The sequence below is a fragment of the Mauremys mutica genome, chromosome 22 (genome assembly GCF_020497125.1).
Source record: "Mauremys mutica isolate MM-2020 ecotype Southern chromosome 22, ASM2049712v1, whole genome shotgun sequence".
Classification (NCBI taxonomy): Eukaryota; Metazoa; Chordata; order Testudines; family Geoemydidae; genus Mauremys; species Mauremys mutica.
In genome coordinates this window covers 17,773,054-17,878,459 of record NC_059093.1, presented here as the reverse complement: position 1 = coordinate 17,878,459, position 105,406 = coordinate 17,773,054, and the positions used below count along the sequence as shown (strand labels likewise).

At 56.5% G+C, this 105,406-nt stretch overlaps 1 protein-coding gene across 1 annotated transcript; it reads left to right on the top strand.

Annotated features, from left to right (window-relative positions):
- Positions 1-35,568: 35,568 nt before the first annotated feature.
- Positions 35,569-104,787, top strand: ROBO4 (roundabout guidance receptor 4). The gene is made up of 19 exons (XM_044996745.1): positions 35,569-35,847; positions 50,925-51,248; positions 55,618-55,775; positions 56,362-56,482; positions 60,138-60,276; positions 60,879-61,006; positions 61,952-62,076; positions 67,337-67,556; positions 68,826-68,947; positions 69,847-70,018; positions 70,705-70,899; positions 71,486-71,528; positions 75,176-75,321; positions 78,028-78,366; positions 86,801-86,914; positions 94,744-94,885; positions 96,871-97,092; positions 99,014-99,384; positions 103,343-104,787. Exons 1-19 carry the CDS (start codon positions 35,784-35,786, stop codon positions 103,585-103,587), a joined length of 3,390 nt encoding a protein of 1,129 aa, XP_044852680.1. The 5' UTR covers positions 35,569-35,783; the 3' UTR covers positions 103,588-104,787.
- Positions 104,788-105,406: the final 619 nt, after the last annotated feature.

The following is a 105,406-nucleotide window of genomic DNA, read 5'->3' as shown; positions in this document are numbered from 1 at the left end:
AAGCAGAGATCCCCAGAGACAAGCTGGGTCCCCAGACAAGCCTTTTGGGAAAGTGGCAGTTTATTACATCACTGCCACCATTGGGAATCACAAACTGTAACTCGCCAGTGCATACATTTTATCTGCTTGAACCTCTCAATAACTCACTTCCTTTTCTTAGCTGATAAACCTTTAGTTAGTTTACTATAGCACTGGCTGCCAGCGTTGTCTTTGGTGTAACATCCAGAGTATCAATAGATCTGGGTAAGTGACTGGTCTCTTGGGACTGGGAGCAATCGGATGTGCTGTGATTTTTGGTTTGTGGCCTTTTAATCACAAAGTTCAGGTTGTCTGGGTGGCAGGATAGTCTGGAGAGTCTAAGGGGACTGTCTGTGACTCCATAGTAAGGCTGGTATAGTGATCCAGGCGTTCACATTTGTTGTTGGTTTGGTAAAATCTAATTACAGAACACACCGCCGGCTTGGGGTGTCGTCCCTGTTCCTGACAGTCTGCCCTGAGGTAGGCACTCACACCTGTGGGCCACTCCAGACAGCATGACATGGGGAAACTGTTTAAAGGCAATAGGCAGCTCTGATTAGAAAAGATTGCATCTAATACGGAAGGGTATGGCCTGAGGTTGCAGGTTTCTGTTTGTTTTCAGTGTAACTCATCTCTGTTACTTTCCCCTCACTAGTTCATCTCTGAATCGATGGGTTCTCTGTTAAATAAACATTTCATTTAGTTTTATCCCAAGCAGATCTCTGGTGCGCAAACTGTGTGGCGTGTGGGTGCCAAAGTGAGGTCATTCTGCAAGGAGTAACTAGGTGGAAGCCAGGGTGAGACCTTGTGCTTGTGGGCAGGCTGCTGGAGCCAGGGAATAGACCTTGAGCTGCCCAGGTTACTGGGTGGGCACTGGCAGAAGCCCTTACTGGTATGGGTGGGTCCCACAGGGGGATTGGGAAGGAAACGCGAGGTGAGGACAGAGGCCCAGGGACAGAGACAAGGAAAGGAGGGTGGGGCAGGAATGATGCTGGCCTGAGAAAGGGCAGATTCTCCCGCTGAGTGACACCGAACAACACACAATGATGACTAACGTTCATCTACTTCTTATGGGCCCTGTCCCACCCTTGGTCTTTGTGCAGCCTTCCCCGGGGCATGCGTGGGAGCTCTGCTCTGGACTGAAGTGTGTACAGAGTCCTGGACTGATACCCTGGCTGAGGGACCAGAACTGGACATGGAATCTGCCCTTTGCCATCAAGTGAGATGGGGCCGCTGCCCTGTCATATAACAGAGCGGCTTGCATCTGCCCTCTCCACAGCAGACAGCCCATCCCTGAGCGTGTTCCCTGCCCCAGAACTACACCTCCATGGGGGCAGACACGGGGACGTCCTGGGCAGAGGGATGGTGCTGCACTGGGGGTCACAGGAGACAATTTAATATCACGTTGGCATTCACTGGGCTGAGAGCTCTTTCGTGGCTTTGGTCCAGCTTGGCTAATCACCTGACTAAAATGCAGGTCCCTTTTCTGAATCTGACACTCTTCTCTGATGCAGGCAGTGGTGCTGGAGCGTCTGGCCTGAAGAAGAGCTCTGTGCGGCTCGAAAGCTTGTCTCTCTCACCAACAGAGTGTGGTCCAATAGGAGATATTCCCTCACCCACCGTGTCTCCCTTCTTTGAGTCATTTTCAGCCTGACTCCCTCATCGGGGCAAGCACGTCAGCCAGCCTGCTCCTGCCTCCCGTGCAGGAGAACTCCACCCGTTATCGTCCTGCGTCCTGCCCCCATCCCCCGGAGCACAAACCTTTCCACTGAAATGTTTCTAGTGAGGAACTGACCCCAAACAGAATCCACCCAAGGCAGCTCTTCAGACAGGGCTGGCCCTGGTGAGCAGCTCTTATTGGCCCAAACCCTCCTGAAGCAGACAGGGGCTTCGGCCCTGTAGGAAGGATCTCACCCGAGGCAGGAGGCGTCAGCCTTTTTGTCTCATTCTGTCACTAAAAGCCCTCCTGGGCTCTTTCTGCTGCAGAGCCCCTCCTCTCGCTGACTCGCCAGCTTCCTTGGAGATGCCCAGATCCTCATTCTCGTCATTTCTTTCTCCACTTGCCAGGGTGCCTTCTGGCTCAGCAGTGCTGGCGGGAACAAGTTTCAGTTTCCATTGGCTCCCATTTACTGTGCAACGGCCAGTATCCCCCTGGGCAGCTAGAGGCACTTCCTCGGCACCAGGCGCAAGGCCCCTGCCACAGGCCGCCCCTCCTCCCCGCAGGTTCTGCACAGGTACCTGGTGCACCATCGCACTCTCTGGATTGTCTCCCCCAGTGTGTGGTCTGTGCATTACCGTTCCCTAGGCAGCTTTCCCTTCTGGGGGGCGGGGGTAAACTGGAGATGCCTTGCCCTAGTCTGACTCTGCTCGGCTAGCATGTGATTGGTGGGATGTGACGGCGAGTGCTGCACCCGCCGCCGTCTCTCTGTCTCACTAGCTACCTCCAGCGGTGGCATGAAGACACATGCAGGGTGGCCTCTCTGTGTAACTGAACATGGAGGAAGGGTGCTTGGCCCTGCTTTCGGCCTCTGGCAACCCCTCCCCATTTTGGGATGGCAGGGCTCCTCAGCGGGACCCAGGTAGCTGCCCTCCCTTCGTCTTAGCCTTGTCCTGGGCCCTTTTCCCCTGGGCAGTCGCAGTGAGGGCACCGCCTCCGTCTTGCTGGCCTTTCTGCACCATATTTCATTTCTGCCCCTGACTGGCTCAAACCGTATTGCTGAGGCCAGCCAGTGGGGAGACGCCCCCAGGGCTGCATCTCGCTCAGCGAGCTCAGAGCAACGAGCTGTTTGGATAAATCTCTACCGTGATGGTAATGGCCGGTCCCTATCAGCAGGAGCTCCCAGGGGGCTGGAGTCAGTCTCACTGCAGAGCTGGGGTTTGCTGGTTCTGGCACAGTTCAGACAGACGTCCCAGGGCTCAGATGTCTGACCCTGTGTCCTGTCCCAGGGACTGGACCACTCCTTAGGGGCCTTCATTGGTGAGCAGGCCCCATAACAGACTCCCAGCTTCTGCAGCAAAGCAGCACAACAGGCAGTGAGCTCTCCAGCGCTGACGTCTCTGGCACTGCAGCTGCTGCTGTAGGTCAGCCGTCCTCCAGCCTTGCTGCTCCGTTCTCTTCCTTTTGTTCAACACCCCCCCCCCCCTTTCTGGCTGCTCCTTGCACTGGGGCTGTGCCTGCCTTCGGAGGGGAGTCCACAGTGGAGGCCAGCCAGGTTATACAAGGAGAGGCCGGGTGAGTTCAAGCGTTCTGGGCCTGAGGGTGGGTGGGCCAGAGACGGGGTGGCTGGAGACCCAGGTACTTAAAACTGTTGGCCTGAGGATCCTCTCCTGGGTGTCTGTCCCATAGGGTATTTATTGCCCTGTGTAGACGAGCACTTCGTCGCTCGCTGTACAAATTCGCTGGAGACCACTCTTTCACACACCAGTGCCCTTTTATTTTGCAATCTTTTCCCACCACCATGTATATACAACTATATACAACTCAATACCAGTCAGGTAGCCCCTTAGGGAACAGCTTGCTCTTACACCAGCTGGGAGCAACAGACCCTCGCTCCTCACTTTCCTGTTCCTCCCTCCTACTAGCTTTATAGGCCTTCCTCTTGCCAGGCTCCCAGGTGATTGCTCTCAGGCTCCTTTAATGAGCCACACCCTGCCAGTTCCCCTTCATGGGAGCTATGCTAGCCGGTTCTGAGCGAACAGGGGCTGGTTCAGTGCCTCTTAAGCCAGCACCCTGTTAGTCACTCTTGCTTCCAGGCAGTAAGCAGGCTGGAATTAACAAAGATGCGCCCTAGCCCAGCTCTGTGTCACATCCCAAGTCACCCGCCGCCGTCTGCTCCCAGAAACGCAAGGCCCCGAAAGCCAGAAGAGCCACTATTGGTGCCATTATTCCTGGGCTCCACTCCAGCAAAATCCTGTGCTATCCAGCCACAGGGTGCTATGGAACACCCAGGTCTAGCGGGGACACCTCACCTGTTTTCCAGCTCATTAGAATTTCCCACCTGCCTCACAAAACGTTTCACTGTGAGGAGCCAGGCCAACAAGAGTGTTCTGAAAGTCTGTGTGTGAAGGGATAGCAGCAAAACACAGCACTGAATTGTCCCCTGTAAGAATCTCTTTGCAAACATGAGCCACCTCGACTTGCAGACCAATTGCTATTGCTATTCACAGTGGCTGCCTGCATTCCTGAAGCCTTGATAAATGTTGGGAAAGATAGGGCTACGTGTGGTGGAAATCCAACCAGGCTACAGAAAAGGGAATTAATGAAACAGAGTCAATCCTATTAGTTCCGGCCTAGATGGCTTTGAGGTAGAGGACGGGGCAGGAGGGGGGAGAAAGGAAGGCTCTCACCATGACTATAAGCCGAAGAGTGGGAAAAACTGAACTGTAACAAAATGAACCACTTCCTTGTTTAGGTCCAACCTTGAACAACGAGGGGGATTCAGGAGGATTTTTAAGGGAGTTTAGCTGTGTTGTGGTCAAGAGCTTCAGATGCAAAATGAAGGCGATGGCTCCCGTCCCTGGGGGGTGATAGATTCTTTTCCCCATTGCTTGTCAGTAAACCTGTGCCAGTGCTCGTGGTGGGCTAATGGTGACACCTCCTCCCCTCTTCTGGCTAGTGCACCTGACACATACCCCTGCTAGTGCACCTGACTGTAGAAGGTTTCGGTTGGGGGTCGCCCCTCTCTGGGGCGACTGGGAGCCAGGCCACCTCACTCCTTGGGTCCGGTGAGTCAGGGAGTTAGCCTGGTGGACAGGAAACAGTCAAGGGCTCAGGCCCTGAGGCAGGGGCTGAGCAAATAGTTCAAGACCAAAACCCAGGCTCCTGGTCCTGAGCATTGGGGCGAGGGGGAGGCTGCCACCCGTGAATGGGGGGGCACGGGCAGTGGCGGATTAACAAATTTGGCACCCCTAGGCCCTCAAAAAATTGCCGCCCCTCCCACCAGCTCACCTCTGCTCCCAGGTAAGCCTGGGAGGGAGGTGAAAGGAGGGAAGCACGCACGCCTGGGGGAGGAGGCGGGCCGGGGATTTGGGGAAGGGGCGGAGTTGGGGAGGGGTCATAAGCAAATTTGCCGCCCCTGCAAATTTGCAGCCCTAGGCCTAGGCTTTGTTGGCCTAGGCGATAATACACCGCTGGGCAGGGGGGACGCAGCCCACCCACTCCACTGCGTCCCAGCCCGGGGCCCTAACAGCGGCAAGCAGCCTGCTGCTGTGTCAGTGGGGATCCTGGCCGCAACACACTGACATTGGCTCTGGGTGTGCCCCAGCCAGACTAGGATTGGCTGGCCCCAGGCTACTTCCGACCTCCCCCTCTAGCAGTGCCTGTGTCTGGTTGATGTCTTCCACGGGGTACTCAGCGAGCGGTAGGCTTGGCAGCTCCTCTGGGTCACTTCTCCCAGGTAGGCTTACCAGCTTCTCCGGCGTCTGGTCAGCATCCGGCCTCAACTGGTATGACCAGTGCTCGGGGCAGTCACAGGCTGCAAGAGTCTCCCCAGCGGGAGCTATGGCACCAGCATCTGGCCTCTCCAGCAGCCAGGCAGCTTCTGAGCACTGGTGTTGGGCTTTTATACTTCCTGTCCTGTGCTTTGACCTCTGGGGGGCGGGTGCAGGCTCCAGTGGCTCCGCCCACTTTGGCATCCGGAGGGGCTCATCCCTCTCTGGGGTGGCTGGGAGCCAGGCCGCCTCACTACACTGACACATACCCCTGCTAGTGCACCTCCTCCTGTATCCCAGCTACTGCACCTGCCACAAACCTTCTGCTCTTTGGGGTAGATATGGCAGCCACTGGAGTCAATGGCCGCGCTCCTATTGACTTTAGCAGTGGAGGGTCAGGCCTTAGTGAGCAGAGACCAACAGTGTAGAAGTTTGTGATGCAACAACTGGCCTCTAGAACAGGAGAGCTCAAACTCCTCCTCTCTGTCTGCAGTGATCCATGTCCTACAGAGGAGGCAGACAGCACTGAGTCCCTGGAAGGGAAGGAACAAGGATCACTCCCTCCCCGTCGCACACAGAGACCCTCCCCTGCACGGTACACAGCACAGGAGTTGTGGGTGCTTTGGGGTTACTCTTCCTGCTGTTTTCCTTGCCCTTCAGATTCCCCTCACAGTCTCCCAAACCTGCAGCTTTGGCTCCCCGTGAGTAGGTGGAATCCGTCAGGTGCCTCAGTAACAAACAAGGTCAGTGGGTTTTGTGGTTTCTAAAGTGCAGAAGAGCTAAACCAAAGCACAAACCCAAGAGAACACCTCAGCCTGGTTCCCCAGCCCAGCAGCCCCCTCTCCTCGGAGACATCCCCCTGCCTGGCTCACAGGGTGCTGAGGTTCCTGTATGCCCTCTGAACCACTGTAAGCAGTTCCTCCCCAGCCTGCTGCCTGATGGTGCTCTCTGCATGGGCCCAGGTGTGTAGAGCTAGTGCCTAGCCTCAGTGCCCAGCACACATACAGCTGGCCCCTTCTCAGGTGACTGTGGCCAGGGGGCCTCACTCCTTGGGGCCTGCTCCAGCTGTTCTCATTGGCCACAGTCTCCCCAGCTTCCTGGATTGTTCTTGGTGACTGGAGGCCAGGAGGCTTCTTCCCTTTGCTGAATCCTGGCTCTGGACAGTGCCACGGGAGCAGGGCCTTTACAGAAGCATGATGGGATCATTTCAAAATGAGGGGCTCAGAAGTGATAAATGAATGGAAAAAATCATGTGCATCGTCGGAGAATTCCCCAGTGCTCTACATGGGTGGGTATCAGTATCCCCCCCATCATGGTGGAGAAACTGAGGCATGGGGCACATCAAGGTCACATCAGGAGTTAATGGCAGAGTCAGGGATCGGATTTTTATGGGACTTGCTCCCAGTCCCTACTTGGTCTGCTAGCACATGGCATCACAGTGCTCCGGGTCCGTTCCAGACATCATTTTCCTACCCATCTCTCTCCCTCTCTCCTTAGTGGCATTACCTGCTGCCCTCTTCCCTGCAGTGAAATAGGTTGTGCAGAGGAGAGCTGCCCTGCAGGGTTAATTACACACATGCTGTATACAACACATTTGGAGCCAGCACACCGCATGTCTGCCCCCAAAGGTTAATGGCTGATCCCTTCATCTGCCTGCCTCTCCTGCTGCTCTGGCTCACTGAAGCTTTTACCTTGAAATCAAACACTTTAAGGTTGGCTGGGCCCATATAACTAAATGCTTTATGGCTCCGCAGGCAATTCAGAATTCAAAATGGATTCCCCCTGGAAGAAGCGGAGCTCCCACATAAGAGGAGTGGCTGATTCTGAGAGGTTCATTTTATATCCCCGAGACTTGTCTCTGTTGAAGCAATTTGAGGGTTGGTTGTATTGGGAATGGAGACTAGAAGGTCACCAACATCAAGTGACCCCTATTCCAGGCTCTATTAACCCCAATACCGTCCCTTCTCTCTCCTTGCCATTTTGCAGCTGCCAGAGGTGCCACCACCATAACCAATAACAATGGAGTAAGGGGTGGTGCTGCCTATTCCCAGTTAAACCTACAGGACCCAAGCCCATTTGGTGTGAGGTAGGGAGTTTGGGTCACATGGAGGGTTGTGATCTGCTGAAAAAAATTGCCCCAGAATCAAACTCCTCTGTGATCAGCTATAAAGAATGCCACTATATGCAGTGAAACACTTTTTCTGCAGCTGTAGAGAGTGTCTTAGGTAGCTAATGAGAGGCATGCAGGCATGTGGCTAAGACACCTGGCTCTGCTGCAGGAGCTTGATTTATTGTAGCCAGTTAAAGCCCTTCACATCTGCTAGCCCAAAGATTAGCAAGTGCTGCTGAAGAATAGAGGCAAAGCACAGCTGTGGGTTCGCCTCTGGCTTGGGGCTTCTCCTAATTCTAGCCTCATGTGGGGGTTGGGAGAGTGGAGACTATGTTGATCAAAAGCCTTATCTAACCTATTAATAAATGGGGTTTTACTCTCTTGTAGCACCCTATTAATTCTACCCGTAGCCCTTTATAGCTTTCCTATGTCCCTTGGTGCCTTCATTGACTCTCACATTTCTCTTGCACCTGTAGGTGTTTGGAGTGACTGTGAGGAGCAGCTGGAAGGCTCTGTGCATGGAAACCAGGGTACTTCCACCTCCTTTTGCCTTTTCTGGGCTAACAGGCTGGCCTCCCTGCTGTAGAGATCACTCCTCTAGTCCAGGCAGCCCTCTCATGGTTTTCCTCAGCTCCTGCAGGGTCTTCAGAATGGGCAGATGCCTCAAAACACCATGGATGGGTCAGAGGCCTGGGCTGGACAATCAGGGAGGTGGGGATGGGAATGTGTATGGCATTCACAGCCCCGTGCTCCTGTGGATTCCAAACTGCTCCTCCATCTACTCCACTCCCTGGGCTCCATGGGAGCGGAGTGGAGAGGAGAGAGGAGCAAAGGCCACGGGGCAGGACAGCAGGAAAAGTGAGTTGGACTGATTCACTGTGCTCAGCACAGTCACTGGGCCACAAGCATCCAGAGCAAACTTCCCCCAGGAACAAATGCTCCCTAGTGTCTCCCCCCATTGCCAGAGCCAGGATGCTCATGCCCTCCCCTCCAGGACCCTGTGGAAAGAACACACCTCTGAGATAATTGCCTTACTCCACTGCTCACCCGGCCCAGTCCCCTAAGCTCCCCACTCTCATTGCCTCTCTGCAGGGCCTAGAGCAGAGTGCATGCAGCACCATCTCCAGCTGGCAGGGGTCGGGGGGGCCTGCCGGCCATTTTCAGTGGATGAATAAGGTGCCTTTCCTGGCTTTCCATTGCCCAGGGCTCAGCACAGGAGCCAGCTGCTCACAGCCAGTGCTGTTTCCTAGCTTCACCTGATCACCAAGCTCTGTGTGAGGTAACAGGGTATGGAGGCCTCCACCACAAGGTCACTGGTTCAAATATGGCTTCAGCTGGCTGTGACTGGGGGCCTGGAGCTAGCTGTTGGGGGCCTGTGTGTGCCTCTCAGTCCAGCTCCTAGCGGACAGTTGTCCGTATCCCCAGCTCTACCTCCCCAGGTGGCCCCTGGTGACAGGCCCAGCAGAGAGGCCAAGAACTGGCGAACGGGGCCTGGCCCCTCCTCCATGCAGTCAGGGCCGAGGGGGAGCAGGAGCCGGTGCGGGTGTAAGCAGAGTGAGGATGAGCTCTAGCCTGACATCTGGTGGTGAATAGTGGTGAGTTGTGGAAAAGAACTTCAGGGGCTGATCTTGTTTGCATAGGTACACCCACCCTGCCTAGCATGAGCCCACAGCTACCCAAATGGTCACTTTGGCTGCTATGGGATCCCCAGTTTCTCTGTTATTGGGGCAGGAAGAATAAAGTGTTGTTACCCTGATTCTGTGAATCAAGGACAGTGGAACTATTTTATGACAGAGGGACTCGCCATCAAATAAGTAGCACTCGCTAGACAAGGGACATGGGTTCCAAAATCCAGTGAATAGGAAGAGGTTGGAGATAGATGTTGGTACCTTTGAGGGTCTGAAACACCAATTGGATGGTCTCTGTGCTGTGGAATATCAGAGCTAATATTAATTTTATTAGAAGTCTAGTTACAGGCTGTTGAGCTGAATTCACCTTGGGCTAATGGTGCACTAGTATTGAGGTTCCCCTACTGCAAGCTGAAATCACTGAGTGCTGGGGGGGGACCTGAAGATATGTTGCTGAGTAGCTGGCAGAGCAGTTTGTGGGACAGCTGGTGGAGCAGAGCAATTCACGAAATAGCTGGAGCAGCTCATGGTGAAAGCTGCAGCAGAGCCCCACGGAGAGGCAGGGCAGTTGGCCTTGGACCACGTAAGGTGCCCCTTAACACCCCTGTGTGCCCCTCCTCCCCCCAGGCCGGGAGGTAAAACTCTGCAGATAAACTTCTAAACTCTGGGGCTGCACTGACCAGGGACAGAGATTTTTGCGGTGTTGGACTTTTGGGTGATTTTTGGGTTGCTGGACTTAAGACCCTGAGAGGAAAAGGACATTGCCAAACTTACTTGGAGGTGGGTCTTTTGCTCATGGTTTGTGTTATGAATCCTGTTTGTGGTGTTTCCCCAACATAATGCCGCATTGTTTCTTTCCTTTATTGAAAGGATTTTGCTACACTCAGATTCTGTGCTTGCGAGAGGGGAAGTATTGCCTCTTAGAGGCGCCCGGGGGGGTGGTATGTAATTGTCCCAGGTCACTGGGTGGGGGCTCAAGCTGGTTTTGCACTGCGTTATTGAAATGGAACCCCTAGATACTGAACCCGGCCCTTGTTGCTGCCAACTCAGACGGGCAGAAGGGTTACACAGGTATTGCCACTGCCTGTGCTGGGATGCGCTCTCTGTGCTTAGCCCTACACAGAGGCCTCTGCTCACCAGCCACTCCTTCCCCCCAGCCTGGACTGGGGCTCTGCAGGGGTTTGGCAGGAACCAGGGCAGCATGGCTGCAGTGCTGCTGAGCTCCAGCTAGTCCCAGTTGCTGGAAGAGCCCTTTGGGGATACAGGCATCTGGGCCGCAGCTGCTCTAATGTGTGCCAGGGTCAACCCCCACTGGCTCCAGAATAGGGGAAGCCCTAAGCTGGCTTAAAGCCACCTCCATTCTGTTCCTGCTGCAGGTGCAGAGACTCAGGCCCTGAGTGCTGCCATGGCACCAGGACTCTGTGGCCTGGGTTGGTGTCCCCGTGGCCACAGAAGGGCCTTTTGCTTAAACCATTATTGGGTCGGGATCCTTGGAGACCAGGAGGTGGAAAAGCTCCAAGGAACGTGACTCAGCTGAGGCATCTAAACTAATTTCTAGTCTAGGGCATCTACCCCTGCAGGATTAGCACCCACATCAGCCCCAGCCTTGCCCTCTGCCCCGGTGGGAAGTGAGAAGAAACCCAGAATCCAGAGAGCTGGTCTGGAGCCAGTCCCTGCCACGTGCCCCAGGAGAACAGGCCTCAGCTGTACAGAGAGCCTGCAGCACATGGGGCTTTGCCTGGGCCCTGGCATGGGGAATGCTAGGAGGTTAAATGCCCCGGGGGCAGCCTGGGTCACTGCAGAGGCAGCCTGGGGGGGTTGGGCCCTGGAGCGATCTCAGAGGCTGCACAGTAATTGGCCAGGCAGCTGCAGGCCCACACAGCCATTGCCCTGGCTCCAGGTTCACTAGCCAGCGCTGTGGGAGCTCCACCACAGCCCATCTCCAGCGTGGCGGCTCCCCCGGCTCTGCAGCGCCCTGCCTTGTTCACACACATCCCCTCCCCCCGCCACTCCCCCAGACTAGTGGGAAAATCGGTGGAACAAAGCGGGGCTGGAACGGTATTTCACTGGGGGCTCGGAGCAGCCCCCTTTGTCAGATGCCAGCTGGCAACGAGGCACAAAGAGAAGCCCCTTCCCTGCAGCCTGGGCCACCTCCATTGAGCTGCAGTCAAGCAGAAGTCGGACGTAGCCTCAGCACATTGCTTTGCTCTTTGTTGAAGCACAACCCCCCCACACACACACCCGGCGGCTCGCCCCCTCCCCGACATGCCCCCCTGGACTGGGCAGCCTACGAATGAGGTGGACGTTCTGTGTTAACTAACTCAGGGAAACATCCCCAGACTCCATCCTTCCTTTCAGGGCGCAGGCTTGGCAGCGGGGAGGTGAATGGGCCGGAGGCTGGGGCTGGCCTGCCGGTTGCCATGGGAACAGCGCATCGCCTTTGCCAAGGGAAACAATAAGCTCCGTGGGGAAGAAAGGCGTCCCCCAACGCGCTCACCTGCAGGGAGGGAGCGGGTGGAGGGGGGGCTTTCCCAGCCAGCTGCCCTTGCTGCGCTCCCCTTCCCTTGCGAGCTGTCAGCGTGCACACCAGGCCAACAAAGGCCTGTGGCTCCGGGCAAATGGCCTCTCCTTGGGAGGCATCCGAAAGCCCTGTCCTCCCGGTGGGATGATTAGGGACCAATTTAAAGGTCAACCCCAGATTATAAAGGCCCCTGCTGCTCGGAACTGTGCGGGGCTACCTGCCTGCCAGGCAGGAGTGTGTCTACACAGCCCCCACTGCGCTGGTTCACAGGTGAAAGCAGGGGCGGACGTGCTCCCAGGCACGCGGCCGCTGGGCTGAGAAGTGATCAGATGGGGAGGGAGCCCCTTCCGCTGCCAGCCCCAGACGGGGGCGGGGCACAAAGGCCTGTACAGCCTCCAGCCCTCACTGGGGGTAATGGGTAACAGATCAATGCACAGTCCTTTGTGTCAGTCGTGGAGGGGGGAGTGAGGGTGTGCCTAGTAGGCAGAGCTGGCAATCAGGCCTCAGGTTCAATTCCTGGCTCAGCTGCTTACTCCCTGGGAGAACTTGGGCATGTCACTCAGCCTCTCCAGGGCTCATGAGAATGACCAGGGCCTGTGAGTGTTGGGAGATCCTCTGCTGGAAGGGACTATAGCACAGTGTTAACCCCGGGACAGACAGACAGACAGACAGCAATGCACAGAGATGAGCCAGGACAGGCAGATGGACTGCATACCTGCACGTGCTGGATGTGTGTTGCACATACTGAGTTGTGTGCATACCTGCACGTGCTGTTCATCTGCAGTTGTGTGTGTCACACCGATGGAAGACAGCAGGGCCCCCTGACTTACAGAATGTTCCATTACTGCCGTGTTCTCTTTCACAGCTGTCTAACCTAGAAACTTTAATGTGCACAAAGCCCTTTGCACAGCAACTTCCCTGTACAAGCTGCTGACACAAAGGGCGTGATTCTCCGTTGCCCTGCACCTTGTGCATTTACACCAGTGCAAATTGAGTGTAAAATGTTCTCAGCTCAGAACAGTTTTTCACTGAGTTTAGAGCATTCACTCAGGTGCCACCTTCCTGCCCTGTACTGGCCACCTGCATCGCAGGTTGTGTGCAGGAGGAACAGCGGCCTGTGCGGGCGGGATGTGTGGGGAAGCAGGCTAAGGCCCCTCTGCCTAGTCCCTGCGCTGGCCAGTGCAGCACAGCGCAGCAGGCGTGGAGGTGGAAGGGAGCTTGGCCAGGAGAAAGGCTAGTGCAGTGTATTCGCCCCATGGAGCAGAGGGGAAGCTGGGCCCAATGTCAGATGCTCCAAGGCCCTGTGATGCCCCAGCTCTGCTCCTGGGCCAATGCGGAGCTGCACGGCCCCGCACTCAGGCTGAATCACATGGTGTCAGTTAGGGCTGGTCAAAATGTTGCCATTGGCATTTCTCAGTGGCAAATGGGGTTTCTGGTGAAGTGAAGGTTTGTGGGGGAAGTGCCTGCTCACAGCTGGCGATTTTCAGTGGGCAGCTTCAGAGGGAAATGAACATTTAGACAAAAATGAACAAGAAATGGGTTTTGTTGAAATGTGCCAACCAGCGTTAGTGTCACTCCATCCCATGGTGATTTATGGGTGTACAGTGTCAAAGGGGGGAACTGGAGCTCTCAGCTCCTGGGAGCTGCCCCATGTACCGGCCGTCCCCTTGGGGAACCTAGCCCAGCCCTGGATGGCCAGGCAATGGGGCATGCTAACTATGGGAAACTGAAGCAACACAAGAGGGGGGCCTCTGGAAAGTTGGCTCCTTCCTGGGAATCAACAACCAAGGCAGCTTCCCGTGTGTGTGACTCCAAGAGACTCCATATTAATCATGACTTCGCTGATTGACACCTTCCTTTAACCCCTTAGTGACCAGCCATACCGACTCTGCCAGGCCCCTACATCTGTATTACTTGTAATACATAGTGTGTGCATAGTGCGATGGATTTGGGCTTGGGGGGGGGGAGTGTTGCTGCTCTGAAATAATTTGAGAGTTTTGTGTGTTGCCCGGTAACCAGGATGTTACCATGGGGACACCTTGGTTTAGTTCAGTAGTGGATGTAAGGAAAACCAGCAGAAAGGAAGTAGAATAGCTCAAGATAAGCCGCCCCTCAGCAAACACTTGGGGGTTGTTATGGGACGATGGCAGAGCCACTGGCTCAGAGGAGTCTGGCTCAGTACCAAGCTGGTTTTTGACAAGCAGGGCCCAAAGCCTGGAAATCCAATTGCAACGTCACTGTGGCTGGATGAAAGAGACTCGTCAGGGAAGAGGCAGTTGCAGGGGAGCTGTCCAGACTGAGACAGGCACTCGCTGGGCCTGCCAAGGTCACTGTCAGGGAGCAGCAGAACTCTAGGGACGAGAGCTGTGTGTGGACTGGGTGCTTTGACAATCCTTTCTGCTGAATGCTTTGTTCCGAGCCATAATCTACACACAGCTTTGGTGTGAGACGGCTGCCTGGTCACTGTACTCACCACCGGTCACAGACTCCTGGAGGAAAGCACCGCAGTGCCGACATGGGGTGATGGAAGCTCCCTAAAAGTGTGTAGGTGGGGCACCGGTGCCCAAACCATGGCCCCGTGCCCACGCTGCTCCTTCCCCCTGAGGCCCTGCCCTCATTCCATCTCTTCCTCCCAAGACCCGGTGCCCCGATTCACTTCTTTCTGCCCCCTCTCTCTGTCACTCACCCTTACAGCTGGTAACAAGTGGAAGGGCACAGCCCTCCCACTTCAAAAGTGATGGGGCCTGGCCCCCTTGTTCCAGCGCCCCTGGTACCGACCCCCGTCCGCCCTGCTGGGGAAGCCTGGTAGATACCGAGGATGCAGTAGCTCAGGGCCCGTGCTAAGGGTGAGAGAGCTGCAGCATTCTGTCCTGGGAGAGGTGAGGGCAGGACGCCCGGCACCGCGGGGATGCGCTCAGCCAGAGGTGCAGCAAGTCCAGTAATGGGGACATCTCGGTGGCAGTGCGTGTGGAACAGGGAAGTGGTGAAGTTCCAGCAAGTGACGACAGCAGTAGAAAGAAGTATTGTAGAAAGAAATACAAGAGAAAAATGTCCTGGGCTCTTTGGGGGAAGAGAACAGGAGCCGACAGAGATGGTGAGTTGTGAACACCTCAGGGAAGAGGAAAGGAAGCTAAACTCTGCAGAGCTGAAGAGGACAGAGCTTTGCTGCATGAAGCTGTCCAAAGGCAGAGTGGACCAGGAGCTGGGAGAGGGTCTTGGCTTTCATGCAGGACATGCGGGTGTGTAGCGGGGTGGTCACCCCGCTCTGGCTCAGAAAGGGTTAAAAGCCAGCCCCTGGAGAGGGCTGGGGCTGAAAGCAGCTGAGGGAGGCTGATTGGGTAGGCAGTCACAGGTGTGGCCACACCCAATTAGGGTCCAGCTGGCCCTGGAAGCTAGGCAGGGGGAGTCTCACTCCAGTGGTGGAGTGAGAAGGACCTGGCTGCTGGCTAGAGAAGGGTATCTCAAACAGAGCAGTGCTGGGGAAGGACAGGCAGAGTTGGGGAACTCTGGCCAGGCGAGTCCCCAGGCTGAGGCCGTGCTGAAAGGGCCTGTGGTGGTACTGAGGCTGCAGCGGTGCAGCCAGGCCAGGCAGTGGCAGCAGGTCCAAACCCCCCCTTGCCAATGATGAGTGGCCACTTCAAACTGCAGTTTGCCCCGAGAGAAGGGGCTAGATGAAGACTGGCAATTGGTCACTGAGGCAAGGTGGGCTTTAGGGAATTGGGGTTCCTCGGGGAGGGGAGGATCCCTGAGTATGGGTTACTGCTGGGGGTAGTGCCTGAGCACAGGGGCACCGTGAGCCGGGAGGGACACGAGGCCTGAACTAAAGTGTGGTGGAGAAAAGGGAGAAGCAGGCAGCAGCAAGGGAGACACTGGCCAGCAGGAGGCGCTCAGAAGCTGGAAGAGCTAATTCCCAGACCCACCAGCAGGAGGCGCTGTGCCAGTGATTGCTCCGCCGTGTTACAGGGTGCCCCAGGAGACACAGGCCAGAATGGACCAGCAGGGATGGCAAGGCTGCAATGAGGTGCCAGAGGGAGGTGTGCAGGAGGGTGTCAGCAGCATATGCAGTGACCAGGCCCCATCCAGTCACAGCTCCCCATGTCTGCAGTGGGAAAAGCTGCAGCTAAAGAGCAAAGTTGGAGTGACAGAGGCTGACTGACCGTGAGTGGGAGAGCGCAGAGCGGGATTGGCCCCGGCAGCACGAGGAGAAGCTACTTGCTGGCTGTGCTAGAGAACACCAGCCCAAGGTGGCACAGCACCAGAGCAAGACTGACAGACAAAGCAGGAGCTGGCCCTTGAGCATATGAGGAGTCAGAGATCTGGGGAACCAGTGAGCAGGGGCAGGACATGGCACGCTAACTCAGCAGGCGGCAGAGATGCTAAGCTGTTGCCCAGTTAAAGGAGGGGGACATATTGCTGTCTGTCTCCCCGCCTTTGAAAAGCCTTGTGACTTGAATCGGGTTCCCTCCATTTTCTCACCCCCTTATTGGGGCAAAGCTGTGAGGCCTACAGCGAAATGGATGGCTCAGGGATTATGAGCAATTTAAAGTGACATTGCTGCTTAAATCTGAACTGACTCCAGAGCTGTTAGGACAAGGTTTCAGGGCATTCAGAAGAACAAGGGGGATGACTTCTATGGAGGTGGTGAGTCGGCTGGCGGATTACCTCTGCAAACGGGGCAAAGGGTGGGGAGTCTCTCCCATTGGCGAGCTGTCACACCCTTAGTGCTGAAAGCCCCAGCATTACTACAACGGGCAGGGGTGGAACGTGCAACAGACAAGAAGGAAGAGCCATGCGAAGGCCAAGGCCTTCTACAATCAACATGGAGTTCACTACAGCTTGGCTGGTGACTTGCTCTGGTGTGATCAAACTGGACTATGCTGTGTTCCAGTCGGCTACTAAACCCAACTGTGTCTGGAAAACGCTGCTCGGGTACCACTGCAAATACTGGCTGAGGTGCACTAGTCCCTGAAGTGTGTACGAGTCTCTGCCAGGAGCCTGTCTCCATTGGATGTGCTGGGTAGAGCTCGCAGTGTGAAGACGGAGTGCTGGAGCCTAGGAGGTGGTGAGGCAGTGTGGCCTGCCCTGAAGGATGAGTTGGGCTCCTTAGGGGGGCTGCCCCATGGCAGTGGTTTCTCCAAGACACTATTGAAAAGCTGGGGCATGGCACCGATCCTGTGGCTCTGTGACATTGGTACAGTGTATCCCTTTGGGGAAGTGGTATAAGCTATACCAGCACATGTGGTATTACTAGTATAAACTTTGGGGGGGAGAATAGCTCAGTGGTTTGCACATTGGCCTGCTAAACCCAGAGTTGAGAGTTTAATCCTTGAGGGGGCCATTTAGGGATCTGGGGCAAAAATCTGTCTGGGGATTGGTCCTGCTTTGAGCAGGGGGTCCCTTCTAACACTGGTATTCTATAATTAAGCTCTGCCTGCATTAGAAGAGTTTCATATGCAATAGTGGAACAGTAAAAGCAACAGAGTGGCTCCAGTTGGAACTTAAGGTCTCTTATCAAGAGCGGAGGGTAGCCATGTGAATGGCTGCAACACCTCCAGGATGAACATGGATTGGGCAGTCATCTGTGATGTGTCCAATAGTTTGCACCACACCACAGTCACCAGTCAGCAATTCCTTCACCTTCCCTCTACAGAGTAAGCATGCGTGGGTTAGAGCTGTCCATATGCATGGTGGGGAGGAAAGCCTGGCACTTGCACAGCTGGGTCATTGATTAGATTTTTGTTTGGTGCATTGGCAGCTGTCCAGGCTTCAGACCATCTTCTGTGAACGTCCTTCTCTTCTGCAAGGAGGGCTGGGGTACGAGACCAGATGGGTTTTCTTGATGGCAAGAGGGCCGTTCTCAGCCAGGGTGGGGCAGTAGTATGGGATTTGCCATGATCTTTGTGTACTCCCTAACTGTCACAGCATCTTGTCGGATATTTGCCAGCGCAATGTTAGCCAGCACTGATAGCCATGGAAGCGGGGAGGGATAGCTCAGTGGTTTGAGCATTGGCCTGCTAAACCCAGGGTTGTGAGTTCAATCCTTGAGGAGGCCACTTAGGGATCTGGGGCAAAAATTGGTCCTGCTAGTGAAGGCAGGGGGCTGGACTCAATGACCTTTCAAGGTCCCTTCCAGTTCCAGGAGATTGGTATATCTCCTATTATTATAAGTGGGGGTTTGCCAGTGTGGATGGACCTGTGTAGCTAAACTGGCAAAGCCTTTCTAGTTAGACTAAGCCTCAGAAAGAAGACAGTTTGACTTTCAGCTCCAGCTTCAGCTTTGAGTCTGCAGGGCAGGCAGTTCGAAAAGCAGCCTTGTGACGGGTGTGGAGACCCCTAGCGACAAGGCCCAAGTGGAGCCCATGATGCCATTTTTATAGCATCTCTTTTCAGGCCATAAGTCTGCTGTAAGGTCAGGCGGTGATGTTCCAGAAGCAACCACAACTTACCTCCCCCACACCTCACAGGAAGGCTTTGCATTGCACGGTCTCACACACCCCACAGGCATTGCTGTAATTAGATCCGGTAGAATTATTCCATTTGTATAAATCATTTTTGTCTGTTCATGTCCTGATCCTAATCTCTAGGAGCCTCTTCGTTACTCCTAAGTATTCACCAAGTCATTCCTGTGGACAACTGTAGCCCCCATTCACTCCAGCAAGTTCCTCTTCATTATTTGTAGCATGTGGCTAGTCACTTAGTACTGTGTCTGCTCTCTGACTGGACTACAGACACTTCTTAAGCAGGAGAGGAATTAGCAACACCGTCCCACTCACACTGGGGCTAAAGTTCGTGAGACTCTGACTTTTGGTGAGTACCAAAGACAATGACTGAAAAGGACCTTGAGGTCATTGCTGAGAATCGGCCAAGCACAAGCTCCCAGTGCAGCATTGTGACAAAAGGCGCTGGCGTGACCCAGGGATGTATAAAAGGGAAATCAAGCAGCAGCAGGGAGCTGGGGCTTAGCTCTGTACTGGGCACTAGTGAGGCATCCACCCAGCCAAAGGATATTGATCAACTGGAGAGGGTTCACAGAAGAACCACAGGAATGAATGCCTGATAGTGAGAGAGATTGAAGGGGCTCAGTCTACTTAGCTTAACAACCGCAGACTAAGATGTGCCTTGGTCGGGGTCTACAAGTGCCTATGTGGGGAGGAGATTTCTGAGAGCAGATGACTCTCTAATCTCCCAGCAAAGGCAGAACGTGAGCCAAGAGCTGGATGCTGATGCTAGACAAATTCAAACTGGAAATCAGTGTTTCACAGCGAGGGGAATTAGCCAGTGGAACAGCTTACCCAGCCATGTGGCTAAGGTTCCATCTCCAGAAATCTTTAGCTCGAGATGAGGTGTCCCACCCACAAGTACTGGGCTGGAGGCAGGAGTCACTGGGACGCGGCAGGGAGAAGATGTCTCTGGCCTGGGCTATGCAGGGGGTCAGACTGGATGGTCAGGATGGGCCCTTCTGGCCTTGTCAGCTATGAATCTACAGGAGTGCACTGAACTCATAGCAGACATTTGTCAACCAGGCTCTGATTCCTGTGCGTTGTTGGGCCAGCTCCAGTTGTGTCACGATGGGCCCAAACCAAACCCACAACTGGGCAGCCCTGGGTGATGAGGAAGGAAGCTTCTGACAGGCCCTTGTCTGTGCATGGGCCACGCCGGAGTTGTGCTGTCCAGCAGCCCCACGCTTTGGGCACTTCCAAGTTTGGGGTCAGCCCTCAAGGCACTAAGCCACAGAGATGAGGTGACGCGGCTCTGCCTCTGGAGCTGAGGCGGGGTGCTGATGGCTCTGCTCACTGGGGGCAGGCGGGCGCCCGGAGGAGAGAGCTTTCCTTGTTGGGCGTCTGCATTCTGGGTGGGCGGATGGCTGGATGGGGAGGAGCTAGGCGGAGCTGGGAAGATAGATGCCTTTGCACAGGAGCTAACTGGGTACAAATCTTTCATTTAATTATGTTTGCTAAATCTGTCTGAGTGAATAAAAAGTCCCAGAAAACAAGGGGAAAGGGAAACTGGGCTGGAGAAAAACTGGATTGAACCCTAAGAACAAAAGAAGCCCCCATGATTTTCAGCAGTGGAATGATGAAATAATTGGAGCCAGTGCAATAACTGTAATTGTAACCATTTAAAGTGCCTGTCTCCTTGTGACAAATGAACACGTCGCAGCCCCCCTCCGAGCTGCACCGTCTCGCACCAGTTTGACAAAGGAGCAGCCGACAAGCGGTTAAATCTATCAGGGGACGGTCAATTTTGTTTGAAAACAGCCTTTTCTAAAGCGGGGGGCATTCCTTTATGGAGCCAGTCTCGCTGGGCCGGCTCGGAGCGCAGCCACGGCAGAGAAAGGGGTTAAAGGCAGAGATGGCTGGTGCTGAGAAGGAACCACAAAGACGCTGTTTGCCCTTTTTCTCCACTGATCAGTTAATTTAGTTCGGCACAATATTGCGCCCAGCTCCTGGTGGTGCTGCCCCCCCCTCGCTGTTCTGATGTCACAGATGGTGCAGAGAAAGCAGCCCCTGTGGCGCCACGCAGCCCCCTCACAGCATGGGGCCTACATGCCTTCCTCCCCCATTGTCCACAACTTCAAAAAGAAGAAGGGGGGAAAAAAAAGGAGGAAAAAAAAGTACAAAAGCAGCTGAAAAACATGCTTCATAACAAATTCCCAATACCTTCCCCAGCGGAGGGGCTGGAGCTGGGCGGAGGGGAGAGCCGCGCAGGCAGGGCGGGGGCAGGAGCCTCGCCTTTGGATCCTTTGACTGGAAAGAACTTCTTGTGGGAAGTTGCTTCTCGGAGCCAGGATCTGGCTGGGAGTGTTTCTCCTCGAGATGCTCTCGGCGCTCCTCCTGCTGGGCTTGGCTTCCCTCCCCTGGAGCTGGGGCTCCCAGGTGTGCCAGTGTCGCTGCACCTGGCCAGAGGGACAGGGCAGGAGGGGCCTGCAGGGGCCCAACAGGCCGACGAGGCAGCTCCAGCACCACCAGCGCAGGCACCGGCACCGGCTGCGAGGTAAGCACCTTTCCCCAGACTCCTAGTCCCACAGCCGGCTTGGCTAGAGGCAGGCAGCCCGTGGAACAGCATGCCCCACGAACACCTGGCTGACCCAAGTGGCTGTTGTCACTGCAGCACATGTGGGAAGAGCCGCCAGGCTGCGGGATGGTTTCTTTTACTTCTTCTCACCTCTGGGGAATTGTTCGGCTGAGAGGATGCGGCACCCCAGGGATTTAGAGTCTGGTGAAAGAGACTCCAAATATTTACCTCCTTGTAAAAGCTTGTCTCAGCCTATATGCACAAGCCATGGCTGAAGTGACAGAGAGGGAGGTCTGGGTGATCGGGGTGGGTCGGAGCAATGATTGGGGGTGAGGACTGGTGATGGGGGTAGGAGTAGTGACTGCACTGGGAGAACTGGCGTGGCAGCGCTGGATTCTCCAAGCACAGGGAGAAAAGCTGCTTGTTTATTATTATTTATTCTTGGTTAGATACCAGGGCTCAGAGCCATTCATGGCAAACAGACAGTCCTTGCCCCAAAGAACTTACAAGCTAGGAGATAGGACGTACTGGGAAATCCAGGGGAAGGAATAACTCGGAGGGGGAGGAACTCAGAACTGGTGGGCACCACAGAGGTGTTTTCAGGGGGATTTGATCATATTTGTCCTTGAGGCTATGTTGACCCCGTTGGTGTTCCCACAGAGCCCCCTCCAATCCTCACAGATACTGTGTCTCTTTCCATTGTTTCCAAGTAGCTCTTCAGATAAAAGCCAGGTAGGTGAATCAATGCACTTTCTCTGCAAAGTTTCAAGAGCCTGACACTTCCCAGTAAAATGGTGATCAAACTAATGACTGGGGTCTGGGGGACATCTGGAGAAGAGAGGTGTAATTACCAGGCCACGTTAGAAGAGAACGAGGCAGTCAGAGAGAAGGAAGTGCTTTCTGTTTGTACTGACCAGTCACTAACCCTAGGTCAATCTCTGTTTTGAAAGTCAGTGACCAGGGACGGCTCCAGGCACCAGCACGCCAAGCAGGTGCTTGGGATGGCAAGCCACTGGGGGCGCTCTGCCGGTCGCCGTGAGGGCGGCAGGCATGCTGCCTTCGGCAGCTTGCCTGCGGGAGGTCCGCCGAAGCTGCGGGACCAGCGGACCCTTCGCAGGCAAGCCGCCGAAGTGACCAGCCAGGGCCTTCTCTTTATTCTTCGTGGCTTTCAAAACTGATCCCCAAAGCTCAGATCACCTGATTTCAGAGCTGTACTTGTGACCCAAGCCCCAAGAACTTCCAGGGGGCTCACACTGATCCTTTACATGAGGGGTTCTCAAGACAGGGGTCATGACCCCTCAGGGGGTTGCGAGGTTATTACATGGGGGATGCGAGCTGTCAGCCTCCATCCCAATCCCCGCTTCACCTCCAGCATTTATAATAGTGGTAAATATAAAAAATGTGTTTTTAATTTGTAAGGAGGGGTCGTGCTCAGAGGCTTGCTGTGCAAAAGGGGTCACCAATACAGAAGTTTGAGACCACTGCTTTACGCCCTCAGAAACTAACAGCAGGAGAAAACACTGGTGTTGGACAGAACGCAGGAACGTTTTCCTCTGGGACGTGTGCACAAATGCTGCCACCCAGCCTGACTTTCGCACAGATGTTGTGCACTGTGCGCACAGAGTGTGCACCCAGCAGGGTGAATCAGCCAACCACTCGAGCACTCTGGTGTAATATCTTGTTTCTGCAGACTGGAAAAGCCGACTTCTGCCACCCCAAAGCCTGTGTCTGAGTCACACTGCAGGTGTAATACAACAGCACAGCACTGTTTGCCTTGCTGCATGTCTGAGGTACTCCTTAGACCATTTCTCAGACACCTGATCCTGTGGCCTCTAAATATCAATACTCCAGGCTGCAGCTGCATGGCCCTCCTTGCCCTGCATTGCCTGGTATGTGACATCAAAGGCCAATCACAGATGCCTGCGCTATGCAGACAGGAGAGCAGGGGGCACCAGTTCTTGTCCATTGCGGTAGTGGGCTTCCTTCCTTTAGGGATAGGGTTTGGCAAAGGAAAGGAACTCGTCCCGCCCCAGGAGGTGACCTGGCCACCCACGCTGGTGCTTTGGAGTCACCAGCTCTGCCCATGGACATTCCTAGCACCAGGTTTAAACCCAGAGACTGTGCGTGTTTGGTTTGAGATCTGGGACCTGCCGTGTACACCTTGTACATGGTAGATTGCAGGGCTACAGTAGCAGATGCAGTATTGCAGGAGTAGCAAATACAGACTGACTACAGAGCTCCCTTCCCAGAGAGGTGCGCACCAGAGATTCACTTAATAAGTATTTTACACACTGCACCACCTAGTGGCTGAACAGCGTAATACCGTCTAGCATTCTGCTAGTAATGGCAGCTGCCTCCTCCAGAATCACTTTGGTCCATTATGCATGAAAATCAAGAGTCTTAAAGGCAGCATGGGCTGCTCTGACTCCAGCAGCTCCATCTCATTAGTCTGAAGCTGGATCACAGCCAGCTATTCTCTTGCTCCCCATTCCTGGAGCCTGCTGCCCCGCCCGGAAGGATCCGGGTAGACCAAAGGCAATGGCGTGTTTGTCATGTTGTTAGCCAAAAGGGCTCGTTTCCCCCTGGAGCTTACCTAATTACACCAAGGAGGCACGGAGACAGGAAGACAAGTACCACACCCTTTATTGATCGGTCAGCTGAGCGGGTGTTCCTCTCGGCTAGTGCCAGAGAAAGAGACACACCTTCCATGGCCAGATGGGCTTACCTTTATACCCCGAAACAAACAACTTAGCCTACGTTTGTCTACGTCATTTGGTTGACCTGTAGAACCTGTACATGCATCTGTTAGGGGATAATTGGATATGCAGGATACATATATCATTTTGTGGGGGCTACAAGATACATCTGTTGAGGATACATTTGTCATTCTGAAGGGGACACAAGATACATCCGTTGACCCTTTGTACTAGATACTTTGGATGCATACATGTGAACACAGCTGCATACACTTGGGGAGCCAACATATACTTGGGGAGCCAAACAAAACTGATAAGCGAAATAGCTGACTTAGGTAGATACACGGCCTTCAGTCTAATGAGTTCTGTAAGCTTTCCAACACAGTTTGGACAAGCATAACATAACTTTGGTTTACTCAGGCCTAATACGGAAAGGCTTCATTAGCACTATGATTTTTCCAACAATGTCCTGCATGCAAAGAGGCAGTCCCTTGCAGTAGGAATGTGGTCACAGAGGGTGACTTAAAGCTTACAGCTCTTGTAACACTTTGCACCTGATTGTGGATGAATCCTGAAATGAAACCCTTTCCAAGCCCTACGCATGGGAGGAAGGACAACTCATGTGAGTCCAGAATTATAGAATCCCTACATCATTCTGGTTGTATAAGAAAGTTAATGAACTTACTGTGTTTATAGATGCTGACTGTGACACTGCAGCCCATATTCTTCATAATTGTATGATTATGATGTAATTATGACCTAATTATGATGCATTTTGTACCCGATGGGTCATGTGAGGTGTCATTGAAAAAGTTATGATTTGCTAAATATGATTATCCTATTTGTATGCATGTATCCTTTTTGTATCTGAAGTTATACATATTTACTATGTATCTGTATTCCAAATATGCTTACTCTGAGTAACACCCACAGGTAACCTTTCAGGTAAACAATGAAGAAGCTAGATAGTGCTGATGGCCCATCAGCAAAGACAATGGACTATGAAAGGACTTAGCCTTCCTGTAAATGTTTCAGCCAGCCTGTAAGTAATGGCTGCTCCCCACACAAGGACACCCCTGGAAACAAAGACTGAACTGGGGGAAGTGATGGCCTCAGGCTAAAAGGATGTCTAGGCCTGTGTATGGAAACCTGCTGGATTGCTTGTATCATCAGCCAGGGTGAGAATTTGCTAATTCGTATCCAATCTTTCTAGTATTTTAGGCTTAGTTTGTAGTTTTATTTATTTGCTAGGTATCTGCTTTGATCTGTTTGCTGTCCCTTATAATCACTTAAAATCTATCTTTTTGTAGTTAATAAACTTGGGGATTTTTTGCTTTATCTAAACCAGTGTGCCTCTGAGTGAAGTGTCTGGGGAAATATCTCTGCTTGGTTGACACACGTGCGCATCTTCCTCTCCACATTGAGGGAGGGGCAAACTGAGTAATAAATTCATACTGGTTGGGTTTTTGACCAGAGCAGGATGGTAAAGCTCTGGGGTACAAGGCTGGGAAGCCGGTGGTATCTTGGCAGTATCCTCTCTATTGTTTGGTTCATGCACTGGCTGGTCAGAACCTGCATGTAACTGCAGCTGGGTGTGTCCTTGCCTGTGTGAACACTGGTGGGAGTGTAGGACCCAGAGTGGTCTGCAGATTATGTCAGCAGTAAGGTGCTGTTAGGGAGCCCAGGCTGGTGAGTCAGTGGGCTCAGCAGGGCCAGCTCCAGACCCCAGCGCGCCAAGCGCACGCTTGGGGCGGCGTGGCCACAGGAGGGCGGCAGACGGCTCCGATGGACCTCCCGCAGACATGGCTGCGGAGGGTCCGCTGGTCCTGCGGCTTCGGTGGAGCATCTGCAGGCGTACCTGCGGGAGGTCCACCGGAGCCGCAGGACAAGCGGACCCTCCACAGGCACGTCTGCAGGAGGTCCACCGGAGCCACGGGACCAGCGACCGCCAGAGCGCCCCCCCCCCCCACAGCGTGCCGCCCTGCTTGGGGCGGCGCAATTCCTAGAGCCGCCCCTGGGGCTCAGTGGTACCCCAATTCCAGGTGACACCCCAGGAGGAACCCCTCACACTGACTTCTTCTCAACAGTCCCATATTTCCTAGATAAGAAATCCCTAAGAATTTAAGTTTTTCCTGCCTTATTTTCTATATTATGCATCAGTGTAACTGGCTGAGATTAAATAGCATCTTTATTGTTATCACCAGTAGCTGGGAGACGTGTTTTATACTTGTGGCTGATTTTTGTAACTAAGGAGGGCTGCGCCGAGTCGGGTCTGTTCATGCAGTGAGCGCCTACCACCACTGGAATAATCCTCTCTGTCTGTATGTAAAGGTATGGGGAGCCTGGCTGGCTGACAACAAAAGGAAAGACTCTGCTGTGTGTGTGAAGCGCTGTCAGCTTTTCTTTTGTGACTTCTTGGCTTGCAGCTGTAGCGGTACGTGGTTGTTTGGGGCTGGGTGTGCTGAGAACACGTCTTTATGGGATATTCCTCCAGCAGGATTTTCTGACTGTGTGTGCATTAGAGAGACTTTAGCGACTAGGCTTCTAGGGCATCTCGGTGTGACACTCAACACAGAGTGGAGTTTCAGAGGGGAGAATTTACTGACTCATCGTCTATGCAAGAGGACAGAGTCCTTCACAGCAGGATCCTCAAAAGGGGTTGTGGGACTTAGGAGCACAGGTCCCCATGACTCTCAATGGGACTTGGGCTCCGGATGCCATCTGACACCCACACTGAGGAACTAGGTTCTTTACTATTTATTCCTATGACTATTGGTCAGGTGTGAGTTCTTTCCTCTGACTACGTGCTCAGCCCTGGGGAAGACACGAATGAAGCCAGTCCCTCCCTAAGGAGCTCATATCTCACAGTGACCATGTTTGCATACTCTGATGCATGGCAGTGGGACAGGGCATTGAACAATCAAAGAACCCGACAGAGACCATACAGATAAACAATAGGAAAGTGACAAGACAATAAAGAAATGAGGATTTCACAACCACAACTATTGATAAGTGATTTCTTGACAGACAGGATGCTACCACACTAAGTTTTCTTTAACCATCTTCAGAACTGTTTCTTTATCTGTTAATAGTGGGTGCCATTAGGACAGGGTCTCCTTCTTAACAGCCTGATATTACATTGTTTTAATGTAATTTAGATGGAATGTGAGGGTGTGACTTCCTGCTTCTCAGCTAATGGCTGCTGCTCGGCTGCTCTTTTAATCTGGCTGCAGACGAAGGCCTTATCCTTACAGTTGGGAAGAGGAGTAAATTAATGTTTGGGATGTACTCCGATGCTCCAGTGATGAGTGCCCTAGTGAGACCCAGGAACAAAGGATTCCCCTGCCTTCAGAGCAGGGACTGAACAGTGGGCAGTAAATAAGGAAGGGGGCCAGCTGCCTGGTTCAGCGAGCATTGCCCAGCCTGGGCGCTGATGGGGAGGGGTCCTCTGGAAAGCTGGCATGTGCTGATGTCACTAAAGATTGGATGCATAAGCACAAGGGTCTGAGTCAGGTTGCTCAGGTGACTTTCCTTCTGGCAGTTCCTGATTTTTGGAGCGCTTGGCTACCTTAATTCTGTGCCTTTTGTGGCATCTGTGTGTAACTGTGTTAAAACCATTCTGTGATTCTGGGTGGGGTAAAGACGTACCTTACTCGCTCCGCTGCTTGGGCACTCGCTCGCCACGCCTCTCTGCCAGCCACCCTGCACCACTCGCTCATCACACCTCTCTATTGCACCAGCCACTCGTTCATCAGCTGACTGTCAGCCACCTTCTGCACGTTAGTCTCTCAGTAATTTTCAGCTCTTCGCAGTCTGGGCAGAAACACTGCCCCATCTCAAGTGATTTCAGCTCACTGATTTTTAGTTCTTAGCAGGTAGGTTAGAAACACGGTCCTACCACAACTGATTTCAGCTCTGCTGGGGCATTTAACATAATAAAGAGACTCTTAATGAAGCCTATTTAGTTTTATTCTTTGAACAGCAGGAAAGACCCTTGAGGATGTACAGCCTTCTGATTGGGGATATCTGTCCCCACCCTTTTTCTTTTCACAGGGCTCTGACAATCAAGCCCCTAGCTTAACAGGGTTCTTTCAACTGAGGGTGGCCCCCTCATTTGGGACAGGTTAAGCACAGTCCGGCTTTCCTGTATTCCTACAATAATTACAACATATTTCACTACCCCTGCATTCAGTACCAAGGTGATTTGTACCCAACACCGCCAAAGTTGATCACGTTGACACTCTTGCACCTGTTGAATATATACTCAGAGCAGGAGCAGTTATGTATTTACATAAACACACCCAGCTAGCTGTCAGGGAAGCATTCATTCAGACCCAGCTGACATGACAAACAAGGTGTGATCTGGCTAGGGAGCATGGAGGGAGGTGGGAGTCGTGTGTGTGTGTGTGTGTGTGTGTGTGTGTGTGTGTGTGTGTGTGTGTGTGTGTGTCTCAGTCTCAGCTGGGAGTGGAGCCAGCGCCCTTACTGCTATGCCTGCTAGCAGTGCCAGTTTGGCAGAGCAGTCCCATCCCAGACAGTGCCCCCAGGAGCCTAGTGAGTTGAGTTGTGGCTCTTTCCCTGGAAGGCAGGGGGAGGAGGCAGACTTAGAGTGGCTGGGACAGGAGCCGGGGTATTTCAGTGCAGACTCAGGGAGGTTCTATGCTTGGAGGGTGGGGGAGCTTGGCCTCCACTGGCCTCCCACCAGGCCCTGTTGCTTGGTTCCCCTACATAGCCTGAGGGGAGGCAGAACAATGTACTGCGTCCCTGACCCGTCAGCGTGCAGAGCAGCCGTGTCTCACCTGACACAGCCACCGCCAGCCCAACCTCCACTCACCCAGCCCAGCCTCTGCCCTTAGTCCTCACAGAGGCACCTCCTGGCCCATGCAGTGTCACTGGGACTTGGGTGCGGTGCAAGTCCAGAGGCCCTGCTGCAATGCCAGGGTCTGTCCCTGCATGGCCAAGCTGGCCAGGGCTCCCTCCTGAGGGCTGGGCTGCTCTCCCAGTCTGGTTGTGGTCATGCTCGCTGGGCTCCTCCCCCCCGCGCCCAGCCCCAGGACCAGGCTGCATTTGGGCTTGCTCCCTGCAGCAGCAGGCTGGGCTCTCGGCTCAAGCCACATGGTCCTCTGCCAGCCCTGCCCTTCCCCCAGAGCTGACCAGGCGGCCAGCGGTCCATCCCTGTCCCCATGCAGGCAGGGTTGAGCTCCCACTGTGCCATGCCCCTCCTCAGCTGGGGAGCAGGCTGGCAGCTCCGGGCAAGAGGCGAAGGACGAGAGCCCGTGTTGTTCGGGGTGTGTAGTCTCGTGATTTGTAAGCTAATCTTGTGATTTTCAGGCCCTGACATCCCTCCCACACCCTCATAGGCCCGACACCGCTCAGCCCTGGCCCTTCTTGGCTTAGTAGTAGGGGGCACACAATGGCTCTGGGGAGGGACACAATAGGGCTGGGAGCAGGGGAGAGAGGCCCAGTATGGGTTTGAGTACAGGGTTACTCGTATTTGGGTGAGGGAGCAACAGAGGTTGGGGAGTCAGGGTGCTGGATGTGTGGGGGGCAGTGGATTTGGGGGTTCTGGGCCGGATTGGACCCTACTGTGCTGGGTGGGGGCTCCCCCCAACAGCCTCTGTTCTGTATCCAGTGGGGGGTCCCCCTGCAGCTTCAGTTCTGTGACAGGTCCAGGTGGGGGGTTCCTCCCTCCCCCCAGCCTGTACCAGATATAAAAATCCTGCCTGCAGCTGCCGGTCCCGCCGCTGCTCCCCAGGATGGAGAGGCGACAGGGACACTTCCTGTCCCAGCCTTGATCTGCTGAGCCACACTCAGCGGATCATCGAACGGCAACAGTGGGCCGGATCAGACACAATGGGAGCTGGAAACGTTGAGTCATCTGGCAATCCTGGCCTCTCCCATCGCACCCCTCCTCCCCCTCCCCAGGAAGAGCCAGCAGCTCCCACGCCTGAGGCCCCAGGCTCGGCCCCTGACCTGAAGCCGAGCAGAACTCTGCAGTGCGATGATCCGCCCTCCCTCAAAGGGCGCTCCAAGGAGGACCACCTGTCGTGTAGGGCGGGGGGTCCTGAACACGCCAGAAAACAGGAGAATAAGACCAGAGCAAAGCTCGTCTCTCCTCCCCTGCCCTGTGCCCCATTCACAGTGACAGTGCCCGCACCTGTGGGGCACCCCCAGCCCTCGGCTGCACAGCCCGCCAGCCATTGCAGAGCCTTGAGGGACTCTTGTAGTGGTCCCATCGCTGTGGTGCCAATGGGCAGCTCCTTTCTGTGGGGGGCGGAACACTGTGAGGTGAGCAGGTTTCTCTCAGGGCGCTGGGAGCCCTGGGCTACACTTTGATCAATGCAGAAACCCAAACAGACAAACGCTGCCACCGATTCCCCATGTGCCCCTGGGCAAGTCCCTGCCGCCCCGTGACCCCGGCCCAGCAGTGCCCAAGTCTCTGCTTGAGTCCCAGGGAAGCCGGCATCTTTCTGCCCACAGCTGAGCTTTGGGGTTTTCCCCCAATCCTCTCAGCCAGTCCAGGATCTTGAGAGGGTGAAAAAACTCCTTTTGCCTTTTATAGCAATTAGTGCCACCTCCCGCCCATGCCCCCACAAGGACCTCCGCAGGCAGATCGTGGAGATGCGGCGAGCTCTCGGCTGATCACCCAGGCTGACCTGCCAGCCCAGAACTGTCACGGAGAGTGGGGGAGTCCGGGCCCTGCACCCCCCGCTTCCTGCAATTCACCATGACTCTCAGCCAACCAGTAAAACAGAAGGTTTATTAAACGACAGGAACACAGTCCCAAGCAGGGCTTGTAGGTCCAACCAGGATCCCTCAGCCAGGTCCCTCAGGGGGGCAAGGATCTTAGACCCCAGACTTGGGGTTCCCTGCCTCTTCCCAGCCTGCCCAAAACTGAAACCAAAAACCTCTCCAGCAGGCTCTCCTCCTTTGTCCAGCTTCCCGGGCAAAGGTGTTGACTCCCCCCACCCCTCTTCCTGGCTCAGGTTACAGGCTCAGGTCCTGTCTCTCACCTAAAGTCATCCCCTGCTCTCCCATCCCCCATGCAGACCGTCCCTACTGCGTCACAAGAACTTCCCCCCGAGATCCCTGCACCAAACTCATGGCTCGGACTGGTCAGAGCAGAGCCTTCCTCCGCGAGGGAAGCCCTCGCATCCCTTGCAATCTGGGAATTCCCATCACTGGTAGCCACTGCGTCTTATTTCCCGTTTGAACTTGGCTGACTCCAGCTTCCAGGCATTGGCTCATGTTCTGCCTTTGTCTGATCTGGCCGTCTGGCGGCCTGTCGTATGCAGTGTCGTTGTAGCCGTCTGGGCCCCAGGATATTCGAGAGACGAGGTGGGTGAGGGAATAGCTTTTATTGGTGAGAGAGACAAGTCTTTGAGCCATGCAGAGCTCGTGGTCAGGTCTATCGCAGGGCTTTATTCCGCCAGCTTCCATGTCAAATCAAGAACAACAGCAAAGTTCCTAGTGAACTTCATGGAGTTTGTGGCACTTCTCCCTTTTTGGGGTGAAATCTCTGCTGGGGGCGGGGAGGTTGTTAGCTCACCATTATTAATGTATTTTCTTACCATGTATCAGAGGGGTAGCCATGTTAGTCTGGTTTTCTTACCATGGTAATTACCATTTAATTACCATTAGTCTGGTAATCTTACCATGGATTTTCAGGGTTTGGGTTTGTGGTTTGGTTGGTCGGCGTCTGGGGGCAGAAGGGGTTTTGGTGTCAGGGTTGGGGGGTAGAATGGGGGGTGGGTTAGTGTCAGGGTTTGGGGGTTGAAGAGGGTGCCAGTGTAGGTTGTTGCGGGGGATGTTGGGGTTTGGAGGTGTGAGGGGGTGTCAGAGCTGGGAGGGTCATTCTCATGCTGGATAAGGCCTGTTAGAGGAGTGAGCTGTGCGATGGGGTGTGTACAAACCCCACGCTACAGAACGGGGGTGAGGAGCACCCAGCTGCACCTGCTGGGTGTGTTCAGGTTAAAGGGCTCAGCACGGCTCAAGCATGGCGCTGAGTGCCAGGGAGCAGCTGGAGGAAATGGCATGTCTGGGGGTGGCAGCTCAGCCTTCCAGAGTCAAGCGTTCAAGTTCAACTGAGGTCAGGAAGTTCTGCACATCTGATGTCATAGTCAATACAAAGAGGCCACAGAATGCATTGCTCAGCCCAGGTAAATCACCTGCCAATGACATGGCAGAAGGTCGAGTTCCTACAGAGCAAGAGGAACGTGCACCAGGCTCGCCCCACCCAGACCACAGAGCATCTAGGCGAAGCTCGGAGGTTCTTTCGGTGGGTGCAGACGTGGAGGGGAGCAGGAGCTGTGAGAGGCACAGACATTACACACCCAGCGGCCCAGGCAGGACAGGAGGTCTGTGTTCGTGAGCAAAGAGATGCAAGCACAGTCCCCCTCTCCCTGCTACAGGGTGTGTGGCACCTGCCCACGCACGTGGCAGACTTGGGTGTCATTCTCAGACTAGGGCTCCACTTTTGTATGAAAACTCCTTCTTTCCAATTGCCCCGGCTGCTTATTTCCATTCGTTTGCAACTGCACCATGCTGCAAATGCAGCCTCCTTGCACTGACCCCTGCCTCTTATGGACCAAATTGAGAGCAGGTGTTAGGGGAGCATCTCCCCAAAGCCCATTACCCTCTTTCGAATTGCCCCCATCTGACTGCGGCCGCTGCCGTGTGCTGGGGTGGATCACTTCTATAAAGGATTCTCTTGCTTCTAAACAAACTCCTTGTAATCAGGCCCGTGTTTCCCTGCACCGCTCTGGCTTGTCTGATGGCCAGTGAACACACCGCTGACAATGCTGTTGTCATTCACCAGCGACCAGCGTCTCTCAGGCTGCAGTTACAACGAGCTTTGCTGCCAAAAATGTCGCCCGCCTCTGCCCCAAGTGGGAAGCTAGTGCAGAGGGGGGTGTATTAAGCGTCATGCTCAGAGCAGGTGCACACTGCACAGCAGTCTCCAATTGCCCTCCCCAGAGCTGCCAATGGTGGCTCAGACCCTGCTAGGGGCAGGTGACAAAGGACAAGGGTTCACTGTCTCCCCAACATGTACCTCGCTGATGCACACGCTCACCCAGTCCCTCCCCTCTGGTCCCTCCCTGCAGGATCCTGCATCACAAGCTCATGCCCTGGCCAGGAGGGAGGGGTGGATTTCTGAAGCCATGCGAGGGACCCCCTGACTGTTCGAGAGTTGCCACCTGCTAGAGGCTGAGAGCTGGGTGCTAGAGAGTGAGAGAGCGTCTGAGAACCAAACCAGGGCTGGCTGGAGCTGCCCCAGCACCTCTCCTGCTAGGCAGCCGTGTTCTCCTTAAGCATGTTCTGTTTACGTTAATTGCAGCACTTCCTGTCTGCTCTGGAATGTCCTGCTATTGTGAGCCCCAGCTCCCTGCCAAGTCCTGCCGGGGGGTGAACGATAGAAATAGTCCTTGGGATCGAACCTCGGTAGTAACCATTTAAAATGGGATGGTGCAAACTCCTCCCGTCCTTCCTGCCAGGGCCGGCTCCAGACCCCAGCACGGCAAGCACACGCGTGGGGCGGCCCTTTCCCGGGGGGGCGGCAGGCTGGGCTGGCGGACCTGCCGCAGTCATGCCTGCGGGAGGTCCACCGGAGCCCCGGGACGACCGGACCTGCCGCAGGCATGACTGCGGAGGGGGCGCTCGTCCCGCGGCTCCAGCGGACCTCCCGCAGGCATGACTGTGGACGCTTCGCTGGTCCCGCGGCTCGGCTGGACCTCCTGCAGGCATGCCTGCGGCAGCTCAAGCAGAGCCGCCGGACCTGTGAACCGTCCGCAGCTGCGGGAGGTCCAGCCGAGCCGCGCGACCAGCGGACCCTCCGCAGTCATGCCCGCGGGAGGTCCGCTACTCCCGCGGCACCGGGGCGCCTCCCGCGCATGACTGGTAATGCCGCCCCTGCTTCCTGCCCCTGTGTTGTGACCCAGTCTCCAGTGCGCTCGGCGCAGGGGCTCTCTGCGCAGTCTGGTTCTGCAGCAGGAGTGCTGCGTGTGCTCTGAGTGGGGTGTTTCCCTTTGCCGAACATCCCAGTGCCACTCTGTGCACTCGGGGCCTTGTCTGCAGGTCTGGGGCCAGCCTGCCTCCAAGTGGAAATGGTGCAAAATCCAGTGCAGACACCGCCTGCGGGCACCACAGCGTCTACTGGCCTCTGCCCTGCACTAAACACCTGTGGAGCTAGGGTGGGTGGGGCCACATTACAGCGCGGGGCTTCGATGCGCCATCCTGGCTGGGGCAAGAGCCAAGCAATTTCTAGTCGTCACCAACTCTTGCAATTTTATCTCAAGTCTCGTGATAATTGGCCTTTTCCTCGAAGTCCCCTCGCTTGGAACCAGGAGACTCAATCTCGGCTTTCATAGAAAAAAGGAGCCTGGTTCCAGCCTCTGGGACTGGAGAGATGTGGAAAAATGTGGTCCGAGTGCAACCTCCGTGCTTGGACCCCAGAAAGCAACGCTCCACCCCCACCCCGCAGTGTATTATTTTTCAGAATCTCCTGATTGGAAGCCAGTCTCACGCTTTGGGGGCTGGACTCCTGGTTTTGGGATGTGTGGGGTTTCAGTTGTTCCCAAGTGAAGTGTCTTGGGGCTTTGGACTGGATTCCCAAGGGGATTCCGGTCCCATTCCCTTCCGTGACCCTGAGCCAGTGGTTAACGCACCCGTGTTCAGACCCCCCTCTGGAGCAGTGCTAAGCACCAGCTATGGACTACTGGCGGGTGGTCACTCTCTCAGGCTCTCCTGTTGAAGCTGCTTCACGTTGTATAATCATTCAGTTTTCAGGGGAGCAGGAACTGAAGCCCAGGCTTGTCTCCGTCACCCCCAGCTGAGTGCCCCGCCCACTGGGCTACAGAGTCATTCTCAGTGTCCGGGCAAGGATTTGATGCCATGTGGAACAGCGTCAGCAAGCGAAGGTGGGAGGCTGCTCACCCAGCAGGGGGCAGAGCTGGGCTCAAGTCCCTGTCTAGAGTGGGGACACCAGCGTGGTGAGTTCTCTGACCACTGGACTCAAGGGTGTCAGGGGGCTCAGGACCACCACCTCCTTGCCCTCCTCCAGGTCTGTGACTCTAGCCCTTAGTTCCTTTGCTTTTGTTAAAAATGCCCAAACCAAAACAATGGTGCTTCCAATTTGTCGACATTTAAAAAAAAAAATTCGGGTTTGGTTCGACCCAACGGGATCCCTGTGTCTGATGTGTCAAAACTGCCAGAGAGCAGCAGTGCTCCAAGGTCTGTGCGTGCTCCGAGACCAGTCTCTGCACAGCAGGATGGCCATGGCTGTCTGGATAGAGAATGGTCCCTGGACACGCCATGGGACTGGGACCTGGGGCAGCCCGGGGCTAGCCACAATGAGGCATGCACCGACATTGGCACAGCACCAGCACCATTGGCCCACCCAGCCCTTTGCCTCCTTCTAGCACTAATTTGCACTTCGGCCCTGCCTTCTGTAGCACTTTCCAGCCGAGGATCTCAAAGCACGTCACCAGCATTAATGAAGAAGCCCTCCCAGTGTGGTAGGTCAGTGCTACCAGCCTGGAGCAGCACACGTGTGACAGAGCCAAGACAACAGCCTGGAGCAGCACACGTGTGACAGAGCCAAGACAACAGCCTACACCTCCTAAGGTGTGAGTCTGTGATCTAACTACTAGGCAACACTATACCCTGTATCAGGGGATGGGATGCTACAGAACTGCCTATGCGTAAAGCTCAACGGTACGGTAAAAAGCGATCCCAGCCTGGGACTGGCACCCTGGTAAATGTCTATCTGTCTGTCTGGAGTGCAGCAAATGCTCCTGCTTGTTTAGTCTGGCAGACCAGGGATCCGGGGAAGGGGGGAGCAGAGAAGAAACCTACTCTCATTTTGCACCCGCTCGTTTAGACAGGGACACAGCACAGGACATGGGCTGTAAATACAACCGGGCCTGGGCCTGGGGGCTGGAGGTGGGCAGCTAGTTATCGTTCAAGGAAGCAGAAAAAGCAAATTCCTATGGCAAGGGGCTTGTTTGTCTGCGACGCTGGCTTGGCAGGGGCGGATCCCAGCTCTCCTGCCATGCAGCAGGAAACAGGAAGGTTTGTGCTCGCCCCCTCCTGCCTGCGCTCTGAGGAGGGCTCATTAAGCAGCCCTGTTTTGAAACTGAAGTTGCAGGCAACAAAGCTGGAGTTCACACACACTCCCCTCCACTCAGCAAACAGACACCAGCGTGCACCCGGCAGGGAGAGGAGCCTTCTGAGGCGTGTGGGAGACAAACCGGTGGGAGCTACAGCGCCCCAGGCCCAGGTGCAGCGTGGCAGCTTAGGGGCGGGTGAATAGGTTCACCCTTTGCCTCGAGTCCATCTGCACCGACCGTCCCAGCGACTGGGAGAGCATGGCAGCAGCGTGGATTGCACTGCAGGGGCTACTGCTGGGCGCAGCCTGGCTGCAGCTGGAAGGTGAGTTCGTTCCCAGGGCCAGGCCCCTGGCGCTGTCCTTGTGGCGGGTTATAGCCAGCAGGGCTGACTGGGGCAGGCAGGGACAGCCTGTTACTTTCCTTCTCCGCACTGACTGTGGGTAAGATGGGAACCCCCTGCCTTAGAACGTCTGCTGGTGTCCTTGGAGGAGCGAGTGCTCACACTGCTCTTGGCGAGCTATTTCCTACTGCTTGGAATTGCCTTTCCCCTGAGATCAGCACAAGAGAGCCAGGCAATGTGTAGTGGCCACTGGGTGTGGCCGTGGGAGGACAGGCTGCCAGGCTGGGGTTGTCTTGAACCCATTTTATTGGCGGTTCTTTCTTTGATCTGGCCCATCAGTCGAACACCAAAGCACCAGCTCCGCACACCAGAGCAGACCAACCAGGGAAACGCTGATTCCTTGGGACAGAGCTGTTGTCTTTCCTTTTCTTTTGCGCATCTCAAACTGCGAGTGCCTCGAGGTCAGAGGCTGCTTTTCTCTACCTGCATCACTCTGTGTTCAGCTCAGGTGCCAGTGCTGGCAGCGCAGTACTCTGAGCGCTGAGCTGGGGTGCAGCTGTGTCTGCCTGGGGTCGGCACAGACCCACCAGCCGGCTCAGTCTCTGCTCACAGAGGTGGCAAAGCTGCTTTTTGTCCCTTCACAGGCGGGTGAAGGAAGCATTGGAAACACTTGGACAGAGCAGTTCTGGAACTCTGAATAGGGACAATGCAGCTTTGAGTCACTGCAAATTATCCTCTTTCACACGGGCTCGAAACGTTCCCAACGGCCAAGCTCCCGCTGGTGTCCCTGAGCATTCGCTCCAGGGGTCGGACCCTGCAGCTACTCTACAGAACAGAGAGTAATTCCCAGACAAAAGCGCCTTCGTTTCCTGCAGTTAGGGCTGTAAACAGGAATCAGGAGCGAGAAGGGAAAGAAAGCAGAATGCAGCACTGGTGTGTTTTAAAATAACGTAAACAGCTGAAAAGGAGGAAATTCAGAGTTAGTGTTACACAGACACAGACATGCACACACGCAAACCTACAACAACGTGGAAATGCTGAGTCCGATACCCTTAACTCTGCCCTTGTAGTGCCAGCACCTTATATAAGGCAAGTGCTTCCCAATCTTTTAATTCTGGCGGCCTCCTCGTCACCCCTTGCCAGTGTGGCGGGGCTCTACTGAATCCCACACCGTGCGGTGAACACACCCAGACCAGCCCTGGTGCATATAGCAGCCTGCTCCTGTTCTGCAGCAGAACGCAATAACAAACATAACATTTCACCTTCTGCCAGGTCAGCCGTTTGTCTCATGCTCCTGGTTCTACTCCTGCCACCTTTGTTCATGCCAAGCTCCCTACTCTTAAGACAGTCCCTGGGACACCAGGCCTTGTAGTGTTGTCACCCATCTGAGTTTTACCCGGACAGTTTGGTTTTTGGCTTCTGTGTCCAGGTGCCGTTTAGGGTTGCCGGGTTTCGACCAGAAAGGCCAGTTGAAAAGGGGACCTGGCAATGTCCAGTCAGATGTACTGACCGGACACCAAAAGCCCGGTTACCGCAGGACGGGGGCAGGCGCCAGGTCGTTAACCTGTGCCAGTCCCTGCTCAGCCAGGCCACCTCCTACCTGCAGGCAGGCTCTTTGTCGGGCTGCAGCAGCTCCTGTCCAAGCCCCGGAGCAGAGGGAGCCAAGCGATGAGGGGAGGGGGAGAGGAGTGAGCGACGGGGGGTGGGACCTTGGGGGAAGAGGCAGAGAAAGGGTGGGGCCTGGGGGAAGAGGTGATGCAAGGGTGGGACCTGGTGGGGAAGAGGTGGGGGGGACTTCGGGGGCCAGTTACCAGCAATTGGAAAGGTGGCAACAACCCTAGTCCTGTAAGGAAGGAACGCTCACATGTTAGTGGCAGGATCAGATCCCATGTCTCTGACTCCATGGAGGCTCTGGCATTTCTTTCTTTATAGGGCCAGAGCAGAGCTCTGCTTGGGACAGAAGTTTCTGTCTGTTTGGGCTGAGGAAGAGGAGGGCCTAGAGTCACACAGGAAGCCTGAGGGGAGCAGGGACTTGACTCCGGTTGGCTCTGTGGCAGGCTAGTGCCCAAAGCACTGGCCCGGCCTTCTTCTCCTCTAACTGTGGGGCACGCTTCAGTTTCTTTGATCCCCCAGCAGTTCCCTGCTCTCTTGGCATCACCCAGCACCATGGCATCAACCCTTCTCGCCTGGGCTGAGGCCTCTGGGGTTTTGCAGCTCTACCTGATGCTAGGTAAGAAGCCTCAACAGTGTCTCCGGGATAGGGTGACCAGATGTCCTGATTTTATAGGGACAGTCCCGATATTTGGGGCTTTTCCTTACATAGGCGCCTATTACCTCCATCTTCTGTCCCGATTTTTCACACTTGCTATTTGGTCACCCTACTCCGGGAGTAGAATGGACCCCGGTGCCAGATTCTTGCTGTCCACTGTGCAAGTGGGTACGAAAGCCCCCCCTCTCCTCCATCAGGCCTCCACAGAAACTGCCGCAGTTCCAGGCCAGGCAGTGGGGTCAGGCTGAGGGCGGATGGCTGCCAGAGCTGGCTGAGAGCACACGGCACTCTACAAAGTGCAGGAGAGCTACTGCTCTGGTTTGTGCACCTTGGAGCCCTGCTGCAGCCAGCTCCAGTGTCACCTCCACCCCATCACCCTCAGGGCTCAATCTCACCCCAGGGTCTGCAGGTTGTATGGCCCCCGTTGGGTCCTCACGGCGCTGTATGGCCCCCAGGTCCTCACATCCCTGTCCTGCTCTTTGGCACTATGGGCTTTTAGTGACTGATGCGTGTAGTTGGACTTTCAGAAAGCCTTTGATAAGGTCCCTCACCTAAGGCTCTTAAGAAAACTCAGCTGTCGTTGGATAAGAGGGCAGGTTCTCTCATGGATTGGTAACTGGTTAAAAGACTGGAAACAAAGGGTAGGAATAAATGGTCAGTTTTCACAATGAAGATAGATAAATAGTGGTGTCCCCCAGGGGTCTGTACTGGGACCAGTGCTGTTCAGTATATTCATAAGTGATCTGGGAAAATGGGTAAACAGTGAGGTGGCAAAGTTTGCAGATATAAAACTACTCAAGATAGTTAAGTCCAAAGCAGACTGCGAAGAGTTACAAAGGGATCTCACAAAACCGGGTGACTGGGCAACAAAATGGCAGAGGACATTCAATGTTGATAAATGCAAAGTAATGCACATTGGAAAACATAATCCCAACTATACATATACAATGATGGTCTAAATTCGCTATTACCACTCAAGAAAGAAATCTTGGAGTTGTTGTGGATAGTTCTCTGAAAACATCCACTCAATGTGCAGTGGCAGTCAAAAAAGCTAACAATGTTAGGAACCATTAGGAATCGGATAGACAATAATACAGAAACATTTCATAATGCCACTATATAAATCCATGGTACTTTTGAATACTACTGCATGAAGATGTGGTCGCCCCATCTCAAAAAATATATATTAGATTTGGAAAAGGTGCAGAGAAGGGCAACAGAAATGATTAGGTGTATGGAGCAGCTTCCTTATGAGGAAAGATTAAAAAGGCTGGAAATGTTCAGCTTGGAAAAGAGACGACTAAGGGGGATATGATAGCAGTCTATAAAATCATGACTGGTGTGGAGAAAGTGAATAAGGAAGTGCTATTTACCCCATCACATAACACAAGAATCAGGACCCCCAATGAAATTAGTAGACAGCAAGTTTAAAACAAACATAAGGAAGTATTTCTTCACACAACGCATAGTTAACCTGTGGAACTCGTTGCCAGGGGACATTGCAAAAGCCCAAAGAATAACTGAGTTAAAAAAGGAATGAGATACGTTCATGGAGGATAGGTCCATCAATGGCTATTAATCAAGATGGGCAGGTATGCAACCCTATGCTCTGGGTGACCCTAAACCTCTGACTGCCAGAAGCTGGGACTATATGACAGGGGATGGATCACTCGATAAATTGCCCTGTTCTGTTTATTCGCTGTAAAGCACCTGGCACTGACCATTGTTAGGAGACTGGACACTGGGCTAGATGGACCATTGGTGTGTCCCAGTATGGCCGTTCTTATGTTCTGTTCTAATATTATGGCCCTTGTGTGCATCTCCGGCAGCTGCAGACACAACTTCTCATCCCCTTCACCGGTAAGGACCTGCCCCTGTTTATATATACATTCAGATTCCAAGGTGAAGAACAAATCCCATGATTCCCCTGACCTGACCCCACCATCAGGGCCCTGGTGCAGAGAGGCAATGGCCCAGCACATCACAGTCCAAGGCCCCACACCCAGAAATGTGGGGGAGGGGAGGGACAGTCAGAGGATGCCAATGCGGCTCAATGGAGAGGCCTTCTCCACCACCACAGGAAAAGTGGATTGGGGCTCTGTCGCAGCGCTCCGGCAGCATCAGGAAATGTGACCTGCTCCCACACTAAGACCCCTTTTCCTGTCAGCATGGGGCCTTGCCGTGGCTGAGAATCAGGCCCAGAGTGACTTGGCTGGGAGGGTGGTACCACTGCACTCGGCCTGGCATGAATACCTGGTTCTGAGCCTGAGTCACCACAGGACACTGGGCACGTCACCTAACCTGTCTGCTGGCTAGGCAGGGTGTTAACGACTCTCCAGACCTCGCAGGGATTGGGCAGCCTGGCTAAGTGGCCTGCAAAGTGTAGTGGATTTGCAGTATTATTAGAAAAGGCAGTCGGCAGTCTGGGGGTTGGGCTAGAGTCAGCAGGTTCTGGCTTCCAGCCCTGGGCTCACTGCTGCACACCATCTGACCTCTGCTGCTCTGTGCTGCTGTGACTGGGGAGACCCGTCCCCTGGTTTACTGAATTCTGCCGCGGCCTCGGTGCCTTGTGCAGGCCAAAGGGTGGGATATGGAATGACACATCCCAATGAGGGGCTTTCTGGATAGTGGGATATGTCAGTGGATAGTTGGAAGTTGATAGTAATATAAATCAGAAGTTAGGAACTGTAGTAAATCGATAAGGGAAGCAAAGGGACCCAAGGAAAAATCTATGGCCAGCAGAGTTAAGGCTTACAGAAAATAGATCCTGTCAAACTAACTATCTTTTTTTGATGAGACTGCAAGTTTTGCTAATAAAGGTAACAGTGGTCATGGGATATACTTAGACTTCTGTAACACATTTCACTTGGCAACACAACATTTTGATTAGAAAACTAAAACAATTAACATGTCACATATTAAATGGATTAAAAGTTGGCTATCTGATAAGTCTCAACATGTACTGGGAGGAGTGGTTGATACGCTGGAGGGTAGGGCTAGGATACAGAGGGACCTAGACAAATTAGAGGATTGGGCCAAAAGAAATATGATGAGGTTCAACAAGGACAAGTGCAGAGTCCTGCACTTCGGACGGAAGAATCCCATGCACTGCTACAGACTAGGGACCGAATGGCTGGGCAGCAGTTCTGCAGAAAAGGACCTAGGGGTTACGGTGGACGAAAAGCTGAATATGAGTCAACAGTGTGCCCTTGTTGCCAAGAAGGCTAATGGCATTTTGGGTTGTATAAGTAGGGGCATTTCCAGCAGATCAAGGGATGTGATCATTCCCCTCTACTCAGCACTGGTGAGGCCTCATTTGGAGTACTGTGTCCAGTTTTGGGCCCCACACTACAAGAAGGATGTGGATACATTGGAGAGAGTCCAGCGGAGGGCAACAAAAATGATTAGGGGGCTGGAGCACATGACTTATGAGGAGAGGCTGAGGGAACTGGGATTGTTTAGTCTGCAGAAGAGAAGAATGAGGGGGGATTTGATAGCTGCTTTCAACTACCTGAAAGGGGGTTCCAAAGAGGATGGATCTAGACTGTTCTCAGTGGTAGAAGATGACAGAACAAGGAGTAATGGTCTCAAGTTGCAGAGGGGGAGGTTTAGGTTGGATATTAGGAAAAACTTTTTCACTAGTAGGGTTGTGAAGAACTGGAATGGGTTACCTAGGGAGGTAGTGGAATCTCCTTCCTTAGAGGTTTTTAAGGTCAGGCTTGACAAAGCCCTGGCTGAGATGACTTAGTTGGGTTTGGTCCTGCTTTGAGCAGGGGGTTGGACTAGATGACCTCCTGAGGTCCCTTCCAACCCTGAGATTCTATGATTCTATGTAACTGTAAACAAGGAATCATCATCAGTTGGGTGTGTTTCTAGTGGGGTCCCACAGGGTTCGGTTCTTGGCCCAACACTATTTAACATTTTTATCAATGACCTGGAAGAAAATATAAAATCATCACCGATAAAGTTTGCAGATGGCACAGAAATTGGGGGAGTGATAAATAATGAAAAGGACAGGTCACTGATTCAGTGTGATCTGATCCCTTGGTCAGCTAGGTGCATGCACACAATATACATTGTAATACAACTAAATGTAAATGTGTGTATTTAGGAATCAAGACGGTAGGCCATACTTACAGGATGGGGGACTCTATCCTGGGAAGCAGTGACTCTGAAACCTATTTGGGGTCATGGTGGATAATCAGCAGAATCTGAGCTCCCAGTGCAATGCTGTGGCCAAAGAGCTAATGCGATCCTGCGATGCATAAACAGGAATCTCAAGTAGGAATAGAGAAGTTGTTTGACCTCTGAATTTGGCACTGGTGCTACTGCTGCTAGAGTCCTGTGTCCAGTTCTGTGCTCACAATTCAAGAAGGATGGTGATAAACTGGAGAGGAGCCACCAGCATGATTAAAGGATTAGAAACCTGCCTTATCGTGAGAGACTCAAAGAGCTCAATCTATTTAGCTTAACAAAGAAGGTGAAGGGGTGACTTGCTCACAGTCTATAGGAACCTACATGGGGAACAAACATTTACTAATGGGCTCTTCAGTCTAGCAGAGAAAGGTCTAATGTGATCCAATGGCTGGCAGTTAAAACTAGGCAAATTCAGATTGGAAATAAGACGTGAGTTTTTAACGGTGAGAGTCATTAATCATTGGAACAATTTACCAAGGATCGTGGTGGATTCTCTCTCACTGACAAGTGACAATGTTGAAATCAAGATGGGCTGTTTTTCTGAAAGCTCTGCTCTAGGGATTATTTGGGGCAGGTCTCTGGCCTGTGCTATACAGGAGGTCACAGGGGCGGCTCCAGGCACCAGCACGCCAAGCGCGTGCCTGGAGCGGCAAGCCATGGGGGGTGCTCTGCCGGTGGCCGCGAGGGCAGCAGGCAGGTTGCCTTCGGCGGCTTGCCTGCGGAGGGTCCACTGGTCCCGCGGCTTCGGCGGACCTCCCACAGGCGTGCTGCCGAAGCCGCGGGACCGGGGACATCCCGCAGGCAAGCCGCCGAAGGCAGCCTGCCTGCCGTGCTTGGGGCGGCAAAATACCTAGAGCCGCCCCTAGGAGGTCAGACAAGATGTAGCCGTGTTGGTCCCGAGATGGGTTGTAATTGTTTGTGATGCCCCAGCCGCAGGGGTTCTGGTGAGGGGTACACGTACATCATGAACCGAGCTCTCTGGTGACCTGCTGACATCAGCCGCCCCAGTGCTGTTCAGACACGACCCTGCGGGCAGTGAGGCCAGGCCCGAGCCTCGCTGTAACCCTGCCCTGGCTGGGCTGACGCCAGCGGGTGGGTCCTTGCGTTGTGCCAAGAGGGGCCTGTGCTCCTGGGGAGGGATCTCGCCCAGGGCTCAATGGCCCCTGGTTTGTTTTCTGGAGCCTCTCCCTGTGCTGTGGTTCTGTGGGGCCATGCGCCATTCACTGCCTGTCAGGGCTGTTCTCCAGGCAGGACAATGCTGCGATTGTGCAGCCCTGCTCCCAGGGCGGGTCACTTTCTGCAGACACATTCACATGGAAAAGTTCCCGGACAAAGAGGGCAGGAGAGAAAAGCTGGAGGGGTGTGTGTGTCTTTGTGGGGGATGGACACCAGCCCCCAGGGGAGAGCACCCTCAGCCAGGGACTCCGCACAGCCACTGAGGAGTGCAGCTCCCATTTGGAGACCAGGACTCGCTGTGCACAAACCCCGTCCTGGCCACTCTCTGACACTTGACTTGCCATTTTCAGAGCAGTTTTGCTGCCATGGAGCTTGGGCCCAGCAGAGAGAGGATGGCAGCCCCAGGCCAGCCCAGCGGGGAGGGCGTGGGTCTGTCCAGTGAACTACACAAGCCCCATGCCTCGGGCTCCCCCTCCGGCCCAGCTTGCCGCAAAGCCCCCCTCTGTTCTCCTTCTGCAATAGCTTTTGGGGCATATGTAGCACATGACGGCAGTGGGGCCACTGACTGTCCCAGGCACAGCGCTGCGTTGTCCCGGCCGTACCACGCGGCTCCCCGACACCAGCCCAGGCCCCGGGACAGGCACACTGGCCAGGGAGCCCACGGCAAGGCGCATCCACTGCATGCGACCCAGACGCTGGCGGCTGGAGGAGACGGGCTGAGAGGCCGTGGGGTGCTGAGCAAAGGAAGGGACTGGTGCTCCAGGAGCTCAAGCATTGGCTTCGGGCGCTAAGAGCTACTCCTGGGCCTGGCCGAGTGACTCGGTCGGCCTTTCTGAGTGCTAGTTTCCCGACCGACCGTCGCCGGGGAAGGGGATTGACATGCAGCGCCTCCAGGGCTGCCTGTACTTAGCAGAGGGTTGTTAAGGGCAGTCGGTGTCAGCGGCAGGAATGGAGCCCATTGCTGGCCCCTGTGCTGCCCCCAGGCCACTAGCACTGGGCAGTGGCAGCAGGGCTACCTGGGGGGGGGCAAATGGGGCAATTTGCCCTGGGCCCTGCAGGGGCCCCCACAAGAATATAATAATAAATAAATGGAGATATACCAATCTCCTAGAACTGGAAGGGACCTTGAAAGGTCATTGAGTCCAGCCCCCTGCCTTCACTAGCAGAACCAATTTTTGCCCCAGATCCCTAAGTGGCCTTCGCAAGGATTGAACTCACAATCCTGGGTTTACCAGGCCAATGCTCAAACCACTGAGCTATCCCTCCTCCCCTATAGTTTTCCAACTTTTTTTAGAGAAGGGGCCCCCAAAATTGCTCTGCAGCCCTGGGCAGCCCTGAGTGGCAGTGCACGTGGGTTTGTTCCCACCCACTGTGAATGCTTTTCAACCTCCCCATTCTGCGGAAAATCAAAGCCTCCCTAAAGGAACTAGCCAAAACCTGCTCAGCTTTAGGGGTGGGGCTGTGACCATGGATGTGAACAGCGCCACCTGCTGGCTAAACACCCTCATCTGCTGCACTCACCTCGCATACTGCTACTCACCGGAGAGCCCATGTCCTGGGATGCCGGGCTGTGCTCCAGCTGCCCAGCCGGCAGTTGGGGAGAGGAGATGCTTCTTGCCCAGAGGCAGAGAGGAGGCCAGCAGCAATGGGCAAAGGACAGAAAATATCCCCCCCAGCCTCAGCCCCCTCCCAGGCCAGCGCCTCTCTGCGATGTACAACAAAGCCACACCTGGATCTGTGCGAGAGAGGGCAGAGACTATAGAGCAGTAGGAAGGCAGCAGCAGTGCTGTCTGTCCCCAGGGTGAGAGCTGCAGCCCCAGGGGAGTGACCCACTGTCCAGCATCACCATGTCCTACTGCCATCCCCCAACACATACACTGGACCCACCCCCTGGCGTCAGCCCAGCCAGGGCAGGGTTACAGCGAGACTAGGGGCCTGACCTCACTGCCCGTGGGGTCGTGTCTGAACAGCACCGGGGCGGCTGGTCTCCCAGCTGGTGTGACTCAGCATTGGGGCCAGCGAGCTGCTGGCAGCCCAGGAACTGGTGTGTATGACTTGCATGGCTGTAGCTGTGGGCCTAGTGCTAATGAGAGCGGAGACAGAAGCTTTGCTGCCTGGCTCCTCCGTGCAAAGGGAAACCAGCCAGAGGGACGCTGGGGAGGTGTTAGAGATGGCCACGGACAGCACTGTCAGGTGGGGACCCCCCATGCTAATGGTGGGTTTTAACTCCCACCCAGGACTTGCTCCAACACCATTCTCAGCTGTATCAGCAGCAGTCACCTTGGTCAGCCATACACAACCTCAGTGCCCCCAGCCACCGTTCAGGCACAGAATCATAGAATATCAGGGTTGGAAGAGACCTCAGGAGGTCTTCTAGTCCCACCCCCTGCTCAAAGCAGGACCAGTCCCTGACTAAATCATCCCAGCCAGGGCTTTGTCAAGCCTGACCTTAAAAACCTCTAAGGAAGGAGATTCCACCACCTCCCTAGGTAACCCATTCCAGTGCTTCACCACTCTCTCAGTGAAAAAGTTTTTCGTAATATCCAACCTAAACCTCCCGCACTGCAACTTGAGACCATTACTCCTTGTTCTGTCATCTGGTACCACTGAGAACAGTCTAGATCCATCCTCTTTGAAACCCTCCTTCGGGTAGTTGAAAGCAGCTATCAAATCATAAGAACATAAGAACAGCCATACTGGGTCAGACCAAAGGTCCATCAAGCCCAGTATCCTGTCCTCTGACAGTGGCCAATGGCAGGTGCCCCAAAGGGAATGAACAGACAGGTTACCATCAAGTGATCCATGGCCTGACACCCAATCCCAGCGTCTGGCAAACAGAGGCTAGGGACACCATTCCTGCCCATCCTGGCTAATAGCCATTGATGGACCTATCCTCCATGAATCTATCTAGCTCCCTTTTGAACCCTGTTAAAGTATTGGCCTTCACAACACGCTCTGTCAAGGAGTTCCAGAGGTTGACAGTGCGTTGCATGAAAAAATACTTTCTTGTGTTTGTTTGAAACCTGCTACCTATCAATTTCATTTGGTGGCCCCTTGTTCTTGTATTATGAGGAGTAAATAACAATTCCTTATTTACATTCTCTATACCACTTATGATTTTATAGATCTCTATCATATCCCCCCTTAGTCGCCTCTTTTCCAAGCTGAAATGTCCCAGTTTTATTAATCTCTCCACATATGGAAGCTGTTCTATACTCCTAATCATTTTTGTTGCCCTTTTCTGAACCTTTTCCAATTCCAATATATCTTTTTTGAGATGGGGCCACCACATCTGCACGCAGTATTCAAGGTGTGGGCGTACCATGGATTTATATAGAAGCAATATGATATTTTCTGTCTTATTATCTATCCCTTTCTTGACGATTCCCAACATTCTGTTTGCTTTTTTGACTCCCAGTGCATATTGAGTGGATGATTTCAGAGAACTATCCACAATGACTCCAAGATCTCTTTCTTGAGTCGCCCAGTTTTGTGAGATCCTTTTGTAGCTCTTCGCAGTCTGCCTGGAACTTAATGGTCTTGAGTAGTTTTGTATCATCTGGAAATTTTGCCACCTCACTGTTTACCCCTTTTTCCAGATTGTTTATGAATATGTTAAGTAGGACTGGGCCCAGTACAGACCCCTGGGGGACACAACTATTTACCTCTCTCCAGTCTGAAAACTGACCATTTATTCCTACCCTTTGTTTCCTATCTTTTAACCAGTTACCAATCCATGAGAGGACCTTCCCTCTTATTCCATGACGGCTTATTTTCCTTAAGAGCCTTTGGTGAGGGACCTCGTCAAAGGCTTTCTGAAAATCTAAATACACTATATCCACTGCATCTCCTTTGTCCGCATACCTCTTGACCCCCTCAAAGAATTCTAGTAAATTGGTGAGACATGATTTCCCTTTACTTAAAACCATGTTGACTATTTCCCAACAAATTATGTTCATCTATGTGTCTGACAGTTTTTTGTTCTTTATGATAATTTCAACCAATTTGCCTGGTACTGAAGTGAGGCTTACTGGCCTGTAGTTGCCGGAGTCACCTCTGGAGCCCTTTTTAAAAATTGGCGCCACATTAGCTATTCTCCAGTCATCTGGTACAGAAGCTGATTTAAATGATAGGTTACAGATGACAGTTAGTAGTCCTGCAATTTCACATTTGAGTTCCTTCAGAACTCTTGGGTGAATACCATCAGGTCCTGGAGACTTATTACTGTGTAGTTTATCAATTTGTTCCAAAACCGCCTCTAATGACTCCTCAGTCTGGGACAGTTCCTCAGATCTGTCATCCAAAAAGAATGGCTCAGGTTTGGGAATCTCCCTCACATCCTCAACAGTGAAGACCAATGCAAATAATTTATTTCGTTTCTCCGCAATGGCCTTATCATCTTTGACTGCTCCTTTAGCACCTCGATCGTCCAGTGGCCCCACTGGTTGTTTAGCAGGCTTTCTGCTTCTGATGCATTTTAAAAAAAATGCTGCTATTACTTTTGCAGTCTTTGGCTAGCTGTTCTTCATATTCTTTTTTGGTCTTTCTAATTATATTATTATACTTCATTTGCCAGAGTTTATGCTTTTTTCTATTTTCCTCATTAGGATTTATCTTCTACTTTTGAAAGGATGCCTTTTTGCCTCTCACTGCTTCTTCTACTTTGTTGTTTAACCACGGTGGCACTTTTTTGGTTCTCTTTCTATGTTTTTTAAATTGGGGTATACATTTAAGTTAAGCCTCTATTATGGTGTCTTTCAAAAGTTTCCACGCAACTTGCAGGGATTTCACTTTTGGCACTGTACCCTTTAATTTCTGTTTCACTAACCTCCTCATTTTTGTGTAGTTCCCTTTTCTGAAATTAAACGCTACAGCGTTTGGGCCGCTGTGGAGTTTTCCCCGCCAAAGGGGTGTTAAATTTAATTATATTATGGTCACTATTACCAAAGGGTCCAGCTATATTCACCACTTGGACCTGATCCTGTGCTCCACTTAGGACTAAATCAAGAATTGCCTCTTCCCTTGTGGGTTCCAGGACTAGCTGCTCCAAGAAGCAGTCATTTAAGGTGTCAAGAAACTTATCTCAGCATCCCTTCCTGAGGTGATATGTACCCAGTCGATATGGGGATAGTTGAAATCCCCCATTATTATTATTGACTTTTTTTATTTTTATTTTATTTCTAATCTCCCTGGTCAGGTGGTCTGTAATATAGCCCTACTGCTATATTCTTATTTTTCAAGCATGGAATTACTATCCATAGAGATTCTATAGTACAATTTAGTTCATTTAAGATTTTTACTTCATTTGATTCTACGCTTTCTTTCACATATAGTGCCACTCCCCCACCAGCACGACCTGTTCTGTCCTTCCGATATATTTTGTACCCTGAATCCCCCCTCATTCTTCTCTTCTCTAGACTAAATAATCCCAGTTCCCTCAGCCTCTCCTCAGAAGTCATGTGCTCCAAACCGCTAATCATTTTTGTTGCCCTCCGCTGGACTCTTTCCAATTTTTCCACATCCTTCTTGTAGCGTGGGGCCCAAAACTGGACACAGTACTCCAGATGAGGCCTCACCAATGCTGAATAGAGGGGAATGATCACATCCCTCAATCTGCTGGCAATGCTCCTACTTATACAGCCCAAAATGCCGTTGGCCTTCTTGTCAACAAGGGCACACTGTTGACTCATATCCAGCTTCTCATCCACGGTAACCCCTAGGTCCTTTTCTGCAGAACTGCTGCCTAGCCGCTCGGTCTCTAGTCTGTAGCAGTGCATGGGATTCTTCCATCCTAAGTGCAGGACTCTGCATTTGTCCTTGTTGGACATCATCAGATTTCTTTTGGCCCAATCCTCTAATTTGTCTAGGTCCCCCTGTATCCTATCCCTACCCCCCAGCATATCTACCATTCCTCCCAGTTTAGTGTCATCTGCAAACTTGCTGAGGGTGCAAGATCATTAATGAAGATATTAAACAAAACCGGCCCCAGGACCGACCCTTGGGGCACACCGCTTGATACAGGCTGCCAGCTAGACATGGAGCCATTGATCACTACCCATTGAGCCTGATGATCTAGCCAGTTTTCTATCCACCTTATAGTCCATTCATCCAGCCCATACGTCTTTAACTTGCTGGCAAGAATACTGTGGGGGACCATATCAAAAGCTTTGCTAAAGTCAAGGAATAACATGTCCACTGCTTTCCCCTCATCCACAGAGCCAGTTATCTCCTCATAGAAGGCAATTAGGTTAGTCAGGCATGACTTGCCCTTGGTGAATCCATGCTGACTGTTCCTGATCACTTTCCTCTCCTCAAAGTGCTTCAAAATGGATTCCTTGAGGACCTGCTCCATGATTTTTTCAGGGACTGAGGTGAGGCTGACTGGCCTGGCATCTCCTTCCCCTGGAGCTGTGGCTGAGCCCTCTGTGCAGTATGGTGGGCTCACCGGACCAAGAGCTCAGGCTGCTTCTTGGGCTTGTTCCCCCAGCCAGAGCACCAACTCTCCGATTGTCTTAGATTGTCTTAGATTACTGTGTCCAGTTTTTGTTCAACATCTTTATTATGATCTGGATGGTGGGATTAATTGCACCCTCAGCAAGTGGAGTGGCGACGTCCAGCATCAGATGGGGTTTCCTGTGCTTTACTGAGCTTGGAAAGTCTTTGGGGTAGGGACTGTCTTTTAGTTCTGTTTCTACAGCCCCTAGCATGATGGGGCTCAGGCCCATGGCTCCTAGGTCCATAGGTGCCAACTCCATGGTTGGTCTGGGGCTGAAGCACCCAGAGAAAAAAAATAGTGGGTGCTCAGCCCCCACCAGCCCCCTGCCCATCAGCTCTTTGATGGGCCCACCTATCAGCTCTTCGGCAGCGGGCGTGGGATGAGGCAGAGCGAGGGTGGGGACTTGCGGAAAGGGCTGGAATGGAGGCGGGGCCTTGGAGTGGAGCAGGGGTGGAACGCCCACCTGGAAAGAAGAAAGTCAGCACCTAGGCCTAGGTATGTGGCAATGCAAACGATAATACTGTTAATAATTAATATCCTGCTTCTGCAGGACTGAAGGGGCTTGGGGGTAAGATGGTGGGAATTGCTCTCCTCCAGGGGCCCACCTGGAAATGACAGTTTGTCACCAGAGATTAGCTCAGGCAGCAGCCATCTTCCATAGAAATGCTGGATCTGGGCTGGGGGAGGGTTGGAGGATGTTTGGTTGCTGGGATCTCAGAGTCTAAACCCAGCTGAGCCACTCAGTCTAGCCCCTGGAAACACCTCAAAGAGCGGCTTTAGAAAGGGTGTGAGAGAATGACTGGCCAGGGCTTCCCACTGGTGATACTGAGGCTGTCATGTGATGTGGGGTGGCAGTGTGATGGGGGAGGGTGCAGCGAAAGAGAAGTTGGATGATGTCATGTTCTGCCATTTTATCCCTAGGGTCAAAGTCCCCTTTTGAGGAGTTCCCGCCCTACATCATTGATCAGCCAACAGACTTGGTGGTGCGTTGGGACCAGCCGGCCACCCTGAACTGCCGCGTGGCAGGGAGCCCGGCACCCACTATTGAGTGGTACCGTAATGGGGAGTATGTGGAAACGAGCAAAGACAACGTTTATTCCCAGCGCACCCTTCTGCCTGATGGGTCGCTCTTCTTCCTCCGCCTCAACCAGCGGAAGGGCCAGTCCGACGAAGGGGTGTACACCTGCGTAGCCACGAACCACCTGGGCACAGCCAGCAGCAAGAACGCGTCCCTCTACATTGCCGGTAAGGCGTTGGGAGCTGCTCCCTGGATTGAGTGCCTGGAAATGGCCATGCTTACCGGGTAGCCGAGAGATTTGACTTTGCTTTCAGTGCTTTGCTGAGCCTGCTAACAATAACCACAGCTTTCTTTGATTTAACCAAACAAATCAGCTGGGGAACAAACAATATTAACCCATGAGGCATCAGTGAAAGAGGATAAATAATGCCAGCAGCAATTTCCCATGTCCCGCTCAGGGGTAGCCACAGGGGGCCTAATCTGAATAGCGCTGAACACCCTCAACTTCTACTGAAGCAGGGTTGGGCCCATCAAGAGTTTTCCACATAAGAAATGAAGCAAAAGCTGGAAATTGAGAGTTCTGGGTTGTAGGTAGCTCCAATGCAGCCTCTTAGCCCCTGCTCAGGCCGAGTTGCACAGATACGTTGAGAGGTCCCCATGTAACCGCTATGAGACACCAGGGCAGCCTCCTGCGTGCCAGCTCCCTAAAGCATGGCCTTCCAAGTATGGCCTTGCACTGGGCTTTGGTTGGAGAAGAGGAATGTATCAAATGGAGGGTTCTTCTCTTTGGTCTGTGCTTGGATGGGAAGGCAAATGAGCCTATTTCCTACAGTATCTGGAGCTCTGGCCCAGGCACTGCCATCTGGTACGTTGTCCCTCTGTCCAGAACCTGAGTAAAACTCAGGGAGATGCTCATTGCAACTGGACTGGGAAGAATGTGCTGAAACTCCACAGGCAACTCTCCTTCTATTTATAAGGTAACTTTCCAAGGCTTCCCTGCCATGGGGATGATGGTTATTCACACAGTGCCCGCAGAGTGGGAGACGCTTTGCAGATTAGTAGGAAGTAGAGCCGAGTGACTAATGAATTTTTTGGTCTAGGGGCTGTCATGGCTGATTCCACACTCTGGCACTTTGAGTGCAGAAGGATTCTAAAAATTAATACTGGCCACTCCAGGCTTGTATTAAACTCCCAAGTTTGGGACTTGTTGGGACCTTAGATGGGAAGATGCTGCCACTACCCAAGTGCAAAAAATCCCCTTTGGATCCAGGAAGGAGCACTTGGGAATTTCTCGCTGTGGGGTACCCTCAAGCCCTTTCACCCCCACCCCGCTTCCAGGGAAGAGCTGAGAAAGAAAACAAAGGAAATCAGCTGTCCAGGGAGCTCATTAACCACCAGCCTCATGCCAAGGAGGGTGGTGACTTGTCCGCCGGCTGGTTTGTGAAGCCGGTCGCTGGCTTTTCGCAAATGCCTGAAAACCAAAGCGATCCTGTTTGGGTTGAAAGCTATCGAAAGGTTCCCCCCCACACACACATTATCGAAACGGTCCAGCCTCCTCAGATCAGTAGAAACGATTCGACGAGCTCAGTGCCAATCTAGGAATGGTATCAGTCAGCCTGGAGCTAGTTTGTGGTGAATAAACAATCCCTCTGAAAGGGTCAAGGGATTTCCAGCCCCAATTCAGTCACACTGAAAATGTAGCTAGCCGGGGGCCCCGTCTTCCTGGGCCTGTGGGGCAGGGTGCTGTGTCTGCCTGCAGCAGCGGGTGACCTCTCTTCCATCTCACACCCACAGTCAGGGATTTGCTGAAACCCTGTGTCAGGGCTGATTCCCAGCTCTGCACTTGGAGTGGAGAAGGTGGGGGCACTTTTTCCCCCAAATTTAAAAAGTTCTAGCCCTCCCATTGGCTCTCCCTGCCCGCTCCCTTCCTTTTACTTATGTGTTTTTTGGGTTTTTTTAACCCTTTACAGGTGAAGCAAGTAGAGAACAGCTACTAACAGGGATTTTATAGCTACTGGCCGGCTGGGTGTCCATAAAAGGGAGCTCTCCACCCCCTTCATTTATCACACCCTGTGCCCCCCGGCTCCAATTCCAGCATCATGTTGGTCATTGTCTGTCATGTGTTGAAGATCAGCTGGCTCCAGGCTTCCTGCAATGGGGTAAAGTGATCCTGGAGGACAGTCCCTGCTCTGGGCCAGAAGAGCTGCACATGCTCACTGCTCCCCTGCCACGCTCACTGCATGTCTGCTGCTCGCACCCCCCTGTAAGGGGGCTGGCTGCATTTTTGGCAGTTGCAGCTCTGGACTGTCGCAGCCAGTCATAGAATCATAGAATCATAGAATCTCAGGGTTGGAAGGGGCCTCAGGAGGTCATCTAGTCCAACCCCCTGCTCAAAGCAGGACCAAACCCAACTAAATCATCCCAGCCAGGGCTTTGTCAAGCCTGACCTTAAAAACCTCTAAGGAAAGAGATTCCACCACCTCCCTAGGTAACCCATTCCAGTGCTTCACCACCCTACTAGTGAAAAAGTTTTTCCTAATGTCCAACCTAAACCTCCCCTTCTGCAACTTGAGACCATTACTCCTTGTTCTGTCATCTTCTACCACTGAGAACAGTCTAGTCCCCTCTCTACCCCCCCCCCCACTATTTCCTCTTGCAAGCGTTGCTCAGCACAATAACCCACATTGCATTAGTGATGCAATGCAATCCCCTCTGCTGGGCAGGTCCAGAGCCTTTCCAATTAACACTTTGTTACCGATCAGGCTCCATTAAGTCCAACAGCTCAGACCAGGGCCTTGTCCTGGTGTCGGTGGGTTATAAATATTCATACGGGCAAACTTGGTTTGGGAGATGCTTTTATTAGCAACACTAATGAAGCCCTGGGTAAAGTCCTGGCTTGTTGTATGACGTGCTGGCCTGATGAGGCGCCATCCACTTTCTCCTCCTCGGCAGGCACAGGCATGAGAGGGGCTCTCAGAGCCCTTGCTGGAGCTGGGGCTGGTGTGGCTAAGCCAACACTGCCAGAACTTGCCGGGGAGCCAGGGGCCATCACCATATGGGTGTAGTTTGGGGAGGCAATGCCATCCCTTCTTCTCCCCAAACTATGCCCATGTTAAAAAGTGGGGTGCATGGCCCTCTGAACCCCCCCTGGTTCCAGTGCTGGTGGCTCCCCACTTCTACAAAGGTTCTGGTGCCCTTGGCTAAGACTGCATGGTCCTGCATGGATGAGGAGATCTGAACCTGTCGTGGATGAGGGGATCTGAACCTGTCGTGGATGAGGGGATCTGAACCAGGTTTCCACATAGGAACTGCCAGACGGGATCAAACCAGGCTGCCTGGTGGACCTTGTGTGGGAAAAGGAGAGTCGAATTCAGATGGGGACTCAGCGCTCCCCTTGTTTATTTGTGGTGAGCAACAGAGCCCCTGAAATGCCCTGCAGCTTAGCCAGGCACTGCCGGACTCTGATCCCGGAACGAAAATCCAGCCATAGGAAAAGAGAAGGAAGGGGAAGTTCGTCTTTTACTCCTTCTGTTCACGGGAGGACGCCATGGATCTACCCAGCCTCACCCGAACGGGCAAACACAGCCTGTGTGGAAGATCTGATTGCATATCAGTGCTGATGGCTGCACCGGCCCCTCCCTGCAGGTGTTCGGCACAGGGTCTGCACTGCCCAAGCCTCTGTTGTAAAGCTGTTGTAAAGAAAAAGAATTCGTTGCCCAGAACATATGTGATCAAGACCAATAGTGGAGAGTTCAACAGAAACCACTGACATCTACAGTTTGTTCCTCTGAAAGAACAATCAACCACAGAGCAAACTCTACAGCTGGCAGATGCAAAACCAGGAAAGGAAGACTCAAGGATTCTAGACGGACTGTACAGCCAGATGACCACGTAGTTACGGGTTTGGGTCGTGTAATTAGAAAACCAGTGTGATTCAGAGACATTTAACAGACTGATTGGCACTGATCGTGTGTTTAGTGTAAACGGTAGGAAAGTAGAACTCGGGGAGATGGAATGGCATGCTAAACTGTATTATACTGTTCAGCCACATGGCGGCGCTGTGTGCACCATACCTTATTTCAGCTCCCCTGAGCCATGGGTGGTGGGGGAGCATCAGAGGGCCTGATGCTGAACACAGTTGGGGGGCTCACTCCACAGGACGCTCCGTAGCCCGTCCATACCGGGTACAGGACCGGGACCGCAGGAGCTCAGGGAAGAGCAGGAGGCTGGAGGGTGCCCACCGTGGCTATGGGGCAGCTGGCTGAATAGACATGACGGACAGGGCTACATTCCATTCGCTGCTCTGCTATATCTGCCTCCTGGATTTTCAGCCAGATGCTCCCAAAACCCTGGGCAAATCCTAGCAAGGAGCAGAAGCCATCCCAGGTGGCTGAGGGCACCCACCGGCCTGGGTCCAAGGAAGAGTCCGTGTCCCCCTGCCCCCACAGGCCCTACCCACTGGCAGGAGCAGGTGGATGTGCCAAAAGAGAAACGGGGCTCAATGCCGGGGAGTCGCTGGGCCAGATTCTGCCTCTCGGACTGGGGCAGCAGAAGGGCTGGAGGCCTTGGTTTGGCTTATATTTGGTCTCCTTGCAGCGCTGCGGGAAGATTTCCGGCTGCAGCCCAGCGACCTGCTGGTGACGGTGGGGGAGCAGATGCTGTTAGAGTGTGTGCCCCCGAGGGGGCATCCTGAGCCCACCATCTCCTGGAAGAAGGACGGGGTCCCCATAAGCCAGACGGCTGGCCATTACGAGGTAAGCTCAGTCCTCTCCCCCCTCCTCACACACTCCCCTGCCCTGGCTTTTCCCACCTGCAGCATCGTGCAGGGGGCATGGTTGCATGCTAGAGCACCAAGCCTCACGGTGTTTGCTGCCTGCAGACAGGTGGAGCTGCCTCAGCCCCCAGCGTCCGTCCCAGGATTCGAACAGAGCCGCTTTGGCCCCCTCTTCCCAGGGCTGGGACGGCGCTACCTCCGCCCAGTGTGGGTAGTCAGGCCTGTCACGCTCTAGCCCAAATAGGTGCTCGCTCACTCTCGCTCTTTCAGCCGTCTCTCTGTTGTACTGGACTTGGTGGGGTGCTGCCGTTCCTGCTGCTGGCCCAGTACGTGGGGGCACAAGCTAAGCTTCCCCCAGATGCCGAGTTCCTGCACTGGGGCTGGCTCTGGCTGGGGCAACACGTGGGCCTAGGGTGACCAGATGTCCCCATTTTATAGGGACAGTCCTGATTTTGGGGGGTTTTGCCTTATATAGGTGCCTATTACACCCCCCCCATCCTGATTTTTCACACTTGTTACCTGGTCACCCTACGTGGGCCCCTGACTCCCTCTCTCCCTCCTTGCAGGTCTCCAGCGGGAAGCTCCTGATGGTGCACGCCCAGAGGAGTGATGCGGGGCTGTATGTGTGCGTGGCTTCCAACCAGGCAGGCCAACGAGAGAGCAAAGCTGCCCTGGTGTCTGTCCTGGGTGAGGGCCTTGCGCACCGGGCCTGGCGCTCAGCTGATATCCAAGCAGCTGCCATGGCGTCACAGACCCACAGCTCTGGGACAGTCCCTGAGAGGACGCCTTCAGTGTGTCAGCCCCCTTTGGGTCACTGTATCACTGGGGCAAGCCCCTTGGCTTCCCCACCTCCTGGGACTGAACCTCAGAGCCTTCAGCCCCCCCGGCTTCACTCCATGAGCTCCCTGCAGCCAGTCCACCTGAGTAGGACTTGCACACCCAAGGGAAGCAATGCACCCCCAGCTTCCTGACTCGAGTGACTCCCAGCCAGTGTGACAGCAGGAACAGAGTGCAGGACGTCCTTAGTTAACACAGTGAATGGGAAGTTACAGCAAAGTTCAGCTGGGTCAGTGCAGAGTCCAGAGCCCCTCTGAGGCTCTGTAGTCCAGTCCAGAAGCCCAGCAGCCCACACTTAACAACCCCACCTGGCCCCTTCTCAGTCCTTTGTCCTTGTTCCCAGGCAAACACAGTCATCTGGCCGTCCCCTTAGCCTTTTGTTCTCCAGCTGGTCACACCTGACTGGCTTCCTCAGGAGGTTGGGCCATCCATGGTAGTTAGTTGCTAGGTGCCAAATGTCCAGGGAATTTGAATGGTCACTGTCTTCAGAGATTCCCCCTGAGCCCAGGCCCCAGACAGCCAGGGTCAGTCTCACCTGGACCTCTGCAAAGAGTAAACAACCTTTCCTCCCCACCTAGTTAACCATGCAGCACATAGGGGAAACTGAGGCACACACAGTATTCATACAAAACATTATGAAAAATCCCCACTTTGTCACACATGAGGTGCCAGAAAACTGGCCAGGTGACATATTTCTGACCAATGAGACCACCAGTAGGACCCACATGGCCTGTGCCCAGGATGCCCAGTGCGGTCACCATCTGAGGGGCATTAATAGCAGGCCGGCACCCATGAGAGGGGCTGGTTCTCCTAGACCATAACAGCAGCTCCCCCTGGCAGGGCGGCAGGAGGTTTCGTGACAGCACCCAAGGAATCCTGCTCCCCAGCAGGGGACCAGTTCAGGCTGGCTGGGACTCAGGCGACGCTCCCAGGAGCTTGTGAAGCCAAGCGCCCAGGAGTGCTGCCGGCTGCAGGGAATCCCTGGCTACACTGGTTCCCGTTGAGGGAGGAGATTCCTAGCCAGGTGATCCCTGGAGCTGCTCTGCCATAATGGCCAGGATGTGCTGGGAGAGCAGCAGGCAGGCGGCCCTGAGGCCCCTCCTTGGTGCTCAGCCTCCTTTACCTGGAATGTCCCCATCCTTTGGGAGCCCTTCTTGGAGGCAGGCTGGCCCCTCTGAACGCCCCTCTGGGAGCTTGCTCCATTTGCAGCTTCACTCCATGGCTCCTGGTTTGGAGCCTGCACCCTGAGTCCTGGAGAATATCAGAGGCTTCCAAAAACAGTCCCTGGGCCTGATTCAAGCTTCAGGACTCTTGTGACAACTATGTCGAACCGCAAGTCAGTGCATGGTTTAGAGACTCACTGGACTGGCTTCTCTCCCACGTTGCTTTCCCTGGAGACAAGTCCCTGCCTTAGCTACAGATTTCCAGGAAATGGCTCCGTTTGAACTCCAATCTCTCCAGGCTTTCGGAGTTGCGGTGTCACTTCCTCCCAGTTCAGCCACATGGGAAACCATTTCCAAGCTTACAAACAGCAGTGCGGACAGGGCTTGAGCCAAGCCAGCCTCTCCCAGTGCCCGCACACACACACACACCCCTTCTGCCCTGGCAACGGGCAGTCGAATGGGAGAGAAATGATTGAAATGGGGAAGGCCTGCATTCTGGCACGCCGTAATTGACAGGCTGTGTTTTAAACTATGAACCCCCTTTTAAAGGACGTTTCCTCCCTCGGTGAACTTAAACGAGAAGGCCAAAGCTTATCACATACAGTAGTAACACACACCCCAGCCATGGGTCGCTAGCAGGGACTGACCCCAACGTAGGAGCGACAGCAGCAATTGCCAAGTGCCCTGTGGACCTGCTGCTAGAGGCGGGCCTGACACACACTGTCTCAGTGGGTTACACAACCATTTGTTAGACAGCAATAGAACAGTGGAGCTCAGGAATCCTGGCTCTGAGAGGGGCTTGTGAGGTAGTGGTTAGAGGTAGGCTGCCAGGGGTACATAGATAGTGTGGAGAGCAGTGTGGCTGAGGTTGGGGTTGTCGTGTTAGAGAGGTGGGTTCTGTGGACAGTGGGCGCTAGCATTATATTTTTTGGTCTAGGGGCTGTCATGGCTGATTCCACACTCTGGCACTTTGAGTGCAGAAGGATTCTAAAAATTTATACTGGCCACTCCAGGCTTGTATTAAACTCCCAAGTTTGGGATTTGTTGGGACCTTAAATGGGAAGATGCTGCCACTACCCAAGTGCAAAAAATCCCCTTTGGATCCAGGAAGGAGCACTTGGGAATTTCTCGCTGTGGGGTACCCTCAAGCCCTTTCACCCCCACCCCGCTTCCAGGGAAGAGCTGAGAAAGAAAACAAAGGAAATCAGCTGTCCAGGGAGCTCACTAACCACCAGCCTCGTGCCAAGGAGGGTGACGACTTGTCCGCCGGCTGGTTTGTGAAGCCGGTCGCTGGCTTTTCGCAAATGCCTGAAAACCAAAGCGATCCTGTTTGGGTTGAAAGCTATCGAAAGGTTCCCCCCCCACACACACACACACATTATCGAAACGGTCCAGCCTCCTCAGATCAGTAGAAACGATTCGACGAGCTCAGTGCCAGTCTAGGAATGGTATCAGTCAGCCTGAAGCTAGTCTGTGGTGAATAAACAATCCCTCTGAAAGGGTCAAGGGATTTCCAGCCCCAATTCAGTCACACCGAAAATGTAGGTAGCCGTTTGACACATTCAGTCTCGGTCTCCCTTTGGCAGCTTTTCCCTCCAGCATTTGTCGTCGCAGGTTACTGGAGCGTCTGTGCACTTCCACTGCTTTTCACAGTTGCTCACAGTAAGGATACATGGTAGACCCAGTTATCGCGACACCCCCAATGCAGGCAATGGCTGTTCCTTCCCCTTTCTGACTGTCCTTATTCCCTGAGGGCTGCACATGCTGGTAGGGCAGAGGTCTCCAAACTGTGGGGCACTCCCCCCTAGGGTGGCATGGAGGAACATGTGTGGGGGGGTATGGGACAGTCCCCACAGGGGATGGGGAGGGAGAGCCCACCCCCCCCCAGCTCTGCTCCGGCCCCATCCCCAGCCATAGCCCCATCCCCGGCCTTGGCACGGCTCAGAACTTGGCCAGGAGCCCGGCTGCCTGCCCCCATCATGGCCTAGCTGCTGCCCTGCTCCCAGCCCTGCCCTGGCCCCACCCTCTGCTTCAGCCCCTGGCTGCGGCTCCATTCCAGCCCCGCTCCCAGCCCCACCCAGCCCTAGCTGCAGCTCCAGCCTCGGCTCCCTTACCCCTGTCCACGTCCCTCCTCCCCTCCCTCCCTCCCCGAGCCACTCCCAGCCCCAGCCCCAGCTCGGGGGGGAGGAGGGGCATGACCCTCAAAAGTCTGAGGACCCCTGTGGTAGGGGGTGGAGACCTCCTGGGGGCACAGGAGGTTGTGGGGCTTGGATCCTGTAACATGTGGCATCTCCCAGCAGAGCGGGGATGTCTCACTGCGATCTCTGCTTCTCCCTCCCCAGAAAAGCCAACGTTCACTCGCAGACCCAGTGATATTGTGGCCAAATTTGGCAGCACCGTCCAGCTGGGGTGTGGTGTTGAGGGGGACCCACTGCCCAAAGTATGGTGGCACAAGGAGCACGGAGAGCTGCCCTGGGGCAGGTATGTGATGTATATTCGGAGGCTTCTGAGCTTTGGCGCTGACCCCCCAGCTAGCATGTTACCTGCAGGGCGGGTATCCGAATACACAGCACTGCAAGCACTGAGTAATTCTCGTAGCCCGTTGCTGCAAAGTAGGTGGAGGATGCCAGGCTCACTTAGCAACACTGCCCAGGCCGCGTGGGATAGGGGGAACTGTGCCTGTTCGATACGGCACCCGGAGGGATCAATGGAGGCAAACCCAGCCTGTACCTGTTCCCGTTCTCCTGGAGGTGGGCAGAGTGGGGTACTGCCTGGTATTGTTACTGGTCATGAGCATGAGCAATTCCCACCCCTTGGAATAGCGGCTCCACTGGCTCTGATGGGGCAGAGGGAACCAGTGGTTGCTGCAAATGCAAGATCCCAGGCTCCGGCAGCTGGGAGCCCCCTGTGTTTGGGACCCAGAGCCCTGCTGCCCATGTCCTGCTCACCCAAAGTTTATTGGCGTTATTATGAGTCATGTGCATACCGATGAGGCCTACGGGCCAGCCAGGACAGGGCTTGGCACAAACAGCCAGTCCCTGTTCCATGCAGCTCCCAGCAGCTGTTCTGTCTCACACGCCCAGGCACGAGGTGGACGAGGAGAACACCTTGCGGATTCATTACGTGACAACGCTTGACTCCGGCAGGTACATCTGCACGGCCCAGAACCAGGTGGGCACCGCCTCGGCCAAGGCCTCGCTCACTGTGCAGGGTAAGCAGCTCCATGCAGCATGGCAGGGCCGGGCCGTGCCCGCGGGCAGCAGAGAGACCTTAGTGCCCAGCACACCCTGCTTCCAGCATGCCCTGGGAACTGGGGGAGGCAGAAAGCTGTCACCAGCGACTGGGCACACGTAATATCCCTGCCCTACCCATCCACCAGCCCCATCAGCTCTGGCCCTCTCTGAGCAGCCCCGGCGCGATTCTCTCCTCTGCTCCCCAAGACTTGACAGGCTGGCGTCCCAGCATCTGGACAGAGGCAGGCCAATGCCCTGAACTGCCTGAAACAGCCCCGCATGAGCTCCAAGAAAGTACCACAGGCCCAGGGACCGGGGCGCAGTAGCACCTGGATGTTCCATCAGGAGACAATGCCCCTGGCTGCTGGGAACTCCTGTCTCTAGCTTGGCAGGGCCCGATCTCCAGACACACCTGGGCAGTGCGCCTCGCATGGCCCGAGGGACTCCGCTGCTTGCGTGTGTGCAGGGTTGGGCCCATCACTTCATGGCTGGCCCAGCCCCTGCCCCCTCCAGCTCTGCCTCTCATAGAATATCAGGGTTGGAAGGGACCTCAGGAGGTCATCTAGTCCCACCCCCTGCTCAAAGCAGGACCAATCCCCAGATGGATTTTCGCCCCAGATCCCTAAATGGCCCCTCAAGGACTAAACTCACAACCCTGGGTTTGCTTCACGAAGGGGGTTGAAGCTACAGCAGAGTCTCCCCCGGCTTGGCTCTGTTCACCCTTCCCAGCATCCAGTTCGATTCCTGGGGCCTGCGGTCTCCCCACTAGCTGGGCTGCCAGCACGTGGTAACAGCCCGTAGGCTGCGGTTGTCAGAGGGGAGAGGGAGCAACTTCTAAAGGTGCTCACTGGGGATGGTATTTCCCCGGGGAGCTCCTGTTGCCCAGGCCCCCAACCCCACGCTTGCCCCTTTCTTGCCCGTAGACCCCCTGGACACCGGGCAGAGGGAGTGGCCGAAGGACGTCCCGCGAGAGATGATGGACGTCCAGCTGTACCTGGACAACAGCACCACGCTCCCCTCCTCATCTGCCGTCTACCTGCACTGGAAGGTCGGTGAGGAGTCTCCGCTAGTGCTAAGTGCACTGGTACCCCGGCCTGGAGTGCCTGGCAGCGAGCCCTGGGCGGCCCCTCTGCCTGGCTCGGGGACGGGTGGGGTGAAGGGGAGGGCGTCGTGAGAGTGGCGCTCCCCAAGGGCACCCAGGGTTGGGAGGCCCTTAGCGTGAAGTGGGCTTGTCTGTGCCTGCTGCAGCTCAGCTCCTTGAAGCCAGCAGCCTCTGGCCACACAAGCCCTGTCTGACAGGCCTTCCCAGACCTCACCCTCTTGGTGCGGGTTAGCAGCAGGCACCAACCCGTGAGTCCTCAGAGCAGCCTCTGTGGTGCCCAGCCCATGCCCACTGGACACTCACAGAAATGACTGGCCTGCTGTCTCCAGGGAGCGGTGTACACACAGGTGGAGTGTTGTAGCTCATGGCCAGGGCCCTTGGAACATCACAGCATAGTGACTCAGTCATGAGTTCAGCATCAAAAGCTCAAATTTAAGAGCTAATAAGTAAGGCTACGATTTGGTCACGGAGGTCACGGCAGTCCCGGATCCTGTGACTTTACCGGACCTCTGTGACTTCTACGCTTCAGGAGGAGGAGGTGGGACTGTGCGCCCCGGCCCTGCCACTGGGGCTGGCTGGAACCAGGACCCTGCAGCCCTAGCCCCGTGGCTTCCACTGGGGGCTGCAGCCAGGACAATGTGCCCCGCCCGGCGGCTTCCACCGGGGCCATGCCCTACCCCCATAGCATCCTGGGCTTGGCAGGGGCTGCAGCCGGGCCCACACCCCTGTCCCACAGCTGCGGCCAGCTCTGGAGCATGGGCTCTGTGCTCCCCATGGTTATGCCTCCCCCATTGCGGCCTCCGGAGCTGAGCTTGGCCTGTCAATCATCCTTCCTCCCCCCCCCCAACCCCCCAGGACTCCATTCCTCCCCCCCTATCTAGCTCTGCCCCCCGGTTATTTTTAGTAAAGTCATGAACAGGCCACAGGCGCCACAAATTTTTGTTTATTGCCCGTGACCTGTCCGTGACTTTTACTAAAAGTAACTGTGACAAAAACTTAGGCTTACTAGTAAGTAAGGATCAAAGAGTCAAAATGGTGCAATAGAAACCAGAAGAGAGAACCTGCTTCGTAGAGTCTCCACTGAACTGTACCTGGCCAAACCCTTGTCTGAAGTAGTTTTTCTCTCCAAGGCAATCTCCCAGTGTCTCCAGCCAACCTGGCCAGGATGTAAAGAGCTCTGTCCTTTTTGCTTCCCGGCGCAGGGTAACGAGCGGCCTTCTGCCTTCTCCTTATATCCCCCCAAATCCATTGCTGGTCTCCAGAGTCTGGATGGCCCCCAGGGTCTATCCCTGGTGTGCTGACTTCATGTTGTTTTCACATCCTCATGTTGCCTTCCTATGGAAACGGGGCTTCCATTTTGTCGGCTCCTCAGTGCTTAATGTACGTGGGAACTGAGGCAGCCAGGGGAACATACACCCTTCGAGTTCCCGTTGCCTGTTCTCACCCCAGGCTCTGCCTGGGCTTGTGCAGGTCCCGAAGCAGCTCAGGGCCTGTCGGAGCCAACCCCCTGCTGGAAGGGCGAGCGCACAGGGCAGGGAGCAGAGAGAGTCACAGGTGACATGGTCTGCTTCTGCCCGTGTGACAGCCCCCCTCTCAGGGGTGGGTGCAACACGGTGCTCCCTGGCCTGCAAATGGCCCCAGAGTTCAAAAGTCCAGGGAATGTGTCGCCCAGGACAAGCCCCAGCACCCCACCCGGGCACCAGGAATTACAGCCAGCGGCCCCGTGTCCTGAAGGAGCAGGAGGGAATGGGGAGCTGCCCCTGCACTCCCAGCCTGTGAATGGGAAAGTGCCGGCCACACCCAGCCTCTTCCAGCAGGGCCCTGCTAAGCCCTGTCCCCCTGGGCAGCCTGGCCTGGCTAGGCCTTGCCCTGCCCCAGTGCTGCTCGGATCCCCACCATTCCCAGCGTGCACGGACAGGCCCAGCGAGGAGAGTGGAGGGCTGGCTGGAGACCAGTGGCGGGGGGGATTCCCCAGCTCCAACGGCAGAGCGGCATGGGGACAGCAGCCTTGAAAGCCATCCTCCCTCATGGAGGCGATCGTGGGTAACGCACGAATGCCGTCCGGGACATTGGGCAGGTTGCCGGCGGGACTGAGGGGCTTTGGCTCTGCTGTGACACACCTGCCTGTGAAAGGGTCACAAGGACAGGACCCCCCAGCGATAGGCTGGGAGGCCTGAAGGATAGTAGCCAAGTGCTGCAAGGCCTCCCCAGCAGGGCCAGGCAGACCCCTGGGCTCATCACTGGCATGTTCCCCCATGCAGTCGGGCCTGTGCTCTGCATTGTCTGGCAGCAGCGCTGCCCGGGGTAGAAAGCACCTGGGAACTGAGTCCGGCGCCATTGCAAATGCTCAGTCCGTGTGCAGATACTGCAAGGTAGAGAGCTTCCCCTGCACACTCCATCGGCTAGGTGCTCAAACTGTGTCCTGAATTGTCAGCTCAGTTCAGCATCCGGCCCAGTGGGCAGCACCCACCCACATACCCACCCTCCTGTATTCATCCATCCACCCCTCGTATATTTATCTACTCACCCTCCCACTCATCCATCCGTCCATCCACCCACCCACCATCCACCTCTCTCATCCATCCACTCACCCACCCACCCAGCTAACTACCGTCTTAGCTACCCACATCATCGGGTGCTCATAGGCTACTGAGGACCATTGCTCAGCCTCCAGCCAGAGTGACCATGGCTGATGGCATTCTACCAGGCATTATAGAGGGAAGTTCCCAGATCTGGGTCAATCCTGGGAATCCACAAATCTTTAGGCTGGCTCTACAGGCAGGGAGGGTCAAGGCATACACCCCTTTGCATGTCATTGGAGCATTTGCGATAACACGTCCCTGCCACACACCTGAGGCTGTATAGAAATGTGCTGAAAGCTGTGAACCAAAGGACACTCTCACATCAGGACCAGTGTGAAGATCACATACCAGATGTAGCAGAACATCTGGGACACCAAATCCTTTCAGTGCGAGCCAAAGTGCTGACCTGCCAATGGAATTCAAAGCTGCTTTGATGTCCGTGTGTGCCAGGTGAGGTGGGCGGATGAATTCTTGGTGCAGCTCAGCCAGGAGCCAGAGGGTACAGAGAGCGTCCATTATCGACTGCCCATCAGCGAAACCTGATGTCTGTGAACAGCAATGTCTGTTAAGGCATGGGCTGCATCCTACCAAGCAGGACATGAGTGAAGATCTTTCAGGGGCTGAAAGCAATGAAATCAGCCTGTAGCTGCTACACTCAGTGTGAGATCCGTTACCCTGGCATAGGGGCACTGTGATGCCGTCTGTCCAGTCTGCTGGTACTTGGCCTGATGATGGCCAGTGCTTGCTTGTTCCAAGGCACCTTTGAGCAGCTTGGGTGGATGCCACCAGGTCCAGCAGCACCTCCATTCCGTAGCTTTTGGTGGACATCTGGCTGGTGAGGAGCTGGACGAGTGAGAGCTGAGTGACAGCTAGTCTGGAGTTTGCCGGTGTTTCTGTGCTCTGAAGACCCATGAGTTTTTGCTGCAGAGCGATTTATGATGAGGATGTGGTCAGTTTCTTTCATGTCACGTCCATTGTTTGAAATCCACATCTAGCAATGGGTATTGAGGCCCATAAGCCAGGAGTCTCCGATAGACAAGCCCATTCATCCCACCCCCAACTACTTACCCACCCACCAACTCTCACATTGATCCATCCAATCACTCATCCATCCCATCCCACCATCTCTCCCACCCATGAATCCCATCCCCCAGCTGCTTACCCACCCTCCAACTCTTCCACCCATCCATCCCACTTCCAGCTACTTACTCACCCACCGATTCTCCTACCCACCTATCCATCTAACCACCCATCCATCCCATCCGCCAGCTACTTACCCACCCACCAACTCTCCCACCCATCCATCCCACTTCCAGCTACTTACCCACCCATCGACTCCTACCCACCCATCCATCTAACCACCCATCCAACTCACTCCCAGCTACTTAAGAACATAAGAATGCCCATATTGGGTCAGACCAAAGGTCCATCAAGCCCAGTATCCTGTCCTCTGGCAGTGGCCAATGGCAGGGGCCCTAAAGGGAATGAACAGACAGGTGCTCATCAAGTGAGTGATGAGGGGGAGGGATAGCTCAGTGCTTTGCATATTGGCCTGCTAAATCCAGGGCTGTGAGTTCAATCCTCAAGGGGGCCATTTAGGGATCAGGGCAAAAATCTGTCTGGGGATTAGTCCTGCTTTGAGCAGGGGGTTGGACTAGATGACCTCCTGAGGTCCCTTCTAACCCTGATATTCTATGCCCTGTCACCCAATCCCAGCTTCTGGCAAACAAAGGCTAGGGACTCCATCCTGACTAATAGCCATTGGTGGATCTATCTAGCTCTCTTTTGAACCCCATTATAGTATTGGCCTTCTCAACACCCTCTGGCAAGGAGTTCCAGAGGTTGACAGTTCATTGCATGAAAAAATACTTTCTTGTGTTTGTTTTAAACCTGCTACCTATTAATTTCATTTGGTGGCCCCTTGTTCTCATATTATGAGAGGACATAAATAACACTTACTTATTTACTTTCTCTATACCACTCACGATTTTATAGACCTCTCTCATATCCCCCCTTAGTCTCCTCTTTTCCAAACTGAAAAGTCCCAGTTTTAGTAATCTCTCCTCGTACGGAAACCGTTCCATACCCCTAAACATTTTTGTTGCCCTTTTCTGAACCTTTTCCAATTCCAATATATCTTTTTTGAGATGGGGCAACCACATCTGCAGGCAGTATCCAACCCACCCCCAACTACTTACCCATCCACCAACTCTCACCCATCTTTTCATCCCATCCACTGAACCCAACCAGCCATCCACCCTCTGACCCTGCCACCCCCCAGCCACCCATCTACCAACTCATCCATCCACTTGCCCATCCTCCTGCCCTCATAGAATCTCAGGGTTGGAAGGGACCTCAGGAGGTCATCTAGTCCAACCCCCAAACCCTCCCATCTATCAACATTTCTACAGCACTTTCTGTCATAGCAACCACACTAAGTTGGCTTCTTCCAGCACATAGTCCTGCTGATGCAGCTCTGGCAGCCTGTCCCCAAGCCCCTTGCCCAAGGCAAGCACCATCCCGGGCAGGAGGACAAGAGGAGACTCGGATACGGGCAGGCTGGGAGGTTGAGCAGATCTCTGCTGGCCTGGCCTGTGCCCCCACTGATCATGGTTGCCTTTCAGGTGATCCGCCCGTCCCAGCACACTGAGGGTCATGCTGTTCTGTACCGCTCCCTGCTGCCGGTCAGCACAGACTGGGTTGAACGGAAGGTGCCCAGGGAGCACAGCATCATCATCCCAGCCCTCAAGAGAGGCTACAAGTATGAGTTCAAGGTTCGGCCCTATGCCGGGAAGGTCCATGGCTTGGACAGCAACGTCAGGCACCTCTGGATCCCGGAGGAAGGTACAGCCCGAGGCGCCCCCAGTCCCTCCAGCTCCGGGCCCTGACTCAGCTTGCTCTGCAGAGCAAGGTCACATGGGGACCTAGAGAGGCTGCTGGCCTGGCAGGGAGTCCATGAGTGACATACTGGGCGGGATTGAGGGCTTGGTGCATGGCTGCCTACAGGTCCTTCTCCATGGTGCTGCTCCTTACAAGGCCAATGCCTCGCCAGGAGAGCACGGGCAGGGGGTCCTGCTGGAGCACACAGGAACCTGCCCATTCAGCTGCTGTGCATCCCCTGGGTGAACGGCACGGCGGGTGCCCCAGTGTGCCCCGGCACCCCAAGGCTGCACCGTCCAGGGATCTTGTGCGGGGAAGTGCCAAGGCTGGGGTCTGTCACTGTCCTGCTAGAGGGAACAGGAAGGGACAAGGAAGAGGATGAGGAGCAGAGACAGCACCATGCACAATCTCAAAGGACCCCTGGGCACCAGGAGGCCAGGTCGGTACCTTCATCTGCAGTCACCCCCTCTCCGCATGGCCCCATGACCTGACCTGCCTCTCTAGCGATACCTGCTGGTGGGAGACCTCAGGCACCACAGCTCTGCTGCCCTCCACCCAGGGGTGATAGTAGAAATAGGGACTTACCGGTACGGGGCTGGGTTGGGGCCGGGGCTGGCCCCCGGAAGGGGCGGGGCCTCAGGTGGAAGGGGCGGGGATGGGGAGGTCAAAGCCAACCCTGGCCTGCCCTGTACCGGTAAGTGCCCTTCCCCTCCCCAGCCGGGGCAGTAGCAGCAGCCAGGGGCTCCGGCAGCAGTTTAAAGGGCCCAGGGCTCGGCCGCCGCTACCACCCCGGGCCCTTTAAACTGCTGCCGGAGCCCCTGGCTGCCACTGCTACCCCAGGGCTCCGGCAGCAGTTTAAAGGGCCCGGGACCGTAGAGGCAGCGGGAGCCCTTTAAATAACCCTCGGAGCCCTGCTGCCGCTACCCCAGGGCTCCAGCAGCAGGGCTCTGGCGGCAATTTAAAGGGCTTGGGGCTCCAGCCGCTGCTGGGAGCCCCAGGACCTTTAAATTGCCGCCTGGGGAAGCCGCCTCCCCCTTCCCGGTACGGCGCACCGGCTCCTGCTGGTACCCCGTACCGGGACGTACCAGCTTACTTTCACCTCTGCCTCCGCCTCACACTCCAGTGCTCGGAGTGCGGGCCCTGGCTCCAGGGACCACAGGCTCCGTGTCCGGAGAGCAGCCCGGCCCCGCGCTGCCCAAGGAGAGGTTTTCAGTGGCTCTCTCTTGTCCTCAGTGCCTAGCGCAGCTCCTCAGCATGTCACCATCACGGCAGTGGAGGATGGGAATGGCACCGTGCTCATCAGCTGGGACCCCCCTCCCCACCACGCACACAACGGCATCATCCGGGGCTACAAGGTGAGAAAGTGCCGGCATGACCAGTGATGTGCTCGGTGCTCGCAGTGGGGACGGAGGTTAAAGAGCTAAATCGGCCTGGCTTGGCCAGGCTGCAGCTAGTAGGAACCTGGAGGGAGCTCTGGCTCGTGGAGGGATCTCACCCGAAGGTGGGGAGGTAACCGGGAGGGTGCCCGGAGGCAGGGCCGTGTGCCCTGGGGGTGCTGCCGGGCTGGGCTGCACCCTGCCAGCGTGACACGCCCTCTCAGTCACTTTCAGGAGCATTCACAGGAGTCAGTGTTTGTTCATGCAGGGATCTCGGGGGCTGCTCTGCTCGGGGCTGGAAGCACCCCCCAGGGGCCGTGTGCCAGCTGGGCAGAGCTGCAATGAGCGATGCCCCTTACACAGGACCTGGGGGAGCCCCTCAGTGCCTGTGCAGTCCTGCCTTTGGAGCAGCTTTTGCTTGGAGTTCCTGCTTGTTGGGCCTGGGGTGGTGGGGGTCACAGCTATCCATGGCACCTGGGGCAGTGGGGGTCACAGCTATCCATGGCACCTGGGGCGGTGGGGGTCACAGCTATCTATGGCGCCTGGGGCGGTGGGGGTCACAGCTATCCAGGAGGCCCGGGCGGAGCAGATCACAGCTGTTTGTGGGGCCTATGTGGTGCGGGTCACAGTTGTCTATGGGGCCTGGGGCATTGGGGGGGGTCACAGCTTTCCATGGGGCCTGGGGCAGTGGAGGTCATAGCTGTCTGTGGGGCCTGGGGCAGTGTGTGTGTGTGTGTGGGGGGGTGTCACAGCTTTCCATGGGGTCTGGGCTGGTGGGGGTGTATCTGGTTGTATCTGTGTCTGGGTGTATGACAGGCATCCTGTCTCTTGGTCTGGGTGTGTCACAGCCATGCTAGCTCTGTCTGTGTGTGTTACAGGTCTGGTACCTGGGCAATGAAACTCACCATCGCTTGAACAGAACCGTGGATGGAGGGACACACAGTCTGGAAACGGTCATGCTGCCGGCTGGGGTTAAATACTGTATCCAGGTGGCAGCCTTCAATGGAGCTGGGCTCGGTGTGCCCAGCAATGCCACATGCAGCAGCGTAGGTCAGAAATGATGTTTTGTTCGTAGAGCTCTTTGTCCAGCTGGAAACCCCCAGGCGCCCCGTGATGGGCCCTGTGATCAGAGAGCCGGCTGGGGGTGGTGGGACAGACAGATCCCTCACTCACTTGCCGTCCCTTTGACGTTCTGGCTCCCCAAGCTGGCCTGCTGGCTGCGCTCACTTGCTTCCCTTAGAAACCCTGGTTCAGTCACCTGGACCCTTGGCACCACTGCCAGCTGGCCAGACTGACGTTTTAGGGAAGTCTGCAGGGACCCTCTTGGGGGCAGCATGGAGGTCATGCTCCTCGGTCTGTTTCCCTTCTCTGACGCCTGCCCTGTGGCCCATTGGCTCAGGCAGCACTTGGGAGGGATGTTTTTCTTCTCTGCATTTGACTCATTTCACGTGAGCTCCCAGACAGTGCTGGCTTTCTGCAGGGGCTTGGCTGGCACCTGGGACTAGGGAACGTTGGCTGATGGTTCGAGCCGGGAGCTGGCTGGCTGGAATCTGGTTCTGTTCCCAGCTCTGCCTGCCTCTCGTTGGGTCACCTTGGCCATGGCCCATCCCCCTCCCTTTCTGCCAGGCGTGCCGCTCACGGGGCTCCAGCCCACAGGCCCTAGGGGCGTTCTGGAGCTCTCTGCTGCGGCCACTCAGCCTGTCACCTCAACCTCTGATCCGCCCCTTCCCTCCCAGAGCCCTTGGTGGGAAAGATGGCCAGGACCCCGGCTGTGCTCTCCGTCAGCCACATCCTGGCAGTGATTCGCCAGCCTGTCTTCATCGCTAGTGTGGGCTCGCTGCTCTGGCTCGTGCTGATGGCGCTGGCTGTCTACCTGTGCCAGCACCACGCCAGGCATTACAGCCGAGAACAGCAGCACGCCGTGGGCAAAGGTGAGAGCGAATCTGGAGCTATAGAACTCCGAGCCCAGCTGTCTCCCAGCAGTCACTAGCATGGGGGTGGGGGGCAGCAGGGGCCCTGGAAAGACACATTATGCAGGGCTCCCCAACATCACCCCTGCTCGCTGGGCCCTGCAGCCCCCCAGCCCTGGACATTGCACTGGGGCTTGGTCTTAGCCGGCTCTGATTTCTGCCCAAGCGCTAGCCTGGGAGATGTCCCCAGAAACGGGCCTGTCAGTGCAGGAGATCAGCAGGGGCCCTGCCCTGGGTGGTCTGGGGTGAACCCCAGGGGTTCCCTATCTCAGTGCTGTGGGAGCATGCCCAGGGGTTATCCAGAAACTGGCGCTGGGACTGCTGAGGAGCTGGCCGAGTCCCCAGCATGGCGAGACCGGGTTGCAATCAGCCGTGGGGGCGAGATGCAACTCAGGCAGGGGAAGACAGGGGCCTGCTGAGAGAGGTGGCCAAGAGGGGCAGCAAATGGGAGCCATGCAGCTCAGGACGGTCTGCTGGTACGCGAGCACCCCGGTCATTGCAAGGAGCCATCGCTGTGCAGCTAACAACCTCCCTGCCTCTCTCCCAGGGCTGTGCCGATATGCCAGTGAAGACACCATCGTCAGGCGCAAGTGAGTGACGGCTCGGCCCTACCACGGGCAGTAACCTGCCTGGAGAAAATGGTTTTGAACCCTACGGCATAGGCTGGCCTGTATCCCCACTCAGCGAGCCCAAGGGTGGCCCACTGACAGGGAAGATGCCTGCTTTATTTCTGACCTGCAGCCCCCTGCTATCCCAGCCCTGGGCTCCCCACACAGCTCTGCCAGTGCCCCTCGATCGCAACCATCAGCCCCCTGCTATCCCAGCCCTGGGCTCCCCACACAGCTCTGCCAGTGCCCCTCGATCGCAACCCGCAGCCCCCTGCTATCCCAGCCCTGGGCTCCCCACACAGCTCTGCCAGTGCCCCTCGATCGCAACCCGCAGCCCCCTGCTACCCCAGCCCTGGGCTCCCCACACAGCTCTGCCAGTGCCCCTCGATCGCAACCCGCAGCCCCCTGCTATCCCAGCCCTGGGCTCCCCACACAGCTCTGCCAGTGTCCCTCGATCGCAACCCGCAGCCCCCTGCTATCCCAGCCCTGGGCTCCCCAGTCACCGCTCTGCCGGTGCCCCTCGATCACAACCCGCAGCCCCCTGCTATCCCAGCCCTGGGCTCCCCAGTCACCGCTCTGCCAGTGCCCCTTGATCACAACCCGCAGCCCCCTGCTATCCCAGCCCTGGGCTCCCCACACAGCTCTGCCAGTGCCCCTCGATCACAACCCGCAGCCCCCTGCTATCCCAGCCCTGGGCTCCCCAGTCACTGCTCTGCCAGTGCCCCTCGATCGCAACCCGCAGCCCCCTGCTATCCCAGCCCTGGGCTCCCCAGTCACCGCTCTGCCAGTGCCCCTCGATCGCAACCTTCAGCCCCCTGCTATCCCAGCCCTGGGCTCCCCACACAGCTCTGCCAGTGCCCCTCGATCACAACCCACAGCCCCCTGCTATCCCAGCCCTGGGCCCCACACACAGCTCTGCCAGTGCCCCTCGATCACAACCCGCAGCCCCCTGCTATCCCAGCCCTGGGCTCCCCAGTCACTGCTCTGCCAGTGCCCCTCGATCGCAACCCGCAGCCCCCTGCTATCCCAGCCCTGGGCCCCACACAGCTCTGCCAGTGCCCCTCGATCGCAACCCGCAGCCCCCTGCTATCCCAGCCCTGGGCTCCCCAGTCACCGCTCTGCCGGTGCCCCTCGATCGCAACCCGCAGCCCCCTGCTATCCCAGCCCTGGGCTCCCCACACAGCTCTGCCAGTGCCCCTCGATCGCAACCATCAGCCCCCTGCTATTCCAGCCCTGGGCCCCACACACAGCTCTGCCGGTGCCCCTCGATCACAACCCGCAGCCCCCTGCTATCCCAGCCCTGGGCCCCACACAGCTCTGCCAGTGCCCCTCGATCACAACCCGCAGCCCCCTGCTATCCCAGCCCTGGGCTCCCCAGTCACCGCTCTGCCGGTGCCCCTCGATCACAACCCGCAGCCCCCTGCTATCCCAGCCCTGGGCTCCCCCGTCACTGCTCTGCCAGTGCCCCTCGATCGCAACCCGCAGCCCCCTGCTATCCCAGCCCTGGGCTCCCCAGTCACTGCTCTGCCAGTGCCCCTCGATCGCAACCCGCAGCCCCCTGCTATCCCAGCCCTGGGCTCCCCACACAGCTCTGCCAGTGCCCCTCGATCGCAACCCGCAGCCCCCTGCTATCCCAGCCCTGGGCTCCCCAGTCACCGCTCTGCCGGTGCCCCTCGATCGCAACCTGCAGCCCCCTGCTATCCCAGCCCTGGGCTCCCCAGTCACCGCTCTGCCAGTGCCCCTCGATCGCAACCTTCAGCCCCCTGCTATCCCAGCCCTGGGCCCCACACACAGCTCTGCCAGTGCCCCTCGATCACAACCCGCAGCCCCCTGCTATCCCAGCCCTGGGCTCCCCACACAGCTCTGCCAGTGCCCCTCGATCGCAACCCGCAGCCCCCTGCTATCCCAGCCCTGGGCCCCACACACAGCTCTGCCAGTGTCCCTCGATCGCAATCTGCAGCCCCCTGCTATCCCAGCCCTGGGCTCCCCACACAGCTCTGCCAGTGCCCCTCGATCGCAACCTGCAGCCCCCTGCTATCCCAGCCCTGGGCTCCCCAGTCACCGCTCTGCCGGTGCCCCTCGATCACAACCCGCAGCCCCCTGCTATCCCAGCCCTGGGCTCCCCACACAGCTCTGCCAGTGCCCCTCGATCGCAACCCGCAGCCCCCTGCTATCCCAGCCCTGGGCCCCACACACAGCTCTGCCAGTGCCCCTCGATCACAACCCACAGCCCCCTGCTATCCCAGCCCTGGGCTCCCCACACAGCTCTGCCAGTGCCCCTCGATCACAACCCACAGCCCCCTGCTATCCCAGCCCTGGGCCCCACACACAGCTCTGCCAGTGCCCCTCGATCACAACCCGCAGCCCCCTGCTACCCCAGCCCTGGGCTCCCCACACAGCTCTGCCAGTGCCCCTCGATCGCAACCCGCAGCCCCCTGCTATCCCAGCCCTGGGCCCCACACACAGCTCTGCCAGTGCCCCTCGATCACAACCCACAGCCCCCTGCTATCCCAGCCCTGGGCCCCACACACAGCTCTGCCAGTGCCCCTCGATCACAACCCGCAGCCCCCTGCTACCCCAGCCCTGGGCTCCCCACACAGCTCTGCCAGTGCCCCTCGATCGCAACCCGCAGCCCCCTGCTATCCCAGCCCTGGGCCCCACACACAGCTCTGCCAGTGCCCCTCGATCACAACCCACAGCCCCCTGCTATCCCAGCCCTGGGCTCCCCAGTCACCGCTCTGCCGGTGCCCCTCGATCACAACCCGCAGCCCCCTGCTATCCCAGCCCTGGGCTCCCCACACAGCTCTGCCAGTGCCCCTCGATCGCAACCCGCAGCCCCCTGCTATCCCAGCCCTGGGCTCCCCACACAGCTCTGCCAGTGCCCCTCGATCGCAACCTGCAGCCCCCTGCTATTCCAGCCCTGGGCCCCACACACAGCCCCTCAGTCGCAACCTGCACCCCTTTCTATCCCAGCCCTGGGCCCCACATATGACCCTCTGTAAGACACCAAACAGCTTACAGTCTGCAGCAGCCCCTGCCAGCCCCACCTGTGCCCTGTGATGGTCCTGCAGGCACAAGGGGATGAGGGCAGGCTGGAGGGGGAGCAGATTAGTCTGGTCTCTGCTGGGGGGCATGTGATGGCTTTGTGATGAGAGGCTGCCAAGCTAACACTCCTGTGGCGTCCTGGTGCAGAGAAAGGCAGGTGCCCAGGGTGCTGTGAGTTACGCAGCGCTCTGGGGCTTTTCCCTACAACCGATGACCAGATTCCCTGCTCATGTGGGTGCTGTGCAGCACCTGCCAGCAGGAGGGAGCCAGAACCTGCCCGCTGCCCACCCTGACACACCCCTGCCGGGGGAAGCAGGCCGTACCTGCTAGGGCTCCCCAGGCTGGGAACGCAGAGGATCTTCCCACTCCCCCTGCACTGCTTGAGAGCGCAAAGGGAGCGGCACTGGCCTGCGAGCCTGGCCCAGTAACAGCACATGGCCAGGGCTGGAGTGGGGCACTAGACCTGTGCTAGCCCCTTCCACACGGACACAGGAGGAAGGTGCCACACACTCACCCAGCCCGATGTGCCGGGGCTCGCCGCCTGGTGCCTTCACCTGTCCGTCTCCTCCCCTCCCCAACCCCAGGATGGACGTGAGTGACTCCCCGTGGCTGGCTGACAGCTGGAAAGCCACCTCCTGCTCCAAGACCTTCAGCAGCAGCAGCAGCAGCAGGTCGAGCAGCCAGCTCCTGTGGGCCGAGACCAAAGACAGCCTGGACTTCCACCGCTCCAGTGAGTCCCTGCGGCGCCGTGCTCCTGGCCATTCCCTGCCCGGACAGAGGCTCTAGGGTGACCAGGTGACCCGATTTTATAGGGACAGTCCCGATTTTTGGATCTTTTTCTTATATAGGTGCCTATTACCCCTCACCCCCGTGCCCCATCCCAGTTTTTCACACTTGCTGTCTGGTCACCCTAAGAGGCTCCCGCACGGACCAGCCCACACCTCTCGCTGCACTTTCAGGGCAAAGTCAGGACGTTCTGCAGAGAAGATGATGCTCCCTGTGTGGGATCCCAGGAGCTCGGTCGCAGGCCGGCTGAGCTCCATGTGTGGGATCCCAGGAGGCCAGGCGGGTTCTCTGAATAGGGAGAGGGTGATTTTCTGCTGGGTTTTGCTGTGAGAAATGCAGGGCTTGTCTCCCTGGTGTTCCCCCGAAGGCTCCCCGGAGGACTGGGGAGTCAGCAGGATTCTGGCATCACAACGCCCGTGGCTTCATTGCAGGGGAGGCGATGGAATGACTGGGGCCTTTCAGCTTGCACTTGAATGTTGCGGCAGCGTCTGGCTCCAAACACGTCAGCCCCAGGCCTGCGCTACCTGCAGTCTGGGGGGCAGCTGGCACTTAGGGGCTTTAATTGAGCCCCACACCTCTGGGGGGGGGGGGAAGGGCTGTCAGTAGGCTGGCCAACTTTCTAAAACCGGACACCCCAGCCCTGGCCCTTCTCCGAGGCCCCGTTCCCCACTCGCTCCATCCCCCCTCCCTCTGTTGCTCGCTCTCCCTCACCATCACTCACTTTCACTGGGCTGGCTCAGAGTGTTGAGGTGTGGGGAAGGGTGAGGACTCTGGCTGGGGGTGCGGGCTCCGGGGTGGGGCCAGGGATGAGGGGTTTAGGGCACAGGAGGGGGCTCTGGCCTGGGGCAGGGGATTGGGGTGTGTGGTGGGGTGCGGGCTCCAGGAAGGAGTTTGGGTGTGGGAGGGGGCTCAGGGCTGGGGCATGGGGTTGGGATGTGGGAGGGAATGAAGGCTCTGGCTGGGGGTGCGGGCTCTGGGGTGGGGCCAGGGATGAGGGGTTTAGGGCACAGGAGGGGGCTCTGGGTTGGGGCAGGGGATTGGGGTGGGGTGGAGCTGCAGGCTGGGTGTATCTGTGGGGCGGGGGGAGAGCTGCAGGCTGGGTGTGTCTGTGGGGCAGGGGTGAGAGCTGTGGGCTGGGTGTGTCTGTGGGGCTGGGGGCGGGGTGAGAGCTGCGGGCTGGGTGTGTCTGTGGGGCCGGGGGCAGGGAGAGAGCTGCGGGCTGGGTGTGTCTGTGGGGCCGGGGGCGGGGGGAGAGCTGCGGGCTGGGTGTGTCTGTGGGGCCGGGGGCGGGGGGAGAGCTGCGGGCTGGGTGTGTCTGTGGGGCAGGGGGAGAGCTGCGGGCTGGGTGTGTATATGGGGCAGGGGCTGGGAGGGAGAGCTGTGGGCTGGGTGTATCTGTGGGGTGGGGAGAGAGCTGTGGGCTGGGTGTGTGTGTGGGGCTGGGGGCAGGGGGAGAGCTGCGGGCTGGGTGTATCTGTGGGGTGGGGGGAGAGCTGTGGGCTGGGTGTGTATATGGGGCAGGGGGTGGGAGGGAGAGCTGCGGGCTGGGTGTATCTGTGGGGCAGGGGGAGAGCTGCGGGCTGGGTGTGTCTGTGGGGCCGGGGGCGGGGGGAGAGCTGCGGGCTGGGTGTGTCTGTGGGGCCGGGGGCGGGGGGAGAGCTGCGGGCTGGGTGTATATATGGGGCAGGGGGTGGGAGGGAGAGCTGTGGGCTGGGTGTATCTGTGGGGCGGGGGGCGGGGGGAGAGCTGCGGGCTGGGTGTGTCTGTGGGGCCGGGGGGAGAGCTGCGGGCTGGGTGTGTATATGGGGCAGGGGGTGGGAGGGAGAGCTGTGGGCTGGGTGTATCTGTGGGGTGGGGAGAGAGCTGTGGGCTGGGTGTGTGTGTGGGGCTGGGGGCAGGGGGAGAGCTGCGGGCTGGGTGTATCTGTGGGGTGGGGGGAGAGCTGTGGGCTGGGTGTGTATATGGGGCAGGGGGTGGGAGGGAGAGCTGTGGGCTGGGTGTATCTGTGGGGCGGGGTGAGAGCTGTGGGCTGGGTGTGTCTGTGGGGCAGGGGGCGGGGGGAGAGCTGGGGGCTGGGTGTGTCTGTGGGGCCGGGGGCGGGGGGAGAGCTGTGGGCTGGGTGTGTCTGTGGTGCGGGGGGCGGGGGGAGAGCTGCGGGCTGGGTGTGTCTGTGGGGCAGGGGGGAGAGCTGCGGGCTGGGTGTATCTGTGGGGCCGGGGGCGGGGGGAGAGCTGCGGGCTGGGTGTGTCTGTGGGGGAGGGGGGAGAGCTGCGGGCTGGGTGTGTCTGTGGGGCAGGGGGCGGGAGGAGAGCTGCGGGCTGGGTGTATCTGTGGGGCCGGGGGCGGGGGGAGAGCTGGGGGCTGGGTGTGTCTGTGGGGCAGGGGGGAGAGCTGCGGGCTGGGTGTGTCTGTGGGGCAGGGGGGAGAGCTGCGGGCTGGGTGTGTCTGTGGGGCAGGGGGAGCTCTGCGGGCTGGGTGTGTCTGTGGGGCCGGGGGCGGGGTGAGAGCTGCGGGCTGGGTGTGTCTGTGGGGCAGGGGGGAGAGCTGCGGGCTGGGTGTGTCTGTGGGGCAGGGGGAGCTCTGCGGGCTGGGTGAGACTCATGGAGCCCCTGGAGCCTAACACACCACGTCTCTCCCTTTCTCTCTGCAGCCGTGTCCTTTGACAGGCCGAGCCGGAGCCCCCAGATCCCAGGCGTCCCCCGGGGGCCCGACAGCAGCAGCCTGTACAGGGTGCTCTATGTCGACCTTCCTGCCAAGGACATGCAAACCTTCCACCGCCCCCTGCTGCCCAGCACCCCTGGCCCTCACTGCAGAGCCGCGGAGCCCGGGGGACCCACCGACCCCAGGCTCCGGCCCCATTACAGGCAGAGCCTCGGCATGGAGAGCGGCTGTGCGGGGGGAGCCGAAAGGAGAGGGCTGTGGAAGCCAGCGGGCCCCGGGCCCCCCAGCCTCACCCTGCAGGGACCCTGGGAGAGTAGCAGCAAGAGAGGTAAGGGCCGCGGGAAGTCCCAGCTGGGAGCTAGGGGCTCTGACCTCAGGGTGGCTGGGCCTGCATTCAGGGGCTGCAGGGTGCCACGCAGGCCCAGCGGGAAGGGTTGGCGTTTCCCTCCTGATCCGCTGAGACTGTGGCAACGCGCTGCCCTGCCACACTACACCTTGCGCGTGCTGACACCAGCCCAGACGGCGGGACCGCCATCGACCTTAGCCTGCCGCAGAGCCCAGCGAGCTCAGCCTTTCCCTAGTGTGGCCATCCCACTGGGCGTAAGCCCCGCCAAACAGCCCGGCCACAGCCCGGGGCCGTGCCCCTGGCATTCCCCCACCCCCACTCCAAGGCCTGGGCATGGGCCTGCTCCCCGACCCCGGAGCAACCCTGCGGCTGTTCTGCTGGCATCACCGCCAGGCTGGGCCTGCCCATGGAGGGGACCTTCGCCTGGGCGGTTGGCCAGGGCCTTTCTTCTTCTTTGCCCTTGTCCTGGCTTCACACCGGGGCCTGGGTCTGCACCCGGGACGAGCCCTGTGAGCTCCAGCATGGCTCCCAGCAGGGTGTCGAGGGAGGGGCAGCGCCCTGGCCCAGCCAGTCCCTTCCCCAGGCCCCACGGCACAGGAGGGTGCTGGAGGAGGGGAGCAGTGGAAGCGCTGGCAAGTGCTGCCTGGCTCCTTGAGGCACTAGCTGAGGGAGCATGGGGCTGGTGTGTACCCCAGGAAGGGGGCCAGGATCACACTGACAGCAGGGGGTCAGGAGCCCAGTCCAGCAGCAGCACAGAGCAGGGGGCAGACACGGAAGCCAGGGCTGCTGGGTTCTGTGTGTGCCCCTGTCTGGGCCTGTCCGACGCTGAGCACTGGGGACCAGAGCCCTCGCCCCTCCTCCCCCTCTCCCTGCACCTCTGCGCTCTCAGTCCAATGGCTGAACAGCCCTCAGGCAACGCAAAGTATTGCTGGCATCGTACACCCCCCATGCCCTCAGCAACAGCCCTGCCCTGCATCCCCTCGGCCTGTGCCGCCCACCACCACTGTCCCACATGCCAGCTGCACCCTGTCCTTGCATCCAGCCTCCAGTCCCCAGCTCCTGGCAAACCCCAGGGAGGGAAACACGTGCTGATCCCAGCAGCCTCGCCGCCGTCAGAGGGGCTGCCAATGTGGGAGAGGGAGGCTGCTGTGGAAGGGGTGCTGAGGGAGGCTGGAATTTAATTATCTCCAGAGTTCAGGGACAAGCCGGCACCAGGGAGGTTAGCGAAAGTCAGTGGACCCTGGTTACTTGCCACGAGCTGTGCGGTGAGCGCTTCCTGCCTGAACCATCCCAGGCACTGTCTGCAGCTTGGGCCCCAGCTGCTCTGCCTCTGGGGATTTCAGCCAAGCCGAGTGCATCCAGAGTCCAGTGGCGGGAGGCAGCACCGGGGAGTGACTTTGGTCCCCGCCCCAGACACGTGCACTTGACTGGGCAGCAGGGACACTACACGCTGTGGGGAGCCAACACTTCACCCCAGGACAGCTGGCCGGACCAATCTAGTGCAGGATTCGCTGGTGGAGTCAGATCCCCATGTGATGGGATCCCCCCGGGGTGCCACCTGGGACTGGGGTACCAACGAGCCCTCTGACTCATGAGCCTGGGATCCCTTTGCCACTGTGCTGCTCCCGGTCCTACACCTCCACCAGCATTCACACAGGTAGGGACACACCCAGCTGGAGTTATATGCAGGCTCTCTGACCAGCCACTGCATGCACCAACAGTAGAGCGGCTACAGCCAAAATAACCACCAGCTTCCCAGCCTAGGACCTGCCTTCCCCCGCCCCCACTCCAGAGTACAAACCCAAAATTAGGCCATCTTGCGCTGCACAGGGGACTGTACAATGCAAGCTCATAGAGTTCACCCTTCAGTGTGGAGAGGAAATGCAACAGCCACTGCCCCTTGAGCTAAGATTCCCAAGCACTTATTTCCAAACTTACTAGTTTAGATTAAAACATAACGCAAGTGTATTACCTACAAAAAGATAGATTTATAAGTGATAGCCAACAGATCAAAGCAGATCACCTAGCAAATAAACAAAAACGCAAACTAAGCACTAGAAAGATTGGATATGAATTAGCAAATTCTCACCCTGGCTGATGATACAAGCAGGTTGGCAGATTTTTAAGGCACAAGCTACACTTCTTTTGCAGCTTGGAATCCCCAGGGTTTTCATACACAGGGTAGAAACCACTTTGCCTGAGTCCAGCACTTCCCCAGTTCAGTCTTTAATACGCAGGTGTTTTCCAGACTCCCCCTGTGTGGGGCATGAAGAACAACAGATGATGTCACTCCCTGTCTTCATAGAATCATAGAGTCATAGAATATCAGGGCTGGAAGGGACCTCAGCAGAACTGCTGCCCAGCCATTCGGTCCCTAGTCTGTAGCAGTGCATGGGATTCTTCCGTCCTAAGTGCAGGACTCTGCACTTGTCCTTGTTGAACCTCATCAGATTTCTTTTGGCCCAGTCCTCTAATTTGTCTAGGTCCCTCTATATCCTATCCGTACCCTCCAGTGTATCTACCACTCCTCCCAGTTTAGTGTCATCTGCAAACTTGCTGAGGGTGCAGTCCACGCCATCCTCCAGATCGTTAATGAAGATGTTGAACGAAACCATCCCCACGACCGACCCCTGGGGCACTCCGCTTGATACCGGCTGCCAACTAGACATGGAGCCATTGATCACTACCCATTGAGCCCAATGATCTAGCCAGCTTTCTATCCACCTTATAGTCCATTCATCCAGCCCATACTTCTTTAACTTGCTAGCAAGAATACTGTGGGAGACTGTATCAAAAGCTTTGCTAAAGTCAAGGAATAACATGTCCACTGCTTTCCCCTCATCCACAGAGCCAGTTATCTCCTCATAGAAGGCAATTAGGTTAGTCAGGCATGACTTGCCCTTGGTGAATCCATGCTGACTGTTCCTGATCACTTTCCTCTCCTCTAAGTGCTTCAGAATTGATTCCTTGAGGACCTGCTCCATGATTTTTCCAGGGACTGAGGTGAGGCTGACTGGCCTGTAGTTCCCCAGATCCTCCTTCCCTTTTTTAAAGATGGGCACTACATTAGCCTTTTTCCAGTCATCCATGACCTCCCCCGATCGCCATGAGTTTTCAAAGATAATGGCCAATGGTCTGCAATCACATTCGCCAACTTCTTTAGCACCCTCGGTTGCAGCGCATCCGGCCCCAGGGACTTGTGCTCATCCAGCTTTTCTAAATAGTCCCGAACCACTTCTTTCTCCACAGAGGGCTAGTCACTTCCCCCCGATGCTGTGCTGTCCACTGCCTTATAGAGCTTTAACATATGGCAGGAACCCTTTGTCCCAAACTCAGTTTGTGGAAAAACCGGTACATCCCAAGATGGAGTCCAGAGTCATGTGGTCTGGTTACATGCCCTTGCATACCTTACTGAGTCATAGCAGCCATTACTTACAGCCTGTCTGCAATGTTCACAGGAAGGTTAAGTTCTTCCAGGGCCCATTGTCTTTGCTGATGGGCCATCAGCACTGTCTGGCTTCTTCCTTGTTGTACCAGAAAGTCTAGCTGTGGGTGTCACCCAGAGTAAGCACGCTTGAAATATAGATACATAGTCAATATTCATAACTTCAGATACAAAAATGATACATGCATACAAATAAGATAATCATATTCAGCAAATCATAACTTTTCCACTGACACCTCATGTCAAGGCTGAATCCTCACTCTGTCACTTTGAGTACAGAAGGTGGGGGCCCGCAAGGATTTTGAAAATTAATACTGGCCATTCCAGGCTTGTATTAAACTCCCAAGGTTACAGCTTTTCTCTGACCTTGGCTTGGTAAATGCTGCCACCACCCAAATGCAAAAAAAAAAACCCCTTGGATCCAGGAAGAAGCACTTGGGAATTCCTCCTTGTGGGGTACCCTCAAGCCCTTTCACGCCCCCTGCGGGGAGGAGCTGAGAAAGAAAACAATGGAAATTAGCTGTGCTACCAGCTAATCAAACAACATGTGCACAAACCTCTTAGGACACCAAAAATCCAACCCTGTTCTTAAAAAGGGTAAATTTTATTAAAAACAAAAAGGAAGAAAATACATCTGGAACTTAGGCATTTTGCTAAATCATAAAATAAATAATTACAAACATTAAGCATCAAGATAGCTCTCTTGAGGTTCAGCTTAAAGGTTACAAGCAAAACAAAAGCATCCAGGGTTAGCACTGAGGAGCTCCACAAGCCAAAATAAAGAAATAACCCTAAATGAGTCTATTTAAACATGCCCTGTCCAATGATTTCTTCTAGGTATGGAAAATGAATTTTTATACCTGGTTCAAGCCTTACACAGCATTGCTGCTCTGGGTCTCCTTCTCCGGAGAACAACAGACAAAAGGAAAGTTTCTTTCCCAATTTTAAAAAGTTCTAGCCTCCCATTGGCTCTTTTGGTCAGGTGCCCACTTTTTCTTTTTCTTTACCTGGGGGGCTTTTTAACCCTTTACAGGTAAAGCAAGCAGAGAACAGCTGCCAAGAGGGATTTTACAGCTAACTGGCTGGCTGGCTGTCCATCAAAGGGAGCTCCGCCCACACACACTTCACTTCACATGACCCATCTGGTACAAAATGCACCATAATTATGCCATAATCATATCATAATAATATTGCTGTGAAGAATATGGGGTGCAGTGTCACCCCATCCCTCCAGCCCTATAGAGTTCTAGAGAATTTAAAGTCCATCAGGATCACCTGCTCTGACTTCACAGAGACCCTCATCCAGATGCCCTGTCATCTAGCCCAGTAACTGGTGTTTGACTGGGTGCTGAACCTAGCTCTTTCGGACCCAGGCCTCTACGAACACCTGGCCCAGGTGCTGGAACTAGGGGTGCTGGGGGTGCTGCAGCTTGAGGTAGTAATAACAACTCAAACACATGGTTTCCACCTTCAACACCCCCACTGCTTCAGCACCACTGACACCTGGTTTCATAGGAAGCGAATTCACCAATTTCCTTGGTCAAGGAAGGACGGTTGAACAAAGAAGATGATTGAGTTCATAATCTCTCATAGCTGGGAATCATCCATCAGCAACTGCAGAACTTATCGGTCTGCCAAGCCTGGCAACAGCGACCACTAATTAGTCTCTGCACGTTTCTGTCTTAGATTAACGAGCATAGGCAAAGCGACAATTGGGTTACCAGAATTCAAATGATCCAACCTAAAATTCAATAGCATTCGAAACTGCTGTGCAATTGAAATCTCAAACAGGTTTGAGACTGCCAAAGTATGCTGATTCTCCCTCCACTGGATGGGCTTCAGATCCCAGATAACAGTTCCACAGGAATGCCACAGATTCCTGCTGCCTGGTTTCCCTTATGTGTCTTTACATCTCTGTGGATTTTGGTGGATTCGCCAGGATCATTTTGCATGGAATGGGTCAACTCAGCAGCAGCCTTAATGTCAGGGTCCCGCAAAGCTGAGAGTGGATTTACCAGCTGGCTGACATGGTCCCTCCAGCGTGCCACACACTCCACCTCTGCACTGAGTAGCTGATCAGAACTGGAGTCGACCACACCAAATGAAAGATCTTTCTTGGGGGTAAGCTCCACAAGTGTTTGCAGAAAGAGGCCACGTTGTTCCTGGCAGAAGATTCCTCGAGGGTGACAGCATTGACTCCCATAAGAGCTTTGCGGTCATATTGCTATGACTGTCCTTGGTCCCCAAAATGACTAAGAAGCCCTGGAGCTCCATTAACACCTTAGCCGTGTTTGAACAGTGTTGCATGGCTCATTTGGGAGGTGATATGGTCATGTGTTGTAAGCTAAATAACATTCGTACTCAATCAATGCACGAAACAAGGACTGAAACAAGCCTGAAAAGGAGCTGGACACCAGTCAGATGAAGCATCTCTGAATGATCAAAAATATCAAATGGTTCAAACTCAAGTTGAATGAAGAGACCCATTTTCTAGTTACACAGGTCCCGCTCTCTCAAACAGTCGCTCGGCGCTGTAAGGGGACACAGTCATCTGCTCTGAATGCCTATCAGCTTCCCTGCAAAAATCACCTTCGATTTGGAGCTAGATGAAAAGGACACCCCGGAGGATCTACAATACGATGGCTGGATGCTGTCGACAGACACCTGTCCCACACTGGCATCCTGCCTTGTCATGCACCAGATTCGGCTCATCATGGAGTCGCAAACATGTTCAGTGATCTCTACGGTGGCCAGGCTACTAGACAATCACAATGATCCCTTCTGGTCTTCGAATCCATGACTCTAGGAATCCGCATGGCCCCTCCCTGTACTCTGGGGCCAGTCAGGGTCCTGCTCAGCACTGGTGTAAGGAATGTCTGCGATTGCAGTACGGGTAGATCTAGCTAGATCAAAGCTACCTGGGGGACCGCAGCAGCGAAGTTGCGGCAGCACCGGCAGTGGCTGCTTGAGAATGTACCCGGGATCCTGGGTGGGCAGGGCTAGCCCTGTACCACCCCCAGGCTGCCATGGCTTCACTGCTGCTGTTACCCGAGTTTGCTTTGATCTAGCTAGATCTGCCCTTTCTGCAAACACACCTGCAGCTGCTGTGTAGACAGACTCATAGGCTTGAAAGTTATATCGGCAGTCAGGGATGTGAACCAACAACACCCTGACCGGGGTAGCTCTGCCCACCTAACCCCCGGAGTAGACACAGCTGTGCTGACAGAAGAGGGCTTCCATTGACGTTGTCAAGCTGTCTGGAGTGGCTCACAACCGTGAGTGCCGACTCAGGGCAGACTGGCACAAACCCCAAACTGGTGGTGTGTTCCACAGTTAGAATTCCCCAACCCAGTGACAAGTGTGAACTCCTCCAACACTGTAACAGCCTAACCATGGAGTCACAGACAGTCCCCTTGGGCACTCCAGTCTATCTTGCTTTTGTGATAGATGGTCCCTTACACCAAAAACCACAACACTCAGGTTATCGCCAGTCCCAAAGGACAAATCACTGACCCCAGGTCAATGACACCTCAGCTCTCAAACCCAAGACAACGCCTGTAGCCAATCCTATAGTAAACTAACTAAAGATTTATTGGGTAAGAAAAAGAAATGAGAGATATTGACAGGGTTAAAGCAGTAAACACACACACACAAATGAGTTACAGTCTTAGGTTCTAAAAGGTAACAGACGTTCCTATAATCAGCAAGCTCTGTATGGCCTCTCTCTTGCATACCCTTAGAAGTCTTTGCCCCGCAGAGTTAAAGCAGCACAGAGATAAAGTTCCTTCTGGCCAGGCATTTTGATTCCCTTCCCCCAGAGTTCGAAGGGATGCGATGAGCTCGTCTACTCTTCAGGGATATGAGGGGAGCAATCAGCGAAGTCTTTTGTGCACCGATGTCCCACAATGGCTTGTCTGGTGTCTGTAGACCTTTCGTGTGGGCAGGAAATGACACCTCTTGTGGTGAATGAGTATTTCACACCTGGCCGTGCTTCCTTATGACTCGGGGCTTTGCAGGTTCATAGCAAACGCTTCTCTAGTTACAGAGAAAATACGTAAATGTTGCCCTATAACATGGGATACAGATGTTATATGTGAGATTTAACGCATGCAGCAACTCACAAGCATGTCATAAAGTCCCAACACTGAACACATTATAACTCTAACATCTGTTGTAACACACTGGTGAGCCAGGCGGGTTTCCAGCTGGGCATTTGTCAGGGAGGCCGGGGGGCCTTGGCATGAGCTGGCCCCCCGGCCTGGCAGTGTCACAGACGTAGCTAATGTTCTCTTCTGACAACGTTGGCTGCATCTACGGGACACAGCTAAGGTAATAATTGGAGAAATACCAATCTCCTAGAACTGGAAGGGACCTTGAAAGGTCATTGAGTCCAGCTCCCTGCCTTCACTAGCAGGACCAATTTTTGCCCCAGATCCCTAAGTGGCCCCCTCAAGGATTGAACTCACAACCCTGGATTTAGCAGGCCAATGCTCAAACCACTGAGCTATCCCTCCCCCGATAGCTCTGGCACACAGCTGTGCTGGTGTAGTCTCTGCAGTGGAGTTGTACCCCAAGCCGGGGCAACCTGGGGCCCCTGGGAAGCAAATAGCTGTGGCGCTGTGTGCACCACCCTGTCCCAGTGGTGCTGGGGGCAGAGCAGGGCAGGCCGGGGGCGCTGCGCAGGGGGATTCCCAGGCTCAGTCACAGTTGTGTCAGGGGCCCACATGCGAGTGAGGACTGGGCCCAAAACCTCCTCACAGGCTCCTCCACACTTGGTGACACGTCCAATACAGCAGCCACTGTCGCGGGCCAGATTCCCAGGCACCCCCGCTGGCCTCAGTGGGCTCACCCCCGTCTTCACAGCTCCAGCGGAGAGCAGGTATGGCCTGAGAGGGGCCCCGAGGAGAGGTGCAGCTCTGGTTATCCCCCACCACTGTCCCACTGCTCACCCCTCCTCTCCTTTCCCCCCAGAGCTGCAGCAGGTGCACAGCACCCCTGTGCTGTCACCCCGCCTCCCGGCATACCCCACCAGCCCTAGCAGTGTGCCCAGCACCAGCAGCCCAGGAAAGCGCCACGCAGGAAAAGGTGAGCAAAGCCATGGCCTGCCCCACGGACCCTCCTCCAGCTCTGGTCCCAGGGCGCTGGGGCTGCAGCACCAGGCCAGTTGCCTGGGGGCTGGACGGAAGGGGCGCTGGAGAAGGTCAGGACACCTGGAACTCCAGCTCTGCAAGACAGCAGTGGGGTGCAGAAGAAATTCATGGGTGCTCTGCAGGCCTGTGAGTGCTATGGGACCTTGTGGGACACTGCAGGAAGTTTGGGGGAGATTGGGTTCACCCATGGGGCCCTGTCGTAGTCTGGGAGGTGCACGGGGGGGCTGTTAGCCTCCAAGGCTCTCTGGGGGGTGAGGCTGTGTTAGCGGAGGAGGTGGTGCTGGACGGCTGCATTAGTGGCAGGAGTCTCCGGGCACTTTGTTAGTGGGAGGTCTGGCGGGCTGTGTTAGCAGGCGTGTCTCTGGGGGTCTGTCTTACCCTCTGGAGCTCTTGGGCTGGGGAGTCTCCGGGGGTCTGTGTTACCCTGTGGAACTCTCCGGTGGGGGGCAGGGGATGTAATATTCCCTGGTCTTCCGTGAACCTCTGGCCATGAAGCCAAGGCCTTCCCCCTCCACACACTGCAGTTGCCTGGATCCTTTTGCTGGCGTCGCTTCCCCGCCAGCTGGTGGAGATGCCCGGGAGCCAGCCTACTTGGCCCCTACTGGGGCTCATGCCTGGCCGGAGAACTCAAAGGCTGGGCTTGTCTGGGGCCTGGAGACTCAGCCTCCTCTGCTGCTCCCTAGGGACTCTCCCAGGCCCCCCATCTCTCCCCTCAGGTACACCCAGGTCCCTCTCCTGCTCCTCTGTACACCCCACCCCCACCCCCTCACACTGCCAGACGCTCGGGCTCCCCCAGCTGCCCTGATCCTTCGGCACTTGCCCCCTCCCTGTCCACATGCTCCTGCTCCACCTTGTCCCCCAGGGCTGGTCCCCCTCTGACGCCCTGGTCCCGCTCTCCCAGAGGCTGGGGGCAAGCAAGGGGAAGGTGTGGGAGCCTTGTGGGGTCTGCATGGCCTGGGGAGCTGCACTGGGAACCGTGGCCAGGTGCTGCCATCCACAGGCTGGGCCCCAGCGAGGGACATCTGGCCTGCAACTGGGGGCATGTCCCTGGCCTCTTGCTGCTGGCCCTGGCCACTGAGTGAGGTGGATTCCTTCCTTGGAGCATCTCTTGCCCTAGCTGCAGACACCTTCCTCCAACGCCAGGAGCAGAGCCACCCTACCCAGAGGCACCTCTGAGCTGGCAGCCTGGGCTGGCCTAGGGCAGAGCTGGCAGCATCCAGGCCTGGGCAAGATGAGGAGACTGGAAGGAGAAAAGGAGGTGATTCTGTAAGCCACCTCCCCGGGGCTCCAGGCCCATCCGGGGGACAGCAAGCGCCTGGGGGCAGGGCTGGAGTCTGTTACCCCCTTCCTGACCGTTCCCATGCCTGGGCTGCTGTGAACAGCTTGGGAATCCATTGCCTCTCCTGCTCTCCGTGCGGCGCTGAGCCAGCCAGGGCGGCCATATCTAGATCTCACTGCCCAGCCACGTAGGGCATCACTGCCCAGCGGAGGGGCCAGCCGGAGTGGGTCTGAGTTCTGCCAGGACTTGCACTACTAGAGAGCTGGCAGCAGGGGGCACCAGCACCCCACACAGCCGCCAGCCGGGGCTCTAAGCATCCCCCAGCCCGGCCCTGCCCAGTGCCCATCCTGCGGCACCCCTAGCTCTGCCCCCCAGCCACGGGGACGCAGAGTGGCTGCAGGAGGGGTGGGGTGGAGGGCACTATGCTGGGCGCTGCCCCTCCAGCCGCTCACCAGGGCCGCTCCCCCATGCGGCACACCCCGTGGCTGGGCAGGGCGGGCTGCTCAAACAAGGGGGTGCTGGGACTGACTAATGGGTCTGGCTTGGTTTCAGCCCCACAAGGTCCAAACCCCAAGTCGGGCCCTAGATGTCAGACCCTGACCCCCACATCATGATATTTTTGAAAAAGAGAAATCCTGTGGTGGGGGGCTGGCCCCCCGGGCTGGGAACAGTCGGCCCCCTGCTGAGCTGGGCTGGATTCAGTGCCGTGCCCTGGAACGGCTCACAGCCCGGCAGCAATGCCCTTAAGCAGCCCATCCCTTGCAGACACAACCAGTCCACTGGGGAAGCACTGCATGTATTAAACGCACTTCTGTTCTTCCTGGGGCTCACCGGGTAGGGGCTGGCCCTCCCTGCATGTCCCCCACCCACCCGGGCGCCTTCAGTCTGCCCCCACCCCTGCTTTTCAAGGCACAGCCCCAGGAACCAGGCTACAACCGCTAAACATGCAACAGGAAACCCAACATTCGGGCAACATCCCAGGTCCCATCAGCTCACCCTGCTGTGATGTAAAACCCCTCCAGCAGTAAAGCAGGGCCTTGCCCCAGCTGTTGTGCAAAGGGGGATGCTGTGTGGCAGAGCAGCTGGGCTTCGGCTCTTTCTGACTTAAAGACTCGGCTTCTCCTCCCAGCTCTGCCTGCCCTGCGGGGACCAGGGACAAGCTGCCCCTTAGCGTCTCTGTAAAACTGGTGAGAGGTGGAACCTTGGGCACAGAAATAGAACCAGAGGTGGAACCAGTGAAGGGCACAGAAATAGTAACAGTAGCCGCTGGCACATGGTTTGCAGTTCAGTGCCCCTTCCGCCGTGGCTGTTGTGCCCCGGCTCCCTTCCTTTGCTTCCAACAATCAAGTGACGGCCGCAGGTCTGCGGATCACCATGAGACCCCTGCAGCAGGGGCCAGTATAGTGCTGCTCCCGCACCGGCACCACGGCCCCCAGGAGAAACGTGGGGTGGGGCTCAGCCCTGGCCTCCTGCCCTAGCGATCCCCGACAGAGAGGGTGTTTAGCTGGTGGGTTGAGCCTGTCTCAAGCTCATCCACAGCTTTTATGTAACCCTTGGGCCGACCTCGCCCGGTGTCACAGCTGTCGGCTACATTCTGACCCAGCCGGTGAACTGCGGGCTTGAGACACTCTGTGGCAGAGCTGGGAGCTGACCCCAGGGCAGCCAAGAGCCAGGCTAGCGCCCTACCCACTGGGCCATGCTGCCTCTCCGAGGGGAGTACAAATCCTCAGAGGGAGGCGGCTCCCCCAAGCCGCGGTTCAGACTCTCTGCCCCCGACGCCCGTTGGCTCCGCTCTGGGCACAGCTCAGCTGTCGTGTCTCTATATTCTTTGAGAACCTCCAAATCGCTGGGCATGTGGAGCTGTTAGGAGCCCCACCTCGCTGAGGGCTTTGCAGCCAGCTCTCGGAGGGGAGGCGTGAGCAGCTGTGCATCACAGGGAGGAGGTTGGGGGGCCTGGTAACCCGCCCCTGTGCAGTCAATTGCACCCACACTGACATCTTTTCCCCCATGGGTGCTCCATCCCCGCTCCACCCTGAGTCCCCGTCCCCACTCTGCCCCCGAGCCCCCTCCCTCACTCTGCCTCTTCCTGCCCCTCGCCCACCGCCCTGCCCGTGACCCGCCTCTGCCTGCCCCAGCTCCGCCCTCGAAGCCCCCTGCCAGCCCATTGCTCGCTGCTGTCCGCCCTCTCCCAAGTGCCACCTGCCCTCCACAAAACAGCCGATCGGTGGCTTTCACTGCATGGTTGATTTTTTCCAGGCGCCCGCCCAGTTGGCTAATCCACCATTGGCCCCAGCGCCCTTCCCCCTCTCAGCCCCCCATGGCACACCTGGTCCGAGGGGATCAGTGCCATCGGCGCTCCCAGACAGGGACGCTGCCATGTTAACTGGAGCCTGGCGAGGTGCTGCTGGGATGCCAAGGAAACGGGCTTTTCGTACGGGAAGGAGGCCCGGCCTGCTGGGACTTACCAGATGTAAAGGTGGCTGCAGGAGACTCCCCGGGCCAGAGCCCTTGGTGTACCTCTGTGGCGCTCAGGGACGGGCAGAGGGCTGTTTTCTGGGGAGGGGAGGGTTTCTGCCTGGGTTTCTCTGCAGTAGAGACATCAGGGCTAGCCAGGCTGGCCATCCCTGGGTTGCTGGTCTTTCCTTGATGGCGCCGAGGTGAGGCTGGGGGCTGTCAGCTCACCAGAGGCCTAGGGATGCCGGTTCCCAGCACCAAACCAAACAGAGTCTGCTATGAATCCCTCCACTGCCTACCAACCCGGCTTCACCTCGTCGCTGCGCTCACAGCACGGCCCAGCGAGCCGCCGGGCCTAGGCACAGCTCATCGTCCCATGTAACCAGCAAGCAGAAAAAGCCCTTGAGCCCCCGAGACTCCCAGCCCTTCCATCATCCGACAGAAGAGCCCGGAGCCCACGTTTGCAGGGCGCCTGTAAAGGGTGGGAGGTAGCTCTGAGACACTGGGAGCACTTGCAGCCGCACTGCGGTTCCCCAGCCCTGCTTTGAAGGGTGAGCCGGCAGTGAGCCGGAGCTGTGAGACCAGGCAGCTCTCTGCCGAAGGGCTGGGTGCTCAGCCACGCGGACGGGGAGCACTCAGCAAAGCCGAGGAGTGCGGGGAACACCTACAGACCAAAGGGGCCGGCCGGCCTGCGATGCAGGAGACCGTGAAGAAAGCATCGCCTAGGTGCTTTGATCTGCTAAGAGCAGCTGAGGTTGAGAGAAGGGCTCATGCCTTGTGGGGATCACATTGCTTGTCGCTCCTTCTCCACACCCCACAGCTGATGTGTCGAGTGGTTAATGTGCCTTTGTTCTCTCTTCTGGGCCCATGTGGTTTCCCCTGTTGGAATTGGATCAGACCTGGGGTGGGAGGGGTGGGGGGGCAGTGACAGGAGACAGATAACACCTGGCAGCTGGCTTAGGAGCAAATAGGAATGGCTACGGGGGCTGGCCAAACACTGCTTCCCAAGTGACAGCCTTCCAGCATCTGTGCAGAATAACACGAGGCGTAAAAAGGACAGTAGTTAAAGTTAGGCTGATTTAGTTGGGGTTTGGTCCTGCTTTGAGCAGGGGGTTAGACTAGATGACCTCCTGAGGTCCCTTCCAACCCTGATATTCTATGATTCTATGATTCTAGACTAACCAGATAGCAAGTGTGAATAATCAGGACAGGGGGTGGGGGGTAATAGGAGCCTATATAAGAAAAAGCCCCAAATATCAGGACTGTCCCTATAAAATCGGGACATCTGATCACCCTAGTTATGGTCCGTCCATGGCGGGTGTGTGTAGCCATCAAGGACAATTCTTTTCAGCTGCATTGGAAATGAGACAGGGCATCCCTGGGGTGGTGGAAGAGACAGTGTCTGCTGGCCGAGTGAGGCGAGCCGGCCTCGGAGCTCAGGAGGCGGCTCGTGGGCAAGGGGCAGCCTCTGCCCATGATCCTCCTGCCTCGGCGAGGGGCTGGCGGGGTCCGGGCAGGAGGGGGGCTGAGTGCAGTCTAAACAGGGCCAGCTCCAGGCACCAGCCCAGCAAGCACGTGCTTGGCGCGGCCAACAGAGACGGGCGGCACATCCGGCTCTTCGGCGGCAATTCGGTGGCCGGTCCCTCACTCCCGTTTGGAGCGAAGGACCAGCTGCCGAATTGCTGCCAAAGACTGAACTGGAGGCGGTAGTGCCGCAGATCGCGATGGCGGCTTTTTTTAAAAAAAAATTAATTTTTTTTCTTTTTGCTACTTGGGGCAGCAAAAATCCTGGAGCCGGCCCTGAGTCTGAAAGCACAGATGGACAAGGAAGGGACGTCAGCAATGTGCCCTCAGGTCCCTGCTGCTAGAGGAGGGAATGGCAACCTCGGGCCAGGGTCCATGTCTCTAGCTCCCCTGGTGCCACAGAGCCTGGGCCACAGACCACGTTATTCACCCTTCTATTGCGTCCATCCTCTGCGTGTATCTGTGCTGGGAGCAGGCTGCCAGCACGTGGGGCAGGTCCTGTGCTGTGTGAGAGGAGAAGGTCCCAGCGGGAAATCGGCATGGGGAAAGGCCCGTACTAGGCCGGAGGAGGCCTAGCACAGCTCGCCAGCCATAAGCCTGTAGAGGGGGCAGATGGGCGAGACCCACGGCAAGCTGGCCCCCAACCAACAGGATAACGGTTCCCATCTGCCAGGGCCAGTCCTGGCCTTCCCATTGCACTGAATGAAAAGATTAGGAGTTTGTGCACATATAGTCTGCCTGTCACCAGGCCTCCGAACAGCCTCAGGATCAGCTGTGGGCGGTGGCTGAGGGTCCGTTGGCTGGGCTGCTTACCTGGATTCTCACTGGGATTTCAGCCTGGGGCACTGGGGAGCTGAGCTCCTGGAACTTGGTCAGGGGGTGGGTTGACTGGGGGATAAAGGGGTTACATGGGGGCTGGTGGGTGGGTTAGTGGGTTGCGGGGAGCAGGGGCATAGGAAGTGGGCTAGGGGACTGGTGAGTGGGTTGTGGGGAGCTGGTGGGTAGGTTAGTGGGCTCAGGGCCATCCTTAGGCATATGCAGCTGCGTAGGGCACCATGAAATGTGGGGCACCAAATTGCCCCTAATTTCATGGTGCCCTAGGCTGCTGCGTGCTGCATATGCGGCAGCACCAGCCCCAGCGACGAGCCCTATCCCTCGTCCGTCCCCCCGTGCAAGGGGCAGGGCCGTCCCTGGGGCGTGTGGGGCCCCGGACAACTCCCTCTACAATGCCTCTTACCCTTCCCCCCTGCTCCGCCCCCAGCCCACCCCCATTCCAGCTCTTCCTCCAGCGACCCCGCACTCACCGGCAGCAGCGGGAAGTGGAGCAACCTGGCCCCAGCCCGCTGTACTCCGCCAGCTCCCAGCCGCAGCACCCCACTTCCCACCGGTGAGTGCAGGGAAAGGCTGGGGCCAGGCTGCTCCACTTCCCGTCGCTGCCGGTGAGTCGGGGGGGATCCCTTCCCCCAAAACCCCCTCCCCCGAGCGACACGGCTGGGACTGGGGCGAGGGAAGTGGAGTGGGCTGCTCCTGGCCCCCCGCTAATCGCCCGGGCCACTCTGGGCTTGTGGGGCCCCCAAAAGTGCCCCCCACAGCTCCTGCCTCCCAGACCATGGGGGGAGGGGAGGAGGCCTGGGGCCCCACACAGCCTCCCTGCGGGGGGGCTACGTCGGGCACCCAAATGGCTAGAGACGGCCCTGAGTGGGCTGGGGCAGGTGGGTAGGTTAGTGGTTTGTGGAGTGGGAATTGGTTGCTTGGTGACTGTAGGTAGGTCAGTCTCTTGGGAGACTGGAGAGTTGGTTGCAGGCAAGTGGACATGTTGGGTGAGGGCTTGGGACATTGGATGGGAAGTTGGTGAAGTTGCTGGGGCGTGGCTGATGGGTCAGTTGGTTTCTCGGGGCCAGGGGAGGTGGTGAAGGGCTGGGTGAGGATCAGTTGGCCAGTAGGGGATAGAGGCCTTGATGAAGGGCTGGGGGTCAGTCATTCAGTATGGGGCTGGGGGGTTGGTTAGTTGGTAGCTGATGGAAGGGTTGAGGCACTGGGGCGTTGGTTGGTGCTGGATGGCAGGTTTGGGCAGCTGGAGAGTTGGTTGGGGCCACTGTGATCAATTAATCTGAGCTGTACAGCCCAGGCCATAGGACTTCCCCGGATTCTCTTGCTTAAACTAGAGCAGATCTTTTAGAAAAACATCCAGCCTTGATTTAAAAATTGCCCGTGGTGGAGAATCCATCATGACTCCTGGTAAATTGTTCCACCGGTTAATCACCCTTCACTGTTAATTTGCTCTTTTGAATTTGTCTAGCATCAGCTTCCAGCCAGTGTATCTTGTTGGGGTCGGGGGGTTGGGTCTGATTATCTGGGGCCTGTTGGGTTGGTGGGGAATTGTTGGTGGGCTGGGAGGGGTGGCAGGGGGCTGGGGCCAGGTGGGTGATTGGCAGGTGGGTCGGGTCGGGGGGTGGCAGCGGGCTGGACAGCTGGCTGATCATTTTCTCATGTTTTTTCTTCCCTAGGAGAGGATACCAAAGTGCTGAAAACCTTCAGCTCCCCCAAGCTGCTGCAGTCCAGAGGCTCACTGCACGGACCTGGCACATTGCCCCCCGCTCCAGCTCCTCCCACGCCGCACGGCCCCCAGGGCCAGGGCACGCAGCCAGAGTAAGGGCCTTCTGATTTATGTTAAGTGCCTGTTTACCCTGCTTTGCCTGCCAGATGAAGTGTGCCTCAGCCTCTCTGGAGTGCACCCTCTGAAGGGCAGAACCCTGTGACCCGCCACGCTGGGCCTGGCATTGTCTGCACTCGGGGTTTGTTCCTAACAACGTTCCTGAGGCTGAATAACCGACTGTAGCCAGGGGGACGGTAAAGGCAAAGCAATCCGAGGAGGAGGGACGCGCAGCTCCAGTGGGTTGGCCTGACCTGCTTTGGAGAGACGCCTTTCTCGAGCAGTGCTGGCAGTCTGGTTTACAGGCTGCGACACTTTTTGCATGTCACTGAATCCAGCCCACCAGCTTGTAACCAGCTCCACGTCCTGCTGCTGCCCGGGGGCTCCAGGTTAGGCTGCTGGGCGGGGTGTGGTGGGGGCGTCATGCCAGGCGGGGGCTCCAGGAGACGCTGGCACGGGGAAGTTCGAAGGGGTGTTTCCTGCCCCCTCTCACAGCTGGTCGTCTGGGTCTGGACAGCGGGCGAGTGCCAGACCGTGCTAGACAGACTCTGTGGCCCCAGCCAGTCCCTCTCCTCATACTGGCTCAGGTCCTGACATCTGGATTCCCACGGGGATGGGGCTTGTGCTGGACTCGGAGCCAGTGGTGGCGGCGGCTGGCTCAGGGATTCCTTTCTGGTGCTTGAGCGTTACCTCACCCCACCGAGCACCGAGCACAAATCTCTGATGGGGAGAGCACAGCCAGTCTTGTGCCCAGCACCCCCCATGCCCATTCCTCCAGCAGCACCTAGAACTTGTCACCTGCTGCCCCCACGGCCCTGAAACTGGCACAGGCAGTGTGTGTAGGGGCCACGGGGGAGTAAAGCTAGGCCCTGCCGTCTACCTTCTTTGTGCTTAAAATGACATAAAGGTCGGTTCCAGGGTGGGGTGGGAATCACCCACTCGCTGTCTATAGATTGGTTCTGGAACCAGGCAGGAATCCCCCCTTGCTGTCTATAGGTTGGTTCCAGAGCAGGGCGGGAATCCCCACTTGCTGTCGATATGTTGGTTCTGGAGCAGGGCACGAATCCCCACTCGCTATCTATAGGTTGGTTCTGGAGCAGGATGGGAATCCCCCCTTGCTGTTGATATGTTGGTTCCAGAGCAAGGCAGGAATCCCCCCTCGATGTTGATAGGTTGGTTCCGGAGCAGGACGGGAATCCCCCCTCGCTATCTATAGGTTGGTTCCAGAGCAGGATGGGAATCCCCCCTTGCTGTCGATAGGTCGGTTCCAGAGCGGGGCGGGAATCCCCTCTCGCTGTCTATAGGTTGGTTCCGGAGCAGGGCGGGAATCCCCCCTCGCTGTCTATAGGTTGGTTCCGGAGCAGGGCGGGAATCCCCCCTCGCTGTCTATAGGTTGGTTCCGGAGCGGGGCGGGAATCGCCCCTCGCTGTCTATAGGTTGGTTCCGGAGCGGGGTGGGAATCCCCCCTCGCTGTCTATAGGTTGGTTCCGGAGCAGGGCGGGAATCCCCCCTCGCTGTCTATAGGTTGGTTCTCCATTTCCCATGAGGATTCATTTAGCTACTTGTCAAATGCGGTTAGGAACCTCCTGGTCCCTCCTCCCCGGCCCTCCAGGCATGGGGTGAGTGCCCTCTGTAGGGGGGCGGGAGGCGCTGACAGGCCAGGCTAATGGGCCCACAGGCGCCATGAGCTTGCCGGCCTTGGGGACGGAAGAACGGGTACTGTGTTTTCTGTGTTAGGAGGATGGAGGGGTTTGTCCAACATCCAGCTGACAGCGGCCCCTGGATGTTTGCCCCAAGTCCTGGGCTTCACGCTGTGGGGAAGGAGCCTCTCCCCACCAGGGGAGCCCATGGGTCTGAAGGGGGGCTGGGGGGCTCCGGAACTGAGCAGGACTGGGGGAGGCAGGGCAGGTGAGGGCGTGAGGGGGATGTGCCAGGGCCCAGCATGGCAGGCTCCCCACAGTGATGGTGTCTGTGCCTACAGGAGCAGAGACGGTGGGGAGGCAGCCAGGCCTTTCCTGGCTGGAGAGTTGCAGCCAAGCACAGAGAACGCCCTTCGGAGTGTGCTGCCCTCACCCTCGCTGCCCTACCGCCGCCTTGCCGCTGCCTCTCCTGCACCCTCGCTCGGCGACGACGGGGAGGCCGTGCTGACGCCGGACCAGGTGGCTGCGTACCTGGAGCTCAGTGCGGAGGCCGAGTGCCAGAGGTAAAGGCTCCGGCCAAGCTTGGAATCCCCTCCCCAGCCTGCTGCAAGGCCCAGAGGCCGGGCACAACCTCTCGCTGCACCGACCCTCATATCACACCCTCCCTCTGCTCCACCAAGCAGGCTGCACACCCGCCTGCACACTCACACAGACCTGCACAGTCACACGGACCCCTGCACATGCACACTCACTCACCTGCACACACACACACACACTCACCTGCAGTCTTACACCTACCTGCCTGCACACTTGTATACACCTGCTATACACACCAAGCCACCTGCATGCACACCCAAACACACACCTGCACACACACAGTCACCCGCCACACACCTGCTGCACACACACACCTCTGTGCACACACAGCCACCTGCACACTCACATGAACAGCCATCTGCACACTCACACATAACTGAACACACACATACAGCTGCCTGCACACACCACACACACACACCTGGACACTCTCACCCACCCACCTGCATACTCACACACAGCTGACTACACATACCTGCACACACACACACACACATACACACACACACACACACGTGCATGCACACAAACACACCTTCACACTTACACACAAACCTGTACACACAAAGGCACCTGCACTTACACATGCACACCTGCACACACACTCTCTCTCTCACACATACACACAACTTTTCACCCACATAGCCACCTGCAGCCACACACACCTGCCTTCACACACACACACAGCTGCCTGCACCCACACCCACCTGCACACAAACACACTTGCACATACACACATCTGCAGAATCACAGCTATTTGCACACTCACACACACCCCTACACTCACACACACCTGAACACACACCTGTAAACACACATACATCTGCCTACACACCCACCCACCCACACCTGCACACACCCACACACCTGGACACTCACAACCACCCACCTGTACACTCATACATAGCTGCCTACATACAAACACAACCACCTGCACACACACACACACCTTTGCACACCCCTGCACAAAAAAGCCCCTGCACACTTACACACAACCACTTGCACACACACACCTGCACACACACACACACACTCTCTCTCTCACACACACACCTGCATACTTACCTGCACAACCACCTGCACATTCAACACACCCGCCTGCGCACTCACCCCCATGCACCTGCACACGTGTACTCACCTGTCTGCACACTCACCCATACAAACACACGCATATCTGCCTGCACATTCATACACACCTGCCTGCACACACAGATATCTTCACCCTCACTTGCCTGTGAGGGGTCAGGGCGGCCTTAGCGTTTTAAGGAGCAACAGGGTGTTTTTAATGGGTTTATTTCATAGGTGCCAGGGCCAGAAGGGACCACTGTGATCATCTCACCTGGTCCTCTGCACAGACAATTCATAGTGCAGATTTGCTAGCAAACCAGCCCGGCCGGATTTAAACCTGTCAGTGATTGAAAAACAAAACCTACCAGCTGGTACCTGCAGCCATACGGCTCTGAGGGGGTGTCAGCCAAGACTCGACCCCTGCCCCGTCAGACCCCCCCACCGCACACAGCCCCATTGCATCGAGCTACGGCTGGCTTCACGCCCCATCAGCTCTAGTGCATCAGGCAGGTGAACCCCATTTCAGGCACGGCTACGCTCCACGAGCTGGGCTCATACCCTGCAGGCTTGGCGCCTGAGAACACGTCAATAAGCTCGGGCTGGAACCTGGCCCCTGAATGGGCCCCGGGGAGCGTGGGTGGGCCCCTGGACCCGGTGTCACTGGGAATTGCAGGGCTGACCGTGAACCCCCCAGGAGCGAGGCTTTGCCGCAGCAGGGATCGGAGCCCCCCAGGCCCAGCCTTCTCTGCACCGAGGCAGCGCGTTCCCGACTAAGGCTACCGCCCACGTTAATGCCAGCTCCACGTTCTCTCTCCAAAGGCCCCGGCAGGAGAGCGCCTTCTCCCCCCCGCACACCTACGGGTACATCTGCGGCCCGCTGCGCTCCGAGCTGGGGGCGGGGCCTGCCCCCGGAGAGGACGACGACCCCGACGCGGCCGGGGGCGGCTGCCAGTCCATGCCCTTCCTGCGCCGGTACTGCCGGACGCCCTCGTCCAGCTCGCTGGGCGGCTCCCTGCTCAACGGCTGGGGCTCGGTCTCCGAGGAGAACTTCACTAGCACCCGCTGCAGCCTGGTCAGCTCCTCCGACGGCTCCTTCCTCGTGGACGCCAACTTCGCGCAGGCCCTGGCCGTGGCCGTGGACAGCTTCTGCTTTGGGCTGAGCCCGAGCGAGGCCGAGCCGGCCTACCCAGGTACATGGATCCCTCCCGTGCCCAGAGCCCTGGGGATAGGCGCTCACAGCGCTGGCACTGGGCCCTGCTCTCTGCGCCAGGCCTCGGGTGCAGTGGGAGGGGGGCAGGGGCAGATGGGGGCAGGTTCGTTTTCTGTTTCTCTTAGGACCGAGAATGCCAATGAACTAAGAGCTTAGCTGCCAAACCTCTTTGGCCTGCCCTGGAGAGGGGGCTGCAGATGTTAATTAATGGGGGCTCTGAAGAACCACTGCACCTAACCCCTGGGCAAGTCACTGTGTGGGGAGCGTGACCTGGCCAGGCTCATGGCTTCAGGGCCAAGCTGGCCAAGGCGTCCCCCCAGCACCAGGCTCTGTGCCGGCCGGCGGAGTAGAGCAAGGTCTGGCATGGAAGCCGTACCCTGGAGCTGACAGAGCTGGGGACTCATACTCCTCCAGGGCCCGCGGGCCTGTGCTGCCGCCCCTGCCTGCACGCTGGGGCCTCGTGCACACGGATCCAGCAGTGCAGCTGTGTGTGCCAGCGCCCAGCCTCGGGGCACGCTCGGCACAGCCCCTCCTGGTTGAGGAGAAGCTGAATTTAGAGAGGACACGGGGGCCTGATTTTCCACCCCCAGGCTGGCCAGGGCAGGTTGGGCTGGTCTGGTCTAGGATTCGCTCTCCCTTGGGCAGGGCAGACGGCCGCGTGGCTATTGCACTTGTCTGGCCCTACGCTGCAAATCAGCATCCTGGTAGCTGCACCGTGGGGATCCCTGCTTGCCCACATGCTTGGGGCATTGCCCTGCGGGGCTGGGTCCGGGGAGTTGCTCAGACACACTCTCCCCACAGATCTCTCTCCCCGAGGCAGGAGACATCTCATCCAGATGTGGAAAGAGCAGCTTGTGTTGCAGTGGCAGAAGCAGGGACCTGCACAGAGTATGGGCAGCAGTTGGCTCCCCCCAGGGGGAGGAGCAGGGCGGAGGTGCACCCCCAGGGAGAGCATCCAGAGGCCTTGCACTCAGGGGCCCTGTGCCTCCTGGGGGTCGGTATGCGGTGTGCAGCCTTCCTTCTCCAGCTGATGGTCCCTGGAGTCCGGGGCCCGGCGGGGAGGTGTTCGCCCGGGTTAGCAGATTAGGGGCATGTTACAGCCTGTGCCCTGCCTCTGTGTGACCGGCACAGGCAGGTTTCTGTCTGCCCAGCCTGGGCGGGTGCCAGGGGGACATCGGTTCTCAGGGGTTGGGAATTCTGGTTGCGGTGCTCCAAGCGGCATTGACTCACCTCCCAGAGGCACAGGCAGGACATGCCCCCGGCTCTGCCCAGCCAGCCGAAGAGCTGCTCATGTAGGAACCCACTGCTAGTGTAAGCCACACACCTCCTGGGGGGCGGCTCTGTCCCATCTAGTGGCACCGAGACCACTTAGAGAGAGAGAGAAATGAGTCTATTCTACAGCTGTAGCTCACGGCCAGCTGGCTTTTAGCTCATGCAGTAGAGGCTCATGCACTAAGCTCCAAAGGTGCCCAGTTCGATCCCGCCCACTGACGACCAGGGTCTGTCGGCGTTACACTAGCAGAACCCAGCTGTGCCTGTGCGCTGCCCGCCGGCCCCGCAGAAGGGCCCCGGATGGGGGGATCAGGCCAGGCCAGAGCCCCACTCTCTGCACACTGCAGCCTCAGGCGTCTGCGTGTACTGCATTGCGCCTGCTGCTCGGGGTCTGGGCTTCAGTAAATCCGCTGTCACTCCAGGTCCCCCAGAGCCACCGTTAACCCAAACTGACAGCACTGGGAGCAGGCGAGAGACCAACAGGAAACGAGCCGCGCGGTCTGGGTGCATCCTTAGCAAGTTTGCAGATGACACGAAACTGGGAGGAGTGGTTGATACGCTGGAGGGTAGGGATAGGATACAGAGGGACCTAGACAAATTAGAGGATTGGGCCCAAAGAAATATGATGAGGTTCAACAAGGACAAGTGCAGAGTCCTGCACTTAGGACGGAAGAATCCCCTGCACTGCTACAGACTAGGGACCGAATGGCTGGGCAGCAGTTCTGCAGAAAAGAACCTAGGGGTTACGGTGGACGAAAAGCTGAATATGAGTCAACAGTGTGCCCTTGTTGCCAAGAAGGCTAATGGCATTTTGGGTTGTATAAGTAGGGGCATTTCCAGCAGATCTAGGGACGTGATCATTCCTCTCTATTCAGCACTGGTGAGGCCTCATTTGGAGTACTGTGTCCAGTTTTGGGCCCCACACTACAAGAAGGATGTGGATAAATTGGAGAAAGTCCAGCGGAGGGCAACAAAAATGATTAGGGGGCTGGAGCACATGACTTACGAGGAGAGGCTGAGGGAACTGGGATTGTTTAGCCTGCAGAAGAGAAGAATGAGGGGGGATTTGATAGCTGCTTTCAACTACCTGAAAGGGGGTTCCAAAGAGGATGGTTCTCAGTGGTAGAAGATGACAGAACAAGGAATAATGGTCTCAAGTTGCAGTGGGGGAGGTCTAGGTTGGATATTAGGAAAAACTTTTTCACTAGGAGGGTGGTGAAGCACTGCAATGGGTTACCTAGGGAGGTGGTGGAATCTCCTTCCTTAGAGGTTTTTAAGGTCAGGCTTGACAAAGCCCTGGCTGGGATGATTTAGTTGGGTTTGGTCCTGCTTTGAGCAGGGGGTGGGACTAGATGACCTCCTGAGGTCCCTTCCAACCCTGAGATTCTATGATTCTGCCCAGAATCGCTGACGAACCGCCCGGGCAGAGCCGGCTAGAGAGCCAGACGGGCCTGTGGCCCCCTTAGCTCTTCGGGGAGCCACATGAGTCTGTTAGTTACTGGGCCCTGAACTGCTCCCAGCTATGTCCAGCCCCTCACTGAGGGTGGGGGGCTCTCGGGGACCCACGTGCCCCTCACTGAGGGCGGGGGGGCTCTCGGGGACCCACGTGCCCCTCACCCAGGGCGGGGGGCTCTCGGGGACCCACGTGCCCCTCACCCAGGGCGGGGGGCTCTCGGGGACCCACGTGCCCCTCACCCAGGGCGGAGGGCTCTCGGGGACCCACGTGCCCCTCACCGAGGCCCTGGAGCTATGCAGGGTATTTGATGCGCTGAGCTCAGCCATGCCCTATGGCGCCCACGTTTACACAACTCACACCCCGTCCACAGGCAACAGTGCTCCAGGCGCTGCCTTTCCTGAAGGGCCCAGCGGGACCCAGCTGGGTTAGCTCCTCTCCGGGCTGCTTGGACCTTGTCCAGCTGAAACAGCTTCATTGGCCCAAGGCGCAGCTCCTCCTCCCGCCAGCGCCCGCAGCAGTGCCAGCCCTGTGCATCACTCCCAGCCTAGCTCCGCGGTGTGCCCGGCATGCACCTACACTGTGCCTGGGAGAGGAAGGGCCAGAGCTGGCCCCAGGATGGGAGCCAGGGGGCGGGAGGCTGCTGCAGCCCAGGAGCTCTATAGGAAGCTGCAAAGGGAGCAGGCTCTGAGGAGGGGCCTGTGTCTGCAGAGGGGCCTGGCTGCCTGAGGTGCCAGCTGGCGGTGCCAGCGCCGTGGATGGGACACCGGCCCTGTGCGGTGCCAGCGATGTGGCAATGATGCCAGCCCCTAGCACCACTTCTCAACTAGCGGCGAGAGGCCACCTGCCCTGGGCTGGGGGGAGCCACCTGAGCACCGAGGTCAGGCCTGTCCCCATTCAGTGGCCGGACGTCAGGGTCACGCCCGTCCCTGCTCTGAGACGCACGTGCCCTGGCAGCCCCTGGAGTGGGCGCCGAGCTCTGCTCCACCTGCCGGACACTGGCATGGGAATGGCCTGGCCCTTTGCCCTGCGCTGCGGCAGCCACGCTGCCCTTCCGCTGCTCCTGCCGCGCCAGTGTAACCCCAGTGACAGTGGGGCGGGGCACAGGGCTGTCTTACCATCAGGCCAGCCCGGGGATCCTGGGGTTCCCTGATTCTCGCCCACCCACTCCGTGAACCTCGCAGCGTAACTCGGGGGTTGCTCTTTCCCACAGACTTCTCGCCGCCCGCCTCCCCGCTGGATAGGTTCCTTCCCCGTCCCGAGCGCTGGCAGGGCGCGGCGTGGGCTGGAGCAGAGCCCCTTCCCCTTCCCACCTGGGAGTGGAGCACCGGCTGGCTGGAGGACATGGAGGCCAAGTACTCCCAGAGGCCCGAGGGGACACCTGCCGCTGAGAAGCCAGAGGGGAAGGCAGCACTGAACGGGACCCGGCCCCTCACTGGGCCAAACGGCAAGTGTTAGTGCTGGTGCTGCCTGGCACACGGTGACTGGGACGCTGGCGGGCCGGCCTGCTCTGGCATCGCAGCACTGCCTCCTCCCCAGCTAGGAGATCAGCCAGAGCCCTCAGCATCCCCGGGACCTTCAGGGCACGTCTACCCCTAGACCCTGCGGCTGGCCCCTGCCAGCTGACTCGGGCTGTGGGGATGTTTCATTGGGGTGTAGAGGTTCAGGTGTGGGCTGCAGCCTGAGCTCTGGGCTCCTCCCTCCCGGCAGGGTCCCAGAGCCCTGGCTTCAGGCCTTGCTGCCACGCTGGGGCTGGAGCAGAATCCTGTCCTCTGTGGAGTTCCCTGTGACACATGGTGCCTAGGCGAGGTGCCAGCCAGGCCAGACACAGGAGCACCCTCCGCTCACCCCTAGAGCAAGGCCTGGGAACCGCCAAGGCTCCTAGGGAGCACCGAGAAAAACCCACTGGGAGACTCCCCAGGAGGGGAGGCAGAACAATCAAAGGGAGAGTCCTGGAGCCCGCTCCTACCCAGCGGCTAGGAAAGGGAGGAGAGTTCCCCACCCAGCCGGTGACCGGGAGCAGGCAAAATCCCCAAACAGCCCCCTCTGGCAACTCCTTGGATAAGTGCCCCAGCCCCTTCCTGCTGCCGAACACCCTCTGCCCCGTAGCGCTCCCAAGTGCGAGTGCCACCTTTAGGGCAGCGTGATAAAAACCTGGGCACAAACCCCTGACCTTCGAACCAACCAACTGCCCCTAGTGCAAACTGCACCGGCACTCTGACAGCCTGAACATGGAGCCCTGCCAGCCCCAGGGTGCTCTGCGCCGGCTTGCCACCCACGGGAGCATATCTCCCTGACAGGTGACCCTTAAGACCAAGAATCACAGCAGTAGTCAGGTACCCCCAGTCCCCAGTCACTTGCCCCAGGTCAGTTGCATGTTAGGTCTCACCAAGGACAACGCTTGTGGCCAATCTTCTAATAAACTACATGAAGCTTTATTACCTAGGAGAAGAAAACTAGAGTTATTTACAAGGTTAAAGCAAGTGAATAGAGACACACACCAATGAGGTACAGTCTTAGCTTTCAAAGGGTAACAGAGGCGGCTATAATCAGCGAGCTCTATTGTCCTTTAGGGCTAACCCAGGCTGAGCACTGGGGATCCCTTGCTTATGCCTAGGAAACTCCTTCCTCTCCCCCACGCCCAAATCCAAGCAGCACAGAAACCTAGTTCCTTTTGTCTGGGGGTTTTATTCCCCTCCGGCCATGTGGTCTCAGCTGCAAACTCAGCTGATGGAGGAGTCCACTCACGTGACTCATCTTCACAGGGAGGAGAGCAGGACAGGAGAACGTTTAGTTTCTCACTCTGGATATAGGAGTTTCCAGTTGCAGGATCCCACCAGAGGTATCGCTGGGTCTCCTCCTTCAGGAGGGGGTGTAACAATTTCTGCAGAAGAGCAGCTCCTCACACTAATTAGTGGCGATTCAGAGAGGCTCACCCTCCAGCCACTCCAATAGTATGGAACACAGATCAATGCAGGTGGCATCTCCCAGGCATTCACTAGAGGCCAATCACTAAACACGTCCTTATCATCCTCATACCTATTTGATCAGTATTAACCCCCACGTGAGCTACTGCGATTCCAGCCCTGGGTCTGTCAGTGTCCAGTAGAGCCATGGGGACCTTGGCATGAGCTGGCACCTGGCCTGCCAGCATCACCCCCCCCCCCCGCCAGCCTCTTTCTTCCAGGTGGTGCTCTCTGTAGATTACCAACAGTGCTGGCCATCATGGAGCAGCCTGCCCAGATCCTGGGCTGAGCTCCAGCCTCCCCACAGCATG

Excerpts from the sequence above, each read along its gene's own strand:
- ROBO4 (XM_044996745.1), top strand. The coding sequence starts at position 35,784 with ATGGCAGCAGCGTGGATTGCACTGCAGGGGCTACTGCTGGGCGCAGCC. Across the intron at positions 35,848-50,924 it reads AGCCTGGCTGCAGCTGGAAG|GGTCAAAGTCCCCTTTTGAG; the intron begins GTGAGTTCGTTC and ends TTTTATCCCTAG. Across the intron at positions 71,529-75,175 it reads GACACCATCGTCAGGCGCAA|GATGGACGTGAGTGACTCCC; the intron begins GTGAGTGACGGC and ends CCCCAACCCCAG.